Raw genomic sequence first — 144,179 nt, 5'->3', positions numbered from 1 at the left:
TAATCAAAGTTGCCAGGAACTAGAATAAAGACTCTGCATAAACTATCCCATTCAGTCCTCATCCTTCTCCCCATTACTATTTTGCAAAATGTGAATCCTCAAACCTAGGAAAAAAGTCACTGTAGAACTAGAATCTGAAGGCAGAAATTTCTGGTCTTGGAGTTCATGTTCCTAACGACTGCCTAATTTCAGTATCAAAGTTTATAATACATTTCCTATTATTCTTGGCTTCTCCAATAACAGCGATAAAAAATATTAATGTATAACTGAGACACACACAGGTCATATCAGTCCTGGCGATCTCTCCTTCTGCTTTTGGCTTCTGAGAAGAAAGAATTTTCTTCTTTGTTGTACAGAACAAGGTAAAAAATAATAAAGCAAAAGATTCTTTTAAATTGAAGAGATCAGAAGCTAAAGGGAAAGAATAATAAGGAGCTGAAAAAGATGGTGGTTTGAGAGAGACATGGGTGCTAGATGTCTGTGCCATGATACCAGCAAGGGTGTCAGAGGGTTGGATGTAGCGAGTGGGAAGGGATGGCCTTTGACGACCAGCAGCGAATGTCTTAGGTGGAGGGTGCTGAAAAAGCAGTCCTAAAGAGAGACATATTTTTAGAAAGTTCTACCTTGATTAAAGTATGCATCTTCCTTTGAAATTTTAAATAGCTCAAGTGATATAAAGGATGAGCCACGTGAGGCCACTATTACTAATTATTTATTATGAACTTTACTATCCCTTATTTAGATAGTCTAATATTCAGTAGACATGAACTATGGGCAAGACACCTGTGGAGTCTGCAGCTGGTGCTAAGATAGCTCCTTGTTCCATGTTTTGTGTTCTAAAATTGCTTTAGCTCCCCTCCGTGTGTGCATGTGTGTGTGTTTGTGTGAGTGTGTCTGGGAATTGAAGATTGAGCCCAGGGACACTCTACTTCTGAGTCAACCCCATTTTATTTAATTTTTTATTTTGGAACAGGGTTTCACTAAGTTGCAGAAGGTCTCACTAAATGGCTGAGGGCCTCTCTCAGTTGCTGAGGCTGACCTTGAACCTGCGATCCTCCTCTCTCAGCCTCTCAAGTGCTGCAGGTGTGCAGCAATGACACCTGGTTTAAAGCCAATGTTTTAATATGTAATCTAATTTATTTTATATCACAAACTTGCCTTAAGAGTTTGAGTGCTAGAAAACACAACGTTGCTCCCACAGACCTCCTACTTCAGTTTCTTCTGCCCAGCTGTGCTGATTTCAGCCGCCTGCCACCTCCCCAACCCCCATTAGGTGCCAGAGAAGAGAGATCTCAGTGGGAGTCAGAGAAGGAGAAGGTGGGCCAGACCCCCAGAAGGCCAATCATTATCACATTTCCTCCCACAATCTGGAATTGGTGGCTTACTCCCTTACCTTCATTTTTAAAACCAAATAAGAAGGCATTTATCATGCCAGTGCTAAATGCATATGATTGCCTCCATGGGAAGATCTAATTCTCAGGACAGAAAGGTAGGAAATGCTGTTAAGTGTGACAGGCCCAAAGGCCATGCTGATCAGGGTGATGCATTTCATTTAATCCTGGGTGTTAGGGACTTAGGAAGCTCAGCTTCAGCTCCTGGCCCAAGCTCTCCCAACAGCTTATGAAATGCTAATGTAGTTAGCAACATCAGGTGATCTCACCTCAGCAGAGAGTGCAGAGAAGATCCTGGCTCTTATGTCTCCATCACCTCAGCAACAGAACCAGCTGGGATTCACATCATTTTCAAAATTACTAGGCTGTATCATTCATTTAGCCACCACCACCACTACCACCAAAACCAAAAGAGCAACATTTCTTGAAGACCAGGTACCACGTAGTCCCTCATGGGCTCTGACTTTCACCCTCAATTTCTAATGAGCTGTGTCAGCTCCAGTCTTCTGCTGCCTCATCTTCCCACCCCAAGTCTATCTCTCATACCCAGTGGGAGTGCTACAACCTGAACACAACAAATCCCATGTGTCATTCCTCCCATTAGATTTGCCATGGCTCCCAGATAACAGCTAGAGTCCTTTAAATGGAATTAATGGGCATTAATTTTCTTCTAGTCAATAACTTTTCTTCTCAGTCAATAGCAACAACATCAATACAACAACAATAACAACAACAAGCTGTTGGCTGTACTTTCCTATAGACAACGAATAGCCTTAGAAATCCTCAAGTAGGGTAGTGATAGGTTCAGACTTTAGATGATCATGATTTCATTTATTCATTCTTTAATTAATTATTTAATTCATTCAGTGGTACTGGGGATTAAACTCAGGGACATTCTATCTCTGAGCTACACCCTCAGCCCTATTTTATTTTTAAAAAATTTTAAACAAGTTCTCACTAAGTTGTGGAGGGTCTCATTATAAGTTGCTGGAGCTGGCTATGAACCTTCAGTTGTCCTATCTCAGCCTCCTAAGAACTGGGATTATAGATGTGGGCCACCATGCCCATCTGATCATGGTTTTAGAATGATCTAACCCTGATGGCCAGAGTAGAAGGTAGACTAGAGGGAGGCAAAGGAGAGATAAGGAGTTAAAGAAAAATAGGTGAAATAACCCAGTTGAGAGGGACCCAGGATTTCTTTTTCCAAAGCTGGGACCCTTAAGGTATTGAGAAATCAACAGATAAATATGGCTTATAAAACCTAAGAAATTCATAGAATTTTTCTTAACTGAATATTATAGGAATTAAAACATGGTTATCTCCAGCTTACCTTTGCAAAGGGAAGTTTCTTCTACAAGAAAGCAAGACTCTGCCTGGGTTTAGCCATCAATGTGTTGCAGTTGAAGTAAGGATTGGAGGCTCACATAAGGGAATAGTAGTGCAGATTGAAAAGGGGGAGGGGACTGAAGCCTCTACTTCCATCTCTACAGAAGGCTGCTGTTACGGTTAGGTGTAGAATGCTCCCTGAAGAGCTCATGTATTAATGTTGAGTTGATGCAATTAAATCAGTGCAACTAAGGGCTGTGATCTCATCAATGTGTGAGTGGATTTACTGAGTGGTAACCTAGAAGGTGGGTGTGGTAGGAGAAGGTGGGTCCTGGGGGTGTGGCCATGGGGACTGTGCCTTCGTCTTTGAATCCCCTTGCTTGCTTGGCTCTCTGGCTCTGCAGATGTGAGAGCTGAGCCTCACGCTCTCCGCCTTTCTGCTTTCCACTACCCTGGCCTCACGTAGACTAAATTCCAAATCTCAATTTAAAAAATGAGCAAATAAATCTCCCTCCAAGTTGTGTGGTCAGGCATTTTGGATTATGGTGGTGAGAATGCCTTTTGTTTCCAATGGGCATACTGGATCTTTATTAAAACCTTTTTATAAAGAATGCCTTTTTTTTTTTAGTAAAAACTTTCAAGGCATCCAAGAAGAGAGAATACAACAGGGTGAAATATTATGGCAAAGTCAGAGTCAAGACAAAATTAAAAAAAAAATTTTTTTAATGAGACAGACTAAAGCATGCTTAGGCAGAGATCTTCTTGTACCTTATATACCTTAAACTTTAGGATGGTCCTATGTGTTGTTTTCATTTTCCTTATGGCAAAGTGGAGACTCTGGTGAGTAACTCATTTATCTAAGATCATAGCTAGGTGAAAACAGGATTTTGCTCCGGGGCGTCTGCTACCAAACCCTTGCTCCTTCCACAAAGCAAAGAGGTCTATTATGCCTTTGAGCATTGCAGTTAGTTGGTTGTTACAGCAATGGTCCCCAAAGAATCATACCTGCCCACATCTAAACTCTAGTGACATCTCTCTTTCTCCCCACATTGACTTTGGGTATGACTATTTGAATTGCTTTGGCCATTCAGTCAATGTGACACAATCAGGACTTTTTCTCTGACTGATTTTGGAATTCACCTGAACACAAAAAGCCCAGAAAACACAGGCCCAGCTGACATCCGCCACCCTTGGTCACACAAAAGAGAAGCCACCCTAGGCCGTCCACTCTGGGTCAACTGCCTGATACCTGGGACAGCACAACAGCCCAGCTGAGCTTAAACTGGGCCACAGAAGTGTGAGCCAATTAGTTATTTTGCCACTAGATTCTGTGGGGTGTTTTGTTACACAGTAATAGATATAGTCCATTTCTGTCGGGTGGGGCAGAGTTACATCCCAATAAAACTCATGGACTTCTGTTCTTGGAGACTCTTCAAAAGGAGATCAATTTACCTGTGGCTCTAAGAATAAACCAATCATACATTCTCAAGGGTCCTCAACATTCCTCAAGATTCATATTCATTTCCTACACTTTTCTAAATACAAAGGAATACGGGAAATTCAGTCATGACTCTGTATCTCTATTTTTCCTTACAAAGGAAAAACTGTTCGATTACACAATATGCCCAGTAGATTCAGGTTCTAATTTGTTAATATAAGGAGACTGAAAAATAAATAAATTCTGTCTCTGGGCAGACTTGAAATTCTGATAAATCCTTCCAATACAAAATACTTATACTTTTTCAATTAAATATAATAAGCAGTCTCTTAGAAGCACACTTGAGATTGAAGTAAGATAAAAGAAAATGAATTAAGCCAAAAATTAAAAAGAAAGTAGGAGACATGGAGCTTATGGGTACTGTGTAAGAATGTTTGTTTGGGGGTACGTTGGGTGGAGAGTTACAGTTGAGAAGACTACAGAGAGTTGGGGCCTTCAAATATGCTTGGTCCGTGGGAAGACTAGAAAAAAAGAAGTCTTTCTATATCAAAGTGAGACAACTAGAAAACTTTTCATTTGGATCTGAGCTCTAGGTGGAGAAAAGGCTTCTTCATCATTCATAACTGTCAGCACACAAGTAATTATTATATTATGCCACCAAGAGTGGATATGGTTTTAGGATTCAGATTTACATTTCTTGTATAGTCTGGGAAACTCCAAATTAATAAATCAGCTTGAAGTATTTTTGGATTGGCATAGCATTATTATAAAACTATTACACATAGAGTATGACTAGGAAACATTATAGAGATATATAATTAAATATAATTTTCTACTCCAAGAAATTTAGAATATAGGATTCAGATTTATTTATGTTTCGAAATCATGATTCAACTTGTTGTGTGATCATGAGCAAGACTCTTCCTCTCTGGGGCTTCACTTCTTCATCAGGTGAGGAGGGTTATTTTTAGCCCTAGTGTTCCATAATTCTATGATTCCATGAAATTATGAGCTCATGAATTTATGATGGAGTACGGCAAGGTCTAAGGAATAGTAAATTAAGATCTTATCTTGGTCACTGTTTCTGATTAGAAAAGCCATTAGTGCTGGCTCATTTCCACTACCCCGAGGCTGCACCAACCTGCAGTCGTTGGTTGGAAAGGGCTCTTCTCTTTCTTGTCTGGAATCTCTCCATGCCTGGGCTGCACAGACCCACCTGCTGCTGATGGCTGTGCAGAAGGCTCTCCTAGGTGCTTGAGACCAGAACACCTGAGCTGGCTTGGGAAGCCACATTTGCATGTTTTCTCCAAGTGAACGCCATGTGGGCAGCAGCTGAATACAGATTCAAGCGAGGAAGTTGTCTTCTCAGGATGTGCAAGTTAGAGAACAGGGATGGGGTCAGAAGAAGGACTTTTGTTCTCAGTGAAGATCGTGCAGGTGCCGCAGAGCTGTCTCTAGCCTCTCAAGGATGGATAGCATGTGGGTGGCATCTAATATCTCTGATTTGGAGGTGAATGCCTACTTCCTAGGTCCAGATAATCAGCACATAATATTGCCCTGAGTGGGTGGTTGGTAGAGTATCAAGCATGTCACCTAGACAAAAGTAGGGCATGCCGTTGGTTCATGGATGGGTATATGCCCCAGTCAGAGCCTTAACATCATTCAAGTATGAAACATATTTTTATATAATGAGACATTTGTGAATGCTAGGTCGGAGACAGGTGTTCAACTTCCAGTGAATTGAATGAGCACAGATAGGATGTCTATGGCTACTTTGCACCAATGAGAAAGAACCTCTCTTTTGATCTGTGCCAACAGAAAGCCGACTCAGGAAGAAGAAACCCAATCCTAACAACATCCTTTGAGTTCTTATCCAGCAAGTGAATAAATCTCCCTTTTGTTAGTGTAGGATTTCCAGTTGTCTTAGCTACTTTGGCCCCTGGAAACCTAGACAAACCTAAGTGGAGAAGGGAACATCCTCCTTCCATGCCCCCACTCCCTAATTCCCGTTGCTATCACTGTCCTCATCCCAGGTCCTCTTGGTTGTTTGAATGTTCATGGTGGTCCCAGGCTCTGGGCAGCTTCGTGAATTGATCTGCTGCAGAGGACTGTCTGCATGTGGTGGACAAAGAAGTCAAGTAGCATGTCATTCAATTTGGTAAATGAGGTATCACTCCAATTTACAATGACTGGTCAAGAGTCAGCCTTCTTTCTCCCTCCCTCTTTCCCTCCTCCCTCTTTTCCTCCCACCCTCTCAAGTACGAGGATTACAGGTATATACCACCATGTGCAGCTGGTCGAGAGCCTTTCTATTACAAAACTTAGCTTCATGATGATGGGAATCTAGTAGAGATTACCCACTATCCTAAAACCCAGCAAGGCAACTGTTGTAAAATGAAGAAAAGCTGGGAACCATGTTGCCCGCAACCCACAAATGTGACCTCACTCCACCTCTCTGATCCCTTTGCTCATCCTAGGCAAATGAAGCTTTGAGGCTCTTACTCAAAGTAACAGAGACTTTGCTAACGCAAATGCAAGGGAGTCTCCCGGCCCTGGCCTTCTCAGAGCATCGCCATCGAGACTTGAGATACATGTGAACTACATGAGGCTGATGGTGATTCTGGAAGGGTCGAGGGCAGGTGAAACATAAAAGCTGTTTCAAATAAAGAAAAAAATCGTCCCAAATTTTGGAATCTACCTCATCATCTTCCAAGTTCATACGACACGGTCTGGATGCCAACACCTCACGCTTAAGAGTGGGAAATTTCTAAATTTCCATTTCTGCTACCCCTCACAACAGCGACACTCTGGGGGAAATTGAGTCTCAGTTTCTCCACCCACCAATTATCCACCTCCACGAGGATTTGAGATGTTCACAAAGCCACAAATACTGTGGACATCACACCATATGTATTTACTGTGCGCTTATTATATATTTAATATACAGCTTTAGAAAATGATGAATGCTTAAGTTGGATACCTCCGAGTGCATTTCAAATGTTTCTCTCTATTACTCTGAATGACCTCAGATCATCAGCCTTGTCTTCCTGAAGCTACTTATCATCTCGGAATCAGAGAAAATGCCTTCAAAATTTTGACATGGGAAAGGTCAGAGATAGCAAGTGAGGAATCTCAAAGATAATCCTCTCCTCCCCTTTGCCCGCTAGACTGTGTTTTCAACAGCTTCAGAGTAATTTACACCTCTGGTTTCACTAGAGTATGCGGTATCATTTACACACATCGCAAATATAATATCAATTTTACCGCCATCTGATTGTAGAATGACAAGGGATAAATCTAGAAGATACATAAGCCACAAAATGACCAAGTGTGTTCCGCGTACACAAGAACCACACATAGAGAAACATGTTGGGAGAGAAGAATAGTGAAGTTGTAATTCACTCAGGTTCATATGTAAATAATGCTGGGGACTCCTAGGATATCTGCAACTTAATCAGCTGCCCATTAACATATTGTAGGATAAATGTAGGACTGCAATTATCCTAAGCTGCTCAAACCACCTTTATTTTCATTTAAAGTCCTAGTTCAGTGAGTATTCTGGGCTATATTTTTGAAAACTGTGTCAACCTTCAGAATTTGGGAGACATGTATATTTATATTGAGTACAACCTTTTGAATTGAGGATATATATATATATATATACATATATATATATATATATATATACATACACACATATATATACCCTCAATATCAATACATATGAGAGTAAATTTATTTACCTGATTCAGGTAAATAAATAAAAATTACAATGTGTGTGTGTGTATATATATATATACACACACACATACACACATATACATATGTACCTAATTGAGGATATGTACATATATGTGAAAGTAAAATTTATTTACCTAGTTAAGGATATATATATATATATATATATATATATATATATGAAAATAAAATTTATTTACCTGATTCAGGTAAATAAATAAAATATCTATATATATTGAATATATAACTTTTGAAATCGGAAATATATATATTTAGGATATATATATATATATACATATATGTATACACACACACACACACACATATATATATACACACATATATATATAAGTATATGAGAGAGTAAAATCTATTTACTTGATTCAGTTAAGCAAATAAAAATATAATATTCCTAAAATATTAATGGAGCTTGAACAAATGCACAAAATAAACATAACTTAAAATCAAGGGACCATGGGGTTAAATAAAACATGAAATATAGAAGCAAAAGATCACCATGAAATGAAAAAAAAAATCCTATACTTTAAATGGTTTATTTTAAAACAGCTCCAAATTTCAAATCTGAAAACACAGAAGATCATGATTGTCAACCAACATTTATAGAGTTCTATAGCAGGTACATTGAACTTTGGATAATTGAATTGCACATTTAATAAATAATCTGTCTTTTATGACAAAAATCAGGCAGTTGCTGGCATAATTTGACAGCAACGCAGTGCCTTCTGCCTTCCCTGTCAGCACAGCGCCAGGCAAGGCAATTAAAATCTAACTGTGATTTGTTTTGACTGGTGAGATTTTCTCTTTTCTCTCATATGTAGAATACACAGTTATTCTCCTGCTAAGTTCTGTTATTAAAGAAATGTACTATGTATCGTGTAATTTTATATGTTTAGTGCCAATGGATATACTTTTGAGGATTCGACCCTGATTTAAGAAGTACAAATCACTGAACACTCTGCTGGCTCTTCCTTTCTGCTACTGAAACTGGTTTAAATTTTCTCTCCCTGAAAGCAGCAACCAAGCTGCTCCAGGCTCACAGCGCCCCCTCATGGCAGCAGCTTTGCGCCCATGGTCCTTTCTCTTCCTGTGTCTCCTCTAAGGCTAGTAGTGGTGCACTGCCAACCATTTAGCCCTCCCAGGATCTTTCCCTTATATATTGAAATATTTTCTTTTTAAAACATACTTTTGCCGGGCGTGGTGGTGCACGCTTGTAGTCCCCGCGCTTGGGAAGCAGAGACAGGAGGATTGCGCAGGTTCAAAGCCAGCCTTGCTGGCTTAAGAGACCCTGTTTCCAAATAAAAATATAAAATAGGTCTGGGAGTGTAGCCTAGAGGTAGAGGGGTTTCCAGGAACACCATTACCACAAACAAAACAAAACAAAACAAAATAAAACAAAAAAACAAAAAAACAAAAACAAACAAACAAAAAAAGCACACTTTTATGACCAGGCTTGGTGACACATGCTTGTAATCCCAATACTTGGGAGGCTGAGACAGAAGGATCATGCAGGTTCGAAGCCAGCCTCAGCTACTTAGTGAGGCTCTCAGCAACTTAGTGAGACCGTTGCAAAATAAAAAATAAAAATAGGGCTGGGGGTGTAGCTCAGACGGAGAATGCCTCTGGGCTCAATCCCCAATACTGCAAACAAACAAACAAACAAACAAACAAACAACAAACAAACAATAGTTCCATTGGTGCCTTGTAATTATATACCTTATCAGTGGATAAAATTATTGATGGATTAAAAATTTGCATAGACCTACTGGGTGGTAACTGGAGAAAGGTAGGATGTTGCTGAAGGAGACAGGGCACTGAAAGGGGTGTGACCTTAGGACTGTATCTATCCCTGCCTCATCTCTGTCTCTGTCTCTGTCTGTCTGTCTGTCTGTCTGTCTGTCTGTCTGTCTGTCTCTCTGTCTCTTTATTTCTCTCTCTCTTTCTCTTTCCTTTGCTACATCCTGTTGCCATTCAGTCTTGGAGTTGGTGGACTATGGACTGAACCATTTCCCTGAATGAAAGTAAATCTTTCCTCTTAAAAAAGAAAAATAAAAAAAGCACAGTTTGATACACAAGTTAAATTTTATGGAAGTATAAATATTTATGCTTTCAAAAGTAGCCCATATTTACCTTTAGTAACTTTACTGTCTTTATATCTTCTTCTTATAAAATGTCCTTTTCTCAATGTCAGGATTCAAGAGATAAATTCTTATGAATCTTATTCAACTATGTTATCCTTCTGCTGTTTTGACAATAAATATAGAGCTTTGTATATGACTAAAATAGCAAAACATTGCTACATTATTATTATTATTATTATTATTATTATTATTATTATTGCTATTTAGTACTGAGGATTGAACTCAGGTCAGGGACATTTTACCTCTGAGCTACACTTCAGCTCTATTTAATTTTTTTTTTTTTTAATTTGAAACAGGGTCTTACTAAGTTGCAGAGAGCCTTGCAAAATTGCTAACACTGGCCGCAAAACTGCAATCCTTCTGCCTCCAAAGTAGTGGGATTACAAGCATTCCACCACCATGCCCAGCTCTGTTATTATTATTTTTTGGTTATAGGGTAAATAATGGCCCAGAAGAAAAATTAAACAAGTCACACACTAGAGTATTTTTCCCTCATGGAGAAAGAGTTGCCACTCATTGGAATCCAGGGAATAGCAAACATTGGAAGCATAGCCTCTGGGTGGTGGGAACTAGTCATTATAGTTTATGAGAAGTGTATCTTTGAAATAAATCAGTGTGCTTGGCATGGTAACTCGTGCCTGTCATCCTAGTACTTGGGAGGCTGAGATAGGAGGATCACAGATTAGAGGCCAGCCTGAGCATTTAGTGAGACCCTGTTTCAAAATGAAAACTAAAAAGGGCTGGGGGTGTAGCTGGGAAGTAGAATACCCCTGGGCTCAATCCCCAGAACCACCACTACGACCACTACTACTGCTGCTACTGCTACTGCTACTCTTACTTATGATAATAATTCAGTGTAAGCAACCATATATTTTTTTCATCTTTGAGCAAAAAATTTTCTTTTCTGTCTCCCTGTTCAGAGCATTTTCTCAAAAATAAAACTTGAATGGGTAATAATACATTTACATTATATGTGTATGTGTGTATACATGTATATGTATAATATATGTATATGCATGCATTTTTTCAACATGGTTAAGAGTTAAATTTTTTTGTGTGAAATGTCTATTCTTATTTTTGCTCATTTCTGTGTTAATGGTCTTTTTCTCATTGGTGTCTAGGAGTACATTATTAGTATTTGAGTTCTTTTTATTTATTATGAATATTTTTGTCATGTATTTTTCCAATGTATCCTTAGTGTTTTGCCTTTCTGATTTTCTTTTTCTATGCAGAAATTTCTTTTTGTTTTTACAGAGCCAATTTTTATCACTTTTCTTTTATGGCTTCTATAATTTGAGTCTCAGAAAGTCCCTCTCATTCCAACATAATAAAGAAATTCTTCTGTATTCTAGTATCTTTTGAGTTTCATTGTTTTATTTAAATAATTTATATTTAGAACTTATCCTGGTATATTGTCTGAGGTATAGATAAAACTTAATTTTTCTCCAGGTAAATACTCAGTTTTAAAATGTTATTTAGTCAATAATCCATCTTTTCTCTCCTGGAGATACCATATTTATTATATACTAAATTTATATGTATGGGACCTATTTTTGAAGTTTTCTGTTTCATTGGTTAGCTGTTTTTTTGGTACTGGAGGTTGAACCCAGAGGCATTCTACCTCTGAGCTATACCCCCAGCCCTACTTTATTTTTTATTTTGAAACAGAATTCTCTCTAATTTGTTAAAGAACCTCTCTAAATTGCTGAGAGTGGCCTCAGATCTGTGATTCTCCTGTCTCAGCCTCCAAAGTTCTAGAGTTACAGGTGTGTACCACCACACCAGACTTATACAAAATATGGTTTTAATTATTAAGGCATTATTATGTGTTTTAATATATATTAAGGATAGTATATATTTCAGTACTTTTACTGTTCAGAATTTTCTCGTCTAATTTTCCTGGCTAAGTAATTTTAATTACTTTTCCATCTGATTTTAGAATCAACAGCCTGGCATTTAAAAATGGCCTATTTATTGAAGTGAAATTAAATTTGTAAATCAAATTAAAGTTTTGATGATGCTGAGTGATTTTATCCAAGAAAATGCTATGTCTTTTATTTGTTATCTTTTATATCCTTTATAATGTTCAAATTTTCTTCATATACACTTTGCATATTTCTATTTTAGTTTACTGTAGCTATTTACATTTTTGTTGATATTAAAAATAGAGTAAGCCAGGCGTGGTGGTGCTCCTTGTAATCCCCGCGCTTGGGAGGCGGAGACAGGAGGATCGCGCAGGTTCGAAGCCAGCCGCGCTGGCTTAAGAGACCCTGTTTCCAAAAATAAAAAAGTATAAATTAGGTCTAGGTCTGGGAGGGTAGCCCGGAGGTAGAAGGGCTTCCAGGAACCCCCCCCCCCAAAAAAAATAGAGTAGCTTCTTTTATTAAATTTTAAAACTGGCTGTTATGTCTTAAAACTATTGATCGCTATCTATTATTTTGTATTCTACTATCTTAAAGAGTTATCTTGTTTGCATTTATTTTAATCCCAAACCAAATCTTTAAATTTCCCCACCCTAATATATAAGAGTGATAAGTTTAACCTCTGTTTTCCAAATGTTATAGTTCTCTCCCATTGATTGCATTGACTTCTGATACAATATTAATTACACCAACTATCTCTAGTACAGTATTAAAGAATGTTCGAACATGGGGCATTTCTGATATTGTGACTTATGACTTTAATACAGTGGTCCTCAGCTTTAGCTGTAAAGTAGAAAGATGTAGAAGTTGAAAAAATTCCTAACATCCTATTCTCAACCCATCCTGACTGATCAGAACTTCTGGGAGGCAGAGCTCAGGAATCAGTACTTTCTAAACCTTTCTAAGTGATGCTATGTGTATCCAAGATTGCAAACAAGAGCTGTCATGTGTTTTCCTTGTTTAAGTATGGTGCTTGTTTTTAAGCTGAACTAGGTATTTTTTTTATCATGTTCATAAGTAATCTATATATTTTAATTTTATTGATTATTTTATTAAAATAGTATTTATATTTGTTGATTGTTATCATCCAATTTTCTCCATAGAACTATTAAAATAATTATATCATAATTCCATTGCTGCTATATTAATATAATTAATTACATTAATGAGTTGCCTACTATTGAACTATACTTGGATTTCTTGAATACAGTTTGCTCCATTTCAAAGTATTACTCTTTTAAGATTGTACTGAAGATTTATCTGTCATGGGTTCATAAAGGAGATAGACAAGCCATTCATTTCGCCCGTAGAGAATCATTGATCGGTTTGGCTTTGATGCTGTGCTCACGTTTTACACAGAATCTGGAACTTGTGCTGGGGTTTGGAATAGCCTAAGCTGGTGTTAGAGCGGCTCTTTTGGAAAGCTGGCTGATTCCCGTGCGATGCTCCTGGCCTGGTGCTCTCCCATGGGTAGTGAAGGTGAGAGGGTCCACCAGGGGTGCTTTGACACCCTTAATTATATTAGTTAGGTCTCTGATTTTTTCCCCTCACCTTTTAACATATCTCATGAACTGAGGGATCTGAATTAAAATCTACTACTACTTGTATACTTCTGAATATAATTATTTTATTCCCATTGCATGTCACACCTGTTAGCATCGTAGCGTGCCTTCCCCCGGGTCTGATGCGTTTGCAGCCTGAATCTTACCTTGTCTGATGTGAAGATCATACCCTACATCCTTTGTCTCATTTGTGTTTGCCTAGTACATATTTCCTCATTCCTTTGTTTTTAGCCTTCTGGAATCACTGTTTTAAGAGTGCCTCCCCTGCACAGCTTGGAGTTAGGTTTTGTTTTGTAATCCAGTCTGAAGAGTTTTCTTTTTATGTAAATGGGTGAAGTTCATGTATATTCATTTGTATGAGAAATATCGTTAGTGTTACTCCTATCATTTGGTTGGGGGTCCTTCTGAATATTCGATTGACTAAATATTCTCTCTCTACTTGCTTTTTCATACATAGGAAAGTTTTGGGTTTATTCCAATGGTCATCTTTATCATCACTATAGAAAATATCCTTCGTTCTAGAACGCACTGTTTGCCAACCTAGTTCACACCCAACGCACCCACGTTATTCGTGGGACATGTTGGGTGAATGGATGACCTATCTGGAGGTAGCTGGTGGGCCACAGGCTGCTGTTTCTTCTGCGCCCCAAGCTCTCTGGCTGTACTAGAACCAAGGCTGTCACTACCTCAGCACACCTGGGTCTGCACCTGTTGATAAGCTCTGCTGATTTTTGATTTTAGAAGGATAGAGTGAGCTTGCTTCCTTTTCCTTCCCCTATTAATCTTCTACACGATTTCATTTGTATTGCTGTATGTACTTATATTTCAGAGTTGTGAGCTCTTAAATAATATCCTTGAACTCCAGTTATCAGGGACTCAGCCATATTTACTAATTACTTTTTCTCTCTTGTTCCCTTCAATTTTGTTTACTGTATCTTTGTATCTTTTTTTTTTTTTTTTTGCTTTTCTGGGACCCAGATATCCTATAACTCTAATTCCCCATATTTGTTATAGTTTTTTTTTTGTTATTTCTGTGTTCAATTTGTTTTTCTCATCTGCTCCTATCAATTTATCCCCCCCTTTTTTTTGGTGGTACTGGGGTTCCTGGAAGCCCTTCTACCTCCGGGCTACACTCCCAGACCTATTTTATATTTTTTGAAACAGGGTCTCTTACGCCAGCACGTGTGGCTGGCTTCGAACCTGCGTGATCCTCCTGTCTCTGCCTCCCAAGCGTGGGGATTACAAGCCTGCGCCACCACGCCCGGCTATCCCTATAATTTCTTAATAACTCTTCCTTTATTTCCATATAATTTGGTTTTTTTTATTCCTTTCTCTGATATCACTTATGGTCTCATGACTCCAAAGCATTATCGATGAATAAGCATTGTCTGGGGATGCAGCTCCTCGGGCTCCTCCCCAGACCTACTGAATGAAAACCATCTTAACAGAACCCCCAGCTAAGCTGCATATATTTAAGGCGGGAGACGCATACCTTACAGTGTTTTCTTTTTTTTTTTTTTTTTTTAAAGAGTGACCTGTGCTCTTTATTGAAAATGTATACACAAGCATAAAATTTGTTACTAAAAACAACAAAAACTGACAGAAAATATTTAAAATTGCTTCCATAATTAGTTATGTGCTTTTTAAAATTTTTTTCTTGGTGTATTATAGTCGTACATCTTAATGGAGTACAGTGTTTTCTGCAGTATTGAATTATTAAGGTCCGTGACATTTTAACTTCCATTTTTGGGGGGAGTGGGGGTGTGGTGGTTTCTTCTAGCTTATTTTTCATACGCTTCCCTTGCCCCACCAATCTTCTCTCTGATTTTTCTATTTCTCCTTGTAGTCTTCCTTTAGAGAGGCTGTTTATTCATGTATAATCCACAGTGGAATTCTTGATCCTAGTGGTGGATTTTGGACGATGGCTGCAAACTCCTTGACCCTCCTCTCTATAGGAGGTGGGATTTATACTCCTAGCCTGGCCTCTGCTTGATTTCTGTGACTGGGATAATAGGTCACAGGAGAAATGAAGCTATGCTAGTTTAGTGACCAGGTTCTAAGAAACCAGCAACTCCTCATGCCTATCTTTTGGAGCCATGAGCTACCATAGGAAGATCAACTCTACTGAGACCGCCATGTTGGACAGGCTGTGTGGAGAGGCCTGGGGACTCTGAGGAATGGAAAACTAGCTTGGCCATACTCCGGATTCCAGACATCACAGGCAGGATGACAGACATGTGAGAGAAGGCTTCTTGGGTCTTCAGATCCACCAAATCACCAGCTGAAAACTGCTAGGTGATCCCAGGAGAAGCCATGCAGGGCTGGAGAACTGCCCAGCTGAGTCTTCTCTGAATCTCAGAATCATTAAAGAATAAAATGCAATGAATGGTGGTTGTTATAGACCACTAAGGTTTAGGTCGTTTGTTATGCACCAATGGATAACTGGAATGTTCACAGTTTTCTCCTGCTTTGCAGAATCATTTTTTCCCCCATGATGATTCCTTGTATATTGCTAAGTTTTGATTCTCTTTTCCTCATTTCATCTGTTCCCCTTACTTTCTGTACTTTTTTTTTTTTTTTGCAGTACTGGGGATGGAATTCAGGGGTGTTCTGCCTCCTAGCTACATTCCCAGCCCTATTTTTATTCTTTATTTTGAAACAGGGTCTCGCTGAGTTGCAAAGGCCTCACTAAGTAGCTGAGGCTGTCCTTGAACTGTGATCCTCATGTCTCAGCTTTCCGAAGGCTGGGATTATAAGCGTGCATCACCATGCCTGGCTTTTCTTTTTAAACAGCAAATATAAATCTTACTCTTCAGAATGTTCCCTGTCTCTTTAGAAATTGTACATTTGCTGAGATTTCCGGGATCTGCTTTCTCTAAGCCTTCCTGATATTCTTCTCTCCTCTTCATTTAAGTGATTCTCTTTTCATCTACACCAACTGCCCTCCAAGTTTGCTGTTTTCAAATTTCTCTCTTCATGTACTACATTTAGTAGGATTTGTATTAGTTCGTGCAGACTGCTGTAACAAAATATCCCAGATTAGATGGTTTAAAAAACAAAAATGTATGTGTCACAGTTCTTGAGATTGGGAAATCTAAGATCAGGTGCTATCTGATTTGGTTCCTGGTAAGAGCTCTTTTCTGGTTTGTGGATGACTGCCGTCTTACTGTGTCCTTATGAGAGAGAGAAAGGGGTGGGGGCTTGGTGTCTCTTCCTCTTCTTATAATGGCCCCACTTAAGTGACTCATTTTAGGCCCTATTTCCAAATAAAGTCACACTGTGGGTTAGGACTTACTATATAGATCTTAGGCAAGAGAGAATACACAGCCCCTAGCAGGAATTCAAGGGTCTGTTGGTATATACTTATTTGGCAAAGAGGCACTATATATTTTCTTGTGTGGCATTATGCAGTGTTTATCATCAAACAATACTGTGGTGTTTTGTGTAAATTCAATGCAAACCAATTTTCTTAAATGTGGCAAAAATAATATAAAATGTACCATATATATATATTTTTTTGTGGTGCTGGGGATTGAACCCAGGAGCATTCTACTTCTGAGCTACACCCCCAGCCTGATTTTTTATTCTTTATTTTGAAACACAGTCTCACTAAGTTCCAGAGGGCCTCACTAAATACCTGAGGCTGACTGTAAACCTGTGATCCTCCTGCCTCAGCCTCCCAAGTACTGGGATTACAAGTGTGCACTGCCAAACCCAGCTCAAAATGTGTAAGCTTAACCATGTCTAAGTGTAGAGTTTTGTAAAATATGCAAGTTATTTTGAAACCCAACAGTACCTCTGTTATTTAGCCTGCATTTAGAGTTCTATGTTGGTAACAGTAAAATTCATTTACTCCTTGCCAGACACAGTATTGAATGATTAACATGGATTACTCACCTGATATAATAATTCTATAAGTTTAGAAATATTTCTCATTCTGTTTAAGAAGTAGAGGTAAGAATAATAATGCTCTTTTAAAATAAAAGCTCTTCCCTGCTCAGGTGTTACAGTGGTGTAAACACTTTTTTTTTTTTTTTTCTGTAGCGTGACTTCAAGGTCACTGGCTAGACTTAAGACAGTAGACTTTGTATGTTAAATTGTTTTCTTCGTGTTAAATTGTTTTCTTTGTGTTTTAAAACTTTTTGCAACAGAAATTTAAAAAAAACTACAAATGTAGAGTGAGGTTTAGTGAACTACATTTACCTTGTATGAATTACTAATGTAGTAATATTAACATTATTGTATACAATGTTTTACCTGCCTCTCCGTCCCAACCAAATTTTTCTGGAGCAAAACTCATTATTTTGCTTATGGTGTTTCATTAGGTATCCCTAAAAGACAAATTATTTTGAACATTACTACAAAACCAAGATCATATAAACATTTAGAAATAATATAATCTCATGAAATATCTAGATAGTAATTAAATTTCTCTGATTATCATATAACTAATATTTTTACCATGTCTGAACTGAATCCAAATAAGATTTATGAATTATTAGTTGATTTACTTTTTAAACTTCTGTCTTATGATGATGTGTAGTTTTATTTATTGAGGTAAGCATTATACATTCTTAAGTCTCTTTTGGTTTATAGACTCTCAGTCAATATTTTTTCCTGCGTTTTTCTTTTTTGTTGAGGGAAAGGCTATTTGCCTCAGAATTTTCCATAATCGAATCCCTGACTTTCCTATAAATTGGAATTTAGATCTAGTGCCTTGTTTTAATTAAGTTTCCTTTGAAAAAATTGTTTGCTTGATGTTTTATTTATCAAGACTACTTTGTAGGCAATGGTATGTTTTTCTATCAGTAGGCACATGGTTTTTGGTTAGTGGCACAAGTGATTTCATATCAGATCTAAAAACTCTTGAGGGGTTATGAAACTGAAAATTAAATTCTATCATTTCATTCTTTGTTTTTAGCTGAATTATCTATAAAAAGAGCCTGCCCTTCACTGAGCATTTTGTTACTCTTGAGATACAGATCACATTCCATTACTGATTTCAAAATGATCAGTTGGTTTCTTAGCATCTTCCAAAGGTATTCAGTGAGTTGTGTGGGTTTAAGTTTTTAAAATTTATTATGAATATAAATCATAGTCAATATATTTGATATGCTTAACTTATTGGAGTTGGTGTGTACATGCTCAAATTGTCTGAAGTTTTAGCTAGTGAAAATCTCTTCTGTTGGCTTATGAGACTGTCATCTGGTTTGACAAAGTGTTGTAAGCGCATATTGTACATCTCTTGCCTTTTCTTTCTGATTGCTATGAGATATCTTTTTGTTTTTGAGTTTTCTATAGTTTTGTATGGGGTGCCTAGTTTGAATATATTTTTATTTTACTTGCATGAGAGTCCTTGTACTACCTTAATCTAAAGAGTTATCATTTACTGCATCTGGAAAAATTCTTATTTTTTTAATTTCCTCTCTTCCATTCTATCCCCCAACAATGTCTTAGAGTTCCCACTTCTTTACATCCTCACCAGCATTTGTTGTTGTTTGTGTTTTGAATGATTGCCATTCTAGTTGGAGTTAGGTGAAATCTCAGGGTAGTTTTGATTTGCATCTCTCTGATTGCCAATGATGTTGAGCATTTTTTCATGCATTTATTGGCCATTTGAATTTCTTCTTTCGTGAAGTGTCTAGTTTGCTTGCCCATTTTGTTATTGGATGCTTTCTTTTCTTAGTGTTGAGTTGCTTGAGTTCTTTGTATATTCTAGGTATTAGTCCTCTATAGGAGGTATAGGTGGCAAAAATCTTCTCCCATCTGTTGGCTCTCGGTTGAAGTTCTTGACAGTTTCCTTTGCTGAACAGAAGCTCTTCAGTTTCATGCAATCCCACGTGTTGATTCGCCTTTTAATTTGTTATGCCTTTGGGGTCTTGTGGAGAAAGTGTTTATCTGTGCCTATGTGTTGCAGTGTTGGCCCTATGCCCTCTTCAAGGAGCTTCAAGGTCAAGCTTCATGGTCTCTGGTTTGATTTCCAAGTCTTTGATCCATCTTGAATTGACTCTTGTGCAGGGTGAGAAAGTGGGATTAATTTCCAATTTTCTGCATATGGTTAACCAGTTTTGCCAACACCATTTGTTGAACAGGCTATCTTTTTTCCAGTGTATGTTTTTGGCCCCTTTGTCAAAAATCAATTGGCTGAAAGTGTGTGTACTTGTTTCTGGATTTTCTATTCTGCTCCATTGCTCTATGTATCTGTTTTTGTTCCAGTACCATGATGTATTTATTACATTGGCTTTGTTGTATAGTTTAAAGTCAGGTATTGTGATTCCTCCTGCATGGTTTTTGTTGCTGAGAACTACCTTGGCTATTCTTGGCTTTTTGTTATTCCAGATAAATTTAAGGACTGATTTTTCTATGTCTGTGAGGAATGATCTTGGTAGTTTAATGAGCATTGCGTTGAATCTGTAGATCAGTTTGGGGAGGATGGCCATTTTAATGATATTTATTCTGCCAATCCATGAACATGGAAGATCTTTTCATCTTCTAAGATCTTCTTTGATTTCTTTTTTCAATGTTTTATAATTTTCTTTGTAGAGATCTTTTACCTCCTTGGTTAAGTTTATTCCTAAGTATTTTTTTTTGTGGGAGATCCTGAGTGGAAGTGTTTTCTGAATTTCTTTTTCAGTGGATTTATGGTTGGTGTACAGGAAAGCTTCTGATTGTTTAAGATTGATTTTGTATCCAGATACTTTGCTGAATTTGTTGATCAGTTCTATAAGCCCTTTTGTTGAGTTTGTTGGGTTTTCTAAATATAGAATCATATCATCTGCAAATAATGCAAGTTTGAGTTCTTCTTTTCCTATTTGTACTCCTCTGATTTCCTTTTCTTGCCTTATTGCTCTGGCTAGAGTCTCTAGTACTATATTGAAGAGAAGTGGTGCTAATGGACATCCTTGTCTTGTTCCTGTTTTTAGGGGGAATTCTTGAAGTTTTTCCCCATATAATATGATGTTGGCAGTGGGCTTATTTTAGATTGCTTTAATGATACTGATATATGTTCCTTCTATTTCAATAATCTGCAGTGTTTTTATCATAAATGGATGCTGGATTTTATCAGATTCTTTTTCCATGTCTATTGAAATGATCATGTGATTTTTGTCTTTGAATCTGTTTATATGATGAATTACATGGATTAATTTTCATATGTTGAACCAGCCTTGCATCCCTGGGATGAACCCTACCTGGTCGTGATGAATGATTTTCTTGATGTGGTTTTGAATGTGTGTTGCTAGTATTTTGTTTAATAGTTTTGCATCCAAGTTCTTCAGAGATATAGGCCTGTAGTTTTCCTTCCTTGAACTGTCTTTATTCGGTTTGGGTATTAGTGTGATGTTGGCTGCATAGAATGTGTTTGGGAGAGTCCCACATTTTTCTATTTCAAGAAATAGTTTGAGAAGTATTGGGCTTAGCTCCTCTATAAAGGTTTTATAGAATTCACTTGGAAAGCCATCTGTTCCCGGGCTTTTCTTTGATGGTAAGCTTTTTATTGCTGTTTCAGTCTCTTTGATTGTTATTGGTTGGTTTAAGTGCTCTATATCCTCTTGATTTAGTTTAGGAAGGTTGTATTTATCTAGAAAGTTGTCAATTTTCTCCAGATTTTCCATTTTGTTGGAGTATAGTTTTTCAAAGTAGTTTCTGATAATCCTCTGGATTTCTACACTGTCAGTAGTAGTGTCTCCTTTTTCATCTCTTATCTTCAGAATTTGGGTTGATTCTTTCTTTTTTTTATTTAGGTTGGCTAGTGGTTTATCTATCTTGTTAATTTTTTCAAGAAACCAGCTTTTGGTTTTGTTGATTTTCTGTATTGATTTTTTATTTTCTATTTCATTAATTTCTGCTCTAATTTTAATAATTTCCTGTCTTCTACTGGCTTTGGGGTTCAATTGTTCCTGCTTCAAGGGCTTTGAGGTGTGTTGTTACGTTATTTATTTGAAGATTTTCTGTTTTTCTTATGTGAGAAGTCAGTGCTATAAATTTTAATATGTTGTATCTTTATTTTTGTTTGTTTCTAGATATTTCTTGATTTCACCTCTTACATCTTCTATGACCCATTCTTCATTCAGAAGTGTAGTGTTCAGTTGTCACATGTTTATGTTTTTCTCTGGGTCTTCTTATAGTTGATTTCTAGTTTCATTCTGTTATGGTCTGAAATGACACAGGAAAGTACGTAACACTTTTTTGAATTTGCTAGTGCTCATTTTGTGTCCCAGGATGTGATCTATTTTGGAGAAGGTTCTGTGAGCAGCTGAGAAAAATGTAAACTCTGCTGTAGTTGGGTGAAATATTCTATGTGTCCATCAGGTCCATTTGGTTAATGGTGTTCTTTAGTTCTGAGACATCTTTACTGACCCTTTGTCTGGAAGATCGGTCTAGTATTGTGAGAGGTGTGTTGAAGTCTCCCAGTATTATTGTGTTGGGATTTCTGTGTGACTTCATGTCACAAAGAGTTTGATTTATGAGAGTAGCTGCACCTATGTTTGGGGCATAGATGTTGATTATTGTTATTTCCTCTTTCTGGATTATTCCTTTTACCAGTAAGATATGACCTTCTTTGTCTCTTCTAATAAGTTTGGGTTTGAAGTCTAACTTGTCTGATATCATAGTTGCTACTCCTGCTTGTCTTCGAGCTTCATTAGCATGGATTACCTTGCTCCAGCCCTTTACCTTGAGTTTGTTCCTATCTTTACTTGTAAGGTGTGTTTCTTGTAAGCAGCAGATGGATGGATTCTGGTTTTTAATTCATGTTGCCACTTTATGTCTTTTTATTGGGGAGTTGAGGCCATTTACATTCAGTGTGAATATTGAGACATAATTTTTAATTTCTAACATGTTAAGATTTTATTTCTATTTGAGATACTGTTTATTATTCTTTGCTTAGTTGTCTGCTGGATGGAGAATCTTGTTTCTTTGGTTTTGGCATGTATTACCTATTTTCTTTATAGTTAATATCCTTGAGTTTTTTTTCTAGCACTGGTTTTGAAGATATAAATTCCTTCAGTTTCTGTTTGTCTTGTAAGTTTCTTATTTTCCCATCTAATTCTTTTTCTTTGTCCCTTGTATTTACAGTTTTTATTTCTCATGCTTATGGTGTTTTCTGGCTATGATTTTGTGGCAATAGAGATCGAGTGTTAGCTGGACTCATAAACTCTGCTTTTCTCAGTCGACATCTTCCCGGAAGTTCCACATTCTTTTTTCTTTTTGTGCTACTGGGCATGGAACCTGGGGGCATTATACCTTCCAAGGAACACCCCCAGCCCTATTTTTTATTCTTTATTTTAAAACAGGGTGTCACTGAGTTATAAAGGGTCTTACTAAGTAGCTGAGCCTGCCCTGGAACCACGATCCTCCTGTCTCAGCCTCCCAAATGCTGGGATTATGAGTGTGCACCACCGCACCCAGCTCTTGATCGCATTTTTAATAAGTTGTACTTCCATTCTTATCAAGCTGGTTTATAGTCCAAAGTAATTTTGTGCGGAATAGGATGTGCGCTGGGCCTCACACTTGGTACCCCCCATCCTACAGTAGCCTCCAGCAACTGAGGCTCATTAAGGGACACCCTAAGTGGCTCCACTACCTGAAACAAACCTGGGAGTTCCCCTTCACAATCAACAGTGAGAGGAAGAAGGACATCAGGAGGTCACCAGCCATCAGTGGAGCAGTGGGTGCTCCCTCGTCCTCAACATCAGAGGGTGGGAGTGCATCCTGTTCCCCAGGGAGTACAGGACTTCCTGAAGTACCTTCCGCCTACCTGAGCATGTAGCTGAGGAAGATGCAGGTGGAGAAGCAGTACTAGATTAAGTAGTCTCTGGGAGGGGCCGGGGCTGAGCCACTCCAGTGGGTCAGACTTGCCAGAGTCCAGTAGACATTGCACCATGAGTGAATATTTTGCTGCCTCTGTGGGTTGGCTACTAGACAAGAAGGTCACAGCAGTCAGAGGCTGTGGGATGGGTCTTCCAGTCAGAAGTAAGGATGAAGTGCAAGGTGTCAAGTCATCGCCACTGGCTCTTTCACAGAGGGCAAGCAGCCCCAAAGGATGTTCTGCTCACCAGGGTGGCCGGCTGTGTTTTGCCTTTCAGTTCCTCTCCAGAACCTTTTGTTTCTTTCTTTTATTAGTAGTTTTGATGTTACTGTGTTAGAGTAGACCTTTATCCTGTGTTTTTTTTTCTTTTTTTTTTGGTACTGGAGATGGAACCCAGAGGCATTCTACCTCCGAGCTACATCCCCAGCCCTATTTTTTTATTCTTTATTTTGAAACAGAGTCTCACTAAGTTGTGGAGGGCCTCACCAAATAGCTGAGGCTGGCTGTGAACTGCGATCCTCCTGTCTCAGCCTCCAAATGCTGGAATTACAAGTGTGTACCGCCACCCCAGCCTTTCTTTTTTAAAATCTTTTTCACTGTGATTATTAATTGCCAGTCTTTACTATTTTAATGCATTTCTTTTACCCTATTAATCTCAGTGCTGGATTCTTCACCTCATCAGCTTGTCACTGGCCAGAAAGCTCCCTGGTTTTGATCTGATGCTTCATATGAGTCTGCCCTGGCATACCCAGCCTCTGTTGCTGGCTGTGTCTCCTCCATCCTGTCTTTCTGCATCTGAGCCCTCTCTTGTAGCTGCAGCCACTGCCTCTCCTGCTGCTTCTCATGGGTGACCCTCACACGAGCTCCGTGCTCCAAGGAAGGGGCTGTTCATGCACACCCGGTAGGAAGAGATCAATTTTTCTATGGTGATTTATACCCTCCCATAATTGAGCTATCATCGCGACACCGCTGAGCAGGGAAAGGAAAGTGGTATCAGTAGTTACAGGGCGCATTCAGTCTTGAGGAACATCTGACAATGGTGACAGGACCATCTGGACATCGAAATAAAATTCCATCACCTCTGTGCATGCTGGGCGGCAGATGTGAATTTAAAAGAAAGAAGTATTCTATGTTCAGGGAAAATGTTGCGGATAAAAGGTGGGTTGTGTAAGAGATCATGGCTTAAGTCAAAGAGGGAACTTGGAACTTTGACATTATGTCTAGATAGAGCTTGGTAGGCTGGAAAGATGACAGGCTGGCCTCCCCCATAGTTTTATTGTATCCTAAAGTAGAGACACAGGTGGGTATGGTGGTACACACTTGTAATCCCAATACTTGGGAGGCTGAGTCAGGAAGATTGCAGGTTAGAGTTCAGCCTCAGCAACTTAGGGACATCCTGTTTCAAAAACAAATAAATAGCCAGGTGTGGTGGTGCATATTTGTAATCCCAGCATTCGGAAGGCTGAGACTGGAGGATCGTGGTTCACGGACAGCCTCAGCTACTTAGTGAGGCCCTCCACAAGTTAGTGAGAAACTGTTTCAAAAAAAGAATAAAAAAATAGGACAGGGGGGTGTAGCTCAGATGTCCAATTTTTCTGGGTTCCATCTCCAGATCCGCAAAGAAACAAAAAACAAAAACAAAACAAAAAAGAAGTAAATAGCAGGGCATGGTGGCGCATGCCTGTGATTTCTGTACTACTTGGGGAGCTGAGACGGGAGGATCAAAGATTCAGGGACAGCCTCAGCAAGTAGTGAGATTCTCATCAACCTAGTAAGACTCTATTTCCAAATTAGACAAAATCAGCCTGAGGGTGGGGTGTAGCTCAAAGGCAGAATGTTCCTGGGTTCAATCTCCAGTACCACAATAAATAAATAAATAAATAAATAAATAAATAAATAAATAAATAAATAAATAACATAGGGTTGGGGGTATAGCTCAGAAGTAAAATGCCCCTGGGTTCAGTGCCACTGAAACAAAAAACAAAAGCAGATATACTTTTCACCGGCCATTACAGTATGATGCAGTTCAGGCATTCAGGAGCACTGGATGGGCTCAAGGCTTGCCTTTGCTCTCGGCTTATCACGTGACCTTGGACAAGATACCCACCCATTTTGAGCTTCTGTTTCATCATACCCGTACCTATCATGCTGAGTTGTGGTGAAGATTGAAGGTGAAAATGAAAGTACAGAAACCCTTGGCCCCAAGAACTGACTATCCACCCCCCTGACTGCTTCTCTTCAGACCAGGCAAACAAGTCTCACATTAGAATGAACTTGAATTTTTATCTGTCTTCTCTTTGCTTTTTTTTTTTTTAATTTCATTCCATTAACCAGAGAGAAAGTCATGCAAGTCAGACTGTTGAAGAAAGGTGTGATGGCTGACCTTTATAAACACCAAAATAGAAATTTAAACAGAAGTTTCAAAGACCCAGTCTTCCACATATAAACAGCCAATGGGGAGCCAGGAGGGACCTTTTCATATTCTAACAGAGTTGCTAGCTCATGGGTCCTCTATTTATTGTCTTACCTTGGGCTGCCCTGTTTGATGTCCGCAGGAAGAATTGATTTCTTTAGCCTCAGAGCAGCTGAAAACAGAGGAGTGAATCTATATGTGAAGATTTTTAAAGTTCGGGACCAGCAGCCCTGGGTGGCTTCCTGGGGGGAGGAAAATAAACAAGGCCAAGTGGTAGGCACGTGGAACTTTGAGTTCTCGTCCCTCTTTCTCATAAAATCTACCAGCTCCGAACCTTGTGGATGTCACTGTTGTTACTTCCCTGCTGTGGCAAGAGTCTGAATGCATCTGTCAGGCAGACCTGGATCTGATCCCGGTAAATGGTCAGGGCTCTGTAAATTGTGTCTATTATTATTTTAGCTCCCAAGTCAGCTTTTGTACTTCAGTCAGCCTGATCCTTAAGCTTCCCTTAGACGCTCTGTGCAGAGGAGCCTTCCAGTGATTAGTTTTGGGTTCTTAGCTTTTATATTCTGTGTCTTGAATTCTTGTCCATGTAGCCGTGCTAATTGCAGTAGTCTCGGTACAGAAGACATTTCGTAGATTACGGGGCTGATCCCAAAGCATTCAAAGATGATTAACAGGTCATTCTGAGATGGGCTTCATTCTGCTTCCCAAATCTAATTTACTTTCTCAACCTGTTCCAGAATCAGTGTCTTTGAAGATGCCCATGTTAGTAGCAGGGTTTGATGTAACGTAACAGCCCTGGCCCCCTGCGAAGTTCACCCCATCCCACCAACCCATTTGCCCTGGAAACCCAACAGGAAGGAGTTAAGGCACTTTGATGCCCGGTTTAGAAAATGCACACATTACTATTTATTTTCTTCTCATCTGTTGACCAGAGCTTTGTTCCCCTGCAGCTGACAGCTCTGCTAGAATTCAAGCCATGTTTGGTTCACTTCATTTTGGCATCCTGTTTCACCTCAGAAGTCTCTCTCTTATTTTCTCCTTTCTACCACAGTTCATTCTTGGTAGACACCTTCCTTTCCTGGCCAGATCTCAAGTCATCTGCCTTTGGGATGAGACATCCTTAAGAGGCCAATAATTAGTCTAAAGAGGATGGCAACCGCAACAGTCCAAGTTTTCCGAGCATTCACCCCATATGAGACACTACGTTAACCACCTTTTAAATATGGGAATATTTAAATCTCACACTGGCCCAATAGACAGACAGTGTTATCATCTGCACTCTGCAGATGGGAAAACTTCTGTAAGAGGCTCAGCACCTCGTCCAGGCTGCACAGCTGCAGGGGTGGCCAGGGCTACCTTGGCCGTTGTTGCCCAGGAAGGACATTTAGCCACCAGTGGTGGGTGCGGACACTGCTGGCTCTGGATCCTGACGTCCAGAAGCCTGGCTTGGATCGTCATGACTACAACGTGCTTGTCATCAGCAAGAACACAGTGGAAGAACATTTTCTACAAAATGCTGAATAGTGTGTTATTTGTGTGAATCCCTTCAGCAGCAAGTCTGCCAGGCAACCTTGATGATATTACCTTTGTACTCAGAAGACACACACACACACACACACACACACACACACACACACACTATGTGTACATATAGAATTATAAAGTAATTTTTTTATAAAAAGCAAAAATAAGGTCACCTCCTTCCACCCCCTTCACATGGTACTGAGCAAAAGCCTTTTTCAAGTTTGCTTTCCAAACAAAGGAAGTTAAGCTGAACAAGTCACTTTCATTTGAAAAATCAGGGGGAAATCCAATCATGTTGATTCTTATAAAGTGGAAAAAGAAATTCCCCAGGGGAGCATCTTCACATGCAAACCAATTTGGAGGGTCAAAAATAAAGAAATGAATAAATTCAGTGAAATACAGTCCCAAAGCAGGTAATTTTGCAAAGATTCCATTTAGGAACTACCTGCTCTGTAGGCGTTAGAAGTCTACAGTGATTTTTTTGGTTTTCTAAGACTGACTTTTGAAGACACAGCTTTTGTGGGGACAGGGGACCATGATTTGAAACCTGCGGCTGCCAACCAAATAATGAAATAAAGGGAACAATAAACAAAGGACATCTTTGCAAAAGGCACTCTTCATTTACATTCTGAGATTACTGGCCTCGTCTCTCTGCTGAAACAGCCTTGTGTTACTGGCCATCCCCAAGCATAATCAGGTGCTACGGGGAGCTTTTTGCTCCAGCAAAAACTGCACGGAGACTATTTGAATGCTGCCAAGACTATAGGTGCCGGTTTCAAGTTGTCATAGAACATCCTGTAACGTGTCATAAATAAGGGAGGTATATTTATAAATCTGACATTAAAAATGTGTTCCTCAAATATCTCGTGCGTTCCTCAGCCATGTCAGCATAGAAATACTGTTTAGTGTTTGTTTATTTTACTGGACCACCCCATGAACCTGGGGGAAACATGTTAGAGGGGGGAAAAAAAAATTATTGCTACGCCAACTATTCTGGGAGATACATGAGCCCTCCATGTTTATCTGGTTGAGGGCACTGTATTTTGATGTCAATAAGCAATTTTTCCAGCCCGGTCTCCTGCCCGACCCTTTTAATCCATCAATATATTATTAGAGATAAAGTTGGTGGATGCCTGCTGCAGTTAGAAGATAAATGGCATCTCAGAAGTCAGGCATTAAAGACTAGATTAAGGCCTTGTGACACCGTTTTCAGCGCTCATCTGTGCACTTCTGTTCAACCTATCACACCGAGTGACAAGAAAGAAAAATAATGAACTGGGCCAGGGGAAGAAGAAGAAAAAAAAAAGAAGAAGGCAGAAAAAGAGAGAGATTTTTTCCCCCTAACACACAAACTACATCAGTTCACACTCGGGATTAGACTGCTTTTAAAGAAAGGAAGAAAGAAAAGAAAATGGGGAATTGGGAAGGACAGGGAAGGGGCTGTTCTATAAAGATGAAAACAGGCAGGCAAAAAGGGACATTAAAGCTAAGAATTCCATTTCTGCCTGGCCCATGTCGCTTTGGGTTTCCCCACCTCCCGCCCGGCCACTTCCGTACACATGCCTCCCAGTTGGCTTCCAGTGGCTCTGGGAATCTGCACCATCCCCGTGCTGGAAAGCAGGGACATAAATCTTGTTGAGAGGCAGCACTGGGTTCTAAATCTTGGTGAATTGTATTCTTCTAGCCTGGTGGAAGGATTTCCTCCAGGCTGCTACAGGCGGTGTGGCTGGAGGTATGAAGGGGTTTTGAAACTCTTCTGTCTTCTGCTCGGGATTTGAATATCGTTCTCGAGTGGTGCTTACTGATGCTGGGTTTTCCCCAGTTGTGGGGAAAACAGCAACTGTGAGTGAATTGCATGGTGGAAGAGGAAGGAAAGAGAGATGTGGGAGGGGGGCAGGAAAGAGCACGGACATGTGGGAAGTGCCCAGGTTTGTGAGGAGGGGGCTTGGGGTCCACACAAGTTTAGTTTATGTCCTAGGTCTCTCTCAATCATTTGCATAGGAATCGGACTGCCTTCCTTCTCCTGATGGTTTGTGTTAGTGAGGATAGGTGGGACACCTTCCCCGTGAACTTTTTTGCTCCCAGCATTCCAAGAGTCCTCCTCATGGTGGTCTGGGTACTTTTCATGGGGTAAACATTTAAAAGGTCCTCTGCCTTCAGTAAATAATTGGTGACTCCCAGGCACTTATCTCTGGCCCCAGCATCCTTTCCAAGCTCTAGCTGAACAGGTCATAGAAGTTATTCTGCCATCATACGTAGCCCCCATCTCCAGTCCAACACCTGGCTTTGTGGAAAGTTTCTTCTGCTATCCATGTAGCCACCTAGGGTCAGTAGATTATTCCCGCCTTCCCCTCCTTCCCTCTTCACGCCCCTTGTTCTCTTCCTTATTCCTTTCTTCAGCTTCACCTCAAGGCTTCTTTGTCCCAGGATTGATTTCCTGATTCATTCTCTGTTTCTCACACCTATCCCAGCCATCACCAGACTGATTTTTTCCAAATTCTATAACCCTCACATTATCTGTTCACAGTCTCTTCTTGTCTATAAAAACAAAGTTCAAATTTACTATTTCATCAAAGCCCTGGAGATTATGATCCAACTGTCTTCCCTATTTGCCAGTCTTTTTTCTCTTCTCCCTCTAAACCCAAGACTTTTGACAAAGTAGTTCAGACCTGGTTATCATTTACTTATCCCTATTCATTTTCTGTTGCTTTTCTTCATTCTGAATTTTCCTTCCTGGACACCTCCCCCCTTTTAGGCACCGTACCCTCTCTGTCTCATTCTTTTTCTTTTCCATGTGGCTGCCTCTGTCTTTTCTCTGAGAGACACTATTTTCGTTTCTCTGAGATACTGTGTCTCCTGTTGGCAGAATACTCTTGGTTATAAGCAGCCTAGCTTGGCTCAAAAAGTCAACAGGTTAGAAGGCTTTGGTAGTCATAAAAAAGACAGAGGGCTCTGGGTCGCAGGAAACCCTACTTGGAGGAATGGCCCACCCTTAGAACTCTCTCTGGTTTTCCTCTGCTTCTTTGTAAATGTTGAGTGCATTTAATCTGGCTATCATAGCCAGTTTGGGATACGCTAACAAAACCTCATAGACAGGCACTTCTAAACAACTGAAGTTTATTACTCACAGTTCTGGAGGCTGAGAAGAGTAGGATCAAAGTGCTGGCAAATTTATGTCTGGTAAGAACCCACATTCTGGTTCATAATGGTGCCTTCTCTCTTTGTCTTATGGTGGAAGGGGCAAGATCTCTCTCTGTAGCCTCTTTTATAAGGACACAAATCCCATTCATGACAGCTCCACCCTTGTTGACCTAATCACCTCCCCAAGCCCCTACCTTATAACACATTGCCTTAGAGTTAGGATTTCAACATATAGACTTGGGAGGGCGTACCCAAGCATTTAGACTATAGAGCAAGCTAATGTCCAGATTCTCTCACATCAAAGATGGCATTGTGGGGTAGGAAAACACAGTGCTGGTAATTCTAGTCTCACATCTTCCCTACCAGAGACAAACTGACACTTGAGCTCTCTGACTCGGAAGAGGAAAGTTATGGGCAAGATATTTTATTAACTCATTGGTGATCAGATATCTTTTCCTGGGCCAAGAAAATGAGTACGAGGAGGAGGAGGAAGTACCATGATCGGCCCGGGGTGAGCACGGGCCCTCCAGTCCGGGCAGGGAAGTTGTGGTAGGCTGTAGAAGCGCCCATGATGTTTCACTTCTTGTGATGTTGTGGGTCCTTCTCCAAGAAGTGGAGTCTAGTTCCTCGCCCCTAGAATCAGGTGGCCTGGGCTTTGCTTTCATATTAACATATGCAGCAGAAGTAATGCCCTGCCAGTTGCCAGCCTTGGCCTCAGTCGGCCCTGCACCTTTCTCTTTTCTCTTGGACACCTGCCACCACCACGGCGACAAGTGTGGGTTAGCCTGTGTGATGATGAGGGACATGGGCTCAGTCTTTCTTGTCACCCCCTTTTATAACCGATCAGCCACAAGAAGCAGAATCATGTACCGAGCCCTCAGGACACCCAGCAAAGGCCAGAAGACCCAACTAGATAAGCCCAGGCTATGGCGTCCTTCCACAACTACGTAACTGGTTATTGCTTTAAGTTTGAGGTGTTTTGTTATACAACAAAATGCCACAAGGGCAGACTCTATATGACAGCGTCTCTCCTTGGCAACATAAAGTTTAGAGTAGAAAAATATTTCCCAGAAGCAGGAAGGCTGTATTTGAGGCATACAAAATGACGGATGTCAGGAGCAGCCACTTAACATGAGATAATTGCGTTCTTTTTTTCTCTGCAACTTGGTGGCCGACTCCTGAGGGCGGTGCCCAGTGTGGGTCATTCCCCCACAGTGATTGATGGCAGAGGCTCTTATGGATCCAATACCCAGTCAGCCATGGTTAAATGAGTGACTAGGCTGGGCACTGGTAGTTCACACCTGTGATCCTATTACTTGGGAGGCTGAGACAGGAGGAGCACAGGTTTGAGGGCAGCCTCAGCAATTAGGGAATCCTTCTGCAACTTAGTGAGATCCTGTTTCAAAATAAGAAATAAAATAGGGCTGGGGGTGTAGCTCACAGGCAGAATGGCCCCAAATTTAATCCCCAATCCCACAAAAAGGAAAAAATAAAAGAGACTAATTCGTTTCAATATAAAAAATAATATAGGGTTTGGGGTGTAGCTCACATGCAGAATGGCCCTGAGTTCAATCCCCAACACCACAAAAATAAAAAAATAAAAGAGACTAGAAAGAATGTTCTTCTGTCACAATCTAAGCTGTGCGTGTATTAGACTTAAGGGTTTTATCACTGATTTCCCTACTAAATCTTAGAACCCAGGGATATTTAAAAAAGAAAGGAAGAAAAAACTGTCACATGCTACATAAAAGTCAAAGTCTGGTGCCGTGCCCCCGCAACAATTCTGATGAGATTCCAGTGTTTCCTTCCAGGTTTCCAGCTATGTGTTCATGTCCCAGAGGCCCCCTGTTTCCTTGTTCTGGGAGAAGTGAATCCTCAGGTGACCCCAGAAGCCCTGCAGACTTCCAGAAGCCCAGCATCTCACTGATCACCGCCCTCATGCTGGACATGCAAGCCAGCCGACCTGTGGAGTGGAGGGGGGATTGCGGAGGAACACGTTCAACCGGGAAGGAACCTGATCCCTCATCCCCAGCCATTTCCTGCAATCGAGGTCATTTTAACAGCTGGGAACCTAGATTCCAGCAATTAGAGGCAGGCTCTGTAGGTCAATAAAGGGCAGGAGAGACCTCTCCAGGAGGAGAATGGGAGCCCAGACTAATGGATCCTTCCATAGGATGAAGCTGTTCCACAGGCAGTGTGTTGATTTCTACACTGCTGGGTCCCAGATGCAAGTGAAACTGGAAACTTCTTCTGTGTAATGGGTATAAAACTAAACTGCTCTGCAAGTTCCTTACGAGGGCTAGAGAAAATCATACATTTTCCTGTCTTGGAAACCACGGATGATTAACAAAATCACTTCCCTCTCATTTTCCCTTTTCCTTCCCCAAACACAACCCAGTTCAATCAACAAGTATTTATGGAATCTCCACTAAAAATAATCTACAGTGTGGGGTATATGGAATCATCTTCCCTTTAATATGTGCACATATGTTCCTAGAACTCTGAATTTCATTATGATGTAAAATTGCAGTACACCAATTAAAGTGTATTAAAAGTAAAGAGCTGGGTGTGATGACGCACATCTGGAATCCCAGTACTTGGGAGACTGAGACAGGAGGATCACAGGTTCGAGAACAGCCTCAGCAAGTAATGAGATTCTCAGCAACCTAGCAAGACCCTATTTTAAAATAAAAATAAAATAGGGCTGGGGGTTTAGCTCAGGGGTAGAATGCCCCTGTACTCAATCCCCAGTACCACAAGGAAAAAAAAAAAGAATTAAGGAACATAGATGCTTTTTATTGGAAACTCAAGCTTTGTAAAATCAGAAGCATAATTGGGTCTCTAGAGGAAGGACAAAGGCAGAAGCCATCCCATTCTTGGCAACCAAGGGAGGCAGCCAGGTTCCTGTTACTGTTAGAGGCAGGGGCTCCCCTTTCCCCTCTCTGTGTGGAAGGGGTGTGGGCTGGACCCAGCCACTCCAATGTCAGGCATCTCAGTGCCACCATCTGCATGACTGAGAACTCTATCCTGTGGACCTTGTGGGAAGGGGGAATGCTACTTGATTTCCATAAAGACCTAGGAAAACAACTAAAGTTGTTCTTAACTAAACCCGTCTGGTGTTCCCAGCTCTGTAAGTGCAAATGTGCCCATGTGTGTGTACCCCACATGGCTTCTGCCCACCTGTGAGCTCCGCCCCTCAGTGTGGCCACAGTAAGTCACATCGGACACGTGTGCCTCAGTTTCCCTGACAGACACAGAGTCTCCTTCCAGCACTTTCATCATCCCTGTCTCCTTTTGAAGATTCTTTTTTTTAACTCTCTTTTTCAAAAGATTACTTTGTCACAATTATTCAGGAAAGGGTTTTGCGCCTGTAGGAAATATTAATAGACTATTATGAGGTCCTACAACTAATTTTTCCACACATATCATCTGTCTTTGCATGGTTATTAAACTTCAACAATATTTCATGCAATGCTTCCCTGCTAAATTAATTTGGTTCCTTCTTTTCTGCCTTCTTCTTTTCTGTCCACCAGCTTTAAAATTAAATTGAATCTTCATAATTATAGCTTTTTGTTGTTCTCCTTCATATCTTTCTTTTTTCTTTTTTCTTTTTTTTTCAATTTCTTTATCAAAGGAGCAATAAAGACATAAAGAAGTGAAATTAGAATTCTAAAAGACCCAAAATGGTCTGGAATTTGATGGGTTTGAGGTTGGGTATCTTTTAAGTAGGAGGAGAGAGGGTGAAGAAATTCAGACCTGGGAGGTAGATAAATTGTCTTTGATTGATCCTGGGGCATGAAAACAAATGAGAATTGTTCTACCAATCAGGAAACTTTCCGAGTTGCTATAGTGTTCCTATTTGTGTCAAGTAATAGCCACATCTTCTAAAAAGTAAATATTCTCTCCGCACACAGACATTCTTACTTTGTGCTTAGATGTTCCCAAAGTCATGTGTAATTATTAAATCTCTGCTAAAACCTTAAGTGCCATGGAAATTTTCACTGTTATATATCTTGAATAGAGCTGAAGCAGTGCTGAGGGCTAACCCATCCACGGCACCAACTAACCAAGGAGTTAGCAGGTACCAGAACTGGGAAGGGCGTTCTGATAGGAGTCCCGAGACTTGGAAGTAAAAGTCAATTTAAGTCCTTTAAGAAAATCAGAGGCTCAAACACAAACCCTGGGGTGTGCAGGTAGAAAGGGTTCTTCAACTCCCTTCCACCTTGCTTCTGCACTCATCTCACAATTTGACCAGCTCTGCCATAAGAAAGAAGAAATTGCCCCCCTGATAGGTCAGATAGGCCTACCTGATGGGGCCCTGTTTCCTTGTTTGGGGCATTACTATGCTTCAGAGACCCATGCCCAGGCTCTCCGCAGTTCCAAGCAAGGTGTAGCCTCCTAAGGTGATCCAGCCAGTCTAATGAGACCTCTTTCCAATCTAACCCGATAGTTGGATGGGGGTGTGTGTGTATCCAAGGCAGTGAGTTTGGGTGACTGACCTCAGATCCAGAGAAGGGGGTGGCCCAACCTGAGCCCATCTGGTCACACTCCACTCTGTAGGTGAGACCTCCAGGTATGAATAGTTGATTGGAAAGTTAAAGGTTCCATGCTGTGTCAGGATAGAAGGTGGCCATCACTTAACCAACAAATTTGTTAACCCCTCCTGAACTCAAATTAGTCAGTTTGATAGCATGGACACGAATCTCGGGTGCCACTTCTGGCTTGGCCAGGGGACGTGCCTGGGATCAGAATTCAGGCCCTACATGCAAGGAGCTCCCTTCTCTCCAAACTCACGCCAGACCCTAAGCAGGCTGGGCTGTGAGCAGTTCTATAGCATGATTCAGTAATAATATACTACCTTGCATTTGCTGAGCAATTGCTGTGTGCCAGATTTCTTCTAAGTCTTTTGACTATATTATTTAATTAACAAAGAGATAAAGAAGGGTGGGGAAGATAGGTGAGGTAACATTCATTCATTCATTTGTTTATTCATTCATTCAACAGTCCCAGGCTAGCACTGAAGACATACAAGGAAATAAGGCAAGATTGACATTGAATAGAAAATGTGTCCTGAAGAACATCTTTGCTGGTTCCATGGTTTGGCAACTGTGAATTGTGAGGCATGCATCAGTTTGATAGTTTAGTTTCCATTCTTTGGGGTAGATACCCAGAAGTGGTATTGCTGGACCATGTGTTAGGTTCATTCCCATTCTTCTGAGGATCCTCCATACTCTTTTGAATGGATACAAAACTATGGCATATGTATACAATGTAATTTTACTCTGCCTTAAAGAAGAAAAAATTGCATCATTTGTGGGGAAATGGATGGAACTGGAGAATATTATGCTAAGTGAGACTAGTCAGTCACAAAAAGTGAAAAATGAAATGCTCTCCCTAATATGCCAAAGCGAGGGAGCAAAGGGGTCATAGAGGGACTCTAGGCAAAGAAGGAGAAACTGTACATGAACAAATAAGGTGACCTGACTGAGAGGGATGGGAGGGGGAAGAAGGAGATTCCCTGATGTACTGATGTCCATTCACAAACATATCAAAGCCAGTCACTAAGCCAAGCACGAGAAGGAGGGAGGGGTGGGGATGGGGTGGGAGTTGGGGCAGGGCTAAATGAGTGATGTGTGCATGTATGCCTCTACCATGTTGTACCCCATTAAGATGTGTGACTACAACGCACCAGTTAAAAAACAATAAAAAAGAAAAGTGTTTCATGAACTGTAAAATGCAAAACAAGGGCAAACGCTTTACCCTGTTGAGTCCTGATGTGAGGAGGCTCTGGGAAGGCCAGGGAGGGTCGTTATGAAGAACCACGGTGAGAGCCCTAGTTCTCACCTTCCCAGGAAGCTGCAAGGGCATCAGTGGGCACAGAGAGGCTAGGGCCTTGAAGGCCAAGCAGCATCCCAGGGAGAGCCTCTTGGATGTACTGTTACCAGTGACCACCAGGAGGCACGGGGAACCTGGATGCTCATCAAATAGAAGGGGTGGAGAAGGTCAACAGAAAGGTCCAGAGAGCCAGGCGTGGTGGCGCACACTTGTAATCCCCGCGCTTGGGAGGCAGAGACAGGAGGATCGCGCAGGTTCGAAGCCAGCCGCGCTAGCTTAAGAGACCCTGTTCCAAATAAAAATATAAAATAGGTCTGGGAGTGTAGCCTGGAAGTAGAAGCGTTTCAAGAAACCCCAGTACCACCACCAAAAAAAAAAAAAAAAAAAGAGAGAAAAGAAAGGTCCAGAGCCCCAAGTAGCTTGGAGCAGCTCACATTCTCTATGTCTACACCTCTTCCTCACTAGCTCAGACTCTCATTTTTCTCCCCTCTTCCACCTACACCTTTTCCACTCTCAGCTTACAGCAAGAGTGAAGACTTGGGAAGCCCTTGCTCTGGGTGCTGTGGTAAGGTCTTCATCAACCTAGCAACTCATTTAACCTGCATGAGCCTAAGAGGAAGGTGCCATTATTAACCCCTTATTACAAAGGTGCTCACCAAGACCTAGAGATGGGATGCACCTTAAGTCACAGAGAAGTAAAGAGAAGAGAGAAACTGAGCCCAGAGTTTGCAAAAAATGAATGGTCCATTATTCATTTTTACGTAGCTCTAAACTATGGTTGGTCATCGTGACTATGACTTCTGGTCCTCCATCCCACTGTCTGCAGTGTCCAATCACCCTACAGCCAAGCGAGCAGAATCACCTAGCAACCTTTAATGTACCCCTTGGCTTCTTGACTCTTTGTCTTTGCCCCCCCCTCCCATGTCCCTTCATTGGCACCTCTGAGTCTGTCCATATTCAATGGCCAGAATGCTCACAATATTTTAGTACTCACACTCTTTCTGGGAGCTTGAGGAACATCCTATAACAAAGGCAGGCCCACTTTGTTTGTATGATTAACGTAGGCCTGCGCATATCACACAAGCAAAGCTTTTTAAACTTCATGAGGCCCTCTCTTCTCTATTGATTGCCCTCACCACCCCCCATCCCATCAAAATTCCCTGAACTGGAACTTAAAGTTAAAAAGATAACTTAATTGGAAGGCTGAGACAGGGAGGTTGCAGGTGCGAAGCCAGCCTCAGAAATTTAATAAGTCCCTCAACAACTTTAGCAAGACCTTGTTTCCAAATAAGAAATAAAATAGGGCTGGGGATGTAGCTTGGAGGTAGAATGCCTTTGGTTTCAATCCCCAGTACTACACACTAAAAAAAGAAGGTAACTTAAGATCTTGCCCCACGGACATTGTCTCTGGGAAGTACTGCGGATGCTCTGAACACTTGTGACGAGCGGGCAGAGGGGTCATTATGTCCTGGCTGGCTGATTGTACAGTTTTACATCTGTGGTGTGGATGTCACTAACTGTCAGAACTGGCACAGTGTACAAAATAAATAACAATTGCCCTGTTAATAGGCCAGTCCCTAATTGGGGCAGGGTGGTATTGTTATTTAGAGCATGGCTCTGGTCAGACGCCCTGGGTTAGAAACCCAGCTCTGATGGAGAAAGAAACATAACAGATAATGTTATGTGTATATCTGGATATATCACTGTGAATCTCACTGTTAGGCACAATTATAATGTGCCAAAAAAGAAAGGAAGGCAGGCAGGAAAGAAGGAAGCTAGAGTTGCCAGTTGTTGGCTGCGTGACCCCGAGGAAATGTGTCTGGGAATCATCCTTGTGGAGTGGGTATAATGGCCATCCCTCATTCATGCAAGAGGTTTTAGGAGGATCAAATGATTAAGTGTGCAAAGATGTGCCTGGGGTGCAACACTAGTGCTCGCTAGCAGGAAGCCTGTGCGTTTGTGGGCATCCTCTGGTCTGACAATACTCTAACTGAGTGTTAATTATTTTTGTTCATACATCAGTTCCGTGACAGGGATGCTTAATAGCGTAACCAGGAAATTGAATGAAACGTTACGTAAACAGACGATAGGTGTGAAAAGAGGGCTTGTTGCTTCTTTCAACAGTAAATCGAATGCTGTGGATTTGATGAAGGAGAGTCACTAGAGAAGAGCTGTTGAATTTGATGTGGGGAAAGTCCTTGTAAAAGACCGGGAAAAATCATACACGTCTAGAAAGTTTCTGTACTTAGATTACTTCAGAAGTCACTTGGAAGCTGGGCATGGTGGTGCACGCTTGTAATCCCCACGCTTGGGAGGCGGAGACAGGAGGATTGCGCTGGTTCAGAGCCAGCCTTGCTGGTTTAAGAGACCCTGTTTCCACATAAAAAGTAAAAAAATAGGTCTGGGAATGTAGCCTGTGGGAGTGTATCCCAGAGGTAGAAGGGCTTCCAGGAACCCCAGTACCACCAAAGGAAAAAAAAAAAAAAAGAAGAAGTTACTTGGAATTCTTGCTGTATTTGGTAGAATCCAGAACAGGAAATTGTAAACCATTATGACCACATTGTCTCCCCCAAAGCCCTGCTTCTTACATAGCACCCCAATAGGGATTATGTTTCAACATGAATTTTGGAGGGACACTTTCAGATCATAGTAGACAGATGCCCAAGCTTTAGAGCATATGCCCTTCACATAGAAAATGTGTAATAGAAGATGTTGAAACCTGATTTAACCAAAGAATACACATTTACTTAGAGCATGTTAAAAAAAAAACAAATAAACTCACTTTATTTAGTTGAGGTTGAAATGACATATTCAGATTTTGAAGTCAATAAAATATGACCATTTTAGTTGCTACCAGAGCAGTTACTAGTTGCCAGATTTTTTTTTTTAATTTTCAAATTTACATCCAGATGTTTTTCCTTGAACTTGGAGTCTTTGAGAAATCTGAGGCATGGGAATTAAGTTCCACATGAGGCCTAAAGGAACCAGTGAAGTTGGCTTTATTTCTTATTCTCTTTTGTTCTATCCAAAGAGGGGTCTTTCTCCTATAGGAGCTTCATGGCCTGCATCAGCCTGGGACTCCAGGTCCTGACCATGGTCCATGTGTCTATGGACCCCAAACCCCTGAGCCCCAATAGCCTCTTCTGATAAGAGGGTCCAAGCCCATCCACAGCAACATAGCCAGGCCCTCAGCAACTTAGCAAGACCCTGGTTCAAAATAAAATACAAAAAGAGCTGGGGGGTGTAGCTCAGAAGGAGAGCGTCCCTGGGCTCAATCCCTAGTACCAAAAAATTAGAATAATAATAAATAAAAGAGCCCAAGCCCTAGGCACTGCTGATGTTTATAAAAACGTTTGAAAATAACTCCCATGCTAATTCCCCAGCTCACTCTCGGTCTACATTGAGCACACACTGATTTGACTATGTTATTTCAGGACCAGCACAAGGCTTCAGGCCCTGTGCCAGACCCGATGAGGTCTGGAGATTTCATACGAGCAACGGCAGCTGCTCGGGAAGTTATCCAATGCTCCATCAAACCTCAACAACTGGCTTGGGATGGCCGTGCTGGCTGGCCTGCCCGCTGCAGCCTTCAGAAGCCCCCTCACCCTGTGGTTAATCCCCCAAAGCAAGAGTTCCAGATGAGGAATAGGAGACATCCAGGCTGAGCAGGGGGAGGTGAACGGACAGTGCCCTGGGCCCTGTCAATCTCAGGCTCCCTCATTCATTTTTTTTTTTCTTCTTGGATAAATTTGGTTTCCTGAAATTAATTATTCAACAGGAGGTGACAGCCGGTGTATAGCAGCCTGTTGGAACAGAGAATAAAGAGGCACATTGGACCTAGCAGCTGCACCTCCCAGACCCTGAAATTTAAGATCTTTATAAATGATCTGTTAAAACTATAGTGACGATAAGCTTATGAATCATGATCTATATTAATCAGGGCTGCTGATATGGAAAGATTAATTGAAACGTGCAGTTCTACACAAATGATAAAGTGGTAACAATTTAATATCAGACAAGAAGAGTGAAGAAATTACACTCCAAGCTTCATGCATCATTACTATGGATATTAATATTTTACCCAGCGCAACAGCATCGGGAATCATAATGAAAATCCATAAGTGGTGCACAGACATGATTAAATACAACAGTCTTTAGGAGCTGTTTGGTGGCGGCAGTTGGGCCATATTTCACTCGGCGGCTGGTGATTCCAGTGATGGAGTCTAGACGAGGGTGATTAAAAATTGTTCCTCCTAAAGGCTGTTAACCTTTTACTACTAAAATGAATTTCTTTGATTTTTAAATTATGTGGTTCTCTTTGCTCTTTTCAAAACCCAGCTTGATTTCAAACTTTGACAGAATGCTGGGGCCTTGGTGTAGTGACCGTCAAGGCAAAATTTCTCAGCTACGGCTCCCCCCTCACCCCCTGCCCCAGGGATTGCCACAAGCCAGGGTGGAGCCGTGGTGTGGTCTACCTGGAAAGGATGAATCACAAGCCCTGGGTAATGCCAAAAAAAACTAGGAGTTGATAAGGCTGACTTATCACCTAGCTTTATTAGCCTAGAGATGGAAAGGAATCACTTGGAGATGCTGGTCTCAAGGGTTTAATTAATTCATTTATTCAGTTCAATTACTCATCCAGCCAACAAGCAAAGATGCCTGTACCCACACCTAGAAAATGCCAAAATATGCCCTAGCAAACACATGTTCCAGATGGAGAAGATAAAAATCCTAATAGTGTGATAGCTTTGAAAATGGAGATAGGGAGGGCTGAACAATTTTTTTCCCCTGACTCTTTGTTACATTCTATGAAATCTTCAATCTCATAGGTCAAGGGACTCTCTTAAAGTGGGCGTGGTGGTACATGCCTATAATTCCAGTACATGGGAGGCTGAAATAGGAGAATCATAGGTTCAACACCTGTTTTCAGCAATGTAGCAAGACTCTCAACAACCTAGAAGATCCTGTATCAGAATAAAAAAAATTAAACAAATAGTAAATAATAGTAAATATAAAATAGTAAATAAAGTAAACAAATAGTAAATAAATAAATAAATGGGGATATAACTCAAACATAGAATGCCCCTGGGTTTAATTTCCAATAATAAACAACACCCCCCCCCACACACACACACCACAAATAAAAATAAAAATAAAGGATTTCCCCATCCCCTTTTTATTTGTAGCTAAAATAATGAGGTTAGTACGTATTTGCAGTTTTGCAATTCATCACCGAGTCAGGGGTTGATAAGAAAGCACAGTCTATTCCCTTGAGGATGTGACATCCATTTCTCCCATGTTGTGGCTTCTTAGTTCCCTAGCATAGTGATTCTCAAGTTTTGGGGTACACAAGGACAAATTGGAGGAAGGAGGAGCTTGATAAAAATGCAGTTTTTAGGAGGAGCTCTGTAGAGATGCCTGAGATTATTTTTCTGAATAACTCCCTTCTTTCTGAAATGTTATCTTGTGGCTTCTGGCCGCCCCAACCTCCCTGACCTCCTCTCTGTCCCCTCGATTCATTGTGAGACCCATGCTTGGCTGGCTGCTGCTTTGTATTTCAGATTATATTTCCAAGCAAAAAACCAGAGTTGTCATAAAGCTGACTTCACTTGTTTTCCCTCTTACACAGATAACAGTTCTGTGTTGTTTATTCTCCAGTAACTGAAAAGTGTTTTCAAATATTTTGTCCAGTTTTCAAATGGCTTATGATACATGAGTAAACATCACCGTGACTACCTTTATGGCTAGAAATGAAAGTTGTCATCATCACACATTGCAGGGACGTTGTGATTTCCAATCTTACCAACTTGTCTCTCTCCTGTTCTACCACTCTCCTCTGTAGCCTTGAGGATCCAGCCATGCCCAATTTCCATTTCTCACTTAATTGTACCAAGCACTTTTTGAAGGTGAGACCTTTGCAAGGACTCTTTTCATTCAGCTCAAATATCTCCTCCTCTGAGAAGTCCACCATGAACACGTAGCTGAAGTCAACCTCCAGTATCACAAATTACTAGATCCGACTATTTTACTTTCTCATGGGCATCATCACTCTCTAAAATGATCTTACCTACTTGCTTGGGTAATATTCTAAATCCACATCATTACACAAGGTCAAATAATGTGTAACGATGTGACCTAATTTTACATCCCATTACCCTTCCCTACTTATATATAATTGTCAAATATTTTTTCCATATACAATTAAAACTATATTAGTTAAATTTATAATTTTTTAAAACCCTCAAACATAATTTATAAAATTCAATGAAAGAAAGCATGTTGTATTTATCCATATTTTTGCTTATCATGTTTTTTCTCCTTTTTCCTTTTATTCTGTTGCTCCAAGTTTCCTTCTATCCTTTCTCACTCTCTCTCTCTCTCTCTCTCTCTCTCTCATGGAATATAACACAGGGACATTCTACCTCTGAGCTAAATACTCAGTTCTTTTTAGTTTTAATCAGGGTCTCACTAAGTTACCTAGAGTCTTGCTAAGTTTCTAAGGCTGGCCTTGAACCTTAGTTCCTCTAGTCTTAGTCTACCAAGTACTGAAATTGTAGGCATGGACCTCCATGCCCAACCCCATCATTTTCTTTTTGTCTAGAGGACTTTATTTATTCACTCTTTTGGTTAAATCATAAAGAGAGACTGATGACATACTCTGTTTTATTTCCTCTGAGAATATCTTGGTTTTTCCTTTATTCCTAAAGTATATTTTCACTGGGTATAAAGTTATGGATTGAGTTATATTTTTTCTACAACACTCATATTCTTACACTTCTTCATGACCTCCATAGTTTCTGATGAAAAAAACCCTACTTATCCTAATTTTCCCTTGCCACTCAGGTAGAGTATCCTTCTGAATGTTTTCAGTTTCTTTATTTTCTATCCATTTTTTTTATCATAATGATGTGCCTTGGTATGAACTTTTAAAGATTTAACCTGTTTGGGGTTTGTTCACCTTGTTAAATTTGTAAGTTTATGTCTCACCATATTTAGGATGTTTCCATCATTAGCTCTTCAAGTACTGTTTCAGTATGAATTCTTTCTCCTTCAACCTGAATTTTTAAAAATAAAATAATTAATGAAGATCATTATATTAAAAATTAAAGAAGACCATAGGATTCTCCCACTAGGAGCAAAAAACAAATATTTGATAAAATTCAAGGTGAAAGTGGGTGATAAAATTTGGCACATATATTTTATTGAGATTAAAAAATCAGTGAAATACTTATAGAAAGTATAAATTTGATAAAGTATAAAATATTGCAAATATTAGACTCAATGTTGAAATTTTATAAATATTTTCTTTGGGGTAAGGACCATAGAAGCAAGTAAAATAACTGTTCTTTTTAATATTATTTGAGGAGTACTAGATAATGGAATAAGACAAGAAAATGGATAAACCTATTGGAAAAGAAAAGAAGAAACTTTTTATTTGGAAATAGGGCGATTGTATACTTCAAGAGTATCCAAGAGAAACAATGTAAAAACCCAGAACTATTAAAAATAGTTCAGTAAGTCATCTGAATACAAAATTAATATACCAAACCGAGCAGCTTCATTCAAATGAACAATAATTACATAGAAAATATACTTCCAAATGGCATTCATAAAGCAACAAAATACAACCAGGTGTAGTGGCACATACTTGTAATCCCAGTACTTGGGAGGCTGAGGCAGGAGGATCACACATGTTCGAAGCCAGCCTCAGCTATTTAGTGAGGTTCTCAGCAACTTAGTGATACCCTGTTTCCAAATAAAATATAAAATAGGTCTGGGATTGTGGCCTGGAGGTGGAAAGCCCCTGGGTTTCATTCCCAGCACCACACACACAAAAAAAGAGTAACAAAATACTTAGCAATAGGTCTGATGAGAAATAGATAAGATCCATTGGAAAGGGGATAAAAACTTTACTAAAAAACTATAAAAGAAGAGCAGGATAGAGACATACACCATCTACAAAGGAAAGACTTAAAATGGCACAGATGGCAATTCTTCAGAAATGTAATTGGTAAATGCAGTTAAATATCAATCAATAATTTCTGCTTTGTAGCCAGACAACCCTAGATTGAAACCTGAGGCCTCTGAAACCATAAGCCCAAATAAAGCTTTCTCCTCTAAGTTATGCTTGTCAGATATTTTCATCACAGCAATGGAAAAGTACACTATAACAAACCCAAAATGATATTCTGTAATCCTTGAAAGGATTATTGTAAAGTATATCCCAAATGATAATGTACATGAAGGAGTCAAGGAAAGAAATTTAAAAAGGAGAACAATAAAGGAGCTTTAGCCTACCAGATATTAACACATTTTATGATGTAGCAATTTATTAATTTTTTAAATTTATTTTTATTGGTGCATTGTAATCACATATCACATTGGAATACAAGACTTGAGAGGATATACAAGCACACATCATCCAATTAGCCCTCATCCAGTCCCCATCCCATTCCCTCCCCCTCCCTCGATCCCATGCTTGTTTGGTGATTAACTTTGATACATTTGTTTATGTACCTCCTGCATTTTAAAGAGTCTCCATCCTCCCCTATTCCATACCCTCTGATTGGTCACCTTAATTGTTTCACTATAGGGCCCTTTTTATAGCTCTTCCTGTTGCCCCTTTCCTCCTAGTTATTGCTGATTAAGGGAAGCATCTGGTTTTTATTTTCTGTGATATTTCTCTGTGCATGCAGCGTTGCAAGTACTGATCCCACTCTTGACGGCCCCAGTAGTGGCCTGGCTACCTGGTGGACTGATCCAGACCTTGCTGGCTCAAGCAGCGGCCTTGCCTCATGGGAGGCCCCGATTCTGGTCTTGCTGGCCCCGACACTGGCCTAACCCCTCGGATGGCTCTGATCCCGGCCTCGGTGGCCCCAGCACTGGCCTAGCCTCAAGGCAGGCTCCGATCCTGGCCCCGGAGGCCTCAGTAATGGCCTTGCCACACGGCAGGCTCCGATGTCGGCCGTTGGTCCCGGCATGGCCTAACCCCTGGACAGGCTCCAAGCTCAGCCTCGGAGGCCCCAGCTCTGGCCTTGCCTCATGGCAGGCTCCGATCCCAGCCTTGCTGGCCCTGGCACTGGCCTAACCCCTCGGCAGACTCTGATCCCAGCCTTGGAGGCCCCAGCACCAGCCTTGCCTCACGGTGATGTAGCAATTTAAACACTTTTGTTGACACTGAGATAAGATAACAAAAAATACAGCAACAAATCAAAGAAAAAAATATACCTTTTCTATTCTTTTTGAGAGCCTTGGATTATACTTGACCCCCTTTTTAGCATCAAGAAAAATAATTTAATCAGGACACAATTGTTATATTCTCTGGCCAACACACACAAACTTTGGGGAAAAATGAGTTCTGATGTCTATTCTGTGGTGTGTGTGTGTGTGTGTGTGTGTGTGTGTGTGTGTGTACTTAAAATTGAACTCAGGGCCTTGCACATGCTATACAAACAGTCGATCACTGAGCTACATCTCCAGTCATCCCCTGACCACTCTTTTATATCTTATTTTGAGGCAGAATTTGGCTCAGTTTTCCAGCCAGTCCTTGAACTTGTAATTCCCCTATCTCAGCCTCTCTGCTGTCTTCTTTGAAGTAATGATGGTAGAGAGAACAGATGAGACAAACGTGTGAATTTGACAATGTTAGCAAAGTCAGAAAGAAAACAGCAACTGAATGCAGTATACCAGACTTTAAAGTATCACTAAAGACCATCCATGTATAAATCCTTTCTTTATTATTCAACTCAAATGTGTCTCCAGTACTTTGCCCAGGGTAAAGGTTAACTAAACTACAAAGACATTTATCCCTTATTGGTTTTTATTTCATTTCTTGGTGTCTTTTTCATTGCAATATAATTAATGTGAGGAAGTATGCTTCTAATCACAGTAACAAAAAATAGACATTTCCCCTAGACTGTTTTAGATTTATGTGTTGGGAAACATATTAACATCATATGGTCTTCTCTCTATTTATCTTAATTCATTCAGTCAGCTGCATCTTGATATTAGGTCAGCTACAGAGTTATTGAAAATGGTTCTTTTCAAACAAAACAACCCCCAAATGATTTCCCCTTTCTGAAATGTTTTCATTCAAATGCAATCAGAAATTTATTTTTTCACAGATCTGGAGTCTGGGAAATCCAAGCCCAAGTTGCTGGCAAATTTGGTTTTTGGCGAGGAACTTTCCTTCATTTATAAATGTCTGCCTTCTTCTGTGTCCTCACATGTATTCTTAAAAGGACACTAACCCTGAGTGATCATAGCCTCACCTGTATTGCTTCATTTAACCTTAATTACTTCCTTAGAGGTACTATTTAAAATACAACCAACCTGGGGCTTAGAGCTCAACCATAAGAATCGGGGGAGGAACCAAATATTTGGTCCATACACATCCCATACCCAGCACCCCAAAATATACGTCTTTCTTGCATAAAAACGACATTAGTTCCATCCAGCAGCTCCCAAGGCCTTACCTCATTTCAGTATAATTTTTAACATCTAAAGTCCAAAATCTCATCTCAATACACTGATGAGATATGGTGAGATGTGGGGTACAACTCATCCTGAGGCAAAACTGCTCTCTAGCAAGACCTCCTTAGAGCAGCCTTTAACGTCCCTGTGTCTACCCACAGTCTGATTATGGTGAAATATTTGTTCTCTAAGATCCAAAGCCACTTCTACATACCTAAGGGTTTGCCATAGCAGCATCCCACCTCTTGGTACCTAAATTTGTGTTAGTAATAACGAAATACTGCAGAATGATGTGCTTAGAAAACAGAACTTAATTTCGTGTATGGATCTGGCAGCTTTAAATCCCAGATCAGGGTTTGTCACAGTTCTTTTTGGGGAAGGGCTGCCCTTCTAACTCGCAGAAAGACAAGATGTCACAAGGGATGCACACCAGGGAGGTGGGAAAAAAGATTTAGAGAAAAAGAAAGACAGATAAAGTATTAGGTCTCCAGTATCTCTTGTTATAAGGCTACTGATTCTACTGGATTTCCTTACTCTAAATAGAATTAAAGGCCGGGCATGGTGGCGCACGCTTGTCATCCCCGCGCTTGGGAGGCGGAGACAGGAGGATCGCGCAGGTTCGAAGCCAGCCGCGCGCGCTGGCTTAGGAGACCCTGTTTCCAAATAAAAATGTAAAAATAGGTCTGGGAGTGCAGCCCGGAGGTAGAAGGGCTTCCAGAAACCCCAGTACCACCAATAAATAAATAAATAAATAAAATAAATAAATATAAATAAGCTAGTTTTTAGAGCTTTGAGCTGTGGAATTTTGGAGGTCTGTTACATGGATCCTCTCTGGATTGGCCTTAGTTGTCACTAAGTTGACTCTCAAAACCTCCAACTTTCTTTTGTTTTTTGTTTTGTTTCTTTTTAGAACTGGGGATTGAATCCAGGGGCATTTTTCCTCCGAGATACACACCTCCAGCCCTATTTTTTATTCTTTATTTTGAAACAGGGTCTCACTAAGTGTGGAGGGCCTCAACTGAGGTTTCTGAGGCTGGCCACAAACCTACAATTCTCTGGTCTCAGCCTCCCAACTACTGTGTGTGTGTGTGTGTGTGTGTGTGTGTGTGTGTGTGTGCGCGCGCACACGTGAGCACGCACGCACGCGCGTTTATTACTGGGGATTGAGCCCTGGGGCATTCTACCTTCAAGATATACCCCCAGATCTATTTTTATTCTTTATTTTGAAATAGGGTCTCACTAAGTTGCTGAGGCTGGCATTGAACCTCCAGTGTCAGCCTTCCAAGTCCTGTGATTACAAGCGTGGGCCACAATGCCCAGCAACCCCAACTTTCAAATCACTGTTAATGTTTTCTGTTGCCTAATTTAATTTATAACACCAGTTTTGATAATCTTATCCTGATAAGCAGCATCCGTTCTAATGAACTCGGATTCACTGACTCAATTACAATCAGTGTGGTTGGGAGGGCTTAGATTACAGTCACTCAGACCAAAACTTCCAGACACGAAGGACCAAGGTTTAGGAGAAGAGCATGTTATTCAGGTAATTGTGCATTCTGTTTTATAAAAATTTATACGTAAAATATGACATTTATTCTTGCTTTGTTTTTTTATCATTAATACAATACATGCTTATTATGTGAAATTAATATAAACAAAAGAAAAAGAAAGAATATGAAAATTATCCATCATTCATTCGTCATCTTGAGCCTAACAGCTTTTTTTTGGCATTGGGAGATTGAACACAGGGACATCAGCCTCTAAGCTACACTCTGAGCCTCCTTTTTCTTTTCTCCTTTTTTTTTTTCCCCTGTGGTACTTGGGGTGGAACCCAGGTGCAAGCTACACCCCCAGCCTTATTTTATTTTTTTATTTTGAAATAGGTCTCATTGAGTTGCAAAAGGCCTCACTAAGTAGCTGAGATGATCCTTGTCTCAGCCTCCCAAATACTGGGATTACAAGCGCATGCCACCACACCCCGAGCCGCTTTTTTTTATTTTTTTATTTTTTATTTCTCATTTTGAAGCAGGATTTGCTAAGTTGATGAGGGTCTTGCTAAATTGCTGAGGCTGTCCTTGAACCGGCATCCTCCTGTCTCAGCCTTGATTTAGCTATTTTTTTTTTCTTTTTTTACGGTACTGGGGATAAAACCCAGGAGCACTGTATCTCCAAGTGACACCCCAGCCTTATTTTTTAGTCTTCTTATTTTTGAAACAGAGTCTCACTGATTTGTGAAGGGCCTCGCTAAGTATCTGAGGCTGTCCACAAACTGCAATTCTATGGTCTCTGCCTCCCAAATGCTGGGATTACAAGCGTGCGCCACCACACCCGGCTCTGATTTAGCTACTTTTAACGTTGTGATGTAGATGGCAACATCTAGTATATACGCATTATTATATAGTGCTTTTTAAAGCTAAAATAAGATCCCAGGAGATGTTGTATGGCATCTATGAATGTATGATTTTGAATCTCACTATGATGTCCAATTATATTGCACCAATAAAATTCTTAAAAAACTTAAAAGTAACTAAAAATATGTGTACTTAATAATAATCTTCTGTACTCAGTAATATCACCCAGTAGGTGATTAGGAATAAATACCAAGAATTAATAGAGCCTACTGATGGCACCACAAAATTTGATTATGAAATCAAATTTAATGGTAAGTCATTAACTATTATCGCCATATGTAATGATAATTTTACCAGCTTCAAATGAATGGATATTTGAAACTCGAAAAGGTTAATCCATGAAATTCAACCTTATAAAATATTCCCAAAGATATAGCCTTTTCTGTAGGATTTTATAGTATACCTCATCATTATTCTGCTGTTTTATTGTTGTTGTTATAAAATACACCACAATGAGCATTTCTGTAGCGGAATCTATGTGCACATACATAATTATTTTCTTGGAATAAATTCCCAGGAGTAGAATTGTTAGGTCAAAAGGTAAATATTAGAGCTTTTGATTTCTTGAAAGCCCTCCAGGAAGTCGTATGAACTCTGTTGTCAACATTATACAAGAATGACTAGTTCTTTCCCTCAGCCTCGTCTATGGGTATTGATCGCCCTTAGAGAAACAGCTTTGCCAAGCTGTTACACAAAAATGAGTGTCTGGTTGTTTTTAATAGCATGTATTTTCCTTCCCTTCCTCTGCTCCTCTTTCTTTTTTCTTCCTCTTCTCCATCTCTTCTCTCTTTTTCCTCCACCTTCTTCTTCTCCTCCTTATTTCCTCTTTCCCTTCCTTCTTGCTATTTCATTTCTTCTAAGTCGAAGTGTTGTACTGTTCATTCGACCTGTAGAAGAAATGGCCCCAACAGGGTATAAGCAAAGGCAATTTGAATCACACCTGCACTGTCCATTCAAAACACTCCACAGACTCATTTTCCCACGGACCTTGGAAGACTTCTCTGGCAGCTTCCATAACTTTTACAAATAGCCCTGTCATTTTCTATTCCAAGAACAGCTTTGTATCACAAATTACAATATCTAGTCCGGTGTCACGTCGTATAACTTGACACACTTTTCCAATCCAAAGCATCATCTCCCTCATTTGAAATTGCTCTTGCCTGGGAAACTTGTACTAGAAGAGGAGATGAGGCTGGTCTCCCACTCTGTACAATTGGGTAACTTAGTTAAAAAAATTTTTAGCATAAAAAGTTACTTTTTCAAATTTATGCATCAGTAAATTATTTTCCCCCAACTTCTTGTCCCCACACCTTCATCATGACTTGAGTACTAGTAATTTTCTGGGCTTCTCATCTGCTGGACTCCTTAGACATGAATGGTGCCTCTTCCTTGGCTCGCCCCTTGTGCACCTCAGCCACCTTTGCACGTGCAGCTTCTTTTGTATACATTTATTGGTGCAATGTGATTATATACCATAGTGAGCTTCAGAGTGCTACAACCATACCTGCACAGGTCCCTTGGTGGATTTCCTTCCTCACACCATCCTCTCCCTTCCTCCCTTTCTATACGTGTTAGTGACCTTATTTGAACGGTTCCCTTCCTCAATCCTTATTTTTCTCCTTCCCATCTCCTTCTGTCTCCTTCATTTAGTTGAAGTCCCTTTAGCTTCCTATTTTTGTTCTAGCTTCTACCTGTAAGAGAAAAACGTATGCATGTCTATGTTTGTAGCTGTACAGTTCATAATTGCCAAACTATGGAACCAGCTGAGATGCCCATCAACAGATGGATTACAAAATTAATGGGATATATACACAATAAAATTCTATTGTTTCAGCATGGGAGATTGAACCTAGGGGTTTTCAACCTCCAAGCTACACCCCTAGCCCGATTTTTAACTCTTTATTTTGAAACAGGGTCTCACTGAGTTACAGAGGGCCTCACTAAGTAGGTGAGGCTGGCCACGAACCTGATCCTCCTGTCTCAGCCTCCCGAATGCTGAGATTACAAGTGTGCGCCACCACGCCCAGCTTATATACAATAAAATTCTACCCAGCCATAAAGAAGAACGAAATTGTGTCATTCACAGGGAAATGGATGGGACTGGATAATATTATGCTAAGTGAGATTAGTCAGTCACAAAAAGTGAGAGGACAGATGTTCTCCCTGATTTGTGGAAGCCAGAGAGAAAAGGACTCAGGAAGGACTCCAGACAAGGGGAGATTCTTAGTAGAGTGAGGGAGGGGAACTAACTGAGGGGGATGGGAGAGAGCGGGAGACGTGAAGAGGTAAACACCTCGATGGACATGGTGCACACACACAAACTCAACGAAGCCAGTTGCTGGGTTGAGCATGGGAAGGTGGGGGCAGGAGAAGATGTTGGGACCGGGGGAGGACTCAACACATGCTCAACCCCGAAGCTCATCAAGATGTAGAATTGCAATGCTTCAACCGGAGAATACACAAAAGAAAACACATGGCCCTTCACTTGCTGAGACTAGCTGATCTCACGTAGCATAATCTTCTCTAGTTCCACCCATTTTGCTGCTAATGACCTAATTTTGTTTCTCTTTAAGGTTGAGTGAAATTCCATTGTGTGTTTAAACCATATTTTTGTTATCCGATCGTCTGTTGATGGACACCGAGATTGGGTCAATCATTTGGCTCTTGTGAATTGCACTGCTGTCAGCCTGGGTATCTGCATACACTTCTTTCTGCTGAGGTTTTCTGATCTCTAGAAAGAAGCTTGTTGGAATGAGGTCTTTTATAAAATTCCTCCTCTTCTTCCCTTGCATTCATCAGCCCACAGGCAAACCCTATCATTGCTGGAAGGAGCTATCTTCTGGACTAGTTCTTCCCTCTGTGAGCTCCAAATGGAGCCTTACGTTTTCAGATTCTTCAGACAATATAAAATCACGTCTCTGTGCTATTGAAGACTCAGGGGGACACAGGCCACACTCTCTGAGAGAGTTCCTTAAAGGTTTTCCCGAATGGCTAGAAGTGAGAAGGATGGAGAGAGCACATGGAGAGGGCAGAGTATAATGACAGCATTTTCTCCCCAAATGGCCTCTTCAGGCTCCTTTTCAGCCTCTCGGCCTCCACGCTTAGGGGCTGGAGGCGGGTGATCATCTAAGCTGGTAGAATAGGTTTCACAGTCACTCGGCATGCCTGGTGTCCCTTTGGAATCTGAGAATCCTAGACACCCACTTTGGTTTCATTTTTATTAATGCATCTTAATTGTGCATGCTGGTGGAACTCATTGCATTATTTCTATACATGCATATGATGTGCACATGGGTCAAATTCAACCCCCTTTCCACCTTCCCTACTCCATTCTTAATCTTTATTTATTTATTTATTTTTTTGTGGTACTGGGGTTCTTGGAAATCCATCTACTTCTGGGCTACACTCCCAGACCCTTTTTTATATTTTTACTTGGAAACAGGGTCTCTTAAGCCAGTGCAGCTGGCTTCAAACCTACGTGACCCTCTTGTCTCTGCCTCCCAAGCGCAGGGATTACAAGCGTGCGCCACCACGCCCGGCTCATTCTTAATCTTGAATAGTTTCTATTCCACTTGCAGGTCACATCAAGAGAAAGCATGATCTTTCAACCTCATTTTTTCTTATTCCATTTCAAAATTTTGTTGCATATAGAACTTTTTGGTCATTTGAGTTTTGTTGTTGTTGTTGTTGTTGTTGATTGCCTTTTTTTATGGTGTTGAGGGTGGAACTCAGGGACATTCTACCTCCAAGTTACACCCCTAGCCAACTTTTTTATTCTTTATTTTGAAACAGAGCCTCAATAAGTTGCAGAGGGCTTAAGTAGCTGAGGCTGGCCATGAACCTGGATCCTCCTGTCTCAGCCTCCCAAGTACTGGAATTACAGGTGTGCATCACCACACCGGACTGCCTATTTTTAAAAAGATATCTTTAACATATTTTCTAGAAAGACTTTTTTTCTTCTTCATTTTTTATAAGCTTTGCCTAAAGAAAAAGCTATTTATTATAGGTTGCAAATAGAAAACATACTATCAAATATGTTGTAAATAAAAAATGTTGGTAGTTTGTTATATCTGATGATTGGTTTTGCACAACAATGAATTTCAGGTAGATGTCTTTTAAAACAAGGTCAAAGATCCTGAAGGGTCCAGGTTGGAAAATATCGCAGCCAAATCATTGAGAAAAAAACTCTTAGGGTAGCATCCATAGTTTTCCTCTCAAATTTTCTTTTCTTTTCTTTTTTTTTTTTATATTGGGGATTGAATCCAAGGACACTAGGTGTGCTCAAATTCAAATTTGTGCTCAAATTCAAATTTGTGCCAAATTCACAAGATCACGGAACTCTAAGAAATTACCAACAAAATTATCCAAAAGAATCTAGGGCAATATGTGCATGTATGTCTACAAAAGTATTTTCTTTATACCACTGTGATGTATGAATACATTGCACCAATAAAATAAAATAAAAAAATAAAAAAATAAGAACAAAAGAATCTAGGTAGACCTGAACAAATCTGGGGTTTAAAGTAGTTTCCTACTCCATTAATGATTCACTGAAAATGTCTATTAACTGTGTTTTCACACTCTATGCAAGGGATACTTGATCGCCACAGTGACCTACATCCTGAATCATCAGTGATTTAATCCTGTCCATTTAGCTTTAGTGTTAAGTGAATTATATTGTATCTAAGATTACTTTTCTACCTTGATAACCCAAAGAAAGTATTTTGGGTAATCTTCTGTAAAATGGAATAGCCTTATTAAACAGAATGACCTATTATATAACCGGGTCGTCAGTTGTCTACAGAGACCAATTGCCTGGAAATTTTGCTATGACAAGCATGGGAGGAAAGTTAATGATATTGATTAGCCAGGCATGGTGGTTACTGCCTGTAATCTCAGTACTTGGAAGGCTGAGACAGGAGGATCACAGGTTTGAGGCCAGCCTCAGCAAGTTGCGGTAGTCCTTAGCAACTCAGTGAAACTGTTTCAAAATCAAAAATAAAATAGGACTGGGGTTGTAGCTGAGAGATAAATGGGCCCTGGGTTCTATTCCCAGTACTACTACTACTACTACTACTACTACTACTACTGCTAATAATAATAATAATAAAGGACCCATTATTGGCAAATTGAATTAATTTCAACATTGATGACTCATACTTTCCGCTTACTGGAAATAGGTTCCATTTGACTGGATTTGACAGATATTTGTCGACCGCCCGGCATGAGTCACTGCAGTTCTCAGTGATCTCAGTGCTGGAATTTCCACACAGTGTTATTAGTGCTATGGTGAGACAGCACGGATATTAATAACCTCTTGACCTCTATAATTTTTGTAATAACAATCATGACAAGTCTTCCATTTTTTTCTTTTTTGATCCTGGAGATGGAACCCAGGGGCTTTTTCTACCTCCGGGCTACACTCCCAGACCTATTTTATATTTTATTTGGAAACAGGGTCTCACTAAGTCGCTGAGAGCCGCACTAAGTCACTAAGGCTGGCTTCAACCCTGTGCGATCCTCCTGTCTCAGTCTCCCAAGTACTGGGATTACAAGCGTGTGCCACCACACCCAGTCTAAATCTTGAATTTTTAAAGAGGTTTTAGAGACACTCTCCATCTTTACATTTTAACCTGTCCCATTGTAGTTCTTTTGTGATTATTTCAGAGACACTAGTTAAGCGACAGACAGGTAAACCATAACAGAGGTGACATTTGTGCTCCTTAGCGACTCCTGCCAAATTCCCTGTAGAAAAATCCCGGAGGGGCTCTGGGGCAAGACGCTGGCACCTGTCTTTCCAAATCAAGATGGCAGTGGGCACCAAGAAGGCCAGTGGGGTGAAGATGGGCTTTGAGGCTGAGCTGGAGGGGCTTTGAGGCTGGGCCCCTGTAGGATGGTCCCCGGGCCCCCGTGTGCCACCTCCTCTCTGCTGCGATGCCACCATCGGCCTCTGCTCAGTCTCTCCTGCCAGTGCCTGTTGTTCTAGGGAGCAGATCTCCTGTCCTGAGCATCAACAGATCCCTGGTGTCTGGTGTAGCACCCGGTACATGGTGAACACTGAATAAATGTTTGTTGAAAGAAGACTCAATAAATGTTACCGGCCAAGTGTATAATCTAGGGATTATAATCAACTCAAAGCTAATTCCTAGCCAATGCTCAGCAGTGGCTCCTGGTCACATTAAACCTTGCATTAGAATGATGGATGACGCCTGGTTTAGCCGGCTGACAATAACGGGCTCAATACAGTTATAGATGAATTGTGTCTTAGGCCTGGTCAATTGTCAAGCTGGGAATTTAATTCAGAGTTTCTGTTTCTATCGGTAATTCTACCCGCAGAAGTGTTTGAGGAGCCCAGCTTCACGCTATAGAATTCGAACACACTGAAGATCCCAGCAGCTTTTATTTACTAAAAGCCCATAATTGAGGAACAACGTCTCCTTCAATTAAACATTTAGCTTCGGTAAATGTGGTTCATGAATTTACTCCCTGTTTTTAATTGCTAGAGACATTTGCTCAACATCTGGTTTTATGGCCACTTAAATAAAGAGGTTTTGCTATGATGAAATGTGTATATTTGTCTCGAGTGGGTATCATCATTTTTTATGGGCGTGTATCTCAAAGACTTGCAATTAAAGTCTTCTGTAACAGCCGGCTTTCAAAAAAATAAAAATAATGTATAGAAAGTTATGGTCCCCAAAGACATTTGCTGTAGAAAGATATGAATAGGCAGAAGTAAATGAAATGAAAGAAATCAGTGTTATTTTCTGGAACCCCGATGGCGTTTTTATTATGTCATTTGCAAATTGTCAAGTGCTCTAACCAACCAAATAAATAAATAAAATTAATTTATAGAGTGGGATCCCCAAACTGCCTTCTCCCCCAACTCATTTCCTCTCTTACCCTTAGCTTGGTTCATGTGCATCGATGTATGCAGGTGAAGTCTCGGGAGTCACAAACTTGAGGATTAGCTATTAGAAAAAGGATAAAATTCACGCCGGGCGTGGTGGCGCACGCTTGTAATCCCAGCATTCGGGAGGCTGAGACCTGGAGGATCATGGTTTGCGGACAGCCTCAGCTGCTTAGTGAGGCCCTCTGCAACTCAGTGAGACCCAGTTTCAAAATAAAGAATAAAAAAAAAAAATAGGGCAGGGGTGTAGCTCAGAGGTCGAATGCCCCCGGGTTCCATCTCCAGACCCGCCCAAAAAAAAAAAAAAAAGAAAGAAAGAAAAAGGATTAATTAATTATTTTCCACTTCTGGTAACATAGCAAAAGATGTAGTGGTAAGCCTTAAAAATAACTGAGTGCCAAGTATGGTGGTTGACACCTGTAATCCCAGTACTTGGGAGGCTGAGACAGGAGGGTCACAGGTTCAAGGCCAGCCTCAGCTACTTAGTGAGGCCCTTAGGAATTTAGCAAGACCCTGTTTCTAAATAATAAAATAAAAGAAGGGTGGGGGTGTATCTCAGAGATAGAATACCTCTGGGTTCAATCCTCAGTACTACACAAACACACACACACACACACACACACACACACACATGTTTAAAATATGAGTGGCATATTTTAAATCATTTTTAGACATTGAAATTTGTTTATGTACACATATGTATACACAATTGCCCACATTCTTGGGCCTATGGAAAACAATTTCTAGAACCCTCTATTCCACACCCACCTGTCAGCCTCACCTTGTTTTCTGGTACGGCTCCTTGTCATTTTACCCAGAAGCCCATGCACGTGAGCCAGCAGTTAACTCCTTTGGTGAAAGTCCCATGAAGCACAAGTAAGGCTTGGCTGGGAGGACTCTAGACATTCATGTGTCTGTATTTGCACAAGAGAGAGAAGCGCTGACTTCTTGCTGGACAGAAGAGGGGAGGTAGAAGAGAGAGAGGGGAGATTGGGTGGAGGGGAAGGGACCCTCTAAACAGGAGGTGACGCGGAAGCTAAGGTGGTTGCGGTAGACACTCACAGCGTGCCCGCACGCCCAGCCGTCAGGTCACGCGCCTTCAATCTGCACACTTGTGATGTGTCAGTTAACACGGCAGCAAAACCAGGAGGGGAGAAAAGAGGACCTTTTAGAGACTCTGCTCAGTTTCTATTTCCATGGCTATTATCCTTCCTTCAACTTCCAGGAAGGGGTCTGGGGGCTATTTGTAAGACATTTTCAAAGTAACCTCAGGATCTTGCTAGGTGACTCAAGAATCTTTCCCCCAGAACAAGGGAAGGACAATTTCCCATGAACAACCTGTAAGTAAATGAGGTGAGATGGTAATGACCTCATCAGTTGAGAAAAGAGGAAAACAGTTTTGACAGCCTGGTGTGCTTTTTCTTTATTTTTTCAATGATTTCCCCATCCCCTAAACTCCAAATAATATTTTAATTGTGGCCTCTCTGAAGCGCCTTTGATTGTTTCCTGGTGCTTGTATTGCTCTTGGCCTTGTTCCTGAAATTTATGCTACTGTCAGAAATCCTAGATTAAAAAAATCTAAGAGTGCAGCTAGATATACTTAACACTCTTTCTCTCTGGGTGTCCAATGCGTTTATCCAAGGTCCATCTTTTCATCCGGGGATCTGTGTCTGTGCAGATGTATGCAAGACACACACACACACACACACACACACACACACAGACACACACGGCAGGAAGGGACTTGGGTACCACTTGGCATCACCACCCCTATTAGGATTATCAGAGCACTAGGATTGTGGGTAAAAGAAGATCTATTTCTTTTCCAAAGGGTGAGAAAAATGAGAGGGTGTCAGGGAGAGGGAGGGAAAGGAAAATAAAGTGTGTGTGTGTGTGTGTGTGTGTGTGTGTGTGTGTGTGTGTGTTGGATGGGGGATGGGAGGGAGAGAGGGGACATTTGTGAGCTTGGAGGGAGGAGGGAAAAGAAAGGATATTATATATTTTTTTGTATCTGTCATTTCCCTGCTATCTCCCATATGACTTCTTAATCCATCAGAATGCTGGGAAGATAATGTTTTGGGCGAAATAACATGAGAGAGAGGATAGACTCCCAAGGACCAATATCTTTATTGCTCGGAGGATAAACGGATTATGTCAGCCATTTTCTGTTGCTGACAGCTTTTCTTATTAACCGATTTTATTTTTTAATCTTCCAGGGAAGAAATATGGTTTTATGTCACAATAAAACGCCGGTCACATCTAATTCTGCCCTCAAACAAACAGATTTCTGAAAGCCTTGCAGAGAAATTTGAAATAACTTTAAAGAGGGGGTTTTTGGATAAAGTCTTTATCCAGGGGCTTGTTCAACTGCAGTGTAAAAGGTTTAAAGAGAGAGGAGAGGAGAGGAGAGGAGAGGAGAGGAGAGAGAGAGAGAGAGAGAGAGAGAGAGAGAGAGAGAGAGGATAGAAGGGAAGAGGGAGAGAAGAAATGGAGAAAGAAAGAAAGAAAGAAAGAAAGAAAGAAAGAAAGAAAGAAAGAAAGAAAGAAGGAAAGACACCCACGGCTGTTTTATTCTTGGTGATCCCTTCAAACACTCTGGCATAGTCAGGCAAATTCATTTTGGATGGAGGCATGGGGAGGCGAGCAGAAGAATTCTAGACAGCTGACACCTGTCTAAAATTAACATTTCTTTCTTCGTTTTTCTGGAGCCTTTAGGAGTTAATAGTGTGTCTTTCAAGAATCATCAATCGGAGAGGCAATGGGGAGCTCAGGGGAAGTTCTAGCTTCTTTTCTTTCCTTGGCTGGGAAATTTCAACCTGCCTGAGGATTTAGGTCTTCAGTCACCTCCTCCCCCAACCCAGAAAATCTTTTGTCGAGCACCCCACAAGAGACTGGCCCTTGCTCATTTCTAGGGGCCCACACAGCCACACAGCCACACAGCCCTCGCTAAGATAAAAACCTACTGCCGGCTTCTCTTCTGTGTGGCACAAAGCAATTTAGGCAGACAGGGCCCTGCCCGCTAGGGGCTTCGCCCAGCAGACGTCCTGAATTTGTGCCTCTTGCTTTGATCAGGGTCCGGCTCGCCGCCGTTCAGCTGCCTTGATTGATAATGATGGCCAAGTCTTATATCCTGCCTGGCTGAGAAGCACTGGTGATTTAAAGCACTTTAAAAATCTGTTAAAAATAAATCGCTTGTATTTTCCAAGGTGTGTGTGTGTGTGTGTGTGTGTGTGTGTGTGTGTGTGTGTGTGTGTGTTTTAATATAAGAGAAACAGGCTTTTCAAACCTGGGACAGTTTGGGAATTTAAAGCTTGTCCTAGAGCAAGTTAGACAAGTTAAGGTCCTGTAGTGCACCACGAGAAGAAGGGAGATTGGGAGGAATCGGTGGAACCAAACATCTTCTGACCCACAGGCAGATGGGATTCCCTGCCTCCTTTCTAGATGCAGAGAGATAGAGAACTTGAGGAAATGGAGAGAGAAAGGTTATTAGAGGTTATTTCTCTTTCAGAGCCAAGCCAGGACTGAGTCAGAGGGTCCCTGAGGACCAGCTTTGGGGAGCCATCCTGGCTGCTCTTATCCAAAAAATGCCTAGATTTTCACATGTGCTTTGGCTCTAAGCTGTGATTAAAAAAAAAAATTAAGCCCAGCTCAGTGGTGCATGCCTGCAATCATAGTACAGTACGTGGGAGGCTGAGACAGGCAGGTCGGAGGTTCAAGGCCAGCCTCAGTAACTTAGCAAGACCCTTAGTAACTTAGAGAAATCGTGTTTCAAAATTTAAAAAATACTAAAATAAAACTGGGGATGTCGCTCTGAGGTACAACACCTCTGGGTTTGATCCCCAGTGCTAAAATTAATAAATTAATAGTTTGTATTTATTTTATTTTATTTTTTGTGGTGCTGGGGATGGAACTCAGGGGCATTCTATCTCCAACCTACACCTCCAGCCCTATTTTTTATTTTAATTTGTGTGTGTGTGGGGGTCTGGGGATGGGACCCAGGGGCATTCATCTTGCCCTATTTTTATTCTTTATTTTGAAACAGGGTCTCACTAAATTACAGAGGGCCTCACTAAGTGGCTGAGGCTTTCCTCAAGCCACGATCCTCCGGTCTCAGCCTCCTGAATGCTGGGATTACAAGCATGCGCCACCACGCCCAGCACCTATTTTTTATTCTTTATTTTGAAATAGGGTCTCACTGAGTTGCAAAGGGCCTCACTAAGTAGCTGAGGTTGTCTTCAAACTGTGATCCTCCTGTCTCAGCCTCCCAAATGCTGGGATTACGAGCACCACCACACCTGGATTATTAATATATATAGTAATTACATATAATATATAAATATGTAATATATAATATAAATATATAATATAAATATATAATATAATATAAAAAAGTAAATAAGCAGGTCTTAAGCGAACCATTTTTTGAGTTTCGTCATATGGTCATATGCATGACCAACCATCCAGCCAACACTTAGCACATCTCTGTAGCCTCTGATCTAGATAAATAAAGCTTCACGCTGCTCTGTCCACGTAGACATCTGTGCTTAGCCCACAGGTCATGCTGAGAAAGAGCCACTAGGCCACAGAGTAATAAGCAGGTCCTTGGGCATAATAATACTAATTATACTCTGCTTTTTGGTTTACCAGGCACTTTCAATGCATTTATCTTACCATATCCTTTCAGATGCCAAAGATAATGATAATATTATCAACGATAATAGCAAATGCCATATGTTTATATAGCATCAAGCCCAGAGATTACACATAATCCTTCCAACAAGCTTGCATTTACTCTGTAGATGAAGGAACAAGGCAAGGAGATATCAAATAATTCATTCAAGTTATACAACAAATAAGTATTAAAGGCTGGCACTCTGCCTCTGGAAGCTATGCTTTCAACTAAACCTATGAGGTCCAGATATGGTGGAGGACATATCAACAAAGGTCGCACGGCCAGCTCAGTGGCGGGTCTGTGCTCTTCGAGGCCACCTCAACCTCCTCCTCGCTCGTTCTCATGGCCCACTCCTACCCTATATGCCTACCCCTCTACCTCGGCCCCAGGGCTAAGGGCTGGCGTTTGGGCTTACTGTCAGATGTTAGCCCTCAGTGCCATTGGATAGGCTCTTCCCTCTGTCCTGTCGGGAACGTCTCACTCATCAAAGGCTAAGCTCCATTCCCTTCTCAGTGAACCCTGGAAGCTGCAGGTGTTCGTCTTCTTCTGCCTCTGTATCTCTCTACTGCTCCATCTTTTTCCTTTGAACTTGGCCAGTGTCCTTGTCTTTCCTGTGGACAATGAACCCCCCATGTGCTGGGCCTGTGTTTTCCTCCCCCTATTTCGTGTGTCTTGCACTATTCTTGACAAAGTACCTATCAAGCAGTTTCCATTCACCTATATTAAAGAGGAAGAGGTGCTTGCATCTGTGTCAAACACACTTCTCACCTATGTCTACCACTCCGAAACCCTGGGGGTGGGACACCTGTACCAAGTGGTGGCAGGTGCCTGGCTAAGGAGTTTCTTCTCTGAGCCGTGTATGGAATCCTTTCACAAATGTTTAGAGTTGCTGACGTTCAAGACCAGAAGAAGTTACAAAAGAAACCACCCAAATGGCGGCGATGCAAGATGATTTTTACTTACAATTCAACCACAAAAGAATATGGTCATACCTGTTTGCTATCATTAAGGACTCAGCCTACGGCCAATGAGTCTCTACCCACACTGGGCCATGTGTGACCGGAGCCTTCTTCCAGCAATGCTCCACACCATTCTCTTGCTCAATATTTCTCTGGAAATATCTCTGGTATACTCTTGTAATTCAGGACTTTATAAGTCATGCCCCAGAGGACATTCACAGATAGATGAGAGGGAGAGAGAATGGGGAGAGAGGTTAAAGAGGGTAGGGAAAGGAGAGAGAACAAATGTGTACATCAAAGGGCAAAGAAGCCTAGGAAATGCTGAGTTAAGCCACGTTAAATCCATCTCCTGAGAGCAGTACTTTAAAGAGCCTATGTTATGCAGTGTTTCTCAAATTTACTTATCCTGGATCCCATTTGTAGGGGACTCCAGTTAACATCTTTTACAATACTGTGCCTGGGACATAACTTGGTGAGAATCCTTCAACTCTCATCCTTGACACATTTCCCACTTCAAAGTGTATTTTGAATTATTGTAGTATATATATATAAGTATATTTTGAATTATTGTAATATATATATATATATATATATATATATATATATATATATATATATATGGCAATGTGGGCCACAGTCGGCATTGGGTTATGCAATTTGGTATTTGGTTCTGGTGTCTGAGGGCTGGAAACCTTTAGGCTCCTTTAGTGTGTAAGCGTGTGGGCTACTGGGGATGGAACATAATGGTTTTCTACCTCTGAGCTGTATCCTCAGACCGTTTTCATTTTTTTTATTGGATTCTATTATCATTTAATTTGTGGAACACAATGTTCTATGTGATTTACATATACTAAAATTCAATGCTGACAAAATCTCAAGGAGATAGATGCCACAGGAGGCCAGAGGACAAAAACGAGGGCCTTCTACATTTTAAGGGAAAGGTCTTACAGCCAAATTAGAGGCAATTTCAGAATAGTGGGGAGATAAGAATTCACATCTCATATTCTCTTTCTTAGGAAGATACTAGAAAATGATATACAAAAAGAGGAAAAAGTTAAGAAAGAAAAATATGGGATCCAGGAAAAATTAAGCCAGCCCAGGTCTCAAAAAGAGTTCAATGGCAGACCTAAGCTTTAGCACAAAAATCCTAAGATGGATAAAAAGATGAAGCATCAGGATAAAACTAAAGACACAGAAGGAAAATTGGGCCAGCATAAGGTTATGAGCAACTCAAAGAAAAAAGCAACAGAGGAAATCTGATCACAATACATCTTACTTGACAGAACTATCTGGAAGGATGGGGAGGAGGAAGAGAGGGAGGTGGAGGTTAAATCTTCATCATAAAAAGAAAGGCAACTTGGATTCAAAGTTTAAGTTACTATCAATAAATAGAAACATTATTTAATAGACAAACCTCTGTATCTTTTAGTCCTGAGTTTTTAATCAAGGGTATATTTCTTTGATAATTTTTTTCTTCAGCTTATTCAAACAATTTTTCACCAAAAAATTAAAAAGAAAAAACCAAGAGAAAGGATCCAACTGTATTGTGAAAAGTTTCATCCATTTTTCGTGGTTATTTTTAATACAAAGACAGTATTTAATGGGTTCTGCTCTTCATCTTGTCTCTTGTTCGTTTCCCAGGTCTCTTATTTGATCCTTTCTTTCCAGGCCTCTTGAGGCCCGTGCCATGAGCTGTCTTGGCCCGGAAGCTGGAAACATCATCGTAGCTCTCACGAGTGTTCCACTTGGAGCCTTTCTTCTTGCCACCAAAACCAAACTTCTGGTTTTTATAGCATCGTTTAGCACTAGGCCCCTTCTTCATCTGCTGGGCTTTAGCTCCCGACTTTGCACCCCGGGCGACTGGTTTCTGATCTCCCTCAAGGAAGTCCAGTTTATCGGAGAAGCCTTTCTGATACTTCTTAATGGCACTCATCATATGTGCTTTCTCTCGCTGCCTCTTCTGCAGAACCTCTGTTTGCACCTTCTTCCCATACTTCCTAAGTGCTCGTAGCTGCTTACTTTTTCAGACTTCTCCATAGCGGCCTGTTTAGTCTGCAGCTTCCGTCGAATCTTTTGCATCTGCTGATCAGACTTAGCCATTTCTGCAAAATAATCAGTGGGCCGCTTGGTAGGGACTTTGAGCTGATGGAGCCAGGGTAATACCGCAAGCACGGCAGCCTGCGCCTGGCGGTAGAAACTCATTTCCCGCTGGAAATCATCCTCTGGATTAACAGCTTTCTGGTTCTTCTCTTGAAATGCTGGCTGAGGTTCCCTGATTTCGGGCACGGGACCCAGGGTCACATCGAGCCTTTCAACCCATTCCAGATCCCTCTTGAATTCTGCCAAACATTGCTTCAAGCCATTCACGTCGTTCACCGCCTTCTTCGGCCCCTCTAGCACGACATTAAGGCCTGGCTTCAGGGGTCCGCGGGAAAACGCATCCTGCAACTCTCTGTCGGTGACCAGAGACTCATCAGAATCCGACTCCGAGCCTGAGAGCGGGGGAGTGTCCATCTCGTGGCAGCCCGCCCCAAGGCTACGAGGAGAAGCGGGGTGGCCGACGGTGGCTCGGCAAACAGAGGGGACCCTCCGGGCGGCCGCTGCCCCCAGACTCCCACCAGCGCGCCGCTGCCCCACGTGCGCCGGAGGCAGCACCAACCCCGTTTTCATTTTTATTTTGAAACAGGGTTTGGCAAAGTTGCTCAGGCTGGCCTCAAACCTGAGATTTTCCTGTTTCAGATTCCCAAGTACTGGGATTATAGGTATGCGCCACAGCCCCTGGCTCAGACTCTATTATTAATGGGAATATCAACTTGGGGCCCTCAAAAACACCAATGGACCAGCAAGTGGCAGAGACTTGGTCCTTGTGCTGGCCTGCAAAGGGAATTCGCTGTGGAATCTGCTGTCAGAATAACTGACCATTAATGCAGACTGTGACCTGATGGTGTGGGTCCTGTAGAAACCAAAAGTCCTGGCACAGTTGTCAGGGAAATACAGTGTGAGTCTTTGATGCATTTATACAGATCAGTTATATCAATCAGGATGCATGAAGACCTATCTAGGCTTTTCCCAAAATCTGAGGATGCTACTGGGTTCTGTTCCATGTGTAGCTCTAACTTGCAATCCATAAAATGCGTCATTGATTGAGAGCTTCAGTTTCCTCTTTGTTAGAAATGTGGACAATCAGGATATTAGTACTGTTTCAAAGAGTGGTTGAGATAACCAAATGAGATAATGTCTTATAAGCATAGGACTAGACACGTAATAAGTATTTAATAAATAATTGGACATTTTTAAATAAAAATAGCAATGATCATAACAAAGTATGTACAGTTTATTATTTAGGCCATGTAGCCTTTTGTCCTTTATAGTTCCTGGCATGTATTAAGCATTTAATAATATTTATTTATTTATTTATTTATTTATTTATTTATTTATTTATTTTGGTGGTATTGGGGTTCCTGGAAGCCCTTCTACCTCCAGGCTATGCTCCCTGACCCATTTTTACATTTTTATTTGGAAACAGGGTCTCCTAAACCAGCGCGCGCAGCTGGCTTCTAACCTGCGCAATCCTCCTGTCTCTGCCTCCCAAGCGTGGGGATTACAAGCGTGCGCCACCACGTCCGGCTAATAATGTATTTTTAAATGAATGAATATTAGCTTATATGCTGTCTGGCTTCATTAACCAGTTTTTAAAAAATTTTTATTGGTGTATTATATTCATACATCATATTGGGGTGAAAAATTTGTGTGTACATACATGTACACATCACTGATTTAACCCCTACCCAATTCCCACCCCATTCCCTCCCCATCCATCCTTCCCTTGCTTGGCTTAGTGGTTGACTTCGATATGTTTAAGTACATTGTGTGCTTTAGAGATTTTTCTTCTTCCCCCCTCCTTTCTCCTCCTTTAGGTTGTCTTGTTTGCTCCACTATAGGATTTCCTTTTTCATCTAGAGTTCCTCCTATGACCCATTTCTCCTTAGCTCTCAGATATTAGGGAAAGCATCTGCTTTCTTATTTTTTGTGACTGACTAATCTCACTTAGCATAATGTCCTCCAGTTCCATTCATTTCCCTGAAAATGATGTACTTGAGTTTTTTTTAATGGCTGAGTAAAATTCCATTGTGTACATATCACACAGTTTTGTAATCCATTCATCTGTTGATAGACATCTTGACTGGTTCCATAGTTTGGCTATGGTGAATTGAGCAGGTAGGAACATAGATACACATGCATTAGTTTGGTAGTTTGGTTTCCTTTCTTTTGGGTAGATACCCAGAAGTGGTATTGCTGGATCAAATAGTAGATTTGTTCCCATTTTTTGTGAGATTCTCCATACTGTTTTCCAAAGTGGTCACACTAGTTTGCAATCCCACCAACAATGTCTTAGAGTTCCCACTTCTCCACATCCTTGTCAGCATCTGTTGTTGTTTGTGTTTTGAATGATTGCCATTCTAGTTGGAGTTAGGTGAAATCTCAGGGCAGTTTTGATTTGCATCTTTCTGATTGCTAATGATGTTGAGCATTTTTTCATGCATTTGTTGACCATTTGAATTTCTTCTTTCGTGAAGTGTCTATTTAGTTTGCTTGCCCATTTTGTTACTGGATGCTTTGTTTTCTTAGTGTTGAGTTTCTTGAGTTCTCTGTATATTCTAGATATTAGTCCTCTATCAGAGGAGTAGGTGGCAAAAATCTTCTATTCTGTTGGCTCTCGATTGAGGTTCTTGATACTTTCCTTTGTTGAACAGAAGCTCTTCAGTTTCATGCAATCCCACGTGTTGATTCACCTTTTAATTTGTTGTGCCTTTGGGGTCTTGTTGAGAAAGTGTTTATCTGTGCCTGTGTGTTGCAGTGTTGGACCTATGCCCTCTTCAAGGAGCTTCAAGGTCTCTGGTTTGATTTCCAAGTCTTTGATCCATTTTGAATTGACTCTTGTGCAGGGTGAGAAAGTGGGATTAATTTCCAGTTTTCTGCATTTGGTTAACCAGTTTTGCCAACACCATTTGTTGAACAGGCTATCTTTTTTCCAGTGTATGTTTTTGGCCCCTTTGTCAAAAATCAATTGGCTGAAAGTGTGTGTACTTGTTTCTGGATCTTCTATTCTGCTCCATTGCTCTATGTATTTGTTTTTGTTCCAGTACCATGCTGTTTTTTATTACAATGGCTTTGTTGTATAGTTTAGTTAGGTATTGTGATTCCTCCTGTATGTTTTTTGTTGCTGAGAACTACTTTGGCTATTCTTGGATTTTTGTTATTCCAAATAAACTTAAGGACTGATTTTTCTGTCTGTGAGGAATGATCTTTTTTTTTTTTTTTTGGTGGTACTGGAGGTGGAACCCAGAGGCTTTCTACCTCTGGGCTATACTCCCAGACCATTTTTATATTTTATTTGGAAACAGGGTCTCACTAATTTGTTGAAAGCCTCACTAAGTAGCTGAGGCTGCCTTCGAACCTGTGCGATTCTCCTGTCTCAGCCTCCCAAGTGCGGGGATTACAAGTGTGTGCCACCATGCCTGGCAAGGAATGATCTTGGTAGTTTAATGGGCATTGCATTGAATCTGTAAATCACTTTTGGAAGGATGGCCATTTTAATAATATTTATTTTGCCAATTCATGAACATGGAAGATCTTTCCATTTTCTAAGATCTTCTTTGATTTCTTTTTTCAATGTTTTATAATTTTCTTTGTACAGATCTTTTACCTCCTTGGTTAAGTTTATTCCTAAGTATTTTATTTTTTTGTGAGAGATCCTGAGTGGAAGTGTTTTCTGAATTTCTTTTTCAGTGGATTTATGGTTGGTGTACAGGAAAGCTTCTAAATTTTTAACACTGATTTTGTTTCCAGACTCTTTGCTGAATTTGTTGATCAATACTAGGAGCCTTTTGGTTGAGTTTGTTGGGTTTTCTAAATATAGTATCATGTCATCTGCAAATAGTGAAAGTTTGAGTTCTTCTTTTCCTATTTGTATTCCTTTGATTTCCTTTTCTTGCCTTATTGTTCTGGCTAGAGTCTCTAGTACTATATTGAAGACAAGTATTGATAATGAACATCCTTTTCCCATTCCTATTTTTAGGCGAAACTCTTGAGGTTTTTCCCCATTTAATATAATGTGGGCAGTGGGCTTATTGTAGATTGCCTTAATGATGTTGAGATATGTTCCTTCTATTCCAATTCTCTGCAGTGTTTTTATCATAATTGGTTGTTGGATTTTATCAGATGCTTTTTCCGTGTCTATTGAAATGATCATGTGATTTTTGTTTTGAATCTGTTTATATGGTGAATTACATGGATTGATTATCGTATGTTGGACCAGCTTTGCATCCCTGGGATGAACCCTACCTGGTCATGGTGTATGGTTTTTTTTTATGTGGTTTTGAATGCATGTTGCTAGTATTTTGTTTAATATTTTTTCATCCAAGCTCCTCAGAGATGTAGCCTGTAGTTTTTCTCTCTTGAACTGTGTTTATTCGGTTTGGGTATTAGTATGATGTTGGCTGCATAGAATATATTTGGGAGAGTCCCGTTTTTTTTCTATTTCACGAAATAGTTTGAGGAGTATTGGGGTTAGCTCTTCTATAAAGGTTTTATAGAATTCACTTGGGAAACCATCTGGTCCTGGGCTTTTCTTTGATGGTAAGCTCTTTATTGCTGTGTCAATCTCTTTGATTGTTATTGGTTGGTTTAAGTGTTCTATATCTTCTTGACTCAGTTTAGGAAGGTAGCATTTATCTAGAAAGTTGTCAGTTTCCTCCAGATTTTCCATTTTGTTGGAGTATAGTTTTTCAAAGTAGTTTCTGATAATCCTCTGGATTTCTACACTGTCAGTAGTAATGTCTCCTTTTTCATCTCTTATCTTCAGAATTTGGGCTGATTCTTTCTCTCTCTCTCTCTCTCTCTCTCTCTCTCTCTCTCTCTTTTTAGTTAGGTTGGCTAGTGGTTTATCTATCTTGTTAATTTTTTTCAAGAAACCAGCTTTTGGTTTTATTGATTTTCTGTATTTTTTTATTCTGTATTTCATTAATTTCTGCTCTAATTTTAATAGTTTTCTGTCTTCTACTGGCTATGGGGCTCAATTTTTCCTCGTTTTCAAGGGCTTTGAGGTGTGTTGTTAGGTTATTTATTTGAAGATTTTCTGTTTTTCTTATGTGAGAACTCAGTGCTATAAATTTTCCTCTTAATATTTCCTTCAAATGTCCCAGAGGTTTTGATATGTTGTAACTTTATTTTCATTTGTTTCTAGAAATTACATCATTTCACCCCTTACATCTTCTATAACCCATTCTGAATTCAGAAGTGTGGTGTTTAATCTCCACATGTTTATGTTGTTTCACTGGGTCTTCTTATAGTTGATTTCTAGTTTCATTCCATTATGGTATGAAATGACACAGGGAAGTATGTAACATTTTTTGAATTTGCTAGTACTCATTTTGTGTCCCAGGATGTGATCTATTTTGAAGGTTCCGTGAGCAGCTGAGAAAAATGTAAACTCCGTTGTATTTGGGTGAAATATTCTATATGTGTCCAACAGGTTAATTTGATTAATGGTGTTCTTTATTTTTGAGGCATATTTACTGCCCTTTTGTCTGGAAGATCAGTCTAATGTTATGAGAGGAGTATTGATGTCTCGCAGTATTATTGCATTGAGATTCATGTGTGACTTCATGTCACAAAAATTTGATTTATGAAAGTAGCTGCACCTATGTTTGGGGCATAGATGTTAATTATTGTTATTTCTTCTTTCTGGATTAATCCCTTTACCAGTAAAATATGACCTTCTTTGTTTCTTCTAATAAGTTTGGGTTTGAAGTCTAATTTGTTTGATATCATAGTTGCTACTCCTGCTTGCCTTCGATTTCTGTTAGCATGGATTACCTTGCTCCAACCCTTTACCTTGAGTTTCTTCCTATCTTTACTTGTAAGGTGTGTTTCTTGTAAGCAGCAGATGGATGGATTCTGGTTTTTAATCCATTTTGCCACTTTATGTCTTTTTATTGGGGAGTTGAGGCCGTTTATATTCAGTGTGAATATTGAGACATAATTTTTAATTCCTAACATGTTAAGATTTTATTTCTGTTTGATATACTGTTTATTCTTCTTTGCTTTGTTGTCTCATGGATGGGAAATCTTGTTTCTTTGGTTCTGGTGTGTGTTACCTATTTCTTCTTTGTAGTTAATCTCTTTGAATATTTTCTCTAGTGCTAGTTTTGAAGATATAAATTCCTCAGTTTCTGTTCATCATGCGAGCTTCTTATTTCGCCCATCTAATTTGATAGATAGTTTTTCTGGGTAGGAAATCTTTGGCTGGAAGTTGTTTGCCTTCAGAGTTTGGAATATGTTACTCCAAGCCCTTCTGGCTCTCATGACTTGGTTTGGGAAGTCTGGAGTGATTCTAATTGTTTTGCCTCTTAATGTCACTTGGCCTTTTGTTTTTGTTGCCTTTAAGATTCTCTCCTTGGCTTCCACATTGGTCATTTTAACAATTATGTGGTGTGGGGAACCTCTTCTTTGATCCTGTTTAAAGGGACTTCTATAAGATTCTTGGACTTGTGTATCGACCTCTTGCTCTATGTTTGGAAAATTTTCTGCTATTACTTCCTTGAAGAGATTATTGTTCCCTTTGGTTTCACCTTCTTTTCCCTCCTCTATTCCAATTATTCTTAGATTAGCTCTTTTAAAATAAGCCCATATTTCTACAATGTCAGATTCCTGCTTTCAGATTTTTTTTCTAAATTATAAACTATGTGTTCTTTTTTGGCGTGATCATCTTCTAAGAGCGAGATTCTATTCTCCATGTGGTCTAATCAGTTGTTTATACTTTCAATTGAGACCTTTACTTCAACAATTGCATCCTTTATTTCTTTTAACTCTCTCTGAATTCTTTTCAAAAGTCCTGTATTATTTCTACAGTTATTTTCCTGATTTGATCTTCTAGATCTCTGAATTTCTGTGTTATCAGGTTCTGATGTTGTAGAGTTGGGGGCATCCATTGCTCCATTGTTATTCCTCTTTCCCATGATTTCAGAAATTTGTGCCTTCTCTGTGTTCTTCCCTGGGTCACTAAGACTTCACTTAGGGTGCCCTGGATCTAAAGTCTGTGGTAATCTCAGTTACCACTACTCTTTTACTGGGTTGTATTGCAAAGTCAGACCTAGGGATTTAATTGAGGCTGCATGAGACCATGTGGGTACCAGGCTGAGTGTTTTCCCACAGGAAGTTGATACTAGGGTGTGGTATCTCTGCCACCACTACTCCTTCATTGGGTTGGACTGCAAATCTCAGACCCAGTGAAATTATCAAAGCTGCTTAAGTCCCTGGGTGTGCAGTACTAGGAATTCTCCTTTAGGGGTCGCAATTTCACTCACGGTTGTTGAGTGTGCTGATCTGGAGCTTTCGTGGACTCGGTAAACTTGCCGTTGCCACTGGCAGTATGGCACTGCTGCTATGCCCTTGGCTGTGAGGCTGCTGTATTTTTTTTTTCTGGTTTTGAGTTCCATTCTGAGTCCCTGGAGGGCATGTTGATCTTGGCCACTGGGAGTTTTAGATGTTCTTTGTGATAAAAAAAAAAAAACTGTTGAATTACACCTGGATATTCCACAGCTGCTCACTTCAGCTCATTGTTTACCTTTCCTCTCTGGTGCCTTGTTGGGTTGTTGAGTGAGCTGATCTGGAGCTGTAGTGGGCGTGGTGAACTTGCTGCTACTGCTGGCAATATGGGGCTGCTGCTGTGCCATTCGCCATGAGGCTGGCGTATTTCTTTTCTGGTTTTGAGCTCCATTCTGAGTCTCTTTCTTCTGTGGAGCCTGGTGCTGTGAGGGAAGATGGTGCCTGTGAGGCTTTGCTGCCACAACATGGCTAGTTTCTTTTCTGGTGTCTGGTTGTTCTTCTAGCCTTCTTTTTCTCTGTCCCTTGTATTTACAGTTTTTATTTTTCTGCTTATGGCCTTTTCTGGCTATGAAAAGTGCTGATTTTGTGGCAATAGAGATTAATTGTTAGCAGGACTCGTAATCACCACTTTTCTCAGTTGCCATCTTCCTGGAATTCATCTCATTAACCAGTTGTGTCTCCATGTACTTGTGAAAATGGTGTTTTTTTCTGTTTCTTGTGGAATTCCTAAGATTTTAATGCATTACTCTATTAGTTTGCTACAATAAAGGATCTGAAATTGTATGGCTTAAGCCAACAGACATTTTCTCTCCAGTTTTGGAAGCTAGAAATCCAAAATCAAGGATTTTGACATCAAGAGATGTCAAAACCAAGAGTTCTGATGGGCACAAAACATTTAACCTCTTGGAAGATGGTGAGTTAAAAATAGGACCCAACGCTTCATCCTGGCTACTGTCATAGAAAAACAGTAGTGTCATTTGATAAAAATAATAAATCTCCCAGAGCATAGGCTTAGGAAACAATGATGGGTCCTAAATAAATGTAGTGACACTGGCTTGGTCAAGGATTCAGCAACACCAGCTGAAGAAGTTAGTGGAGAGGCAGGAGCAATTGATTCAAGGAGGCTTGGATGGGTCTTGAGTTTAAAAGACACAAACAATGATCACTAAAAACAAAAAGAGTTACAAAGCCAAAGGAATAAAAAACCAAAAACATTGAAATAATGCAGAAACAGGTAACAGGAGGCTGTCAAGAGCAAAATCAAGTGCAGAAACCCAGAAACTCAAGGATGTTACATCTCTAATGAAGAGAAATGGGAAAAAATCATATAAATAGAGGACACTGCTAGGTAGAAAAAACACGAGGAAATGAGGAAGATCCATTCTATGGTTAGCAGAGTCAAGGATGCAGGAAACAAAAAAAGTTCATTATGTGAAAGAAATGTCATTGTATAAATTGTAAAGTACTGAAGAGTTTCAGTTAAGAGTGGTCCTTAAAAAGGTCTTTCTGCTGTAACATTTTGAAAAATCAGAGTCTAAGACAAGCTACCATGGAGAAAAATGAAATAAATGGAGAGGGGTGAGGGGTCTTGTATAATTACTCTGAGAACTATCATTTAAAGGTTTAAGAATATCCATGGCTCTATTATTTTGATTCTAGGTTTTGAAGGGGAAAAGACTTCAAAATGATCTGTGTTTGTGTGTTCTCATGCACATGCATGCACCTGGCTTAAAAAAAATCCACACAAAGTTAGCTGGGTGATGGGCTCATGCTTTGGAGGCTGAGACAGGAGGGTTGCATCTTGGAGGCCAACCTTGGTAATTTAGCGATTTCCTCAGCAACTTAGAGACCCTGCTTCAAAATAAAAAATAAAATAGGTAGAAAGACCCTGGGTTTAATCCCCAGTACTACATGAAACAAACACACAAACAAAAAATCATGAGAAAAACATTTCCAGAATAGTGATTTTCTTTCTAGCAGAAGTCCTAGATCCAAGATAGTAACTTGTCACAGAAAGCTAGATAATATTTAGTTGCAGAGTCATGAATGACCACAGCTTGTGTCCTTAGTGTCTGAGTGCAGAGTTTGTCACCTGGTTACATTCATGAGTGGCAGGGGCTCTTTAATGTGGGAGTGCTCCCATTGTAGTGTTTAGAATGGGTAATAAGCTGCAGGGACCAGCGGTCTCTGCAGAGGGCTAGCATAGAAGAGCCAGCAAGAGAGGAGAGAGCAGCTCTGAGGGGCTGAATGCACAGGCACAGTGGTTTTCCCAGTCTCACTTATTAGATGGGCACATGCTCCTCCCACATGAGTCAGTGAGAGGGGAAGAGAGAATAGCATCACCATGAAGGAAATAATGTTAACTAGAGTAAGTAAAAATGGTAAGAGTTATGAATGGCAAGGTACAATGTATAGCAGATTGAAAGGCAAAAGACACCAATTTTTCCAGCATAGGACATTGGCAAAGGGTTGACAAGGCCAATTATTTTGAGATCCTACATGTCAGTGAGAGAAAAACAAGCAATTTTAGGGTTCTCTTTGCCTAAAAAGTGTTTTCTCCAGGCATTAGGAGGATAATTAGGCACTGACTGTTAATATGTCACATTTCAACCCAAATGCCATCTTCTCTTACCAATCTACCCACAGAATCATCCAGCAATTCTATTAAACCACCTTTTTCTTTACTTTCTGCATACTATATATCATTATCTGATAACTCTCTTACTTTCTTTTTCTTAGATAAACATGTCTTCTATCTGCCTCTGTTAGAATATATGTCTTATGAAGGTAAGAATACTGTCTTGTTTATCACAATTTCATCTGCTTCTAGAATTTTTTACTTAGCCTAAATATCTTTTTTTAAATGATAGCAAATGCCTTTTTTCAGCTGTAAAAAAGCTGAAATAATTTGTCAATAGCAGACTTTCATTATAAGAATGGTTAAAATCTTTCAAACAGAGAGATATGTCAGATAAAAGCCTGGATCTACACAAATATATGAAGAAATAACGGTATTGGTAATATAATACATTTTCTTACTATTTCATGTTCTTTAAAAAATAAATAGCTTTAAGCAAAGGAAAATGAAGTGTGACTATGTAGCATATGTAAAATAAAATGTATGAAAACAATAGAACAGAGTTTAGAAAGAAAAATATTCTTAGACTGTAAAATAGTATACTATCATGTGATGGTAGAGTGTGATAAGTTCAAGATGTGCATTTTAAGACTTAGTTCTTCTAAACTGGAGTGTTTTTTTGTTGTTGTTGTTTTGTTTTTTTGCTTCTTCCTTACTTAAGGATCATTTGGCAATGTCTACAGACATCTCTGCTATGGATAAGAGTCTAGTGTGTAAGACCAACACTGCTGTTAAACAGCCTACAATACTTTGGACAGTTCCCATAACAAGGGATTTTCAGGTCCAATAGGTCACTAATGCTAAGCCTGAGAATTCTGGTCCTAAAACAACCCCTAAATATAAGCCAACAAAAATTAAAAAGGGAATCATAAAAACTTTAATTAATTAAAAAATGAAAAAAGGAGTAAGATAGAAGAATATGTAGGACAAATAGAATATAGCAAGAAAAAGCCATACAATTCTGATATTAGTTGAAAGAAAGCCAAAGTGGCTATATTAACATCATTCAAAGTAAATTTCAGAAAAAAAGACTACCACTAGGTACGAAGGCAGTCATTTTATCACGGCAAAGTGATCAACACATCTAGAGAATATAACAATTTTAAATGCTTATGCACCTAATAACAGACCTTCAAAATACATAAAGCAAAAACTGATAGAATTACAAGAAGAAGCAACACTAGAAATTGTAATACAAAAGATTTGAACATTAGCAGCCAATTTTAACTAATTGTCATTTATAGAATAATCCATCCCAAATCAGTAGAATACATATTATTTTCATGTATACACAAAACACAGCTAAATATTTGGAAACTGAAAAATATATACTCATGAATGATCTATTTGTTGATAGACACCTAGGTTGATTCCATAACTTAATAAAAGCACATCATCTATGGAAATCATATTGTAACCAATATGGTTTTACAGGGCAATGAAGCAATATCTTCACATTCAGAGAAAAAAAATAATGTTGTATCAGAATTTTATACCCAGCAAAATGATCATTCTATGTACCTTTTTTTTTTTTTTAAAAAAAAAAAGGTAAAGGATGTATCCCAACAAAAGAAAGTAAGCTACTTGTTCTAGAAACTGTGGATCTAGTCCAAGATATCTTTAAATATCTTTATCTTAGCTAGGTGTGGTGGTGCACACTTGTAATCCCCACACTTGGGAGGCAGAGACAGGAGAATCACGCAGGTTCTAAGCCAGCCACCCTGGCTTAAAAGACCCTATTTCCAAAAATAAAAGAGTAAGCCAGGCGTGGTGGCGCATGCTTATAATCCCCGTGCTTGGGAGGCAGAGACAGGAGGATTGTGCAGGTTTGAAGCCAGCCGCGCTGGCTTAAGAGACCCTGTTTCCAAATAAAAAAGTATAAAAATAGGTCTGGGAGTGTAGCCCAGAGGTAGAAGGTTTCCAGGAACCCCATTACCACCAAAAAAATACAAACAACCCCCCCCAAATAAAAAAGTATAAAATAGGTCTGGGAGTATAGCCTGGAGGTAGAAGGGCTTCTAAGAACCCTAGTACCACACACACACACACACACACACACACACACACACAATCTTAGCTAGCTTAGCTCATGGTCATGCAGCAGATAAGACATCAATTGATCCAAATTAAAATATGAAGTCAGATCACTTGACAAAGCATTTGACAAAATCCAAAACCCATTTATGCTAAAAGCACTGCGAGTATACTCAACATCATAAAGGTAATCTACAATAGGCCCACAGCCGACACCATATTTAAAGGGGAAAAACTTCAAGAATTCCCCCTAAAAACAGGAACGAGACAAGGATGTTCATTATCACCACTTCTCTTCAATATAGTATTTAAGACTCTATCTGGGCATGGTGGCGCACGCTTGTAATCCCCATGCTTGGGAGGCAGAGACAGGAGGATTGTGCAGGTTCGAAGCCAGCTGTGCGTGCTGGCTTAGGAGACCCTGTTTCCAAATAAAAATGTAAAAATAGGTCTGGGAGTGTAGCCCGGAGGTAGAAGGGCTTCCAGGAACCCCAGTACCACCAAAAAAAAAAAAAAAAAAAGACTCTGGCCTAAGCAATAAGGCAAGAAAAGGAAATTAAAGGAGTACAAATAGGAAAAGAAGAACTCAAACGTTCACTATTTGCAGACAATGTACTATATTTTGAAGACCCAACAATATCAACCAAAATGCTTATAGAACTGATCAACAGATGACTTCCAGGAAGATAGTAAGCCCTGCTAACAACCAATTTCTATTACCACAAAATCAGAGCCTTTCATAGCCAGAAAATACCATCAGCAGAGAAACAAAAAATGTAATTACAAGGGACAGAGTAAAAGAGGGCTGGATAAACGAGACACCAGAAAGAAACCAGACCACCGTGCTGTGGCTGAAGCTGCGGCATGGAGCGGCACGGGCGCCATCTTCCCTTGCAGCACCAGGCACCAGAGAGGAGGGGGACTCAGAACGGAGCTCAGAGCCACAGAGGAGATACGCCGGCCTCATTGCCAAGGATGCGGCAGCAGCACCTTACTACCGGTGGCAGCGGCGAGTTTACCAGACGGCACCAGACCAATGCACTCAACAGCCCACCAGCCGAGGTGAGCCAATGCGGAACAGCTGGGAGGAATTCGGCAGATTTTTTTTGGCCAGGGAGCATCTAAAGCTCCCAGTGGCTGGGCTCAGCACAGCCTGCAGGGACTCAGAGCAGAGCTCAAGACCAGAGAAGAAATACGCCAGCCTCATGGCCAAGAGCATGGCAACAGCGCCATATTGCCACCGGCGGCAGCAACAGCGAATTCACCGAGTCCACTACAGCTCCATCAGTGCACTCAACAACAGTGAGTCAAATAGTGGCCTCTAGAGGAGAAATCCCAGTACTGCACTCCCAGGGACTTGACCCAGTGGGAGAGTGGCAGTGGCAGAGATATCACAACATAGGAGAACGCCCAACCTGCCACCCCCATGGTCTAAAGCAGCCTCAATTGACTCCTTGGGTCTGAGACTTTGTGATAAAACCCAGTAAAGGAGTAGTGGTGATAGAGATACCACAGACTCGAGATCCAGAGCACCTTAAGTGAAGTCGTAGTGACTCAGGGAAGAACCCAGAGAAGGCACAAACTTCCGAAATCATGGGAAAGAGGAATAACAATGGAGCAATGAATGCCCACAACCCCACAACATCAGAACCTGATAAAACAGAAATTCAGAGATTTATAGAAGATCAAATCAGGAAAATAACTGTAGAAATAATAGAGGTGTTTCAAAAAGAATTCAGAGAGAGCCAAAAAGAGATAAAGGATGCAATTAATGAAGTAAAGGCCTCAATTCAAAGTACAAACAACTGATTAGACCACATGGAGAAAAGAATCTTGCTCTTAGAAGATGATCACTCCAAAAATAAATGCATAGTTTCTAATTTAGAAAAAAAATCCAACAGCAGGAATCTGACATTGAAGAAATATGGGCCCATTTTAAGAGAGCTAACCTAAGAATAATTGGAATAGAGAAGAGAAAAGAAGGTGAAACCAAAGGGATCAACAATCTCTTCAAGGAAGTAATAGCAGAAAATTTTCCAAACATAGAGCAAGAGGTTGATACACAGGTCCAGGAAACTTATAGAACTCCCTTTAGACAGGATCGGAGAAGAGGATCCCCACGCCACATAATTGTCAAAATGACCAATGTGGAAGCCAAGCAGAGAATCTTAAAGGCAACAAAAACAAAAGGCCAAGTGACATTCAGAGGCAAACCAATTAGAATCACTCCAGACTTCCCAAACCAAATCATGAGAGCCAGAAGGGCTTGGAGTAACATATTTCAAACTCTGAAAGAAAACAACTTCCAGCCAAAAATTTCCTACCCAGCAAAACTATCTATCAAATTAGATGGAGAAATAAGAAGCTTCCATGACAAACAGAAACTGAAGAAATTTATGTCTTCAAAACCAGCGCTAGAGAAAATACTCAAAGAGATTAACTACAAAGAAGAAATAGGTAACACACACCATAACCAGAGAAACAAGATTTTCCATCCAACAGACAACTAAGATTGGTTATCTTTGGAGATTCATCATTTATGTTAGTCTTTTACCTACTTTTAAATTGTATTGTTTGCTTTTATTGCTAATTTTTAGGATTTCTATTTGGAATATTAATATACCTTCAGATATAGCATTTGGAAATATTTTATCCCATTCTATCAGTAACTTTTCACTCTTTACAATGTCTTTGGATATACAATATTTTATTTTAGGGAGTTTGTTTACCCTTCTGTTGCCTGTGCCACTGAAATCATATCCAAGGAATTACTGCCAATTTCAATGTTGTGAGGTTTTATAACCCAGATTTTCTTCTAAAAGTTTATAGTATTAAGATTTATATTTAGGTCTTTATCTATTTTGAGTTAATATTTGTATGTGGTGTTAGGTAAGGGTCCAATTTTATTCTTTTTCATGTAATTATTATTTTTCAACAATATTTAGTTAAAAGATTATTATTTCCTCCACCAAATGTTCATGGAAACCTTGTAAAAAATAACTTGACAATATATGGAAGAATTTAGCTCTAGGCTTTTATTTAACTCCAATGGTTTATATATCTGCCTTTAGAACAGTACTACACTTTTTCAATTATTGTAGCTTAATAAGGTTTGAAATCAGAAAATATCTTCTAGCTTTGTTCTTTTTCAAGATCGTTTTGGGTATCTAGAGTCCATATTCCATATTAGGATAGATTTTTTTCTGAAAAATAAATAAATAAATGTATGATAGTTTCACCTAAAAAAAGAAAAGAATATTCTCTGGTAAGAAAGAAAGCAAAAAGAAATATTGAAATGTTATCTTTAAGTCATCAAAAGCTTGGTATCAGACAAATGAAACTGTTATGTGAGATTATCATTGTTAATCTTGGATAAATTGCTATAATACTAGATGTCAACTACTAAGCCAAGCATAGGAGGGAGGGATGGGGAGGGAATGGGGTGGGGATCGGGTAGGGGTTAACTGGGCGATGTGTGCATGTATGTCTACAAAAGTTTTTTATCCCATTATGATGTATGAATACAGTGTACCAATAAAAAAAATTTAAAAAAAGAAGTGATCAACAAATTCAGCAGAGTCTGGATACAAAATCAATCTAAAAAAATCAGAAGCTTTTCTGTATACCAACCATAAATCCACTGAAAAAGAAATCCAGAAAACACTTCCACTCAGGATCTCCCACAAAAAATAAAACAAAATACTTAGGAATAAACTTAACCATGGGGGTAAAAGACCTCTACAAAGAAAATCATAAAACATTTTTAAAAGAAATCACAAAAGACCTTTGAAGATGGAAAGAAATTTCATGTTCTTGGATAGGCAGAATAAATATCATCAAAATGACCATACTTCTAAAAGTAATGTACAGATTCAATGCAATATTCATTAAATTACCAAGGTCATTCCTCACAAACAGAAAAATCAGTCCTTAAATTCATTTGGAACAACAAAAAAACCAGAATAGCCAAAGTAGTTCTCAGTAACAAAAACCATGAAAGAGGAATCACAATATCTAACTTTAAACTATACTACAAAGCCATTGTAATAAAAACAGCATGGTACTGGCATAAAAACAGATACATAGACCAATGGAGCAGAATAGAAGACTCAGGAACAAATCCACACACTTAAAACCAATTTATTTTTTGACAAACGGTCCAAAAACATACACTGGAAAAAAGATACCCTGTTCAACAAATAGTGTTGGTAAAACTGGTGAACCATATGCAGAAAAATGGAAATAAATCCAACTTTCTCACCCTGCAAAAGAGTCAATTCAAGATGGATCAAAGACTTGGAAATTAAACCAAAGACCTTGAAGCTCCTTGAAGAGGGCATAGGTCCAACACTGCAACACATACACACAGTTAAAAACTTTCTCAACAAGACCCAAAGGCACAAGAAAGTAAAAGGTGAATCAATATGTGGGATTGCATTAAACTGAAGAGCTTCTGTACAGCAAAGGAAACCATCAAGAACCTTAACCAAGAGCCAACAGAATGTGAGATTTTTACCAACTACTCCTCTGATAGAGGACTAATATCTAGAAAATACAGAGAACTCAAGAAATTCAGCACTAAGAAAACAAATAACCCAATCAGAAAATGGGGAAGGCAACTACATAGATACTTCACAAAAAAAATTCAAATGGCCAATGAATGCATAAAAAATGTTCAACATCATTAGCAATCAGAGAGATGCAAATCCCAACTACCCTGAGATTTCACCTAACTCCAACTAGAATAGCAAAACACAAACAACAACAAATGCTGGCGAGGTTGTAGAGAAATGGGAAATCTAATACACAGTTGGTGGGATTGCAAATTAGTGCAACCGCTTTGGAAAACAGTATGGAGGATGCTCAGAAGAATGGAAATGAACCTACCATATGATCTATCAATACCACTTCTGGGTATCTACCCAAAAGATTAGTAACCAAACTACTAAACTAATACATGCGTATCTATGTTCATAGCTGCTTAATTCACCATAGCCTAACTATGGAAGCAGCCAAGATATCCATCAACGTCTGAATGGATTACAAAAATATAGGATATATGCACAATGGAATTTTACTCAGTCATAAAGAAAAACACAATTACATCATTTACAGGGGAATGGATGGAACTGGAGGACATTATGCTAAAGTAAGATTAGTCAGTAATAAAAAATAAGGAATCGAATGCTCTCCCTAATATGGAAAAGCTAGGGAGAATGGGTCATAGGAGGAACTCTAGAGGAAGAAGGAGATTCTGTAGATGAGCAAATAAGGTGAACTGAAGGGATAGGAGGGAGGAAGAGGGAAATTCTCTAACGTACATGATGTACTTTATCAAACATATCAAAGTCAATCACTAAGCTAAGCATGAGAAGGAGGGAGTGGGAAGGAAAGGGGCAGGAATTGGATAAGGGCTAATTGGGTGATGTGTGCATATATGTCTCCACCATCTTGTATCCTGTTGAAATGTATGACTATAATACACCAATAAAAAAATTCAAAAAATAAAATATAACTTGAAGTCCACAAGCCATAAAAGAAAATGTTGATAAAAGTTGACTACTTAAAAAAAACTGCTTGTGTAGAAAAAGAAAGAGATCCTGTCTCAAAATAAAAATAAAAAGGGCTGAGGATGTGGCTCTGAGGTAGAATGACCCCTGGTTCAGCCCTCAATTCCAAAAATAAATAAATTAAATGATTAATTAAAAAATTAAACTTAAAAAATTTTAACTATCAAAAGAAATTTGAATAGTGCTTGCCTTTTTACAATACAGCGTAAAAATCTTTTTGATGACTTTCTAAGTTTAGGTCAGTTTTCAACATTTTCTTTACTTTTTGATGTCAAGAAGTACCTCTGAGAGTTCTGTTAAGGATTTTGGGGGAGTCTTCTTCTGAAATTGTACATTCTTTTCATCACAAGGACCCATTTGTTTCCACAAGTTCCATCACTACATTCCTCTGACAGCTTGAATGTGAACACTGCCACATTCCCCCAACTATTTCCTTTATAACTCTGTATGTGTTTCACAGGAATTTTACTTCCTGTGTTACCATATTCCATTGCTTTTGTTTCACTTTTTTCCTTCTTAGCTAATTACTCTTTTACTCATGCATAGTGTGTGCAGTGTCACATGAGTTGGTCCCTAGGAGATGAGGAGGAAGCACACCCTCTTGCTTTGCTGTCTGTGCAGAAACAGTGCAGTGACCAACCACACAGGTTTTGAAAGAAGGGATCTGATTGGCCACTGACCATTGGGTAGCATTGGGTAGTGATTTGTGGATTGAGGAGTAGCAGCTAAGTCTGTACTTTAAGCAATTACTCTTAGGCAATGTTTAAATACAACTTAAGTCGAGCTTAAAATTCTATCCTTACCTTTCTGGTCAATCCTACACCTTCTGTTTTGCAGAATATTACTACCATTATGTTTTCAATCACCATAAATTAGATTTTCCCTCTCTTTTAAATAAAAATGGAATCAAAATAAAACGTGTGCTCTTCTGTGTTGAACTTCTTTTGCTTAATATGTTAGTTTTGAGATTCCTGCATATTCTGGTATGTGTCAATCATTTTTATTGCTTAGTAGCATGACATTAAATTAAAGAATTAAAACATATCTTTAGTAAAATATTTAAGAGGTAAAATATAAAACTTTTATAAATATAGAACTTTTAAATTAAAATATAGAACTTTCTCCTTTCTACTCTTCAGGGGGGAAAAAACCCCTTCTAAGGCAGCCACTTATCTAGATTTTTCCCCTCCTTGATACATAGAAGTATTTCTGATCTTATAACAACCCTTAAACCTGGCTGATGCTCATTTCCCTCATTTTCTTTATTCTCTTCAAGCAATAAAACAAGCTCTTGATGAGCTTGTAAAGTAATGGGAGGACCCACTGATATTTCCAAATACCGCCTCTGACTTTCCATTCTTTTCTGTCTTAGATATTGGCAGCCAGTCTTTTCCATTGAGTAGGCTAGCCATTTTCTGATCCGCTTGACTCCTCCTTTTAGAAACCCAGTCATCACACCTTGACAACTCTTGCTTCGAAATGGATCCAGAATCTGTTCTCTTTTCATCTTTCCTACTTCTATTATCCAGTGCCAGCCAGCACTGCTTTACACCTAGGTCACTGCCATCATTTCCCAGTGTGGTTTCCAACTTACTCCTCGTCCCTGCTCTCTTTTCTCTTTAAGCATAGTTCTCTCTCCAGAGAGCAGCCAGTGGGATCATGTAATTATCCAAATGGATTATGTAGGGCCAGGGTTATAGTTCAGCAGTACAGCATTTGCTCCAGTCCTCAACACTGCAAAAAACTAAAACTAACTAATTAACTAAAGCAGGGCATCATGGCGCATGCTTGTAATCCTAGTACTTGGGAGGCTGAGACAGGAGGATCTGGGTTCATGGCCAACTTCATCTACTTAGTGGGGTCCTCTGCAACTTAGTGAGACCCTGTTTCAAAATAAAGAATAAAAAATAGGTCTGGGGGTATAGCTTGAAGGTAGAATGCCCCTGGGTTTCATCCACTGTATCACAAAAATAAATAAATAAATAAATAAATAAATAAATAAATAAATAATATAGAATAAAAAATAGGGCTGGGGGCATAGTTCAGGGATAGAGTGCCTCTGGGTTCAATCCCCAGTACCACAAGTGAATGAATGAATGAATGAATGAATGAGTTAATAAATGAATGAATGAATTCGACCGTGTTACATCTGGAAAATACTGCAAATACTTCAAGGGCCCCCGATCTTCTTTTTAAACAGGGTATTGTTAGATTGTTGAGGGTAATGCTAAGTTGCTGAGGCTGATCTTGAACCTGTGATCCTTCTGTCTCTGTCTCCCAAGTACTGGTATTATAGGCATGTATCACCATGCCTGGCCATCTTAGTAAATATTTAAGAGAATATGTGATAGCTAATTAATCACAAAACGGGTAGTAACTTGTTCAACTACGCTTGAAATTTAGAAAGTTATCTCTGTGTAAGCTGATCAAATTTCTTGCCAGAGAATATATTATTCGTCTAATTCCCCAGTGCTAATATGTGCATAATTACACACTGTTGAGTTTCTTTCAGTTCGTTAAGCCCCAGGAATGACATTATTAAGATCAAGAGTCAATACAATATTTATGTATGGGCAACTTCTTCCTCTTTCACTGACTCAAACTTTCACTTGTGAGCTTTATGTTGTTGAAAGGGAATGGATTTGCAAATCATGTTACCAGGATTTGATTCTTTGCTTATTTCTATGTCTGCAATTCTACTGATTGTCATAGGTAGACAATAGAATTACTTGGGACAGTAGTTCCCAAGCTTCAGTGCATTTCAGAATCATGGTATAATCTCTTAAATTGTTGACTCAGACTTTCTCAGGGTAGAGTGTGCTAATCTTCATGTTTGACAAGTGCCCCAAATTATGTTTAGGTGACTAGCCTAGCTAGCATCTGGACATAGACTGGCTCTGAGAGATTGCCGGCATGGCAGCAATTCCACAGTATTAGAACAGCTGTGGAACAGGGTTTCTGAAAGTAGTTAGAGATGCTCTCAAGATGCATCCATATTTTATTTTCTAGGTAAATATGGGCGACTGTTAAGGAATCACAACCTGTTTATGAGACACCAAGTCCATATTTCAAAAAGAATCATACTTAGAAGAAGCTTTAATGAATTAGAATGTACAATTACTGAGGAGACAGGGCCACAGTCACAGCATATGTTGTCTCTGTGAGCTAAATTTTCGGTATTTACTATTTGGTGAAAACAAATGTGAATGAATGGGGATGAGAATGTCAAGAAGATAATGGCTTCTCTGCTTCTCCTCTGGTCTTTATTTACTTGATAATTCAGGACCAAGCTTCTCTGTCTTGAATGATTTCTTCCATTCTTCTTTTCTTACCACCCTCTAGACCAGCAGAGAACCTCTCAAACCACCCATCCAGGCCAAATTCTCCATTATCTTTTCCATCTAGGGAACTCTGCATGGAAAAAATTCCTCTTCCTCTTTCTTTCTGTGCTAGCCAGATGCAAGTGTCATTCTGTATTGTAGAATGCAAATTCATTCTACAGAAAGACTTATAGATGGAATGTTACCATTGATCTCAAGGCATGAGAGCCTCGTCTCTGGCCAGCAAGGACCATCTATGTTGTCCATCTCATTCCTAATTTTAGTGAAAAGGTATAATTACGTTCATTCCATAGAGAAGGATACTAAAGGTAGGATAGTTTTTGAACTTTGTCAAGTTCATAGACAGGGCAAGATGGTGACCCAGGGAGCAAATGCTGAAATCCAGGATCATGCAACATGACTTCTCTCCTGTAAAAAAGAAAAAACAAAAAAGAAAAGAAAAGATAAGTGATCAGTAGGAATTTTCTTTGCAACTTTTGCAGCACCTGGTCACCATCTGTGACTATTTCATTGTCATTGGGTACTGGGATGCAAACTTCCACTTGCCTGCTCTGGTCTTAGAGGGTAGCGAAACCTCTGGTTGAGTTACTCCTGCTGTTTGGTAGGACCAGAGGCTTTGTGGCTCTTTTTTGTCAGCAAACTCCCCAAGCTCCTTCTATGCCTGTCTCATAAACTGCCTTACTTGACCTGCTTCTAGAGCTGCTTTTGCCTGGAGTGCCTAAACTCCTCATCTTGGTTTTATTTTTTTTTAACTGACTTGTATTCAAACTTCACACTTAGGAATAGATCTAACCAAGGAGGTAAAAGACTTCTACAATGAAATTTATAGAACACTAAAAACAGAAATAGAAGAAAACCTTAGAAGATGGAAAGGTTTCCCATGTTCTTGGATAAACAGAATAAATATTATCAAAATGACCATACTACAAAAGCAATCTACAGATTCAGTGCAATCCCTATCAAAATACCAATGCCATTCTTCTCAGAACTAGAAAAAATATCCCTAAAATTCGTGTGGAGGCACAAAAGACCCAGAATAGCCAAAGCAATTCTGAGCAATCAGACCCATGCCAGAGGCATCACCTGACTTCAAATTATACTACAAAATGGTGGTAACCAAAGTAGCATGGTATCGGCACAAAAACAACACATGGACCAATGAAGCAGAATAGAAGATACAGAAATTTCCTCCCACTTATATCCAGTTAATTTTTGGAAAAGGAACAAAAAAAAATATATGTCCTGGAGAAAAGACAGCCTTTTAAACAAGTAGTGTTAGGAAACTAGATATCCATATGTAGAAGAATAAAGCTGGACTGTAATCCCTCATCCTGCACAAGAGTCAAGTCAGGATGCTCCAAAGACCTAGAAATTAGGCCAGAAACATTGTAAGTACTGAAAGAAAGCATAGGATGAACTTTGCAACATATAGGCACTGGTGAAGACTTCTTCAGTAGGACCCCCAGCTTTCAGGAATTAAAACTGAGAATCAATAGATGGGATGGCATCAGGTTAAAAAGCTTCTGTGTGACAACAGAGACAAAAGTCTGTAAAGAGAGCCTACAGAATACAAAAAGCTCATTGTCAGCTACTATCTAGACTAATATCTAGAATATATAAAAGACTTAAAAAGAACTTAAAAATATATAAAGAACTTTAAAAGAAACTTAAAAACTGAGCACTAAAAAGAATAGCCTCATCAAAAAATGAGCTACTGAACTGAATAGACACTTCTCAAAAGAATAAATGAAAACAGACAGTAAATTTATGAAATAATGTTTACACTGATTCAAGAGAAAGCAGAAGATGAAAAGACTACCATCTGTCTGCTGGAATTTTGCTGCGTCTTTCATTTCTCATTTAGGCATGGCTGTTGGGACCACGACTTAATTGGGGCCACCAGCCTTACTCTGATGTCTAAGCCCCTTCACCTGCTTACTTTCCCCTCTTGCATACAATTAATAATGAATTGGGTCATTACTACTTTAAGCCTTTTGGTATATCTATATTTTTAAACTCTTACAGTCCATTCCTTAAGAGGCTAAGTTTGTTTTTCTTCTTGGCTTTCGTCAGCACACAGGCCAGAGTATCACCAGAGTTATCCCAATCTTCAGGATTCTCCAATAGCTATAAAATGGAAGGCAAGGCCACAATCACACCAGGGAGTAAAGTCATAGGTTTGGACTCTATATACTTCAATGATAAACCTATTTGTCACACTATCTACAATAGTCTTCCTTAAAAGGACTCTTTTCTTTTAAGCCAAAATTTCCACTAAATAAGTGATTATACATTTAAATTTCAGGATATCATATTTCTCAGGGAAGGATGTGCTAAGATAGGCTAGGGCTATATAGCAGTAACAAAATAACTTACCATTACTTCTTAATAATAAGTGTCCTTTTTATGCACCACCCACAAGTCCATTGCAGGTTGACTGGAGTCTCTGCATCATGTGCCTGTATCCAGAACCTAGGCTGATGGTTCTTGAATGTTGCTGATAGTCACAGAGGAAAAGAGAGCTCTGGAAAATGTGTTGTAGTTCTTGATATTTTCTCTAAAACTGTGACATGTCACTTCTACCCACATTATGTTACCCAAAGGAAGTCACATAGCCAGGACTAAATTCAAGGAGCAAGAAATTACAATTCTATAAATTCAGTCTGTAAGTGGAGAGAGCCAAAACATCTGGGGAGAAGTAATAATAGCTACAGCTGGGGTTTGGGTAATAACTAATGTCTAGACAGTGCAAAGGGTCTTACGTTGATTTGAAAGTAAATACAATGATATTTTTTAAGTTAGAAATAAGCAGTAAGCCCTTACTCAGTGCAATAGTTTGGGTTAAGAATGTCCCCTTAGCCCTCATGGAATCAAGGTAAAAGTATTGGAAGTGGAGCTCGGTTGCTAAGGAAGAGGCCCTGAGGGTATGCCCTTGGGGATTAGATAAAGTCTCTTCTTTCTCCCTGCCCTGCTTTGGCCTCTGCCATGTGAGAGCAGAGCCTCCCACTCTCCCTCTTTCTACTTCTCACCACTATGCCTGAGCTCTGCAGACCCAGCCTGGCGTGGACTGAGCCTCTAAATCTCAAAACATTGTGAGGAAATAAATCTTCTGCCCTCTAAGTTGTGTGGTCAGTCATTTTGGATTATGGCAGGGAAAATGCTGACCAAGACACATAAGCATCTATTGTTCTTCATTACCTCTCAATGGTAAGTTTCTTAAGAACAGAAATTTTACTTAAATATTTCTAGCAACATTATATAAATGAATGGCTTTGGAATCAGACAGTCTCAACTTCATGATTTATTTTTGAGAGAATCTATTGCTTTCCTTGGGGAGAAAATAGGCCATATCAAATTCTAGCAATCCCCAAAGTCCATAGTTGTATTCAGAGAATTATACCTTTTTTAAAAAACTGAATCCCCTTGGATTCTAAGGCTGGAATTTATGTATTTTGGCAGGGACCAGCTACCTGTCTCTATGCATATCTGTTTTGCCTTCTGGGCACACAGCTAGATGCCACAGTTAAATATGACCATGTAACTAAGTCTTAGAATTGAAATAAGAATGGAAATAATGTGCCCCATATCCAGGCTGGAGTATTCTAGTCTCTCATGCAAGATTTCTCCTTCTACTGACCTAATATAGGCAAGCTTGGTGATCTCAGAAGCCAACCCTTGAGGATTGCAGAGCCATAAAGTAGACAGATCCTGGATCCTTAAAACGTTGCTTGGAGGAAATCCCCCTGCCAACCAGGAACAGCCGTTTGGGATTTTACTCAAACAAGAGAGAAACTTCTAACATGTTTGCTCCATCTCCCTTTGTTGGTTTGATTGTTACAGCAGCCAGCATTTCTTATACAGATGTCTTTGACAGGCTGAATTGGTAGTGAGGCTCTTTGAGGAGATAATTTGCCTGCAGATGTTTTTTAAAGGGTCTCCCAAACAAACAAACAAAGAGGGGAAAATCCCTAATGTACATTCACAGACATATCAAAGTCAGTAACTAAGCCAAACATGAGAAGGAGGGAGGGGGAGTAAATGGGGTGGGAATTGGAGAAGGTCTAAATGAGTGATCTGTGCATGTATGCCTCTACCGTCTGGCACTCCATTAAGATGTACGACTATAACACACCATTTTTTAAAAAAAAAAAAAAGGTAGCCCAGGAGGGTTAGAGAAGAGCAGAAGATCTCTCTTGGGAATGGATACTCAACCCCCAGACAACTCCATCCCTTTGGAGAGAGGCAATACTATGGGGGAAGAGTGGGGCTCACTTCTGTGTGAGCAGAGAATCTTGAGCTCTTTGAAGGACCAGGGTCCTAGTCACAGTACGTGCCCTTAGAATTGTCTCTGCTATATTCTTGAAATACCCACTATAAGAGAAGATCCTCTGAACTTTGCCCTTGAATCTGGAAATTTCTGTTAAACTGTAAAGCCCCATAACTGATAAGCCTAACTGCCTGTAACCCCAGTATTTGGGAAGTTGAGACAGGAGGATCACAAATTCAAGGATAGCCTTAGTAACTTAGCAAGGCCCTCAGCAACTTAGTGACAACCTGCTTCAAAATTAAAAAAATAACGCGCTTGGGAGGCAGAGACAGGAGGTTCATGCAGATTCGAAGCCAGCTGCACTGGCTTATGAGACCCTGTTTCCAAAAAATAAAATAGGTCTGGGAGTGTAGCCCGGAGGTAGAAGGGCTTCCAAGAACCCCAGTACCACCAAAAAATTAAATTAAATTAAATTAAATTAAAAAAAATAAAATAGGGCTGGGAGTACAGTTCAGAGGTAGAATACCCCTGGGTACAAACTCTAGTGCCCAGAGTAAAATAAACTCCAAAGCATGGTTAAACTAATAGGCAATGTCTGAAAAACAAGTAAGCTAGAAGGAGAGGTTTTGGTGAGGCTGGCACCACAACCTCACTTTTAGTCCCAGCTCTGTGTCACAGAGTTACAAGCCCTTGTGGCTCTGCCCGCCAGCTTCCTTTATCCCTCTCCTGTTTCCTTCCAACTTCAGCTCAGATGTCACCCCCTGGAAGTCTTCCCTGACTCCACCTGGGTTAGATACCTGGGTAATGAGAGCCTTCCTCTATTCTCCCACAGAGGAGCATCAAGTGCCATGATGGTGTCTCCCTCCCCACTCGCACCGGATGTCCCTGTCCCTCCAGAGCCAGAGCCAGCTCTTGCTCATCCTTGAATCCCCAGTGTGTGGCCCAGGGTCTGCCAGCCAAAGAGCTGTAGAATGCATCAGCAACGAGGGAAGAGGAGTTCGGAGCAGAAGGCACTGAATGAGCAGGGCCTGCGATGGTTCCAGAACACCCTTCACAGGACGGTGGGGTGAGCTAGAATGCCTTTGAATCGTGGTTGGCAAAGGCTAGGGGCCTCAGAGAGGGGCTGATGGGATCTGGATCCTGCACTATTGCCCCCTGGGAATGTCCCATCATCTCCAGAGCTGCCTGGGTCCTCATCAGTACTGATGTCCAGGGACTCAAATAAAGAATGAAAGCTATATTAATATCAGCTCCATTAGAAACACAGGAGATAAATTAGTGTTTGCCAAATGGGAAAAGAAAAAAATCAATAGAGAAAGAAATATTATTTTTAATCTTCGGAGGAGGGTTTTTATAAACAACAGAAAGAGAAAAAAATAAAAATCATGAAAAAAGATCTGCCACCATCCTTTTAACCCTTATTTATTAGCACTCATTCTACGTCAGCCTAAACAGCATGATAATTTGAAATTTCATTTTAATCTCAATGTCTCATATAATTCAACCTAGCCTTTTACAGCATATTTTTTTAACTGAAAACTTTAAAAATGTCTCAAAAGGAAATACAACCAAGGGAGGGAGGGAGAAGAAGCCCTCTAACATTCTAGAACAGTCATTTAATTTTCAGGATTAAAAGATCTCTGCAAAGATATAAGAACACTGATAGCAACACCCACCAACAATGTTCATTGATAACACACAGGACCACATGGAGCAGCCCCGACTCAGCTCTCTCTCTGAGTCTCTGAGTCCTTCCAGGCTTTCTTTTGAGTTCAAATTCTTTTAGGAGAATAGTCTTTCATTTGCTTCTACCACATATGATACATTCTGAGACTGTGGCTTTATTCTGGGAGTGTCCTGTGGATCCTACCTAAGAAATTTCTAGAATTTGGTAATGTTTTGCCATCAGTAACTAGCCATTGTTGGGCATATATTTTGTGTTAGGAAGAGAAGTGCTCGAAGTGGTCTGTGTGTGTGTGTGTGTGTGTGTGTGTGTGTGTGTGTGTATCTGGGGACTGAACCCAGGGGCATTCTACCTCCGAGGTATATCTCCAGCCCTTTTATTAATTTTGTTCTGAAACAGGGCCTTGTTAGGTTGCTAAGAGTCTTGCTAAATTGCTGAGGCTGACTTTGAACCCATAATCCTCCTGTCTCAGCCTCCCAAGTACTAGGATTACAAGCCTGCACCACCATGCCTCAGGTTAGAAGTGACTTTATTATTTAATTATCATTGCCTTGTGAGATGGGAATTATTATTGCCCATGTTCTACAGAGGAGAAAACTGAAGCTCTAAGAGATTACACAAACTTTTGTGTTCAAGGTTAGGAAGCAGAGATGTGAGCCCATGCCCAGCTGACCCCCAAGGCTCTTAAAAGGGGCTGATAGCTGGTCACAGTGGTGCATGCCTGTAATCCCAGGACTTGGGAAGCTGAGACAGGAGGATGGCAGGTTGGAGGCCAGCCAAACTTAGGAACCTAGCGAGAATCTATTCTAAAGCCAAAAAAAAAAAAAAAAAAAAAGGCTGAGGGTGTAGCTGAGAGGTGGAACACCCTTGGGTTCAACCCCCAGGACCAAAGGAATATGGCAGATGGCTATAAAGAGTGAACAAGCCCTGCAGACAGTTTCTCGTGGCCCAGAGCCATCCCCACATTTGATTACCACCATTTTTCTTCTATGATCATGACTGAAGAATAAATCTCTTGCCTTTTGAAAAAAGATTCATATTTACAAAACCCCACAACATTAATTTGCTTAATGCCGCCCTGTCACGGACTCCCAAGGCGCTGGCACCGGAGATGGCAGAGGGCGCCTCGTCTATTTGTGTTAAGCTGTTGGGTTGCTTAAGCAGCGGCCCCCGAGCCCCTGATGGTGTCCTCCAGCCTCTGCTTTAGCAGAGGCCCACGTCGCCACCTGCCACCAATGATCTGTATGTTTCAGCCAAAATGAGTTGCAGACAAATCTGGAAGGAGGTAGATATCCAAATTAGCTCCCCGGCTAGCCTTTCACACTGAGAACAGGTCTCTGTTCCGGAAGTTTTCGTGAGACAAGTTTACCGGGAACATTTGTTTGCTGTCTTTACCACTCAGGCCCAGCTAAGCCCTAGGGAGGGGTTCCAGGGCAATGCAGGCAATGGCACGAGCCTTTCCTGTACGGAAGGTCTGTTTCCATTATTTCTGAATCCAGTCCAAATTAGAGTTCCAGCCTCAAGACTAGAAAAAGGAAAAAGATGAACTTGCTTAACATTTGCCCAAAGCTCAATTTGACAACTTCTTGGATGACATCTGAATTATCATAGGAATGAAAATGCGGTATTAAAAATGGAGAATGAGAAAGACCATTTACAACATGTTCAGAGGCACAGTAGAATGAATGCAGCGGCTCTTATTTTTTAAGTATATGTTTTTTCACATATTCTTAAAAATAAAACTATGTATCTAAAGTGATAACCAGTTCATATATTCATATATAATATATATAAATTTCATATATCATTTCATATATAATATCATTTCATATATAATATATATAAATATACATAATTTTCTTTTGATTTGGGAACATTTTAAGATTGACAGAGAAGTTACGAGGCTAATACAGAGCTCCCAATACGCTACTCCACTTTCTTCCCCTAATGCCTACAGCTTATAGCACCACAGCATTTGTCAAAATTAAGTAACATTGATAGAAAGTCGGGAGTGGTGGCTCATACTTACAATCTCAGTACTTGGGATGCTAAGACAGGAGGGTTGCAAGTTCCAGAACAGTCTCAGCAACTTAGCGAGATTCTAATTCGGAACAAAACAAAAAATTTTAAAAATGGGCTGCAGATGTAATGTGGAGTGAAAGTGCATGTAGATTCAATCCTCAGTACAAACAAAACAAAACAAAACAAAAAAACAACAAAACACTGGTACAATACTATTGACTAAAATTTTTATTAATATTTCTCCAGTTTTCAACTCTTATCTTTTTGTCTGTTTCAGGATCTGATCTAGGATACCACATACATTTAGTTGCCTCCTCTCTTTAGTTTTCTGTGACCTATGATGGTTTCTCAGTATTTTGTTTGCCATGACCTTGACAGTTTTGAAGAATACTGATTAGATGATTTGCAGAATGCCCATCATATGGAGTCTGTCCTCCTGTGACTAGGCTGAGATTGTGGGTTTTGGGAAAAAAAATCCCACCAAGGTCAGATGTCTGTTCATGGCATCCTATCACAGGGTACATGATACAGCAATATTTGTCATTTGGTTAAGTTAGTATCTGTTGTTTTCCATGTATTTCTACTGCAAAGTTATTGTTTTTCTCCTTCCATACTCTTTGCTTTGGACACAAGTCATTAAGAGAGTCCTTTCTCAGAGAGGGAAATTAAGTTCTGGAGAAGTGTTATGGTCTGATGTGGAATATCCCATGAAAAAGCTCATGTATTGATGTTCAGAGTTGATGTCATTAAATCATGAGGGTATCTATTCTCATCAGTGGAGAATTACATTGTAATGGATTTGTTGGGTGATAACCTAGGCAGATGGGATGTGGCTAGAATATGTGAGCCACTGGGGGTGTGGCCTTAGGGACTGTGCATGTGTCCTTGTATGCCCTTGATTTCTGATTCTCTCTCTTGCTTCTGGGCTCCATGATGTGAGAGAAGAACCCTTGTGCTCTCTCTCCTGCCTCCTGCCACCATGTCCCGAGTTCTGAGCTCCACCCATGTAAGCCAGTCTAAAATGAACTAAACCCATGAAACCTCCAAGACTGTGAGCAAATAAATCTCCTTCCACTAAGTTGATTGTCAGGTATTTTGGATCACAGCAGTGAGGATGCTGATTGAAACAAGAGGAGACTACGTACAAGTATTAATTGGAATTCTTCTGTAAGAATTTGTCCTTTTCTTTCCATTTGTTCAATATTAATTGAAAGTCTCCTGTAAAAATTTGTCTTTTCCCCTTCTATTTGTTCAATATTTTTTTTCTCTCAGGATAAACTCATGAATATTTATTTCATTCTGTTTTACTTTTTTGTGGTACTAGAGATTAAACCCAGGGGCATTCTACCTTTAAGCACACCCCTAGCTCCATATATTTTTTTAAAGCAGGGCCTCGCTAAGTTGTTGAGGGTGGCTAAAAACTTGAATTCCTCTTGTCTCAGCCTCCCAGGTACTGGTATTACAGGCATGTACTACCATGACTGGTTTATTTTATTTGTATAGATTATTATTTTGGAGCATTATCTAAGAACAATAAATTGTGTTACTCAAAGTGTTCCAGCTCTGGCCCCTAGAAGCTTCCTTTAGTTGGCTTCCGGATCCTTTTGACATGACCCCACTCTTTGCTTATGTTTAACCCTTCTTTGGATTACTTTTTTGGTTTCAGTCTCATAAGATGTTCCAGACTCATTTTGCAATTTCTTTTCTTCATCATAGAATTCCCATTTATCCTAGGATCTCTGGGTCCTTTTACTGGAAATAGAAATCAAAATCTGGGCAGTGGGTGTGCCTCTTGCTACTGGCATATCACTGCTTCTAGGCCTACTTAGTGAATAGTTAGGAAATATCTGTATGTGGGCCAACCTTGTGTTGCCCTGCTTATTATGGTTATTATGGTTAGATACAGAATGTCCTCTGAAGAGCTCATGTATTAGTGTTCAGAGCTGACACAATTAAGCCATGAGGGTTGTAATATAATCAGTGGGTAAATCCATTGTAATAGGCTCACTAGGAGGTAACCTAGGCAGGTGGCATGTGGGTGGAGAAGGTGTGTTCCTAGAAGTATGATCTTAGGGATGTGATTTTGTCTTTGACTCCTTTGCTTGCCCTCTCTTGCCTTTAGCCTCCATGAGGTGAGAGCAGAGCCTTGTTCTCTCCCTGTTTCTGCTTCCAACCACAATGCCCTGAGTTCTGCAAACCCAGTCTCACATGGACTGAACCCTGAAATCTCTGAAAACTGTGAACAAATAAATTTTCCTTCCTCTATGTTGTGTGGTAAGTTGTTTTGGATTTTAGCAATGAGAATGTTGACCAAAATACTTTTTGTAACTTCTTTTTCTGACAGAGAAGAAAATTGGCTTCTACTAATTAAAAATATATTTATTTAATTCAGTCCTTGAATACATGTAGTTTCAGGATGGCTAACCTACCCAACTGCAAGAAATACATTTATCCACCAGAATATGGTGTTTGCATACAATTTTTTTGTCTTTAGCCTAAATATTTAACCCAGACCCCACTGTTCAAAATGTCTTAGGTCAGTTTCCCTATACTTCACCTCACTGAGTGAAGTTACACCATAACATTGATAATACAGTTCAATTTACATATCTGTCTGGATTCTACCCTGAGATATCTCAACATAGTGTTTTTAAAATTAGTAGACAGTGGGAGAATTTTCAAAATGGCGACTGAGGGACACAGCACCTCTCAGTAGCTGAAGTAAATAAAGTTTAAATACTGAGAAAGCAGTGTCTAAATCAACAAAATAAATACATACCAGGAACCAAAACACATCCTGGTACCTCGGCGGAACCCTGAACTTGAAGAAGAAGAACAAAGATCGGACACGGGACCTGCTGCAGATACAATCTGACCGCGGATCTGAACGCTGAGCCGCGGGCTGCTTTAGCAGCTGTCCAAGGAGCTGCCTGCCCGATATTACCACGGCAAGATAATCCGGGACTAAAAACGGACTTAGGACCGCATCCTAAGCAGCGAGCAGCACCCACCAGAACTCTGTCTGCCCACCAGCGACCGGATCACATCGGCATAGAGACTCACACGGATTCCTGCACCAAGACAGGTACCTGAGGGCGCCCTGGTAAACTGGGGTCCTAGCGTGTGCGCAGTCTCAACCCCCCACCACGGGCTCAAGCCTCAGAGCACTCTCCTCGTGCATCCTACCTGTCCCCCACTAGTAATCAGTGCCTGTACACTGCCCCCCTAAATTGGAGCCTGCTTCTGTGGCTAACCCCTGCCACCTTGCCAGAGCCTACCCTCCAGGCTGCAAAAGCCCTGGGTGACCCAGAAATCTCCTTGGGGCACCCCCAGCCTCTACGTCCCGTGGGAGGCAGAGACCATTGCTGGACACCGCGCACTGGACCTTTGAGCACGTACCCTGCACCCCTGGCCCACCGCTGGGTATTCCCAACCTCCTGGTAGCCAGATGCTTAGTTCTAAGTGAGAACACAGCTCAATACACCTTGGAAGAGCATACCAGCAGCAATAGACAGCTGCACCCACTCTCACTTGGGTCCAGTATTAACAGTGCATCCAGCCTGCACTCTTGGAATAGGCAGAGCTCTGGCAGTAAGTGTGGGCACCCAGGAACCAGCATTCATTTGCCCAGGGTACATCTTGGGACCACACCGGCCAGCCCAGCTGGAATTTCCAGAGACACAAGAAAATCCATCGGGCCACAAAATCTGCTCAGGACCTCAGGGGGAGGTTCCAATTACACTTTGGTCACTCTCCACCCCTGCTGTAGGGAAGCACAGGCTGGAGGCAAGGGTGGTGAGTGCAGATGTGCTGACCACAGGTTAGAATTTCGCAGAATCTGTGAACTGTACAGAATCAAATAACAGTGAAACCAGACATCCGGACACATAAACCTAAAGCAGCTAAAGGAGAAAAAGGTGTCCAAACACCCAGAGTGACTTAAGAAGATAAAAATAGAGTACAAAGAAAACTAAGAGACTTTGGATGGTATTCTGAAAGCTACCAAGCAATCAGATACGCACATATTATATGGACCTGATCCCATATGCGTAAATAAGGAGGACTGTTTGTTTTACTTTTAATGTGGATGTTATGTTTTATTTTGCTTTTATAATGCTTTTGTTTTAGTATGGTTATTGCTGTTTTATTTTTTTTCTTTTTTTTTCTTCTTTTAATCCAAAATTCTTTTACTTTAACTTGTTGTTATATATATATATATATATATATATATATATATATATATATATATATACATACATACATTGGATAGTTTGCCTTATTTTTTTATTTCACACGGCTGCTAGTTCCTTTTATTTTATTCCTCTTCCTTTTTCCTCTTTCTTCCTCTTTCCTTCCTTTTCTTTCATTCTCCTCCTTTGATTGGTTTACCTTCCTTTTTCTTGGATTACATAATAGTCTTGGTATCTTGTGGGGATTCTTTTTTTTTTTTTTTATGTCTGTCTGCTCCTACCAGCATCCCTATTTACAAACCTTCCCACACTAACCTACATACTTTTCTCCCCCAAAACTTTTCCCCATAATATACCTCATGGTTTAAAACTCAAAGTATTTCTTATATCCATAACTACTCTACTAACAACAAGAATCCTAGTAGTTAACTCTCTCTCATTCCTAGCAAGTTATTACCTTATCATACTTAGTCTTTCTCAACCTAACATATCCTCTACCTAATCTGACCCTTTTACCAATCACCCCAGCTCCTTACACATCACCCGCCCTCAACGCTGGAAAGGCTCTGCTGACTTGCCGATACCCCTAAACTCCTAATATTAAGATTTGACTAAACACATTACTCACAAACGATGGGTAGAAATCAGAAAAACAGGACAGAGAACACTATAAATATGAGAACCAGGAGTTATGAAGAGACAGCAGAAATCACGAATACTGACCTACTAGAAATGCAAGAAGGGGAGTTCAGAATCTTGTTGTTCAATATGATGAAAGGTTTTAAAACAAGTATAGAGGAGGTTAAAGGTGAAATAGAAACACTAAAAAAGAATCAGAAAGAGGTCTGGAATGAAATGAAAGAGGCAATAAGTGAAATGAAGACAGCAATTGAAAGAAACTCTGGAAGATTAGATGAAATGGAAAACAGAATATCAATATTAGAAGACAGTACATCCCAAACCGAAAACACAGTCAGCGATATACAGAAATCTTTACAGCAACAAAACCTAAACATCCAGCAATTATGGGATAATATGAAGCGCCCTAATTTACGGATAATAGGCATTGAGGAAGGGATAGAGGTACAGACCAAGGGCATTTGTAATATCTTCAAGGAAATAATCTCAGAGAATTTTCCAAATATGGAAAGAGACTTGAATCTTCAAGTACAGGAGGCATACAGAACTCCACTGAGACAGGACCAAAGAAAAACCACTCCACGCCACATAATAACCAAATTGACCAGCATAGAGGCCAAGGAAAGAATCTTAAAAGCAGTGAGAACAAAAGGACAGGTGACATATAGAGGCAAAACAATAAGAATCACCCCAGACTATACAACCCAGGTTAGGAATGCTAGGAGAGACTGGTACGACGTGATTCAGACCCTGGAAGAAAATAACTTCCAGCCCAGACTAATCTATCCAGCAAAACTACTATTCAAGATCAATGGCGAATCCAAAGTCTTTCACGATAAACAGAATCTCAAAAAATTCATGAATTCAAAGCCAACACTAGAGAAAATTCTTAAAGAAATAAACCATAAGGAAGAAAAAAGAAGCAGACTTCAGAACCAGAGAAGAGAGGAAGTTAATAAGTGGGCCATTTAAGTAAAGAAGAAAGATCACACCACCCAAGAGTAGACAGAACACAAAATGGCAGAAAACAAAAATCATATTTCAATAATATCTCTTAATGTCAAAGGACTTAACTCACCAATCAAAAGGCATAGACTGGCAATGTGGATTAGGAAACATAATCCAAATATATGCTGTCTGCAAGAAACACACCTCACAGCCAAAGACATTCACAGGCTGAAGGTGAAAGGATGGAAAAAGATATACCATGCTACCAGTGACCAAAAAAGAGCAGGGGTAGCAACCCTAATATCCAACAAAACAGACTTTAAACTAAAACACATCAAAAGAGACAAATCAGGGCACCTCCTTTTACTAAAAGGAACAATATACCAAGAAGATATAATGATAGTAAATATTTATGCCCCAAATATGGGTGCAACCACATTTGTAAAACAAACCCTTCTGGACATAAGATCCCAAGTAGACCCAAATACAATAATTCTGGGAGACTTTAATACGCCTCTCACACCACTGGACCGATCTTCAAGGCAAAAGTTGAGTAAAGACGTTTTAGAACTAAAGGAAACCATAAACCAAATGGACCTAATAGACATTTTCAGAGTATTTCAACCAGGAACTACAGAATACACTTTCTTCTCAGCAGCCCATGGAACCTTCTCCAAAATTGATCACATCCTGGGACACAAAGAAAATACCAGCAAATTCAAAAAATGTAATATAATTCCTTGCATCTTTTCAGACCACAACGGAATAAAAGTAGAAATCAACAACAGGAAACTCGAAAGAAAGTATTCAAATTCATGGAGAATGAATGATACACTATTGAATGACGAATGGGTAAGAGCAGAAATTAGGGAAGAAATAAAGAAATTTATGGAAACAAACGAAAACAGAGACACAACCTACCAAAACCTATGGGACACCATGAAGGCAGTACTAAGAGGAAAGTTTATTGCATTGAGTGCCCACATAAAAAGGACGGAGAACCACCAAGTAAAGAACCTAATGACACAACTCAAGGATCTAGAAATCCTGCAACAGTCTATTCCCAAAGCCAGCAGAAGGCAAGAAATCATCAAAATTAGAGCAGAAATAAATGAAATAGAGAACAAAAAAACAATTCAGAGAATCAATAAAACAAAAAGTTGGTTCTTTGAAAAGATTAATAGAATTGATAAACCCCTGGCCAACCTAACCAAAAGAAAAAGAGAATCAACTCAAATTATCAAAATTAGAAATGAAAAAGGAGATATCACCACTGATAGTGAAGAAATTCAAAATATTATCAGAAACTACTTTAAAAATTTATACTCCAGTAGATTTGAAAACCTGGATGAAATTGACAGATTTCTAAACACAGTTAACCTTCCTACACTCAACCAAGAGGACATAGCAAGCCTAAACCAACCAATAACAACCAAAGAAATAGAAAGGGCAATAAAAATTCTTCCACCAAAGAAAAGCCCAGGCCCAGATGGGTTCCCAGCTGAATTCTACAAAACCTTCAGTGAACAACTAATACCAATACTTCATAACACGTTCCGGGAAATTGAAAGAGATGGAACTCTTCCAAATTCCTTCTATGAGACCAGTATCACATTAATCCCCAAACCAAATAAAGATACCTCAAGAAAGGAAAACTACAGACCAATATCCTTAATGAACATAGATGCAAAAATTCTAAACAAAATACTAGCTATACGCATTCAAAACTATATCAAGAGAATAATTCATCACGACCAAGTCGGTTTCATCCCAGAAAAACAAGGCTGGTTCAACATACGCAAATCAATACATGTTATTCACCACATAAATAGAACCAAGAACAAAAACCACATCATCATAGCAATAGATGCTGAAAAAGCATTCGACAAAATCCAACACCCATTTATGTTAAAAACACTGCAAAAAATTGGGATAGAAGGAAAGTACTTCAACATCATCAAGGCAATATACTGCAAACCCAAAGCCAACATTATATTGAATGGGGAAAAACTGCAAGAATTTCCGCTACAGTCAGGAACAAGACAAGGATGCCCACTATCACCACTCCTTTTCAATATAGTCCTTGAGACTCTTGCTGCAGCAATCAGACAAGAGAAGGAAATCAAAGGAATCCACATAGGAAGAGAGGAAGTGAAATTATCCTTATTCGCAGATGACATGATCCTTTATCTGGAAGACCCAAAGAACTCAACCAAAAGACTTCTGGAGCTGATCGACAAATTCGGCAAAGTCGCAGGTTACAAAATCAACCTAAAGAAATCAGTGGCCTTTCTTTATGCCAACAACGAATCCACAATGAAGGAAACAAAAACAACAATTCCATTCACTATAACCTCAAAACCAATAAAATACCTAGGAATAAACCTAACCCAAGATGTAAAAGACCTCTACAACAAAAACTATAAAACATTAAAGAAAGAAATAGAAGAAGACCTTGGAAGATGGAAAGATCTCCCGTGCTCATGGATAGGCAGAATAAATATCATCAAAATGGCCATTCTGCCAAAACTGATCTATAAGTTCAATGCAATTCCCATTAAAATACCAGTGACATTCTTCAGAGACCTAGAAAAATCAATCATGAACTTCATATGGAGAAAGAAAAGACCTAGAATAGCCAAAGCAATTCTCAATAACAAGAAACACGCAGGAGGCATTACAATCCCAGACTTCAAACTATACTATAGAGCAATAGTAGTAAAAACAGCATGGTACTGGCACAAAAACAGATATACTGACCAGTGGATTAGAATAGAAGATACAGAAACAAACCCACACATCTTTAGTCAATTAATCTTTGACAAAGGGGCCAAACACATACGCTGGAGAAAAGACAGCCTTTTCAACAAGTGGTGCTGGGAGAACTGGCTAACCATTTGTAAAAAGATGAATCTAAACCCCTATATCTCACCTAACACAGGAATCAACTCAAGATGGATCAAAGACTTAGAAATTAGACCTGAGGCGGTAAAGTTAGTAGAGGAGAACATAGGTTCAACACTACAACATATTGGCACAGGCAGTAACTTTCTCAACAAAACCCCCAAAGCTCAGGAAATTAAAGCAAGAATAAACAAGTGGGATAACATTAAAGTAAAAAGTTTCTTCTCATCAAAGGAAACTATCAATAACCTAAAGAGGAAGCCTACAGAATGGGAAAGGATCTTTACCAGCCACCATTCTGATAGGGGGCTAATATCCAGAGTATACAAAGAGCTCAAAAGGCTCTACACCAACAAAACAAACAACCCAATCAAGAAATGGGCAAATGAACTAAATAGACACTTCACAAAAGAAGAGATACAAAGGGCCAATAGATACATGAAAAGATGTTCTTCATCACTGGCCATCAGGGAGATGCAAATCAAAACTACACTGAGATTCCATCTAACCCCAGTCAGAGTAGCAAGCATAAAGAAATCAAACAACAACAAATGCTGGCGAGGATGTGGGGAAAGAGGATCTCTTTTACACTGTTGGTGGGAGTGCAAACTAGTTCAGCCACTATGGAGATCTGTGTGGAGATTCCTAAGAAAGGTGGGAATAGATCCACCATATGATCCAGCTATACCACTCCTGGGTATCTTTCCAAAAGGGTTTAATTCAGAGAAATACAGCAACGTATGCATACCTATGTTCATAGCAGCACAATTTGTAATAGCCAAAATATGGATCCAACCCAGATCACCATCAACAGATGAATGGATAGCAAAACTGTGGGAAATACACACAATGGAATTCTATTCAGCCATAAAGAAGAACAAAATTATATCATTTGCAAGAAGATGGAAAGCCCTGGAAAGCATCATGTTAAGTGAGATCAGCCAAGCACAGAAGGAGAAGATACACATGTTTCCTCTAATATGCCCAAACTAGAAAACACAAAGGATACCAGTAGGACCCCAGATATTAGAGGGGAAATACTAGCTAAGTTTTAATGGAAAGATAGGAGAGGAGAAAGGCCGATCTTGATCAAGGAGCATCTTCACCTGAACATGTGTAAAATTATGAATAAGATATGGTTAACCTGGACAACCATTGGTGGGGGGGAGGAGAGAAAACGGGGGCGGGGGGGAGAGGGCACCAAATATAGTGTAAATGTATACTATTTATGTTCAATAAAAAATTGTTAAAAAAATAAAATAAAATTAGTAGACAGTGAAGTTTGTGCTTTGGCATGTAGTTCTATGAGTTTCAACCACTATACCTGTCACTCCAGGACCATCTGACATGCTCCATGTGGTCTTTGGTCGACAGCTTTCCCCACCTGGGAACAACCAGTGTGTTTTCCATCTCTGTAGTTTCACAGACCCTTGTAATTTTTTTCTCCACCCTATTTTTATTTTTTATTCTTTTTAGTAGTAGGAATTGAAACCAGAAACATTTTACCTCTGAGCTACACCTTCAGTCCTATTTTATTTTTTATTTTGAAACAGGGTCTCACTAAGTAGCTGAGGCTGGCTGCAAACCTGTGATTTTCCTGTTACAGCCTCCCAAGAACTGGGATTACAGGTGTGTACCACCACTCCTGGCTCACCCTATTTTAAAATTTAGGTAGCTCCTTCTTATATAGTCTTAGATCTGTATCATCTGCATCCTCTCATTATTGAGTATATTAGGAGATGCTTGCCTGTAGGAGGAGCACAGCTCAGTGTGGGCTGTGGAGTCCTAGTGTTTGGGTGGACACCAGTTCCAGTGCTTATTAATGACAAGACCATGATCAAGTAATTTGACATGTCAATGCCTGTTTCCTTTTTTTCTAAAATGGGAACAACAGCAAAAATATCCATTTTCTAAGATTGTTGTAAGACAGGAAAAAAAGCTGATACTTGTAAAGATCTTAGAATGGGGATTAGAATCTAGAAAATACTCCAAAATTGTGAGTTGCTATCATTACTGCTGCCACTAATCTGTAAGTGGGGTGCACTCATTTAAAACATAAAATTCCTCATATCTACATATCTCATCTACTGAATGACAGCAGGAAATCTGAGAGTTATAAAATGGGAACTGTTTTGGTGATCTCTACTTCTCTTTTCTTTGGTGTTTACTTCTTGATCACTACTCGGACAAAACACATGTACCCATATTCATTTAACAAAAATTTACTTATGACTTTGTACTATCCTGGGGACCTAGGAGCTATTCATTAGGTACTTGGTGCAATCACGGGACCATGACTCTCTTTGCTTATTACTCCTAGCACATGGTAGATACTCAACATTTTATTGCAGAACGATAAATTAGATCTTCTTGTGTGCACTGGTGGGTTTGGAACTGAGAAGATGCATGGGTTGTACCTGGATGGCTTCTCCTGGTGGAAGGCAAAGGTGGCACTTGGAGACAGGTTTCCAAGAAGGACCAGAAATAACACTCTGTTGACAAGACAGGAGAAAGCATTCTATTTAGGAACAAATGGAACACACATAAGCATCTCCAAGCTGGGGAGAGCTCAGCGTGTTCTGGAATTGGTACACGGTTTGATGTAGCAGAGTGGAACACCTGGTGAGGCAGGAGCTGAGATGAGCATGGAGGTCCTGGCTGAATCTTGACAGTTCTTCTCTTTCGTGAAGCTCTCACACTCCTTTCTTGGGGAAGTAGGAGCCAGGAATAGCTTCTGAGTAAGGGGGTGGAAAGTGCATATTGGTACTCAGTAGGTCTAGGAGGCTGCCATAGAGTGTACATGAGATGTCGGGGGGACTTCAGAAGTGGAAGGAAGGCAAATGGAAGCTGTTGGAGATATCTAGGTCAGAACTGGACAGGAGGGAGAATAAAGAAAGGGAATTGGGCAGTAGACAGTTGGATGGTCTGATAAATTTAATAAAATCTTTGAATATATCTTTATTGGTGCCTTGTAATTATACATGGTAATGAGGTTCAGCCATGATAGAAGCACCCATGCACACAGCACTTGGTGTGCTGCCCTCAGGATCCCACCCTTCTCCTTCCCCTTCCTGTAACTGAAATTGGTACTGATGATTTTGTATCTGTCCCTACCATTATTTGAGTGGTTTCCTTCGTCGAGTCTCTGTCCGACCCTCCTTTCCCCAATCCCTCATCATTCCATGGGGGATTGGGGAAAGGATTCAGATAAAGACTCCTATATCTGAAGTCTCTTTTATCTCCCAGTTTCCCTCTGGCTTCCACACAAGAAAACATACAATGCTTCACTTTCTGAGACTAAAACTAACTTAGTATAATATTCTTGAGTCCCATCCATTTTCTTGCAGAAAACGTAATTTTGTTCTTCTTTATGGCTGAGTCAAATTCCATTGTCAGGGAAATGCAAGTCGAAACTGCACTGAGATTGCATCTAACTCCACTTTAGAATAGGCAATCATCAAGAATACAAACAATTACAAATGCTGGTGAGGCTGGGGGGAAGTGGAAACCCGTATACACTGTTGGGGGGACTGCAAATGAGTACAGCTACTATGGAGATCAGTGTGGAGGTTCTTCAGAAGCCTGGGATACCACCGTATGACCCAGCTATGTATACCACTCTTGGAGATATTTCCAAAGGAATTGAAGTCAGAATATTGTCATGGTACACGCATACCCATGTCTATAGCAGCATAATTCAGAGAAGCCAAATTATGCAACCAGCCTAGTTGTCTATAACAGATGAATGGAAACTGGTGGATTTAATAGATTTTTTTTTTTTTTTGCATGTCTGGGGATGGAACCCAGGGGCATTCTACCTCTGAGCTACACCCTCAGCTCTATTTTTTATTCTTTATTCTGAAACAGGGTCTCACTGACTTGCAAAGGGCCTCACTAAGTAGTAGCTGAGGCTGTCTGCAAACCTGTGATCCTCCTGTCTCAGCCTCCCAAATGCTGGGATTACTAACGTGCGCCACCACGCTCGGCTCAATTTAACATGATTTTGAGATTGATTGTATACAGAAGGCTGAGGATAGAAAGGTGTAGAGAAGTCGACAGGCTGTTTGTCTACTTGGGTAAACTAACAGCTCAGTCCTGGACATAAGATCTAGAGCCAGGTGACCCCCAATTTGGGAAGTGAAGGCAGGAATGAAAACATGAGGTCAGGTACACACTGATGCACCTGGCGTATACACCTGTGCCCATGTGTACACACACCGCTGCTGACATTACAACCACAGATGCTGAATCCAGAGTGGCAGAGGGGCTTGTATGGGTCTTGAAATGGATTTAAAAGGAGGACACATTTTCCCAAGGAGGTTCAGATTGGGGTTGGGGCTGGGACAGGGACTGTGTGAATCGCCCACTTGTGCAGTGGCCTTACCTACTTTGCCTTCAGTCACTTCTGAGTGGTACAACCTATTTCCTCTAATGGTGACCTTCACAGATGGAGGAGCATCCATTGTCTATGGGTATGATGCCACTGCCCACCACCCACAAGAGAGGCCCTCTGCGTCCCCGGCCCTCCTCGGATGGTGACATTTTCATGGTAGTAGCTGGTCCAGACAACAGGTACAGTCAGAGAACTTGGAGCCGAAGGAAATTGTGGGCCCAGTGACCTCCCCTTTGTCAAAGTCCTTCAACCAGCCCTCTGATCATCTCTGCAGCAGGCAGGGAAGCCACTGCCCTTTTCCCTAGAATAATATGCCCTATGACCCAACTGTCCAAAGGAATGCTCAATTTAGAGGAAAGGCTGTATTTCTGGAAATGCTACGCAGGTACAGAGGCTAAGAATGCTCAATTCAGAGGAAAGGCTGTATTTCTGGAAATGCTACGCAGGTACAGAGGCTAAGAGGATGTGGCCTTCATCCCGATGCCTTGACAGGGCAGGGAAGCCTAGGCCTTCCGCCAGGCCGCAGCCCCTTTGGCTTGTCACTGTGCACGTCCACACGGCAGGCTGGAGCCTGTCTATACCCCCACGGAGCTGCTTTGACTATAATAAGACGGCTTTATGTCAAGCAAGGAGGTGCATTTATTACACAGTCCCTTGCTCCAAGCGGCAGACAAGAGGAATCCTCTAATCTCACTTAGTTTTAATCCCGGATTAAGGCAGATCTGTTAATAAAACACTAGTAAAATCAAGAATAGTTTGCAATTATCTTCGACTTTTATTACTTACATTTAATGGTTTTAAATATACCCACAGACGAGAGTAAAGTATGTGTTAAATTCTCTGCACTCAGAGAGAGAGAGAGAGAGAGAGAGAGAGAGAGAGAGAGAGAGAGATCAGGAAGATCAGGAGTTCTAACAATTAAGTGACAGGAGAAAACTCAAGGAAGAGAAGGAAAGAGAAAGAGAACCTGAGAAAATAACTCTGCTGGGGCGATATTTGTGATGTTTATGTAAATGAGCTCATTTAAATGAGAAAGATGCCCCTCTGCCGGAGTATGTGTCCAGCTCAGAGGCAAGCTGCTTTACTGTGCACACAAGAATTCCTGGGAGGCAGAGAGAGCCAGTTGTCCTCACACCGGGACTCTGCACACAGCACCCAACCAGAAAGAGCATCACAGACATGGTGAATCTGAAAACAAGAGGGGGACGGCCAGGCTCTGAGTGTTGAACCTCGGTCTCTAAACGCTCTGCGGCTCCAGGAAAGGCCTCTCCTGGCTCCCTCTCTTCCCAGCCGAGGAGGTTTTCCACCAGTGGGGCTGCTATTGGTGTAGAGATAGTCCACTTGGTAGGCAAGCAGCCCCTCTCCTCCGGGAGGGAACCCAGTGGCACGCTGTGGTACACACTGGCCACTTTTGAATGTGCTTTCTAGGTAAACTTGTCCATCTTCCTTTCTGCCTTGCTGTAGATTGAGTTGCACCCAGCTCCTCCCTCCAGGGAGCACCTGGAGCATCTCTTCCAGGACTGATGGGGAGGTGGAGAAGGTGCCAGAAACACCTCTCATAGCTGTCCACAGGCAGGACCTGAGCATCTATTTGCCTTTTGTCAGTGCAGAATCAGCAGATGTAATACCATGTGGGGACAGGGGTCCACTTTACATAACCACTTGGCTTGCTGGCTCCCGGACAGTTTGAGAGCGCTGGTAACTCCAGCTGGGTTCCTAGAGGTGACAGTCTGCAGGACGGCAGAGGCAGCTCTCCCTTCAGGTTGGAGGATGGGCACCACTGTGCCCTGCCGACCACACCACGCCCTGGCTCTCGCCAAGCATCGGGGCCCGTGATTTCTAGTGCTGTTGCTTGTCTTATACAAAGGAGAAAGGGACCCTTTCCTGTTCCCACATGTCTCAGTCTCTCTGTCTTTGTCTCTGTCTCTCTCTTTCAGGAAACAGTTGACTTGTGTCTTCATTCATTCATGGTGTCTGGGGTTGGTAGCCCTGTGAGTCAAGACCAGTGTGCATCCAAGAGCTTGCACTCCTTGTCAGTCGTTACACCCCAACAGCATGTGCCAGGCTGACCTGTCTTTTTCTGCCCTGAGTTTCAGGCAGGAGCCTTCTCTTCCTCCCTCGTTCATCTGTGTCATCAGCTTTAGCAGTTGACAATATCCTTCAGAGTCACTGCACAAGAAGTAAAGTGGATGGTCAATTGTTGAGGGACGCCATGAGTGGCTTCAGACGAGGGCTGACCGGGGTGTGCAAGGGGCAGGGCTCACCCACTGTGCTGGTGACGGGCACCACCAGCCACTGCCTTTGTATGTGGGGCTCAGATGTGCCAGGATGTCATGGAATTTGAGGGGTACCAACCTTCCCAAATCACGAATGTCAAGTCCGTAAGTCTCCTTTACATAATTGCATAAAATGATTTCCTAAAATTTGGATAGGTTGAGGAGGCTCCAAACACTCTGAAATTCTTTGTGAAGGAACCCAGGGTCATTCTATCTCTGAGCCACATCACAGCCCTTTTTAATTTTTTTTAAAGGAGGTTTTTTATTTTTATTTTTATTTTTGGAATGGGGATCAAACCCAGGACAGTGATACCACTTGCCAGGCAAGTGCTTTGCCACTGAGCTACATCCCAGCCCAAATTTTTAAATATTTGAAACATGGTCTCTCTAAAATTGCTGAGTGTCTTATAACATTACTAAAGTTGGCCTTGAACCTACAATCCTCCTGTGTCAGCCTCCCAATCCCAAGTACTGAGTTTATAGGCCAGTACTATGCATCACCACACCGGCTTGTTTTGTGTTTTTTGTTTGTTTGTTTTTGTTTTTTGCTGAGGATACAGTTGATAAATTTTATTAGACTGTTAGAATAGTCCATGTTCCAAAAAGGTTGAGGACTGTTAGTGTACTATACACAGTTTTACTCCATCTTGTTCCAAAAACCAAAGTTATTTGCAAATATTTCTACTGCATTGTAAGTTATACCGCATAGGACCAAGTTTAAAAACCAACGCTGGTTAAACTGATCTGGCTGGCGATTAGGACCCCCTTCCTCCGCCCTTGTCTTAGATCTTTCTGAACCATTTATTGTTTATGGTCATGAAGTTTCTCATGCATCCAGGCTGTAGCCTTCAGCAGAGTTTTAAGGAGAAATGACTTTGGGAAGACTCCAAGTCGCTGGGTCACGTCAAAGAGAGAACTAGTTGATGGTTATTTTCCAGAGGCAACTCTGGGGAATGGTGTGTGTGCTAAGGAAGGATGTGAGGGTGTGTATGTACAGTTGTAAAGAGGTGTGTGAAAATGCATATGTGTGTGTTTGAAAATATGAGTGAGTGTTTATGGTGATGGTGTGCTTATCTACATGTGTGTAAACTATGTTGTGTGTTAGTTTGTAAGTTTGAGAATATCCAGGTATATCACCATCTAGAAATATATAGACTCTGGAGAATGGAGAAGGGTAAGACCTAGGGGGAATATAAGAGGTAAAGAGAGGGGGAGTCTTTGGGGGCATAACTTCAAAGTAGTGATGAGCATAGGCAGTATTTCGAGATGTATTCGATGAGCTAAACACCTGTGAGTTTGGTTGGTGATGAAGCCACAGACACTGTTGCCTGTATTACTAACAGCCAAGAGCTGGGGGTGTAGCTCAGTGGTAGAGCACTTGGCTGCCATTCATAAGGCGCTAGGGGTGATTCCCAGCACCACACACATAAAAGGGAAACATTGGTTGGGCCTAATGGTACATTATGCCTGTAATAGTTGGGAGGCTGAAACAGGAGGATCAGAGGTTTGAGGCCAGCTCCAGCAACTTAATGTGGCCTTCAGCAACTTAGTAAGACCCTGTTTCCAAAAAAAAAAAGAAAAATTAAAAAAAGAAAACATTAAATTTTAATTTCATCTGGTGAAAATGAAGATGTAAGATTTTGTATTAAAATTTTGGAACCTTCTGAAATACACACACAGCCTCTTTGTAAGTACACATTGACCTTGTGTTAGGAGGCTCTGAGAGTCATGACCAACATTTTAAAAGAAATACAGGCCGGAACAGAATAGAATGGAAAATGTCAGCAAATATCTCGCAGAGGAGAAGGAAGTAGAAGTGTAACATTGAACACTGTGATTCAATGATTGGTGTGTGTGTGTGTGTGTGTGTGCACGCGTGCTAGTTTATGGTATGAAAATAGGCAAAATAGTGAAGCATTGTGCCAGGGAATTAAGTTTCAGATAACCCCTAAAACTCCTGGGGTGCCAGACGAGGGCTGTAAGCACAGGAAGCAGCCGACTCAGCGCTTTCTCAGAACTCTCCTTGCAATGGGGATGGACTGGACGGAGCGGGAGGGAGGTGGAGGGCAGAGGTCCAGCATGCCACACAATGCACGTCAGTTCGATGATCTTTCTGTGTGATCCTGAGGACCAAGGAGCGAGGCAGGTCCCAGGGATACGGAGGAGGGAGGCCCTCGGGATGTGATGGCCCATTGGAGGTGGGAGGTGCTACTGAGGAAGGAGTCTTGTTCTCTCCTGGGGTTCTCCTTTAGGAACCTAAGTGGATGGGCATGTCCATCCGAGACAGAGCTCGCAGGGACAGGAGGGAACCCTAGAAGGAAGAGGTGGCATTTGGTTTTAGAAATACTGATTTGGGCTGGGTGTGGTGGCGCACGCTTGTAATCCCCACACTTGGGAGACAGAGACAGGAGGATCGCGCAGGTTCGAAGCCAGCCGCACGTGCTGGCTTAGGAGACCCTGTTTCCAAATAAAAATGTAAAAATAGGTCTGGGAGCGTAGCCCGGAGGTAAAAGGGCTTCCAGGAACCCCAGTACCACACACACACAAAAAAAAGAAATACTGATTTTGGTGCTCCTATTTGGGAGGTTACCACCTTTCTCGATGTGGCTTTTGTTGTTTCCGAAATGTGGTATTTTTATTTGAAAAGAGCTTTTCTTGAGCCTTATTGGATACAAGGATTTTGCCTCTTTAAAATACTTACATGATTGCATTAAGTGATATTATATATGTGAAAGGATTAAACAGAATCTTTAAAAATCTTTCTACAAATAATAGTTATTTGCTATAGAAGTCTTTTTTTTTTTGAAAGAAAAAAACTAAATTGAGCACCTAGGGACTATATCAGCTCATTTAAATACAAAGTATAGAGGTAGGTCTGGATTTCAGGTAAAACTGGATCCCCCCATTCTCGATTTTTCTTCATTCTCTGCTGGGTTGTGTTCTCTGGTTTTCCCTTCCTGCAGTCAAATGGGTGGCCATAGCTCCAGCTTCCAGCCCAGGATAAGATCATCTCTTTATCTTCTGGCTCCCACAGATGTACTCTTCTGATTAGGTGAGTTTAGGGCAGTGGCTTTGCCATGGACCAGACGTGGTTACCATCTGCATAGGGTTAGGCACAGGTGGATCCCGAACCTGAGAAATGAGAAGCAAAAGAGAGGTCCTTGAATACACACAGGGGGCTATTTTCAGCAGCAGTTAGAGTGACTACCGAGGAGGCAAACACCAGAAGTGTGGAACTCCAGACCCAAGAGGATTATAGCTTAGTAGAGAGCTGTGGTTAGAGCAGACGTGGGGGTACTCTTTTTTTTGTTGAGCTGGATATCTAGGTTGATGGTTGAAAGCACAAATACTCACATAGCTATGAAGAATCAGGCTGCTTTTAGGAGATTGGCTGAAGTGAAAAAATTCAAACAGCCTTTAATAACTGCAGGTCCGAGGAAGCCCTGTTCTGAGCAGGAAGTCGCGACTCAGTGGCAACATGCCTAAAAGAATTTTAATTCTCCTGTAGATTATTAGGTCGAGATCGTCTGTGTTCTTCATGCATGGATGAGAATCCAAGAAGGGACAGCAGCGCTCTCTTCTCTTCCCAACAGGGTCCAGGGCTCTGTATCTGTAGCCTTGGCTTCTGAAGCCCGTTCTGTTTATTTCTCGGGCTCAGAGCCTTGCACACAGGCACGGTGGGGCTTTGAGAGATGAGTTTGTGGTGAGCCCTTTCGCTCTGCCCCAATTGACCATAAATAGATTTTCACACGTGCACGCAAAGGGCTCCGATTGTCTACACACACACCTACAAGTGGATTTGCACGTGTGGGCGCATGTGGACGTGTGGGCGCGCGCTCGCGCGCACACACACACACACTCGTACAAGCACACACGTACCCTTCGAAAAGCAATTTTCCCCCCAGAGCATCAAGAAAGTTCCCCTTTCCACTTAAATGCTTTTCCAAATAGTCTTATTTTATTTTATTTATTTCTCCGCCATATCCTTTTCAGTCTGGAAAGTGACTTGGCCTCTTTCCCCCCCATCTATTTTCTGCCTTCCTGCTATTCAGTTTAGGCATGAAACACAGAACTAGATTGAAAGCATTCAATGGCTATTCAATCGGAGAAGAAAAGAGCCCCTTGGAGCTTTATTAGATATGAAGATCCACAATAAAAATCAATTTCTGCCTCTTTATGCAGTTTAAATGACAAAGCACCCACCCATCCTGCAGCCATTGTGCCCGGGAAATGTAATTCAGTCCCCGAGCTGGGCCCAGAGCGCCGCGGACTCCCTGACCTGCACTGACAGATTCCAATATGATACAGACCTTCGGAGATAATGACAGCCACTTCATCTCACTGCAAGAAAAAAGTTATCTGATATCTTTGAGGGTTAAAAGGCTATGTGGGCAGCATTTTCAATAACCCACTACATCAGCATCTTAAAAAATACCTAAGCTTTGTTCCACTTAAAAAAAAAAAAAACTCTTGGCCCCTTCCTCTTTGCTCCATTTCTGAGACCCAGCTGATAGTGTCACAACTGTGTCCTGCCAACCTGTCGAGCTTTCTGTGGCCCAGAAGGGGACCCTCCTTGATAATTAGGCCATGGAGAAATTAGGCCAGGTGAGGGTAACATCTTTATTTTGCCGGGGACTCTGCAGGTCCCCAGGTCTTGACAGAATAAATGGGATGAAATCGAGGGGAGAGGGGAATCAACCCCAAAATCTGGTCCCAAATCTGTCCTGGCCTGTGCAAAGTGTGAATGTAACAAAGTTTTCTTCGATAGGAATGGACACAGAGTCCCTTGAGCAGAAAGAAGTTTGTGTCTGAAGGAAGTTTTGATGGAGCCGTTGTCAAGGGAACCACAGGACACATTGCTGTCGGTGGCGTCATGGGATGAGACGTGGCTTTTTCACTTTCATGTAAAATGGTTAGCATGCGGTACAACGTGTAACTGGAGGGCGTACGCAGTGGTTCCTGCTCTGAGCCCTATAGAGGGATGTGGGTGACCTCCAGTCTCTCCCAATAGCCAGGGAGGAAGGAAGGTAAAGAGATGGGAGGAAGATAAACAATATTGGTTTCTAGTCCCTTGGAAGTGGTCAGAGAACGCGGGTTACAGGATGATTCATTAAACCAGGACCAGAGCAAGGACTTCCAGGTCTGAGTTGAGAAAACTGTTGTATGTTACAGAACTACCCAGCCACAAAATATAAGTGGTGGTAAGAATATAAATGACTGAGCCAAGCATGAGAAGGAGGGACAGGGAGGGAATGGGGCAGGAATTAGGTAAGGGCTAACTGGGTGATGTATGCATGTATGTCTCCACCATCTTTTATCCCATTAAGATGTATGACTACAATGCACCAATAAAAAAAGAACATGAATGAGTCAAAACTATGATTCCCTGTCGGGGTCACGGTGGGAGGGAATAGGGGCTCTGATTTAAAAAAAAAAAAACCATTGTGGTTTTAGAAAATCTCTTCCATTATCTGGATTACAACTCTCTAATTGAGGACGGACGAAGATGCCACCAAGTGATTCTGGTCTTTTTTCCTATCCTCCAAACTTGTGTCTCAATCCCCAAAATTAATTGCTATATAGATATTATCTTTCAATTTTCAATTTTATAAATGTTTTGCCAACAACTGTTTTAGCAAACAAAAATTTTTTTAAAATAAGATCTCTGTTGAGCTCCGTATTTGGGGAAATGTGACACTGCTGCTCAGACTTGCTGTGGAAAATATGTTTCATGTCCGTGCCTGGGAGGAGCTGTCCGGGGCAGCGCCATCCCATACACATATGGGAGGCATTAAAGGGAGTCACCTAGGTAACATGAAGTTCTCTGTATGCCACGTGAAAATAAGGTAGAAAGAAATGGGTAAAATTAGTCTTTGAAACATATATTTATGAAACTCAGAATACATAAATGACTGGCATTGCAACATGTAGTCAGTGTTAAAAATTATTAATGAGGGCCAGGCGTGGTGGCGCACGCTTGTACTCCCCGTGCTTGGGAGGCTGAGACAGGAGGATCACAGGTTTAAAGCCAGCCTCAGCTACTTAGGCTCTCAGCAACTTAGTGAGACCCTGTTTCCAAATAAAGTATAAAACAATAGGTCTGGGAGTATAGCCTGGAGGTAGAAAAGCCCCTGGGTTCCACCCCTAATACCACAAAAATTTATTAATGAGATATTTTACTTTTTTTTTTATAAACTTAGTCTTCAAAATGCAGTATGTTTTGCAGCTCAGCTCAGACTAGCCACAGTTCAAGTGTTCAGTAATCACATCCTGCTCCTGGCCACCAAATTAGACAATGCCTGGCCAGAGGCTCTGGCTAGAAAGGACCGTGAAGGTGCCCAGTGGTCAGTGGGTCGGATTCTGCGATCAACTAGTTTTATCTGCAGTAGATCAGCTTCGAGATGCCTCATCAGCCCTCTGCTGTATTTGGCTTAGTTCAGAGACAGGACTAAAGTTTCCACTTTTCTCTCCTTTCTTTTTAATTTTAATTTTTTTTTTGTGATACTGGGGATGGAACTCAGGGGCCTTTTATCTCTGGGCTATACTCCCAGACCTATTTCATATTTTATTTAGAAACAGGGTCTCTTAAACCAGCTGAGGCTGGCTTTGAACCTGCACGATCCTCCTGTCTCAGCCTCCCAAGCACAGGGATTACAAGCGTGCGCCACCACGCCTGGCTCTTTTCTCTCCTTTCAAATGTGAGTCCTTGTGCTGAGGTAGCTTCAGGAAGAACTCAATAGGTATTGAAAAAATAATAGGTTTAGAGATTGGGGACATTGTGGTAGATTTCCCTCAGCAGATACAACTTCCTACCTCGGAGGAAATTCCATGTGTAGGGAAAGGGTCTTTCCGAGGAATGGAAGTGTGTATTTCTTCTTGTTGTTTGACTCAGCAGGCCACTGTGTATGAGCAAAGCAAGCAAACACTGCTCCAGCCCTGAGTTTCGTATTTGGGAGTTCAAGTAAAAGAAAGGCAAATGGCTTAGGGGGTGAATTTATCCTTGCTTACTGATCAAAGAGGATCACTGTGTCATCTTGTTCTAGGCTAGAAAGACTTTTAAAGGAATCAATCATAGGAGAGAGAGAGAGAGAGCGAGAGAGAGAGATAAATGTTTAGTACTCAGAGCATCATTCCTGTTCCTGAACCCTTTATGTGAGTGTATGACCATATAATCTTTCCCTTTTCCAGAGATGTCAGGGGTTAATCTGTATCTGTTTTGTTGTAATACAGGACATGCAAGATTATTTTTCAGAATATGAGTGGACATTGTTACCTTCCTTGCTGGCCGTCTTTTTGTCTCGGAGGGAAGTTGTGGTCTAATCTTTTTACCTCTTTAATTTCATCTTCCCAAGTTTAGTTTACTGGAAATAATGGATAATGTTTATCTTTATGTTCAAGAAAGCCAAGAGAATGAGACTGGAAGAGCAGCTGGGATAATTTAGTAGGGTCAGCCTTTCTAGGGTTTTATACTGTTTCCTGGGAGTTCAGTCCATATTGATTCTTAATTTATGGGATGGCGATTTCCCAGGAAAGTGATCTTCGGATTCTTTGAGTAATGACACACACAGTGTATCTGCTATGGAATGTTTCTTGGGTAGATGTTCTAAGACCACATGTCTTTTGCTTCATTATGCAGCCTTGAGGAAATTATTCAGTCATACTAGACCGGGTATAATTCAACTGAGATCGGATATGGAAAAAATATTAATAAAAATGTTAGCAAACCATTCGGAATCTGTCGAAGAAAGAATGAGGTAGCACTTTATTGTTTTCAGTTGTTCTCTTAATTTGGAAGCTGAAATTCTTGGATGGGGTTCATTACAGTTTTAATATTTGGAGAGATCAAATCCTTACCTGTGCCTATATGATCATAGAAAATCTTCTAGAGAGTGATGAGCTCCATGATTCAATAAGGTCCTGTTACACAAAGTATTAAAGAGAGGCTGATAAAATTGTTCATATATTTGAATTCTATTTTCACCTTCTCCCCCAAGTATGAGAACAAAGTCAGCTGACCTTATGGGGACACAACTATATTAGGAGAAAGAATGATGATACTAAAGATTCCTCCTTTTACTCAGCTCACAGGTAATGGCATTGGACAGAGGACCTCCTTGGGAGGCAGCATCCTCAAATATTGTTACACGGCACTGAGGGGGCAATTAAATGCCCCTGTATGACCTCACCAGGAGAGCACTCTTGGGACCTTGTGCTTGGCTTCCTCCTTTGCTGAGTTTATTTTGTATTATTTTGCTGTAGTAAATCTTAACCATGATAAGTTAAAAAAAAATTAAAGCCGGGCGTGGTGGCGCACGCTTGTAATCCCCGCGCTTGGGAGGCAGAGACAGGAGGATCGCGCAGGTTCGAAGCCAGCCGCGTGCTGGCTTAGGAGACCCTGTTTCCAAAATGAAAATGTAAAAACAGGTCTGGGAGTGTAGCCCCGAGGTGGAAGGGCTTCCAGGAACCCCAGTACCACCAAAAAAAAAAAAAAAATTAAAGACAAATTCTCAGAGTTCCCTTCCCACACTGTTACAGGAATTCTGGATGTGGAATCAGCTGCTGCATTTTAACAAATCCTCCAGGTAATTCTGACCCTCGCAGAAGCATTAGAGGCACTGGTAGGGAGGAGATGCTTGGAGGTCCTGCAGCCTGCAATAGTATATCAATAGCCCCGAGTGGTGGAATCACCCAGTGGCTTACACCCAAATCCTTGTGCATCTGATGAACCAACCTCAAAACTGTCTACCTTCAACCTTTTGGGATGGGATAATGTGTGAACACCTTAATAAGTTAAATGACCCAAATGAATTAATTCCTTACCATAACTCAAGAGTTGGTGAAAAATAATCCTGCATGACCAGTATTATAATAAAAAGGGACACTTCAGGCATGGTGGCACACACTTATCACCTCAGGACGGGAGAATCACAGGTTTGAGACCAGTCTTGGCAATTTATCAAGACCCTCAGCAACTTAGCAAGACTCGGGGTAATTGTTTGGATTTAGGATGTCTCCCTCCTCCTCATGGAGACAAGGTGACAATGTTCAACATCATTAGCATTCATAGAAATACAAATTAAAACTACAGAGATTCCATCCTACTCCAGTTAGAATGGTAATCATCAAGAATACAAACAATAGTAAATGCTGTCAAAGAATGTGGAGAAATAGAAAATCTTCTACACTGTTGATGGGACGGCAAATTAGTACAACCACCATAGAAATCAGTATGAAGGTTCCCCAAAAGACTAGGAATGGAACCACCATATGATCCAGCTATACCATTTCTCAATAGTTTTTCAAAAGAATTAAAGTCAGGACACTACAGTGATACACACTTATCCATGGTTATATAACATAATTCACACTAGTCAAATCGGAACCAACCTATGTGTCCATCAACAGATAACAACAGGTAACAAAAATATGATATATACTTATATTTATATAATATATAATATACAATATAAATATATTTCATAACATATATAATATATATTATGAAATTTTACTCAACCATAAAGAAGGACAAGCTTATGTCACTTGAAGGAAAATGGGTGCGACTGAAGAATATTGGGCTGAGATCAGTCAGTCTCAAAGTCAAGGATCAATGTTTTCCCTCATATGTAGAAGCTAGGGAGAAAATAAGTAACAAAAGGGACTTTAGATAGTCGAGCAGAGTGACCAGTAGAATTGTGGAAGGGGATGGGGAGAGGGAGGGAGGTAGGAGAAACGGAAGAATTAATCAATGGAACAGTGCAAATTATGCTATGCCCATGTACAGAGGTGTCACTACCAATCTCTTGGGGGTGGGTAGCAGGGTGGGACTCGAAGGGAAACATACCAAGACCTGCGTACATATTTCATTGTATGACTTCAAACCTCACTAAGATGTATAATTACAATAAACTAAATAAAAGTATTTAAAAGTACTTTTAAGTAAAAATTTCTCAATAAAATACTTGAAAATCAACTTAAACAGCACATTAAAAGATAATACGAAGTCAGGCATAGTGGCACATGCTTGTAATCCCAGTACTTGGAGGCTGAGATAGGACAATTGTAGTTTATAGGTAGCCTCAGTTTCTACTTAATGAGACCTTGTTTTTAAATAAAGAATAAAAAGTAGGGCTGAAGGTATAGCTTGGAGGTAGAATGTCCCTGAGTTCCATCACCAGTACTGCAAAATAAATAAATAAATAAATAAATAAATAAATAAATAAATAAATAAAAATACACCATGATCAGGTCACTTTAATTCCCAGGGATGCAAGGATAGTTCAACATAGGCAAAATCAATGAACATCATATATCACATAAAAGAATCAAGAACAAAAATCATTTGATCAACTAATAGATGCAGAAAAAGCTTTTGATAAAATTCAATATTCCATCATGATGAAAGCTCAGAAAAAAATAGGTATAGAAGAATCATGCCTCAGCATAATAAAAGCTATATATGACAAACTCATAGCTAACATCATACTGAATACAGAAAAACTGAAAACATTTCCTCTAAAATCGGGAAAAAGGCTGAGGTGTCCACTCTCACTACTTTTATTTACTGCAGTACTGAAAACTTTAGCCAGAACAATTAAGCAGATGAAAGAAACAAAAAGGTTACAAATAGGAGAGGAGAAATCCAAGTATCCCTGTTTAATGATGTGATTCTACTCTTAGGAAACCATTAAGACTCTGTCAAAAGACTCTTAGACTGATTTAAAAAAAAAAACTCAGTAAATAGCAGGATATAAAATCAACCTGAAAAAAGTATCATTTTCTATATACAAATAACTTCCTGAGAGGGAAAAAAAATCAGGAATCATAATACCCACAAATAAACAAATAAACACCAGGAATAAACCTAAGTAAGGAGGGAAAAAGACCTCTACAATTAAAATTACAAAATACTGAATAAATTAAAGAAGACATTAGAAAATGCAGAGAACTTCCATGTTCATGGATTGGGGGGATTAATATTGCTAAAGTGGTCCAAACCAATCTACAGATCGAATACAGTCCCCCATCAAACTACCTAAGACTTTTTTCACAAAACTAGAAAAAAAAAACTATAAAGTTCATATGAAAAAAAAAAAGACTGAATAGTCAAAGTGATCCTGAGTAAAAAAGTAATGCTGAGCTGGGCGTGGTTGTGCACATTTGTAATCCCAGTACTTGAGAGGCTGAGACAGGAGGATTTTGGTAACTAAAAGAAGCCCTCTGCAACTTAGTGAGGCCCTATTTCAAACTAAAGAATAAAAAATAAGGCTGGGGATATAGCTTGGAGGTAGAATGCCCTTGGGTTACATCCCCAGTACCACACACACACACACACACACACACACACACACACACACACACACACAAGGGTAATCCTGGAGTTGGAATGGAAATAGGCAGGCAGACCAATGGAATACAACGGAGGACCCAGGAATGAGTCCATGCTCACACAGCCAAACAGTGCTTCACAAAGACACCTAAAGCATATCACACAATGTCCTGCAGGTCTAACCATTTCCCTGAAAATGACATGATTTCCTACTTTTGAACAGCAGAATGATACTCCATCATATACATAAACACACCACATTTTCTTATCTATTTACCTGTGGGTCGGCGCCTCAGCTGTTACCCTTTTATGTGAATAGTGTTGCTATCAACGTGGTATGTAGGTTTCTCTTTTGCATCTTATGTGAATAGTGTTGCTATCAATGTGGTGTGTAGGTTTCTCTTTTGTATGCTGACTGTTTCCTTTGGGTATATGCCCAGTAGCGGCAGAGTTGGACCACACAGTAATCATATTTTTGGGTTTTTTTTAGGGATCTCCATTACTGCTTCCCATAGTGGTGGTGCTAATTTATTTTCCCCTTTGTCTATATCTGTATCATCACTAGCATTTGTTATTTATTTTTATATTGTCCATTCTAATCTGGGTGAAATGGAATCTGTTTTTCTTTTCTTTTTCAGTACTGAGGATTGAACCTGGGGCATTCTACCTCTGAGCTACACACCCAGCCCTATTTCTTATCCTTTATTTTAAAACAAGATCTCTCTAAGGGTCTCACTAACTAGCTAAATTGCTGAGAGCCTCGCTAAGTTGCTGAGGCTGGCTTTGAACCTTCCTGCCTCAGCCTCCCAGGTACTGTAATTACAGGCATGCACCACCACGCCCAGGCTTCAGGTCATTTTGATTTACATTTTCCTGATGTCTAAAGATCTTGAACACTTTTTCACAGATCTTCTGGCCATTTGTATTTATTCTTTAAGGGGCCTATTCAGATAATTTGACCATTTTTAAAATTGGATTATTCATTCTTTTGTATTACTTTTTTGAGTTCTTTATATATTTTGGATACTAATCCTCTATCAGACAAATGGCTGGCACAGATTTTCTCCCATTTCGTAGGTTGCCTCTGACATGGTTGATTGTTTCTTTTGCTGTGCAGAAGCTTTTTTATCTCATGTGATCCCATCCACCAATTCTTACTTTTGTTTCCTGAATGATTAGAGTCCCATTCATGAAAGCGTTGCCTGTGCCAATACCATGAAACGTTTCTCTTGTTTTCTTTGAGTTGTTTAGAAGTTTGGGGGTCTTACATTGAGGTGTTTAACTCATTTTGAGTTGAGCTGTGTGCAGAGTGAGAAATAGGGTCTAGTTTCAATCTACTACATCTGAGTGTCCAGTTTTCCCAGCACCACGTGTTGAAGTCTGCCTTTCCTCCACCATCATGTCCACTGCAGGACATCGTGTGATATGCTTTGGGTCTGAGATGTCCCCCCAAAGCTCATATTTTGAAAGCATGTCCCTAGTGGAGCAAGGTTCAGAGGCTGCAGGTGGGTCCCCAGGGCTGTGGCCTCAGGGACTATCCAAGTCCCTAGCCCTTTCCTCTTGTTCTCTCTGCTTCTGCCCGTCACGACTAAGAACGACTTTTTCTGCCTCATGTCCTGCTGCCGCAGTTTCTTGGAACCAACTGACCCCATGGAAACCTCTGGGACCAGGAGCCCCAATAGACTTTCCTCCTCTCGGTTGTGCTTGTTGGCTGTTTTGGTCACAGCCATGGAAAAGCTGACTAAAACATCATGTTCACTGAAAGAAACAGATGCAGGAAGATGAGATTCTCTTGTTTTCTTTGGTCTGTAGAAAGTAAAAGAAGAAGAAGAAGAAAGAAAGGTGACCTAAAAACAGAAGGGGGCCAGGCAAATGGGGGAGAATAGGGGCAGAGGGGGTGGGGTGGCAGGTGGACATAATCTTTGCGTGATATATGAATATATAGAAAGGTCACCGTGTAATCCACTAATCTGTCAAATTAACATGTGATAATAATACAGAAACTAACCTGCTCTGAGCAACTAGGAGTGTCTTTCTGCAAGGTGAGCCTTGATATGTTTCAACCCCCTGTTGGGCTGAATTTCAGTATTAAGTTTTATTTAAAGAATGAATAAAGCCGGACATGGTGGACGAAGCATCGGCCTTAGGCCGCGAGGTTGGGGAGGCCTGTTGCCTCCCATCACGTCCCTGCCCGTTTCCTGCCGGCATTCAACTGGCTCACGGCTGCTCCTCCACCATGTTGTGCGGGGGCTCGAGCCTTGAGCCGGCCTCTCTCTCCATCTGGAACGCTCTGCTCCAGGTGTTCATGCAGCTCACTCCTTCACCTGCTCCAGAACTCCCTTCAAGTGACATCTCTGATGAAACTTCAACTCCCCCCAACCTTCAGCTCCCTTCTCTTTGGGCTTTAATGTTTTCTTAGCATACTATGTCATTTATCTTGCTTATTGGCATTTTCTACCAAGAGAATATAAACTTCTGAGGGCATGGAATCTGCCTGTTTCATTCACTGTGGTGCCCTAGAGCTTAGAACAGGTCTAGGTTCTAAGAGGTGTTCAAATAATGTTTGTTAAATGACTAAATAAAAGAATGAGAGAGAGAGAGAGAGAGAGAGAGAGAGAGAGAGAGAGAGAGAGAGAGAGAGAGAGAGGGGAGAGAGAGAGAGAGGGCTTTTACTGACCTTACTGACCTCTCTGTATCTTCTAGTCATTCTTTACTGAATTTTTCTTTATAACCTTTGTTACCACTTGATAAACAACTTCTTCTCCTCCTCCTCCTCCTCCTCCTCCTCCTCCTCCTCCTCTTCCTCCTCCTCCTCTTCCTCCTCTCCTCCTCCTTCTCCTTCTCCTTCTCCTCCTTCTCCTTTTCTCCTCCTCATTCTCCTCCTCCTTCTCCTTTTTCTCCTCCTCCTCCTCTTCCTCCTTCTCCTTCTCCTCCTTCTCCTCCTCTCCTCCTCCTCCTCCTCCTCCTTCTCCTTCTCCTTCTCCTTCTCCTCCTTCTCTTCCTCTCCTCCTCCTTCTCCTCTTCCTCTTCCTCCTTCTCCTTCTTTTTCTTGTCTCTTCTCTTTAAAGGACAAGCTGCACAAGTTCAATATTTACTCTTATCTATTGCTCCCAAACCACTGTGCCCAAGATTAATGTCTAGAACTAAGTTTATGCTCAATTAATTTTTAATGCATGAATTAATAACTATATAAATAATTACTTAAATAGACAAAGGTCATTTGGGTAAGTGTTTCCCCTATCTTGAGTTCAACTTACTAGCTCCCAAGTCAAAATGCTCAAAGATCAAGCTTCACTGAACAGGACCTCTCTGGGACTAGAGTAGAAAAAGTCAACCTGGTCAAAGCCAGCAGAGGAGGAAGCCAGGCCCCGGGCTCAGTTCACTCACCACACACTGACGCCAAGCCTTTCTGGACCTTTAAGCAGCCTGCCTGTGGGCAGACAGGGCTGGGACGCTCCTCCTCTTTCCAGGTGGGAAGTTGCTTCTCCCAGCAGACAAGACAAAGATAGCAATGGCTTCTTCTAAATAAATAAAAGTCCCCATTTCTCTGTCTGGCCAGGGCTCATGCCCCTGACCCCAAGGCCAGTCATAAGAAGGTACAAAAGTGTGTGGGTCTGTTTCCAAGTCTTCTATTCTGCTCCACTGGTCTATGTATCTGTTTTTGTGCCAGTTCTATGCTGTTTTTATTACTACGGCTTTGTAGTTGGTTTGAAGTCAGGTATTGTGATTCCTCCTGCATGGTTTTTGTTGCTGAAGCTCTCCCCAATATCCAGAAGCAAGGGAGAAAATGGGTCATAGGAGGAGCTCTAGAGGAAGAGGGAGAGACCATAGATGAGCAAATAAGGCGACCTAACTGAGGGGATGGGAGGGGGAGAGGGAAATTCCCTAATGTACAAGATGTACATTCACAAACATATCAAAGGCAATCAATAAACCAAACATGAGAAAGAGGGAATGGGGGGATTGGGGCAGGGCTAAATGAGTGCTGTGTGCGTGTGTGCCTCCACCATCTTGTACTCCATTAAGATGTATGACTACAATGCACCAATTAAAAAAAAATTTTAAAAGAAGGCACAAAAGATGATTTTCCTCCTCTGGATGAAAAGGAATTTGCATAACTTCCTTTCCTGGAGTTCCATTCCTTCTTCCCCCCTCTCCCCCTTTAATTCCGGCATTCAGAAGCTTTTCAGTTTTTTTTTTTTTAATTACAATCAAAGAAGGGCATGTACATCCTTTAAGTAAAACAAAATAACAATACCTAAAATTACATTCGAGCCCCCGCCTGCCCCAAACGGCCAACAGTTTATCCTCTGCCTTAAAATAAAATAGCTTTCATCTTTTCTCTCTCTCCACAGCCTCCTCCGCCGAGATAATGCATTCCGTTAGATTTATTTGTTCAGCCCCGAAAACTTGACACTAAGGGGATTATTTAGTTTTAGATTTGCTGTAGTCCATGGTAATAGCCAACAGGGAAAGGAACGAAGCAGCAATATTAGCACTGGGCGAGGGGAGGGGAGGGCCGGGGAGGGGGCCGCGCAGGCCTCAGCGAAGCAAAACTGCTTGCATAAACACCATTAAGAAGATTTAAACATCGCTTCCCTTATCATCAGCACTCCTGGAAGAAATAAAAAAAAAGAAAGAAAAAAATAAAGGAAAAAAGAAAAAAGGGAAGACGGACAGGTCTTGACTTGCTGTGTATGCGTTTCCATTAAAGGTTCAATAGGAAATAAAACCAGCCGGGAGTCCAAATGTAATGATGCGCCAGGCCCACGCGGGCCGCCTCATCGCAGTCCCAAAGACGAATTTGTTCCGCGTGTGATGGGAAGCAGAGGCCGGACAGGACAAAAACGGCCTGCATCGCCCCATCTGTGATGGAGACGCGGACACTAAGGCCGCTGCCTGGTTTGGCACTGTGGTCCCATTTATCACTGATCACACGCGGTCCTTCCTCCTCCCGCCAGGCGCATCCCATCCCAGGATAAAACACTGATGACTTCCGTGCATCCCCATACCACGAAGGACAAGAGCTGGGAAGAAACCAGAGGGAACTGCTCTGATCAAAGAGGGCTGTGCCTGTGTTTGGCTTCTGGTGTGGAAGCTGGGTGTGAGAGCTGGGGAGGCCAGAGGGGCTGTTCAAATTCCTGGGGGAAAGTGGGAGCCATCTCAGCAATAGAGAGTGGGTTTATGTGTGTGTGTGTGTGTGTGTGTGTGTGTGTGTGTGTGTGTGTGTGTGATGTTGAAGATTGAGCCCAAGGGCCCAACGATAGCCACAGCCTCCACTTCTTAATTTTGAGACAAGCTCTTGCTAAGTTGCCAATAGGGAGCGACCTGGCCCGGAACCTGTGATTCTCCTGCCTCAGTCTCCCAAGGAGCTGAGATTGCAGGCTTGTGTGTGTGGTTAAAGATTTTTCACTCTCTTTTTAGTACTTGGGTACTGGGGATTGAAATCACGAGGGGTTCTGACTTCTAGCTACAACCCCAACTCTTTTTTATTTTGAAACAGGTCTTGCAAAATTCTGAGGCTGGTCTCTAGTGCTGGGGTTGAACTCAGGGCCTCACACATGCTAGGCAAGCCCTGTACCATTGAGCTACAGCCCCAACCCTAAGATTAGTCTTCTACTCTTGCAAGGGTTTTCAAAAAGTGCTGGAATCTAATGGACTGTTTTCAGAACACTGTTTGTCTACCTGCCTGCCTGCCTGCCTATTTGGTGTGTGTGTGTGTGTGTGTGTGTGTGTGTGTGTGTGTGTGTGTGATGTTACTGGGGATGGAACCCAGGGCCCTTCTACCTCCAGGCTACACCTCCAGACCTATTTTATTTTTTATTTTGAAACAGGGTATCACTGAGTTGCTGAGAGCCTCACTAAGTTGCTGAGGCTGGCTTTGAACCTGTGATCCTCCTGTCTCAGCCTCCGAAGTACAGGGATTACGAGCGTGCATCACCATGCCTGGCAACATTTAGGATTTTACTACTGTTCCATTTTTCTAGATGAAGTCTTAGTAAGGTACTCCTAAATGATCAAAGAGTCTGTGAGTGTTAGTGTTAGTGTGTGTGTGTGTGTGTGTGTGTGTCCCTATGCGTGTAATTATATATAATTATATATTAATTAACATATGTCAGTTATATATTTATATGTAACATAAATATATACATACATAATATTGTAAAATATGTACATATATAATTATATATAATTACATACATAATTATATATAATTACATGTATGATCCTAGTAATATTATTTATATTATATTAATATTTATTATAGTCTGTTATGTCTATATTATCATTAATAATATAATTACATATATATGGATTACAGATGTAAAGGCTATGGGTGTGAAATAGCTCTAATCATTATATTTGTAATACAGAATTTTAAAGGTGAATTGTTACTGAATGTTATTAGCAGAACACACAGCAATACAAGGAAACTGCAGTTTTCATTATCAAACTGGTACATAAAATATTGGTGTCCCTGGAGCACCACACTCTTTTGTGTCCTTTGCAGAAGGACTTTCGTCCTGCGGGTTTATTTCCCCGGAGGCTGGGCATCACCAGGGCTGCCGAGGATGTGCCCACACACCCCCAGCTTGTGTTTTAGAGGGTGTGGCTAAGGTGGCTCCTGCCCCCAAGGCAGGGTCAATGCCGCCTGTCACTGTTCTCCCTTGCAAAGACGGAGTGTGCAAACACCGCAGCTGAGTCAGACGGAAGAAAGATTCTGCGGGTCTCACTTGGCTAGACAACGGCAGTCCCGGAAACATCACTGCGGCTCCTGGAGTTACTAAGCTCGGTTCTGTAATTAGTGCTGTCCTATACGCTCTCATTTTCTTACAGAGGCGGAAGCTGATGCCCAGAGGAGTGTAAGCAGTCACTCAGAAGGTGATGTCTCAGCCGGGTGTGGAGGAGCACGCTTGTAATTCCAGCATTGGGGAGACTGAGACAGGAGGATCAGGGCTCGAGGACAGCCCTGAAAAAAGGCAACTCAGCCAGACCCTGTTTAAGAAAAAAGAAAGAATTAACAATAGGGCTGGAGGTGTAGCTCAGAGGTTGAATGCCCCTGGGTTCCATCCCTAGGACCACAAGGAAAAAGAGATGATTTTTTTTTTTTTTTGCCTGTTTTCTAATCCTGTGCACTTACCAGTGATACACCTTGGTCGGCAAGGCGAGGGGGGTGCTTTCTTCAGAGCTGTCCATGTTCAGATCCAAGTAGACTGTCCACACCACATTCCCTTCAGTGTTGTGTTGTTGTGTGGTCCCGGGGATTGAACCCACAGGCACTCTCCCTCCAAGATGTAGCCCCAGTCCTTTTTATTTCTTTTGAAAAAAGGTCTCACAGAGTTGCTGAGGCTGGACTTGAACCTACAATCCTCCTGATTCCCCTATCTCAGCCTCCAAATACTGGAATTACAGGTGTAGGCCACCACACTATGCTTCAGTGAGCCTTTCTTAGTCTCATTAAACTCTTTCAGGGGTGGGAAGGTTAGGTGATGATGTTAAGTCCTCACACTAGGCACTCAGACTGACCAAACTCAGTGGACCCTGACCACCCTCATAGACATCTCTTTCCACGTTCTCAGTATGAACCAGCAAGCCTTACCTCATTCACTGGGCTGTGCTGGCTGGGCAGACTCTGCCTGGACTCTTAGTCGTGGGCACACGTGCCAGGTTTCCAAGGTCTGGTGTAAAAATGGATTCTCACAGGTGGGCGTGGTGGCACACACTTGTAATCCCAGCATTTGGGAGGCTGAGACAGGAGGATCATGGTTCTTGGACAGCCTCAGCTACTTAGTGAGGCCCTCTGCAACTCAATGAGACCCTGTTTCAAAATGAAGAATAAAAAATAGGGCTGGGGGTGAGGCTCAAAGGTAGAACGTGCCGGGGTTCCATCCCCTGTACTGCAAAAAAAAAAAGAAGGATTCTCAGTCATCTGTGATTCGCCACAGTCCTTGATACCCCACACCTGGGTGTCCTTGGGTCCCCTGGACACTGGGCTCCACCCCTGAATGCCCTGGGAGCGGGGTCTTTGCTGTTCAGGTCTGTGTCCCCAGCACCTAGCACTTCTGGCACAATCTGCCGAGTCCTGCTCTCCATTTTACTCCCTCCATACCTTACTCTTCTTCATTACTGCTACCAAGCAGGACTCACCCAACTCCCTTAGATAGGCAACTAACTTTGTTCCAGTAGAATTGTTTCTAGGAAGAGAATTCTTCCCCATGCTTACACAGTTCAGCATTTTGAAAAGCCCTTGTCAGGAGGTGCTGTCTAGGGGCCAATCTCTCCCTCTCTCTCTTTCTTTCTCTCTCTACTGTGGAGCACAGAATCTACTCTCTGTCCTCCACAGAGATGGAGAATAATTAATGATACACCATCCTTTATGTAATAATTCTTTATCCACTTGAAGGTTATTTACTGGCCTTATAAAAACTGTCTTTCTATTGCCCTGGTCCCAGGGTGCTAGTATAACGTGATGATAGAGAAGGAAGGACTGACATAAAGCCTAACCCCCCGTTCTTTCCTGCCCTGGTTTTAATCGAATGTCCAACAAAAAGATGGGGAACTAATGAGCGTCCAGGTCAATACCGCTCAGAGAGGTCCCGCCAGTGCAGGGCTGCCGCGCAGCTGTAGCTCATGTTGACATCCTGCAGAGCCGCCGCCCCCTGCCCCCGGGCCCCAGCGCACATCCACCACGGACATCCACCACCGACAGGGCCTCATCTTTCGGAGGGCTGCCGCCGGTATCTGGGACATCGCAAATTTGTCACAGCCAGAGCCTCATTTTTGAGTGTTGGGGAAAAACAAATGTGCCCGGCCTTGTTCCAAATGCTTTGTGTACATCATTTCTTTGGATTCTTACCACCACCTATCAGATAGTTACTGCTACCATCCTTATATTACAGAACAACAATGTCAGGTGAATTACATAACTTTTCGTAATTCTTGAGACTTTAATTGGCAGAGCTGAGTTTGAACCCTGGTAAGTCTGCCCCAAAGCCCGTGTTCACAGCCCGACATCACAGTGCCACCAAGACTTAGCCCGGGGCCAGGCTCACGGTGGGAGCCCAGTACATGGTCAATGTCTGGAGAGACAGGTGATACATTTTTCTAGGGATCTGATTGGTTATCCAAGGGGCTTTTTCTTCCAAGAAATCTTGGCTTTCCTTTCTAAACTGTATACTGCCTGTCAAGAAAGTCAGGAGCAGAATTTAGAGTAGCCAGTGATCTAGGGAACATCAAATCCCTAAAGCCAAAGGATCTCTTATTGTGATGGAGAGGAATAATAAGTGTGATTTAAGAAAGAGAAGAGGGCGGGGCGGTGTGGCTTCGGGACCCTGGCTTTGATCTCCATCAACACACACACACACACACACACACACACACACACACATTTTAATAGTTTTCAAGGAGAGTAAACCCCAGTGCATGTTATGTGTAAATTCCCATGATGAGCAAATACATTAAGTAACAAATATTAAGTCATCTGCCATGACTTCTGACCTCAAACATTTTTTTATATGACTATAGTAAAAAATTAACCTAGTAGAGTCTAGGGAAAGAAAAGACCACAGGGCCCTCGAGTTCTCCTGGCACAGGACTGAGTCCCCTACCCCACTGGCTCCAGCCCCAACGGCCTCCACTCTGAGGCTCCACTAGCCCCTCCACTCACACGCATGCACACGCATGCACACGTACACGCACACAAATGCACATGCCGGCTTTGGTCCAGCTCCTGCAGGAATGCCCTGACCTCTGAGTGTCTCCATGTTCATCATGCATCTCCACGGTGTATGTGGATTGTTTCTGCATCGCTGTTCACCAGCACCTACCTTAGTACCCAGCACTATTTTTTTGAGTAATTTCACTTCTTTAAAACAGCCTTTTCTCAGAGTGTAATTTACATGCAAAAAAAAAAAAAAAGTCACCCATTCTAAGGGTTCATTGCAGTGAGGATTCTGAAGAATGTGCAGTCATGGAATTAGTGCCCCAGACATGACGTAGAACATCCCTGTCTCATTGCAAACTTACCCAGGTTCCTTCATAAATAATCTCCCTCCTCCCTGGCCCTCGACAGTCACAGGCTCTCGCGCTCTCTCTCTCTCTCTCTCTCTCTCTCTCTCTCTCTCTCTCTCTCTCTCTCTCTCTCTGTGTGTGTTTAAATTACAGACTATAATTTTGGAATATTTTCCTTTCTTTGTTCAATCAATTTTATTGAGTAAAGTTTCCATAGTCAGTCTTTGCTTGCAAAAGACTTGTTAAGATAATGATTGGCATGCGCTAAAACACGCATATTGAAAATACACAATCTAGTGAGATTTTAACCTTGTTATATGCCTGTTTATTGCCACGACTGCAAGCAGAACAGCGAACATGTCCATCACCTCCAGGCTTCCTTACGTCCTCTTTAATGCTTCTGCCACCCTCCTCATTCCTCCCTGACTCCCTATCTGCTTTCTGTAAGTATAGTTTTCATTTTATGTAAATGGAATCATACAGTTTGTGGGCATTTTTTTTGGTTCAGTTTCTTTCTTGCAGCACACTTATTCTGATATTTTTCTGTTCTGTATTTATAATGAATCCATTTCTTTCATGGCTGAGTAATATTCCATTGAATGGACGTACCACAATCTGTTTATCCATTTACCTGTTGAGGGACAACTGGAATGTTTCTAGTTTTGGGCAAACAAACAAAACAAAACAAAAGGCAAAATCTTGCAAGACCAGATCCTCCACTTTCTCACTTCCCATCATAAGCACACTGACACATTCATGTCCTACTAGTGATGTTGGCCTTGATGGCTTTTCTCAAATACTCCAAGCCAGCTTCCATTTAAGATTTGTGTATCTTATGTGGCCAGGACCCCAGCACTGCTGCCAGCTGGGTTCCTTCATCCCTCACAGCCTCAGCTTCCCACGAGGCTGTCAGCTCTCACTCTACCTGCGATGGCAACACTCATTCCCATCTGCCCGTCTTAACTCTTCTCCTTTATTATCCTTCACCACACTAGTTATGACCCAACACACACCATATTTTGTATGTTTACTTTTTAGTTAGTCTCTGTGCCCTTCTCCTGGCCCCTAACCTCCATGAAGATAGAACCCTTTCTTTGCTCTTTTATTTATTTTATTATTGGCGCATTATAATCATATATCATGATGGGTTTCCGAGGGATAGGAACACACCTGCACACAGCACCTGCTGTGTTTCCCTCCCTCCCGTTCCCTCTCTCTCCCTCCACGTATAACATCAAAATTGGTACTGGGGTAGCTGGGCGTGGTGGCACGCTTGTAATCCCCGCACTTGGGAGGCAGAGACAGGAGGATCGCGCTGGTTCGGAGCCAGCCTCGCTGGCTTAAGATACCCTGTTTCCAAATTTTAAAAATATATAAAATAGGTCTGGGAGTGTAGCCCGGAGGTAGAACGGTTTCCAGGAACCCCAGTACCACCACCAAAAAAAAAAAAAAAGAAAGAAATTGTTACTGAGAATTTCATATGTGAACCAGCACTATCTGAATTGCTTCCTTTTCAAATCCCTCCCTCTCCAAATCCCCTTCCACTATTCCACTAGCATCTTTCCTCCTTTATCTGAAGTTCCTTTGGTTTCCCAATTTCTCTCTAGTTCCCACATATGCGTGAAAACATGCGGCCTTTCATTTCAGACACTGGCTAATCTCACTTAGCATAATATCCTCTAGTTCCGTCCATTTTCCTGCAAGTTACATGATTTTGTTCTTCTTCATGACTGAGTAAAATTTCCTTGTGTGTATATACCACAATTTAATAGTCCATTCATCTGTTGATAGACACCTAGGCTGGTCCCATAGAATGGCTATTGTGAATTATGTTACTATAAGTATGTTGTACATATGTCATTATGATATTCTGACTTCCGTCCCTTTGGAAAGATCCCCAGGAATGGTAAAGCTGGGTCACGTGGGGGTTCCATTCCCAGGCTCCTGGGAACCTCCCCACTGACCTCCACAGAGGCTCAAGGAATCTGCAGTCCCACAGCAGTGTCTAGGGCTCCCATTTCCCTACATCCTTGCCAGCATTTGTTGTTGTCTGTGTTCTTGATGACTGCCATTCTAACGGGAGTTGGATGGAATCGCAGTGTCGTTTTGATTTGCATTTCCCTGATTACTAAGGATGGTGAGCATTTTTTCATATATTTATTTGCCTTCTTTCTTTATTGCTCTATTCCCAGTACCTGGAATGGTGGCTGAGCATATAGCAGATGCTCAGTAAACATGTACTGAATAAATAAATGAAAGCAGCAAGCTAGGGGGAAAAATAAGCACATGAATAGTGTTTAGTGTTTATGTCTTGGTATTGTTGCAAGAATTAAATGAGGAAAAACTATAGGTTGTGCCCAGCAGGGAAGAGAGTGATGTGCCTCATTCTCTATGAGATAAATAATACCAAGAATAGAGGCTCACGTGGATGTAGCATCTTTATAGAAAAGGAAGACAGGAAAGCACTGTGTCCATGAATGCCCCCTTACTGTCCCCATAGATCTAGCAAAGTTAGGAACTATGAGAGCAAGCCAGGACTGGAAAGTCCAGGTGCACGCTCTCTTGAAGGCCACTGGCTTTCTCTCACGCACACGGGGAACCAGGCGGGCTAGTGCCATCTGTAGGAAGCTGCTTTCTTGCGTGTGTACCTGGGATGCTGGTCAAACAGGGGAACGCAGCCAGCTGGTGCTGATGACGTCACTGCGTCTGCAGCCTGATGTATAGAGCCTCCCTCGGAGTGGGGACAGGTGCAGGACTGAGAGCACCGTGGAGAGGACCCATGCTTTGTTCCGTGACTCGACATGACTCGACATGGGGGAGAGGAGACACTTCTTGGAGAAGCACCTTGAGAGACGGAGGAGCTATCTGTTTGCCTGTCACAGCTGAACTCTTTGTTGAGCAGTCACTGACCCCTCGTGACTTTTCCCCAATAAATCATATGTCTCGACCAGGCGTAGTGGTGTATGGCTGTCATCCAGTGGTTGAAAGGTTGAGATAGGAACATGGCAGGTTCCAAGCCAGCCTCAGCAACTTAGTGAGACTCTGAGCCTCTAAGTGAGATCCTATTTTTAAAACAAAAAGAAATAGAGCTAGGGGTGTATCTCAGAGGTAGAATACCCCTGGGTTCAATCCTCATAACCTCCCTGCACACGTACAAATACACACACACACACATCACACACACATCATATGTCACTCATGCCATCTCTGGCCACTTTCTTTGGCCTGTCTGCAACCTACCCCATGGGCCTGGTACAACTGGACTATGGATGTAACACATGTTAAACACTCTCCCAGGCACTATTTAAAGTGTGTTCTGTGTATTTACTCCTTTAATTTTCATCAATAGCAACCTTCTTAGATAGGTAGGTATCAGCATTTGGATCAGGAGTGGCCCCCAAAGGCTCCTGTGTTGCAGGCATGGCCCCCCAATGCAGCCGTGTTTGGTGGTGGGGCTATGGACGCGATTGATCATGAGGACTCTGATCTCGTCCTTGGATCAATCCACTGATAAATGTATAATCGAGATGGACTGCTGGGAGGCAGTGGAGACTGTAGAAAGTAGAACCTAGTCACAGGGAGCAGGTCCTCAGGATGTGCTCCTGGAGACTATATTTTGTTCCTAATCTCTCTCTCCTCCCTCCCTCCCTCCCTCCCTCCCTCCCTCCCTCCCTCCCTCCCTCCCTCCCCCCACTCTCTCTTCCTCTCTCTCTTCCAAATGCCATGAGCAGAGCAATTTTCCTTCACCATGCCCTTCTACTGTGATGCTGTGACTGTCCTCAGGCCCAGAGTAATGAAGCCGGCCCACCATGGACTGGAATCTCTAAAACTGTGAGCCCCCCCACCAAATTTTTCCTCCTCTAGGTTGCGTGTGTCAGATATTCTGCTCACAGTGACAAAAAGCTCTCGAACACGGTAGGGTTTGCACATCCATTTTACAGATGAGCAAATGGAGTCACAGAGAGTTAAGCTGGCTTTCCAAAGTTTTGGAGCGCAGATATGAATTAAACCCAGGCAATCTGGTTTCAAAGCCTATGTTTATGACTACTATGTTACATTTCTATTATTATTGTTGTTGTTGTTGTTGTTGTTGTTGTTGTTGTTGTTGTTAGTGGTACTGTCTCTGCCTCCCAGTTGAAATTTATTTATTTTTGCAATACTGGGGATTAAACCCAGGGGCATTCTACCTCCAAGCTATACCCCCAGCCCTATTTTTTATCCTTTATTTTGAAACAGGGTCTCACTTTTCACTTAGTTGACACTACAGTGTAAGGGAGCCAATATTCTCAAAGCTGGGTTTCAACACAACTGTTGAGTCTTTCCATTAGTAAAGGGAGACTGAGATGGTTTCTCTGTTGCTGGCAGGGTGGCTCAAAGCATTGTTCTCACCGCAGTGTGGGCCTGGTCCGCAGTCATTCCTGCTAAAGGCTCAGAGGTGCCGAGCCACGCTTTTTAGGCTCCAGACAGTTTTCCCAGTGCAGGTGGTCACAGGTGACTATATCAAAAGCACAGGCACATCTCTGTCATTGACATAAGTTTTCCAGAGTCACAGGATCCGCATCCCTCCAGGAAGCTGCCCTGGTCGGCAGGATGCTTTTTTCCCCTCTCAGTTGTGTACAAAATTGACTTTTTAAAAACAAAGAATGCTTAGATACCTATGTGCAATGTGCAATGACATGAAACGCCTCCAGTCTCAGCAGAAATCATATTCACCCAAGGTCATGACTAATTTATACCCCTGCCCCGGCCGCAAGTTAAGAGATGAGTAGACAGTTTTATTGGCCTGCTTTTCATCCACCCAGAGTCTCGACGTGGACTTCTCCACAGTTTTAAGGGGAAGCCGGCATTTGAATTAGGGGTTTTGTGCAGACTGTGAAATGGGATTTATGGGCATCAGATTTAAGTTTACTGAGCATTTGCAACACAAGAGCCTACCTGTAACAAAGTTAACTGTGAATAGAGAATAAACCTCGGGTGTCTGGGTCTGACTGTATCTGCCTGACACATCCCTTGGCTGTGTTCTGGACTGGAAGTATGTCCCAGACATGGCTGCTTTTGTGAAGATCATCTCTCAGTGAACTGGCCCCAGAGACTCTGGTCTCCTTTATGCATGACCCACACTCGAGATATGGCTTACCACCCCCCTCTCCCTCCCCTCTCAGAGTTATTTTTAAGAATTGTAAACTCAAATTTCTTTCTTTTTTATTTTTCTTTTTTGCAGTACTGGGGATGGAACCCAGGGACACTGTACTTGTGAGCCACACACCCAGCCCTGTTGTATTCTATATTTGGAAATGGTCTTGCTAAGTTGCTGAGGGCGTAGGTTGCTGAGGCTGACTTTGAACCTCAAATCTGTGATCCTCCTGTTTCAGCCTTCTAAATATTGAGATTACAAGTATGTGTCACCATACTCAGCTCGAACTCAGATTTTTATTTCAATTATAGTTTACGTTGATGTAAATTCTTGTTTTCTAGAACTATCAGAGTGAGAGCAAGATGATTCTATAGGTCACACTCTTTTTTATTTTTTAGTTTTTGGTTCTGGTGATTGAACCCAAGGGCATTCTACCTCTATACTACACTCTAAAGCCCATTTTATTTAGTTAGTTCAAAAGAGAGTCTCACAAAGTTGCTGAGACTGGCCTCAAATCTGCTATCATTCTGTCTCAGCCTCCCAAGTACTGGGATTATAAACATGTGCCACCACATCCAGCTGGACACATATTTTTTTTCTGGTGCTACTGGGATTGAGTCCAGGGAGCTTTGAATCAGCATTTCACTAAGTTGCTGAGAGTCTGGCCACTTGCTGATGCTGGGTTGGAACCTGCGATCATCCTGTCTCAGCCTCCAAATACCAGGATTACAGGTGTGCACCACCACGCCCAGATGGCCACACTCTTAAACTTGCCCAGGGAGCAGAACAACTCAAAGGACTGTTTCAAAACTTCAAAAGAATTTTTCTGCTTTCCACGTGGCTGCTCAGAGTCAGTTTTGCAACAAGGGTCTTGCTTGAGAAGAGAAGGAGACCTGGAGATGTGGAGATGAGTCCATCTCTGTGAGAATATGTGGGGTGGGGGAGAACAGAATTGTGGGAATATATGCAACCTCTTGAGATTCTAAAAACAAATAGTGAGAGGATAGGGACATTTCAGAACAGAAACAGATGCGAGGTCACGGCCTACGTAAAGCCAGGCTGTGGACCCAGGATCCTCCACAGGGAGGTCTCTGTGTGAAAGCTATCAGGCTGTCCCCCCTGGGAAGATAGAAGTGTATTTCCTTTCCCACTTGAAGTTATCTCTGACCATGGGATTTGCTTTGCTGAGTGACATGTGAGAAGAATTTTTTAAATATCAGTGTGTGCTTCTCAACAACTGCTTTTCCATCTGGCTCGGTGAACAGCTGTATTTACTTACTGTACAGCTCCTCAGTAATCCTGAGAGTAATCCTGCCAATCTACCATAGATAGGTAAAAAAGGGAAGAAAACCCACTTGTTGTTTTAAGCCACCGAGATTTAGAGGACTGTTTGTTACTGCAGAAACTTAATCTACGCTGACTGATACATTAAGAGAACCTGAATGATTGAAGTGATTAAACATAAAACACACGTGGAATTAAAATGGGCCTGGGAGCAAGATATTCAACACTCGATCTCCAGTTAGGGAAATATCTCTGTCTTACTATCTTGTAGCCAATTTGCTGAAAATAACATGTGAAATAAAAAAAAATAGGAAAACCTTCCAATGAGAAATAATCTAAAGCAAAGCCATTAAAAATAAAAATAAAAAAGGATTCCAAATGTCATAAAAATTGGATGTGAATAAGGGTAAACAAGTTCATGCCCCAGCAGGGCTCAAGCAGTACTTGGGCTCCTTAAAGAGGTGGCTCATCCCATTGAGCCAGAATCAACGCAGTCTGCATGTGGCTCCGGTGGACCCGGTCTGACGTGTGGCTGGGGCACAGGCAGGACTGGGCAAGGCCATACAGACACCTGCATCAGCAGGAGGCACACGGAAAAGTGGTGGATGAGGATTGATTGGTCAACAGAGCCCCTTCTGTGGCATTTTATTTTTTTTTTTATTTTTTTATTTTTTGTAATTTAGAAAGAATTTTTATTCTCTGGGCACATCTATTATCGACCACTTCCCATCAAAAGAAAACAAAACCATATATAAATTATACAATTTTTCCTTAAACTTTTTTTTGTAGTACTAGAGATTGAACCCAGGGTCATCCTATCACTGACCTACGTAATCTTAAGCAATTTTATTATTACAAAAGCAGAAAGAAGGACAGAGTTAAAGCAGTGCATTAAAGAAATAAATGCAGCTGAACAACTTGAAAATAAGTTACTGAAGTTTTGGATGTAGAACATATATATATCTTCTAGCTTTGTTCTTTTTCAAGATCGTTTTGGGTATCTAGAGTCCATATTCCATATTAGGATAGATTTTTCTTTCTGTGGCATTTTAAAGGAGATCTCTTGTGGGGGAACTGGGTAAGGACTAAACGATGTACGCACATATGCCTCGACGTCTCTACCATTCTGTACTCCATTAAGATACATGTACAATGCACCAATAAAAATAAATAAAAATAAAGGAGATGTCTTACCTCGGGTTGTCTCCTCCTTCCCCATTCACTTGTAGACATGGTTCGCATCATTTGGTGGGGTGGAGCCACGGGGAAGAGACCTGGGCTCTCTCTGTGAAACAGAGTCCTTGTCCACCTTGGACGAGCTGGCCTTTGGTGTGAACGAGAATCAAGTCCTGGGGTCTTTTTGTTATATCAGCTTTAGCCGTTAGCCTAATTTAGCCTGATGTGGTGGCGCACACTTGTAACCCCAGCATCTGGAAGCTGAGACCAGAGGATCATGGTCTGCAGACAGCCTCAGCTACTTACTGAGGCCCTCTGCAAATCAGTGAGACTTTGTTTCAAAATAAAGAATAAAAAAATAGGACTGGAGGTGTAGCTCAGGGGTAGAATACCCTGGCTTCCATCACCATTGCTGCAAAAAGAAAAGTATACCTAAAAGCCAACCAAACTTTTCTTTCTTTCTTTCTTTCTTTCTTTCTTTCTTTCTTTCTTTCTTTCTTTCTTTCTTTTTTCTTTCTTTCTTTCCTTCTTTCTTCCTTTCTTCCTTTCTTTCCTTCTTTCCTTCTTTGTTTCTTTCTTCTTTCTTTCTTTTTCTTTTTTCTTTCTTTCTCTTTTTCTTCTTTCTTTTCTCTCTCTCATTCATTCTCTTCTCTCTCTTTTTGTGCTATTGGGAATTGAAGCTAGGGGCATTCTACCTCTGAACTCCATTTGCAGACCTATTTTATTTATGTTATATTATTATTATTATTATTATTATTATTATTATTATTATCAAATCAGGATCTTACTAAATTGCTGAAATCTCTGCTAAGTTGCTGAGCCTGACCTCAAAACTGTGATTCTAGCCGGGTGTGGTACACGCTTGTAATCCCAGCACTTGGGAGGCTGAGACAGAAGGATTGTGGTTCGTGGACAGCCTCAGCTAATTAGTGAGGCCCTCTGCAACTCAGTGAGACCCTGCTTCAAAATAAAGAATAAAAAATCAGGCTGAGAATATAGCTCAGAGATAGAATGCCCCTGGGTGCCATCCTCAGTACTGCAAAAACAAAATTAAAAAAAAAAAAAAAAACCCTGTGATTCTCCTGACTAGCCTCCCAAGCACTGGGATTACAGGCATGCAAAAAGCCAATCTCTTGCCGGGCGTGGTGGCGCACGCTTGTAATCCCTGCGCTTGGGAGGCAGAGACAGGAGGATCGCGCAGGTTCGAAGCTAGCTGCGCGCGCTGGCTTAGGAGACCCTGTTTCCAATTAAAAATGTAAAAATAGGTCTGGGAGTGTAGCTCGGAGGTAGAAGGGCTTCCAGGAACCCCAGTACCACAAAAAAAAAAAAAAAAAAAAAAGCCAATCTCTTAAAAAGAGGAGTGCAACACAGGAAGGTCAGTTAACAATTAGGCAAACAGCAACCAGCATGAATTAGAAATAAGGTAAAAAGTGACCTCAAATAATGAAGGAAATCAAAGACATATGGCCTGGGCTTTTGTTGGCACTCTGCAAATGAATAAGACGCCTACGTAAGGTGGTGTTTTCCTATGAAAACAAATCCCTAAAATTGACCTTCAGAGGTGAATGCCATAATGTAATCAAGAAAAATAAAATTCTAATGCTACCCAAACTATCCTAGGCCATAAGGAGAGAAATAATTCTTTCAAATGCAGTCTGAAAAATTAGCATAATTCTCACAGTAGGGCTAGAGCAAGATGGCACAAAACTAGAAAAATACATGTCAATCTACCCAGACTATCACTGCAAAAATCACAAAATATCGCTTTCTTATCTGCAAATACAATTCAATAGCACAGTAAAACTCTTTGCCACAATACAACAATATTTTGCTATTGGAAAACATTTTAATAGCATTATCTATCTATCATAGTAGGGAAAAGTCAAGTTTGAGAATATTAAGGGATTTTTTAAACAACCATAACATACTACTGATTCAAATGGCATACCATAATACAATTAATAGAAACTTTCTTATTGCAGTTTTACCTACACTGTACTGTGATTCATGCTCTATATCCAGGGTTGCACTTAATTTCACCAAGCACATTTATTTCCATTAGAGTAGGAAACAAAAGTACACTCCCTCAACATGTAGCATCACTCTGGAAATTCAAGCTAATGCAATTTAGCAAGAGAAGAAATAAATGGTATAACACTTAAAAAAAGAGAAATCATAAATATTACTTTTATGCTGTTTAACCTGCATTAACTTAAAAGGTATATCATAGAAAAGAGAGATTCCAATAAGGTGCCTTGTTATAATATTAAACACAAAATGTAGCTTTTCAGTGGACAAGCAAGCTTTGAACATTGATGGGAAAATATGTTATTTAGAAGAGCAACAAACACTATCACTATGAATTGCATTATGATGGGAGATTATAATGCACCAACAAAGGTATAAAAAGAAAAAGAGCAACAAGAAATATGAAGTAATGAAGAAAACTTCTAAGTAATGCTTCCTGCTTATGGGAAGAAAACTTCCGAGTTTTGCTGAGATGCAGAGGACTTGGATAAATGAGAAAGATGTACTGTGTTGTTGCTTAGGAGGGAAGAGAAAAATGTTAAGCCTTTTGGATTGGTCTATAATTTTAATAAAAACTTGATAAAAAGCAAAAAGCTTTTGCCAATAAAAATAAATAAATATTTGAGGATAGCCGTAATAAGGCTACAGAGGAAGAGTCCGGGAAGCCACTCTACCAAATAGTGAACACGGGATAAATTCACAGTAATTAAAATGACCTGGCTCTTGGCACATAGATACACACATCATTGGAAGAGAGAGATCAGAAACAGATCGTAGTACACATGGGCCTTGCTATTCAGTGCAGAAATGACAGATTCGTTGAGAAATGATGCTGTGGCAACTGGCTAGCCACTTGGAACAAAATAAACCCTACCACCACCTTTTTTACTACAACAAAATGAATTACTTGGATCACATTTTTTAGGGGTAAAGTAAGAAATCATAAAAGTAATAATAGACAACAGGAGGACATTTATTTGTGAGAGCTGTGCAGCCCTACTTATAATTATGAAAATATTTGTTGAAATGAAGACAAACTGTCATGGTTTCTCTATTAAATTAAAAACCTTTAAAATATGGTATAGTTGAAAAGTAAATATTTCACAAGTATTTGTGTATTGCAAATCAACGTACCTTCTTCAAGGGCAGTTTGGCACTGTGTGTGTGTGTGTGTGTGTGTGTGTGTGTGTGTGTGTGTGTATGCACGTGTGGTACTTGGTATCGAACCTATGGGCATTCTTTCTCTGAGCTACACCCTAGACCTTTGTGTTTTTTATTTTGAAATAGGGTCCCACTTTATAGAGGGTCTTGATAAGTTGCTAGGACTGGCCTTAAACCTGTGATCTCCCTGTCTCGGACTCCCAAGTGCTGGGATTACTTGCAAAGCTGGCAATTTTAACTCAGCAATTCCATGTTTAATAATTTGACTTCATATAGTTTACTAATTTAATTTTGAGTATTATGTAAGTAAGTATGTACAGCAATGTTTCAGCATTGTTAGTTAAAAAAACAAAAAAGGAAACAAATATTAATGATTTCAAAACTGATTAATAAGTATAGCAAATCTCCACAATGAGATGTTTGTTATAGAGCCATAACAAAGAATATATTAGTTCTGCATGTATTAATAGGCCAAAATAGTTAAACGGTACTTTTAGGAGATTAAATGAAAGAGATAGGATATGCCATATTCATGATTTAAGTGTACAAACTTAAACGTGTATATATTTAATTATGTATTCCCATGGTTTTATAAAACTGTCAATTTTAATGCTTTTATTGGTGCATTATGGCCTCACATCATAATGTAGTTCACAATGACAGGGACATACATACACACAGTACTTGGTACGTTTTTCAAAAGCTCCCTCCCCATCCCCCCTTCCCATACAGGCAGTGAGATTGCCATTGGGATTCTCACTTATGTATATAATGTGGTTGGAAGTGATTCCCTCATTGATCTTTCCTCCCTTCCCCTCGACCACCTCCCTGGCTCCACTGGAGTTTCTCCTCCATTATCTGAAGTCTCTCTGGTATTCTGATTACCCTCGCTTCTACGTATGAGAGAAAGCCTAGGACCCTTCCCTTTTGGTGACTGGCTAATCAGCAGTGAGGTTTTAGAGTGAGAGCAATGAAACTCATCATCATGGTCTCAACGTTCTTAACTACTGTTAACTCTTATAAAATACATGTGCAGCCAGGCGTGGTGGAACTGGCTGCAATATCAGTACTTGAGAAGCGGAGACAGGAGGATTGAAGGTTCCAGGACAGCCCCAGGAGCCTCGTGAGATTCTCAGCAACCTAGGGAGATCCTGTTTTCCTGTTTCAAAGTAAAAAGCAAAAAGGGTTGGGGATGTAGCTCAGGGGTAGAAATCACCTGAGTTCAATCCCTAGTAACACACACACACACACACACACACACACACACACACACACACACACACACACATTAAAGATTACAAATCGCCAAGTACGACATAGCTGCATTCCATAAGCTTCAAGATATATTATTAAATAAATATCTATTAGACGCCGGGCGTGGTGGCGCACGCTTGTCATCCCCGCACTTGGGAGGCGGAGACAGGAGGATCGCGCAGGTTCAAAGCCAGCCTCGCTGGCGTAAGAGACCCTGTTTCAAAAATATAAAATAGGTCTGGGAGCGTAGCCCGGAGGTAGAAGGGCTTCCAGGAACCCCAGTACCACCAAATAAATAAATTAATTAATTAAAAAAATCTATTAAAATTCTTAATAGTAAAATTTTAATTTTATTATTTTAAATGTGTATTATTAAATTTTTGTTAATTAGTTCTAAGCTGTTTGTTTGTTTATGTTTGTTTCTTTGCTATTTTTGGTACTATATTTTGGTAGCTACCTCTGAGCTACATCCCAGTTCTATTTTCTATTTTATTTTCCAGCACAGTCTCCCTAAGTTGCTGAGGCTGGCCTTGAATCTGCGATCTTCCTGTCTCAGTCTCTCAAGTACTGGGATTATAAGCATATGCTACCATGCCAAGCTAGTTATAAGTATTTTTTTTAAATTATAATTTATGATGGTGGTGCATGCCTGTAATCCCAGTACTGGAAAGGCTGTGACAGGAGGATGGCAGATGTGAGGTCAGCCTCAGAAACTAAGCAATGCCCTCAGCAAGCGAGGCCCTGTTCCAAACTAAAAACTAAAGTAGGGCTGGGGGATATAACTCAGAGGTAAAAAAAAAAAAGCCCTGAGTTCAATTCCCAGTATGACACACATACTATATATTATATTATATTATATTATATTATATATACTATATATACTATATATACTATATATACTATATATACTATATATACTATATATACTATATATACTATATATACTATATAATTATATATAATTATATTTATAATTCTATGCAATTATATATAATTCATTATTATTTTTAAGTTTCTTAAACAAATTTCAAAATTTGAGATTTTAATTTATTTTTCTTATTGACTTTTTCTATTACAGTTTGTTCAAAGCATGTTTTCTAGATAATACTGATTTTTTAAAAATCATTGAGATGGAGTCAATTTTTATCCATATTCCGTATATGCATGAAAAGACCGTGTCATTTCTAAGTTGTTGGACTTGAAATTCTATATCAAATTCTTTACTCATATTATTAAAACTTTAGTATCTTTGCTACTTTTGTCTAATTGATCTATTAATTACCGAGAGAGGCATAATGGTGGAGATATTTAATCTCTCCCTTTAATTCTGTTAATTCGCTGTATATATCTAAGGCTGTGTTGGTTGAACATAGGTTCAGAATTATTTTATCTTACTAGAAATTCGCCCCTTTCATCATTCTTTCTTTACCTTTGACCCTCTTTATCTTTCCCTTTCTTTTATTTCTTTTTTTTTTTTTTTGCCTCGAGGTCTATTTTGCTGACATTAATAAAATCACATCAGCTTTCATTTGCCCAGCATTTGACTTGTATTATCTCTTTCCATCCAGACACTGTTCACACATGTCACTGTTTTAGAGTGTTTTGATACTACCATCCATAATTTAAAACATGTTATCCAAGATGAGACTTTGTCCTCTAACTATGGCATCAAATGCACATAAATTTATTGTTGCTACTTTAAACACCTTAATTTTTGTCATCTTATTTTGTCTCCTATCAACTTAACTTTCTTTGTTTCCTTTCCTAAAGTGAGCTCTTAAAATTTATTTTCTGAGCAGGGTGTAATTACAAGTCACACACTTGTAATCCCAATACTTGGGAGGCTGAGACAGGAGGATCACGGGTTTTCAGGCAGCCTCAGCTACTTAGTGAGGCCCTCTGCAACTTAGTGAGACTCTGTTTTAAAAGAAAATAAAAAATAGGTCTAGGGGTGTAGTTAAGAAGTAGAATCCTGTTGGGTTCCATTCCCAGTACTGCCAAAAATAAAAAATCCTTCTAATGTTTTCAAATGTTTGCCTGTCATTCCTATACTTTTAATGTATATGTGAATGAACATAGACAAAATCTGAGCAATACCTCTAGTTCTAAGTAATGCATATCTGTTAAAAATGCATTCATTTTAATTTTCCCTATATTGGCTATTGTTGTCTTGTATTATAGACCTTCTCGCTCTTGTAAAAATCCCCATTAATCTATATAATTATTATTGTTTATTTAGTGAATACTTGCTTCAGCTTGGCCAAATATTTACCATTTTCTTTGAACACCAGTGCTTCTTGCTCTGTGTATACTTCCTTCTGGATTTAAATTCTTTTTTTTCTGAGATATTATCTTTCAATTCTTTCAGAGGAAGTCTCATAGTAATAGATTCTCTTCATCTTTGATTTTCTAAAAATTGTCTTCAATATGCCCTCACTATTGAATAATTGTTTATCTGGGCACAATACTACTGCTTTTACATTATTATTTTCCTCTCTACCAGTTCTCATTGTTGTAGAATTCTCATAATAATTTGATAAATGTACCTCTTTAGGTATTTGGTCTTTTTGGTTACTTTTAGAGTTTTCTCTTTATATAATATTTTATAACCTCATTGTCATATATCTAGGTAGAGGTTTCTTTGTATTTATCCTGATTGGGAGTCATAATATTTTGTCAATCGGAGGATTTATGGCTTTCATAAATTCTAAAAAGTTTTCAGACTTTATCTCCCCATTAGGTTAAAATAGTGTTTCTTCCTATCCTTGTTGTAGTACTATTCTTAGGATCTACCTATATTTTAACTACTTTTTTCATTTTC

At 40.7% G+C, this 144,179-nt stretch overlaps 1 pseudogene across 1 annotated transcript; it reads right to left on the bottom strand.

Moving 5' to 3' along the window:
• Positions 1-63,282: 63,282 nt before the first annotated feature.
• On the bottom strand, positions 63,283-64,199 carry LOC308263712 (putative rRNA-processing protein EBP2; annotated as a pseudogene). Its single transcript has one exon. The product of its transcript is annotated as a putative rRNA-processing protein EBP2 (transcript).
• Between the last annotated feature and the right edge of the window lie 79,980 nt (positions 64,200-144,179).

The sequence above is a fragment of the Muscardinus avellanarius genome, assembly GCF_963383645.1.
Source record: "Muscardinus avellanarius genome assembly, chromosome: 5".
Classification (NCBI taxonomy): Eukaryota; Metazoa; Chordata; class Mammalia; order Rodentia; family Gliridae; genus Muscardinus; species Muscardinus avellanarius.
This window is presented reverse-complemented; position numbering and strand designations above follow the sequence as displayed.